The 116,252-nt window shown below is 42.7% G+C and overlaps 4 protein-coding genes and 1 pseudogene across 10 annotated transcripts; 3 read left to right on the forward strand and 2 right to left on the reverse strand.

Moving 5' to 3' along the window:
* Window positions 1-2,250: 2,250 nt before the first annotated feature.
* On the forward strand, window positions 2,251-43,498 carry HSD11B1 (hydroxysteroid 11-beta dehydrogenase 1). Its single transcript, XM_063114769.1, has 7 exons — window positions 2,251-2,367; window positions 16,500-16,613; window positions 17,478-17,608; window positions 18,360-18,471; window positions 18,593-18,778; window positions 41,291-41,434; window positions 42,926-43,498. Exons 2-7 carry the CDS (start codon window positions 16,526-16,528, stop codon window positions 43,141-43,143), a joined length of 879 nt encoding a protein of 292 aa, XP_062970839.1. The 5' UTR covers window positions 2,251-2,367; window positions 16,500-16,525; the 3' UTR covers window positions 43,144-43,498.
* A 5,204-nt stretch (window positions 43,499-48,702) lies between these two features.
* Window positions 48,703-49,135, forward strand: LOC134391270 (small ribosomal subunit protein uS8-like; annotated as a pseudogene).
* Window positions 49,136-67,695: 18,560 nt separating this feature from the next.
* Window positions 67,696-92,365, forward strand: TRAF3IP3 (TRAF3 interacting protein 3). 2 transcript variants are annotated; one of them, XM_063115019.1, is made up of 15 exons: window positions 67,696-68,040; window positions 69,957-70,101; window positions 70,251-70,314; window positions 70,571-70,595; window positions 70,852-70,881; window positions 70,975-71,070; window positions 82,779-82,850; window positions 85,286-85,426; window positions 85,538-85,675; window positions 86,936-87,071; window positions 87,682-87,744; window positions 89,419-89,478; window positions 90,568-90,704; window positions 91,597-91,710; window positions 92,273-92,365. In XM_063115019.1, exons 1-15 carry the CDS (start codon window positions 67,696-67,698, stop codon window positions 92,363-92,365), a joined length of 1,659 nt encoding a protein of 552 aa, XP_062971089.1. The 2 variants fall into 2 exon arrangements, with proteins under 2 accessions (XP_062971089.1, XP_062971090.1); XM_063115020.1 differs by having other exon boundaries at window positions 67,696-67,986.
* On the reverse strand, window positions 68,215-94,790 carry C11H1orf74 (chromosome 11 C1orf74 homolog). 5 transcript variants are annotated; one of them, XR_010024911.1, is made up of 3 exons: window positions 94,539-94,790; window positions 91,050-93,887; window positions 68,215-68,258 (listed from the first exon to the last, which is right to left on the reverse strand). XR_010024911.1 is itself a non-coding variant. In XM_063115023.1 (3 exons), exon 2 carries the CDS (start codon window positions 93,808-93,810, stop codon window positions 93,001-93,003), a length of 810 nt encoding a protein of 269 aa, XP_062971093.1. In that variant the 5' UTR covers window positions 93,811-93,887; window positions 94,539-94,790; the 3' UTR covers window positions 88,991-91,920; window positions 92,976-93,000. The 5 variants fall into 5 exon arrangements, 3 of the variants coding, with proteins under 3 accessions (XP_062971093.1, XP_062971092.1, XP_062971091.1); XR_010024912.1 differs by lacking the exon at window positions 68,215-68,258 and having other exon boundaries at window positions 88,991-91,121; window positions 91,539-93,887; XM_063115023.1 differs by lacking the exon at window positions 68,215-68,258 and having other exon boundaries at window positions 88,991-91,920; window positions 92,976-93,887.
* Window positions 94,791-95,903: 1,113 nt separating this feature from the next.
* Window positions 95,904-113,350, reverse strand: IRF6 (interferon regulatory factor 6). Of its 2 annotated transcripts, none has more exons than XM_063114190.1 (9): window positions 113,145-113,350; window positions 109,586-109,670; window positions 108,853-109,029; window positions 104,702-104,906; window positions 103,547-103,675; window positions 101,350-101,523; window positions 99,948-100,340; window positions 99,098-99,216; window positions 95,904-98,480 (listed from the first exon to the last, which is right to left on the reverse strand). In XM_063114190.1, exons 3-9 carry the CDS (start codon window positions 109,024-109,026, stop codon window positions 98,256-98,258), a joined length of 1,419 nt encoding a protein of 472 aa, XP_062970260.1. In that variant the 5' UTR covers window positions 109,027-109,029; window positions 109,586-109,670; window positions 113,145-113,350; the 3' UTR covers window positions 95,904-98,255. The 2 variants fall into 2 exon arrangements, with proteins under 2 accessions (XP_062970260.1, XP_062970261.1); XM_063114191.1 differs by having other exon boundaries at window positions 108,853-109,006; window positions 113,145-113,249.
* Between the last annotated feature and the right edge of the window lie 2,902 nt (window positions 113,351-116,252).

A 116,252-nucleotide genomic window follows, 5' to 3' on the forward strand; every position in this document is an offset into this window, starting at 1 on the left:
GTGTGTGAAGGTCACCTTTCGTCTGTATTCCAGGGTCAAGTCTTGTCCAGTCATTGACTGCATGGCCCTTTCCTAACATTTGCTTAGAAAAGGAACCCAAGATCGCATTTACAGGCACACACTCACTCAGTGGCCTCTCTTGTCTTTCTCAGTTTCTTCTATTTCAGAACAGCAGCCTCTTCTGGCAGAACTCCGGCTTCCAACATAAACGTGCACTGTGATCTGAACTCTTGCACTTACTTTGGTACAGGGCAAAAATTTTGAGTTAGAATAGGAATGGCAGAACATGGGACATGTCAAAATTAATACATTAATACATTTAAAAGGAACTCCAGAAAAATTAGGAAACAAAACCCCAAAGAGTCAATAGTTAGCTTCTTTCATTTGGTATGCTGAGGCCTCATAGCAAAATTCTAACTCAAAGACTCTGATACCTTCCGAAACCCATCCTCCTTCCATTTCTCTCTCTTTTTCCTGATCTTCTAGATGAGCCACCATTTCTTCAGAATTTTCTCTGGAAAAGAACAACCACATTGTAAGATTGCTAACCCAGAAGGCAGACATAAAGAAGCTGGATTTAAATCCTAGTCTGGAGCAATATTGAGTTATAACTAAAGATTTTCCTAAACCTCAGAAGGCCAGGTAGAACTCTGTTACACAATTCAGAATTTATTAGTCATTTATTGTTCTGGACTATGGATCTATACCAACCGGTTCAGTCCATTGTTAGTCCTTCCACTGGAGAGAAAAATATTTAAAGCATCAGGGTAAGAAAGAAAAAAATTAAATAACTCAGCTGTGCAAAATGGAAAAACAAATGCCCTAAGAAGGCAAGAAAAAATAGAAAATACAGTACAAAAAGTAATTTCAGAAAGCTTTCTTTTAAAGACACATTGGACAAAGATTAAAGATTATAAGCTAAATAAAAATGAAAATAGACCAGGAAACTTTCAAACAGTATTCTAGAATAGACCCAACAACTGAAAGGAAATCTTATCTCTTTTCTTTTTAATGGGCTCAAATTTGAATTAGGGGATTTAATGAGGAAAAATTAATTGAAATGTGAAACTGACAGCTCAGAAAATATCTAAAATGTGGCTAGACATTTTCAGGGAGCTTTAGAAAGTAAATAAGCAAGAAATCAATAGAATATGTGGTTCTCTAGATAAAACAACTGGCCCCTGAAATAAAAACAAAACCAAAAAGTATACTATCGTCTAAGAATTGGGAGCATATAGTTAGGGATACTTGTAGATATTGCAAGCAGAAGGGTCGTAGAGAGAACCAATGTCCCATATTGCCTAAGAAACAGAAGGATGACTATCCAAAATCTGCCCAGTGGTGCTTCTCTGAAGGAGACATTAGCACCCAGCAATTCCAGTCCTTCATCTAAACTTGTGACCCCAAATCTCAGAGCAGCCAGTGTGCAACCATAAGCTTTGTCTAGTTTGGCTCACCACTCTATCCCCAGCTCGTAGCCCAGTGCCTGGCACAGAGGAGGTGCTCATTAGATATTTGTTGAGTAAGTGAATAAATAAATGCATGAAGAAAGTAAACTTTTTTTTTTTTTTTTTTTTTTTTGATACACTGTAGTCCATGCTTTAGTCCACAGGAGCCCAAACTTCTGAATTAGGATGTGACCCTTCATCATTAATTGGTGTGAATCAGGGTGAGATTATTGTTCTTACTAATGGATCCCTGGGGAATTTATAGCTGAAGAATGTGTGGACATGCAGACCTCACACTATACGTTGGATAACTGCAGTCTCTCCTGGTGGGGAAGGAAAGTCTGCCCAAACCCAGTTCTTGTTTCAGTAACTTCCTTTGAGGCAAAGCCAGGACTGTGAAACTGAGCACCTGCTAAGGGTGGGACAGGGGTCGGCCTGGTACGCCTCTCCCATGTTTGGAGCTAACAATAGCAATGGATAAGTCTCCAGGGCAACTAGGACCACATCCGAGCATTCCCTTCCTGGGCTGCCTCCAGGGCTCCTCTGTCCTTTGTGGATCGCTGATGCCTGACGCCCAGGACTAGTCCACTCTGGCTTCCCTTTAGGGCTCCCTCTGCAGGCACCTCCTGGCTGCCAGCTCCGTCCTAGCGTTAAGGGCCTTCTTCTTTGGCCTGGGCTTCACCTCCTTGTATCAGGTGGCAGACCAGCTGGTTTCAGTCCCGAATCAGGTCTTCTGACTCCTCCCAGAAACCAACCAATTTCTGAGCAGGAAATCCTGCCCCTCCCCAAAGAGTGGGAAACCACACAGGAAGAGAGAGATGAAACAGAAGGAAAGGCAGAGGAGGAAGGAGAGAGAGAAGAGAAGCAAAAGGGAAAAGGAGATCAATAAAAAGAAGTCAAACTTGTTTGAAACCTCAAGGTAAGAATTTTAAAAATCATATTATATATAATAGTATTGCCATTTGTGTCAGGGCCTAGTACATAGTAGGTCCTCAAAACAAAAAACTGTTAAAATAATGAATCTAGTGAAATGAGCTGGAGGGCTGGGCTGATGAGAATTCTCAATGTCAAATGCTGGTCAAAAAAACAATAAAAACAGTAAGAAATGCCCGATGAGCTTTCAAATATGTAGGAGGGAAGGTATGATAAGATGCAGGTGGAATCAGACGTCTGTTACTGGCACCAAGAACATTCTGATCATTTTGAGACAGAAAGTTAAGCTGGAACAAAAAAGTTGCAAAGATAATGTAGAAAATGTCTGTATGTTCTTTTAGAATCATGCAGATTGCAGGTTGTAAGCATTTTTTAAAATCGGCTTCCGGGGCCGGCCCGTGGCTCACTCGGGAGAGTGCGGTGCTGATAACACCAAGGCCCCGGGTTCAGATCCTATATACGGATGGCCGGTTCGCTCACTGGCTGAGCGTGGTGCTGACAACACCAAGTCAAGGGTTAAGATCCCCTTACCAGTCATCTTTAAAAAAAAAAAAAAAAAATCGGCTTTCAATGTTGACAGAGCACAGACACTCTGCTGTAACTTGGGAACTGCTAACAGTGCTGCCACCTGCATGTTGCTGTCTGCATGCTGCTATCAGCATGTGGCTGTCTGCATGTTGCTGTCTGCTTGTTGCATTCAATCGCCAGCTAGTTCAATATCGTTTATATTGAGACCTAGAGCTTTGAGAAAGGCCCATTTTTTCTCAAGAAGTCTTGTCCAACAGACCAAGGGAGGCCTAAATTTGTCAATCAAAATTCCTCATGGGCTATTCACCTATCTCTTAAACCCAGTCCAGCCTGGCTGCTCAGGATACTGACCTTCTGAGTCTTAAAAGGGCCTGTTCAGAGAATCCCAAGGCACTTCTTTCAGGTCAGGGAGTTCAAAAAACCCTGGCAGGAAAAGGAAATGCCATTCCCCACCCTCACCATTTACCCAAACCTCACTTGCCATCCACAGACAGTACCATCCACAGGGTTGTGGTTTACTGATCCCGTCACTTGGAGGGATTAAAATAGCTAGACCTGTGCTTCAGAAGCATCTACAGACAATGATGATGTATTTTCATAACAGCTGGCTTTTAAGAGTCCTGCTCCCCCAACTTTTTCAACAGAGCTTACCAGTATAGAAGAGACACACTTGAAGTGTTGTTGTGGGGTTTTTTTAGTGCCAGTATTTCTCTTTGGAGTTTGTGTGAGTTAATCCAAGTCACAAGCTGAAAGGAAAGTGGGAGAGGTAAAGAGAGGGGAAACAATCTCACTTCGGCTTGCTTGCCAAGATTTGAAAGGAATTGCCTTCCCCTCTTTAGTATAGTACAAAAATAAAATCCAAAAATCCTAGCTCTTTCTTTATACTAATTTCAATACAACTAAAAGCTCCCTGCATTCAATTTCTGAGCTGGAACAAATCTTAAAGGTAATCTAATGTAATTCCTCTTGTTTGCCAGGGGAGGGAATTGAAGCTAAGACAAGGGGAGGGCCTTGCCCAGGGTCACATATGTGTCACTGGTGGAGGGAAGACTGGAACTCAGTTCTCCTGGCCCTATCCAGGGGCCTTTTAAGAAATCACCCAAACTTTACAGGAAGGTGCCATAGATGCTGGGGAGCTCATAAACACTACATCTGCTGATTAAATAAAATATTCAGTTAAAAGATGTTCAAGTAATCTTTGGCAGAAATAGAAAGGAAAAAAAGATTTTCCTAATAGTTAAGCTTTCTGAGAATCTGTTTTATAACTATTGGGAGACTAGGGAGTAGAAGAAAGACTTAAGGCAGGTTTGCAATGAGAGAACTAGAATATTTCAGACTCCTACCATTGATCCTGCATGTTACATATCTCATCTCTTTATATAATCTTCATATTAGCCTCATTGGACAAATAAGATTTTTTTAAGTTTGCTCACATTCACAGAGGGATGAGATATTATTATTTCTGGGTCTCTTGTTGGTAGGCCCAGGATCACGTTCTGGACAAACATGGATATTTGTAATTCAGTGATGGTGACAGCCTTCCCCACATGGACCCATGCTCTAGCCATTTCAATCTAATCGAGGTTCCTGTGACAGGTCATGCTATTTCTAGACTCCTCGCCTGAACACGTGCAATCCCCTCTGTTCGGAATGCCTTTCCCCCAATTTCTTCATCTCCATTACTCGTACTTAGCCTTCAAAACTTAGCTCCAGGGCCACCTACTTCCAGAAGACTTTCCTGCCACCCCAACCTGATTTGCATGTCCCACTCTGTACTTTTCAGCACTCCATGTCCATGGCTATTGTAGTATATTATCACGATTGGGAGTTTTCATTTACTTGCCTATTTTCCTTATACTTGTCTTAATCTCCTTAAAGGCAGATGCTATGACTCAGTCTTTATCTTCCAGCACCTACCACAGTTCTGGGCATGTATTAGTGCTCAATAAATGTTTGAAACTATGGCTGAATGAACAAATAAAATATTTCCCCTCCTTTTCTTCCATTAAATTCATTTAATAAAAATTCTCATTTTCATGCTCCTGACTTTTGGGTAACTTGGCGGGGGAAATAGAAGATATCACCATTATAAGTTTCCCTTCTTTTCAAGCCTGATGGGCCACTTTAAAAAAAAAAAAAAAAAAACAGCTGTCTGAATAAACGTATTAATTTCTCCTTCCTTACGAAATGCACTGATCACAGTAAGAATGGACATGCTCAAACCATAAGGACAAAGCGAACAGGAACACAGGAATAGAGACATCAGCAGTTGAGCAATGTCAACACCCTCCTGGAAAGATGGAAAACGGGTGGATGAGTGATAAGTGACTGAGCAAACCCGAAGCGGCCACAGCCCAAGTGCTAATGATGGAAAGCCGACAGAGGCCACGGAGCCCAGCAGAGTCTCGGAAATCAGAGAATCCTGAACCCCAGAAAACAGAGCGACCGATGGGGGTAAAAATAGGAGACACTTGCCCTCCACAGCTACTCCAGCTGGAAAAGAAAAGTTTATTTTCTGGGGAAAATGACCAAACAGACACCAGGCTCAGGGACACCAGGCACAGCAGAGGTGGGGTTAGATTCAGAAACAGAAACAAGGGGAAGAGAAAACCTTCCTACTGAAACACGAGATTTCCCAGCCCTTTCTTCTGGCTCAGCTCCCAGAACAAGAACAGCCTGACTTATACCCCCCTCTGCCCACCCTATCCCAGCCCCCACTAGGCAGCAGAATGAAGGATTCTTTCCAACCAAAGAAAAAAATACGAGTACTACACACACTGATATTTGGGGATCTCCTGATAAACTGCCAGGTACCTTCCGGCTTATCTTACATCAGAGTCCAACAATTGAGAGCTCTGTCCTCATACACGCTTCCAACAGCTGAGGACCACCAGACGTGGGATGAAAGCCTCTGCTGTGGAAGACCCCAGCAGTGGTAATCCAGAGAGCAAAAGAAATAATCATTACCAGCAACAGCAACATCAATATCCCCCCCACTGAGATAACAGAAGACAGCACATGCATGAATTAAGATCAAAAATCTAATTTATTTTTTTAAGTACAGAGAACAAGAAAGAGCTATTTAAAATAAAAATACAACTGAAAATTATAAATGAAAGTGAAGGGCTGGAAGATAAATGTGAGGAGATTTCCCAGAAAGTAGGATAAAAAAGGAAAAGATAAAAAATAGGACCAAAGAAAATAAGAAACTTGAAAGCTCAGACTAGGAGCTCTGACATCTTCTAATAAGAATTCCAAAAAGAGAGCAGAAAAAAAATGGAAGTGAATAAATGAACCAAAAAAATAGTTTCTCTAAAATTTCTTAAAATGAAAGATTTTAATTTCCATATTGAAAGGACCCAATGGACGCTCAATGCAATGAGTGAAAAAGACTTGCGTCAAAGCACATTACTGAAAATGTTAGAACCCAAGGAATAAAAGGATTCTGAAAGTTCTAGAGAGAGAAAAATACTTCACAAACCAAGTATCAGGAATCCAAATAGCAACTGGACTTCTCAGTGTCAGCACTAGAAACTGAAAGGCCATACAGCAATATCTTCCAATTCTGAGAGAAAATAGTCTCCAATCTAGAGATCCTTATCCCGTCAAAAAACAACCATGGAGAAGGTAAAATAAGGACAAGCAGGCAGGCTGACCGGAACCGCTACACTGGCTTTTATATGAACAGAATCTGATGGATTAATGCCCACATAGAGATGTTAAAAATGTGAAATATCACCCCTACATAAAAAAGTCCCTATCATTCATGAAGAAGTAAATCAAGAAAGTAATAAGTTCCCAGTTAATAGCAAAGGGGTGTCCCCAGATGAACGGTCTACCAAGCTCCTGGTCCAGACTGGAACAGGAGGGCGAGGGCTCCAGGAAAATGAGAAAGGCACTGATAAGTTATCCAATGAATTTGACCTGTTCATTAGAGTTTTATAGCTCTTGTCAGAAGGTTTGGAAAACATGGACAACTAAGAAAGCAAACAAATAAAAATTATTACTTCAGATTATTAACTCCCAGGAAAAACAAAAACTAGAAGAAAAGACATGCAATCATAATACACTGCATTGCTCAGCTGTAAGCAATTAGTCATATAATAGGAATACTATTGATTTAATTAAAATTGTGATATTAGGAATCTAGAAGGAAGGGGGAATCAGTGTTTGTGTGTGTTGGAAAAAAGCAAGGTCCCAATATTCCTTAGTAGGAAATAAATAAATAACTTTAAAATTGCAAAATCAAGAAATAGCTAGTAAAAGTATATTGCTTAAAAATATGGAGTTGATTAGCAGAGGAAAAAAATTAAGATTTAATAGTGGTTGCCTCTGAGGGAGACTAGGGCATGAGGGAGGGAAGAGCAAGGGCTGCTGTCATTCATTACAAGCCTTTTGGTACCATGTGGCTTTTTAAACCCTCTTCATGTATTATATTGATAAAATAAAATTTTAATTTTAATTTAATAATCAATTTTTAATTAATTTTTAATTTTATAATTAAATTATTAATTTAATAATTTATAATTTAATAATAAATTAATGATTTAATTTTATAATTAAATTATTAAAAATTAAATTTTAATTTTATAGTTTAAAATTATATTTTAAAATAAAAATTAATTTTAAAATAAGAAAAAGAAAATGGCTCAGTCAGAACACAGTGGTCTCCCAGAGATTACATTCTACCTCCCAGTCAACATGTTAATACCTGGGGCCATTAAATTAAGTCTCCAACAAGCTATAAAGTATTTACTTAATTACCTGAAGCAGAAGTTCACCAGTGTGTCCACAGCTTGCTTCAGAATCCACCTGGGAAGTGTCAAAGAAAACCAGAGCTGGAATAGTACTTAAAGCAGTGAAAACAGACTTTATTCAGGACTATAGCAATGGGGGAAAAGAGACCTCAGCACAGAACTGAACTCAGTTCCGAAAGCAGCATGGGCAAGCGGGAATTTGTAGCCAAGAAGCAGGATGGTGGTTGGTGGATGGAAAATTACAGAGGAAACATCAAGGGTAAGGGGTGGAGGGGTGGGAGCAGTGGGGGTGGGGGTGGGGGGCACGGGGGTTCTGACTACACTGACCTGGCAGGATTCTTGCTGGAGACAGGCCAGGGAGATCAGACATCAAGTAGGGGAAACTGATCAGGGCAATCAGGTATTGAAGATGGGGATATTTGCTAAACTGACTTAGAGGGTTCTTTGCTAAAACTGGATTTTATAAGGAAGTGCACCAATAGGCCTAAGAGAAGTTTTAGGAGCCTGACTGAAGTTTGGCCAAGCAAAGAATCTTGTTCAGGAGCTCTGTAAAAATACAGATTCCTGGATCCCACCCTTGATGAGTCTGACTCAACAGGCCTTGGTGGGGTCTGAGAATCTGCCCTCAGTCCCCCAAATGGTTCAGCCAGGTTTGGGAACTGCTGGACTAGAGCAGAAATTGTGGGAGTGTATAGGGAGGGGTGAGAGAATCAGGTTACACGCATGCTTTGTGTATGTAACTGTTTCTGTGTATATGCAGCATGTTATGAGTCTATCTTTCCCCTTCTCCTCCCTCTTTCGTCCTCTTTTACCTTAACCCATAAATCCAGCTGTACTGCTGACAATATAACCAGAAACTTAAACCTCCCTCTCAGATTTTAAACCCCTGCCCTCTGAACTTTCTCTCCCAGTCCTGGGGCTCCCTCTGCTGGCAAAAGCCTGTTAAAACTCTTAGCATACTAGACCTAGAAGTTCTCCTGCAGTTTCCCTATTAGATCATTTTTCAGGGCTGTTTCCACAGTGTCAGCCTTCATGAATTATCCTGTCAGACAGAATATGGGTAACTAATTCTGGGAAATAATATTGTCTTAAAGGTGCAAATATATAAAGAGTATAAGGGAGTAGGAGGAAGCAGAAATGAGAATAAGAGGTAGATACCACGGTCAAGAATGAGGAAAGGAGACACTTAAGGAATTTAAGTCACCACTTTCTTCTTCCTCGTCCTCCCCCAAGTGATACAGATTGAGAGGGAAGTCACATATGTCTACCTTCCAAAAACAGAAGGAAGGAAACAGGCTAAAGAGCTCACCGAATTTGGAAGCAGAAGGCAAGGGTTCAATATCCACCCTCCTCTATTTCCTCAATTCTCAAAAGAAGTGATCTCCTTTTCCAGAGCCATGCACCGTATCATCTAGAATTGGACTCCATAAATCATATCCCTCTAGTGATTCTGTCTTCGGACTCTAGCGTATTTTTCCTGCAAGCTGGAAAGACACTCAGTTTCTGGCACACAGGAAATGCCCAAAAGCATTTGAATGAAAGCTTAACTCATCCCTATCCCCCAAATCAAAACCCTCCTTCAGATCTATGTGCTTCTGAAGTTCCTCAGAAGTTTGCCCCATGCTCACATGACACGTTGTATTTCAGCATTCCACCTTTAGCTCCTTCCGAACTCTGGCATAGATCGCCAGTGATTCCTATATGCCAGACCCAGCGTATTCTTGGGTCTCGTCCTTGAGTTCCGCATCCTCTCAGGTCCTCCTGCTCCCAGCTCTTCCCTGTCCTCCTTCACTGGCTCTTCTCTTCTGCCCAACCCTTAAACATTAGTGTACTATTCCCCTCTTAGCCTTCATCCTCTTGTCTACTCCTGTGGTTTTGACTTTAACTTTTATGATTTAATTCTCCCAAATCTATATCTCTAACTAGACCTTTCTCCTGAACTCAAAATACCTACCAGACATCTGTATCTGGGTGTATCAGAATCACTTCATCCATTAAACACTCAAAAAATACTTACTGAGCACCTGCTGTGTGCCCAGCATGGTGCTGAACCCTGGAAATACAATGGAAAGCAAGATGGACCACCTCTCTGCCCTCCAGAGCTGTGTCTAATGGGAAAGACAGACGAATGAGCAGCTGGAATAAAAAGTGATGAGAGCTATAACAAGAGATACACCCGGTTTTCTGGGAGCACCTTGCCTAGTCCAAGGGAGGGCAAGTCCCGCTTCCTGGCAGGTGTGACTTTGAAGAGCAGTACCTGAAGGATAAGAGGGAGGGAGAGGGTGGCAGAGGTTCCTAGGAAAAGATTACAAAAGTCGTGAAGAACTTATAATGCTAAACTAGGGAGTTTGAACTTTATCCTAAGGACAATAGGGAGCCACTGAGTCCTTTGAATCAGAGAAGTGCACTGATCCGTTGTCATATAAAGAATTAGGTAGACTAGAGCCCACAGGGAACTTCGCAGTGTTGGCAGTGTTCGTGTCTTAAGTTGGGGGGTGGGCCCACCATCTAGGGAAGCGGAGAGGGAGGAATAAAAGACTTCTAGGGCTTAAATCACTAATTGGATGGGTGGTAAAGCCATTGATTGAAATAGAGATCACTAGGAGTTGGGGTATAAAATAACAAAGTCATCGGAGAACAGTTTGAGTTTCTTAAAAAGTTAAACATAAATGTACCATACGACACAGCAGTGCCACTCCTGGGTGAAGAAATAAAAACATGTCCATGCAAACACTTTCAAGCCAATGTTCACTGCAGTGTTATTCATAACAGCCAAAAAATCAAAAATTTCAAACATCTGTGAACTGGTGAGTGGATACACAAAATGTGTTATAATCATACAATGAAATGTGATTTGGCAATAAAATAAAAAAAAAAAAAACCCAGAAAGTACTGACACTTGCTACATTGTGGGAGAACCTCCAAAATATCATGCTAAGTGAAAGAAATCAGATACGAGAGATCACATACGGTGTAGTTCCACTACTATAAAATGTCCAGGCAAGGCAAGTCTATATGGACAGAAAATGGGTCACTGGTTGCCTGGGCCTGGGGACGGGAGCAGAAAGTGACTGTAAATGTTTTTGAGGTGATGGCTTCTAAAATTGTAGGGTGGTGATGGTCTCCCAAGTCTGCAAGTGTATGCAAAGTCTCTGAATTATACAGTTAAAGTGAGATGATTTTCCGGTCCCTAAACTGTATTGCAGTCAGGCCGTCGGGTCCGTGTTAGCATGCTGAGCCCGAGGCGTTGAGGAGACGCTGCGGAGAGGCTGGGCGAGCAGGCGGGCGCACCGCCTGAGCTTAGGAGAGAAGGCTGCGCAGGGGGCACAGAGTTTTCAGACTCGCAACATGAAGGTAGGAATCGGAGCCAGGAGAGTCAGGAAATTCCCCAGGGAAGAAGAGAGAAGAGAAGAGCGAGGACGGGCTGAAGGCCGATACCAGCGCTCGGGGAACCCCAAAGCAAAGAAGCCTGTTAAGAAACCGAGAGGCATTCGGAGAAGTAGGAAGAAAACCCGGTGACTGGAGTGACAGAAGGCCCGGGAAGAGGCCAGCTGGCAAGGGCTGCTGAGAAGACCCCAGTAGGGGCCACTCAAGGCCCTCAAAGACGTGGCCCCTGCTTCCACGTCCACCATGTGGCCGCACCTCGTAATGTTCAGGGACGCAGGCACAAGTTTCCCAAACATGCCGTTCTCTTTCACACCTCCCTCTGTCTTCTCACTCAGCCTTGTCTGCGTGGAATGTTCTAGAAGCCAATCTTTCCCTCTCCCCCGCGCACTCCCGGAACCCAGCTCGGGGCTGACCCTTACCCTTCCTCGTGTGCCTGGAGCATTCCTGCTCATATTTCAGTGCGGATCAGCGCTAACCTCTTCTCTGAAGGCTTTCCTCCTTGTCCGCCCCACACATGGAATGGACTATTTCCTTCTCTGCACCCCCACCCTAGACGGCCATCCGTGCACTGGTGACACTTCATACACTTCGTTTATTTCCACGACATCTTCTTCCAGGGCTTGGAGAGCATTTCATTCATTTCTTCAGTCATCGTGGTGGACCCATGGTAAATGCCTAACTAAGTAAATGTCAGTGGGTGAATCCTCAGCCACCATGCGGTGTGCACCCTTTTCCTCCTTTCCTGCTTAGGGGCTCTTTTGTGGGCTGTCTGTGGCCAGGCTGCTGGGCTCCACTGTGTGTAGGCGAGATGACTGTCAGTGGCCGTGGTCCAGGGTGTCTTGTCCACACCTAAGGCACAGTTTCTCAGTGTTTCCAAAGTCCTGTGCCACCTCTAAGGTTGCCAAATAAAACACAGGACGCCCAGTTAAATCTGAGTTTCAGATAAACAATGAATGATGTTTTAGTATAAGTATGCCCCTTTCAATAATTTAAGACAGAGAGAGAGAGGTCAATAGATAGATAGGAGGGTACTACAAAAAATTCATGCAAAGATTCGTATTAGCTTTTAATTCTATGTTCCAACAAACTTTTTGAAGTACCCTCATGTAGCTAGATAGATGATAGATAGATAGATAGACCGACCTAAAAAAAAATACCTATTGTTTATCTGAAATTCAAATTTACCTGGGCATCCTGAATTTCTACTTGCAAAATCTGGCCACCCTAGTTCTCACCAGAGGAAAGTGACTTCCCTCTAATGCTGAAGTCACTGGCACCTTAAGAAGCCCACCTGGCGGAGGCTGTTGTGCCAGCTTGAGGTGCTTCCTGAAAATCAGGCTGATGGACCAGGAAAAAGCACTGGGTGGGCCAAGCTGTGCGGTGGCCTGGCCAGGGGCAGACCCCCAGGTTCTGCGGGACTCTCCCGCTGCTCTCTTGAGCTACCAGTGTTTCACCACACCTTCCGGGGACTAACTGTTTCAGTTATCGTGTGGCCTCTCCCTCCTGTGTGCTCACAGGTGAGTGCACGAGACTAGCCAGAGGAAAACCTGAAAAGCTGCAACCAGGGCTTGTTTTGAATTGTCTCCACCCCCACCCCCTCCAGGGGGCAAGGATCAGACCCAGCCCATGGGCCTCATGAGGGTCCTTTCTCTCCCAAGAGGACCTTGGCTCTCCCAGGCATATGGTTCCAGGTAGCCCACCCCAGCAGGGCCCCTGCCACACAGCACATGTGCGGGCAGAAACACGGCAGCACCCACAGGGCACTGTATTCCATCCCTACCTCATTTTCCCAAATCCAAGATTCTGTTGGGTGGGAAATATGAGCAAATCTGCCCATTGGGAGTAGGGTCAGGCAGAGAGATTGACAAGTGAGAAGTTCTCCCCTCACATACAAAGGGGAGGGGAGGAAAGGGAGGACGGGGACATGGCGTGAGTCTGTTATTGGATAAAATTATGTCAAATGACAGTTGTTTCTGTAGCGGGGAACAGACTTATGAGTTCCTAAAATCAGACCTAAGGAGCTGGGGTGGGGGTGGGAGCGGGGGTGACTAGAAAGGGAGAATTTTACGCATTTTAATATAATGCTAAGATCCTTTCCAGTTCCAACGTTCTGGTGCAGTTCTCCCAGGGCTGGCAGAACCCCTGAACACAGGGTGTTCACCGCCTCTTCCTCTGATCTCTGCCCCCTTTGCCACCTGGCATGGTTAGTGTTCAAAAGTCAGAGGCCACTGTCTTAACAAAGCTACTAGACAGTTGTGAAAACCACTACAGCTGCTGCCTTAGAAGTGACAGGGGTGCCTTTCAGATTTTGTGCCGAATGCACAGAGTTCCCCACTGCTGCTCCTGCTCACATTTTTGCCACTTCCTATCAGTCCCTCCAGATCTGTCCCCTGCAGTCTTCTCACCTTCATGTTTGCTCTTCAACCCATTTATTTGGTGGGAATGATCAAATCACAGAGAATTATTGGCTGGGCTCGGCCACACACCCCCAGCGGCAAGGAGCCCACTCTGTGTGGGTATCTGAAAACTGCCGGGTTGTGTCTAGAATACTCTGGAAGCCTGCTGCAGAATGCAGATGGTCAGTGCATTATGGAGGGGCGGCAGGAAGCAGCGGAGGGACAGCTAGCTCATTGCTATGTCCATCAGTGAAAGCAACTTTCTGGATAGAGGAAAATTTAACTCAAAGCAAATAAATCCTAGGTAAAACTGTTGTATTTCCTTTTGTCTTTTTTTTTTTTTTAATTTGGTGAGAACCCCAGAAAGAGGACTTAAGGGGTGGAATTGATCTGTTCTGACCAGAATACTGAATCCCAGTGATTTCCCTGGATTAAATCAGGCTCCAGGAAGACGGCTATTTTCTCATAGCTGCAGCATCTCAGAAACACTAAAACAGCAAAAGTTTATTGAATGCCTATTTTGGAGCAAGCCTGGCAGGGAATAGAGAGAGATGAAGATGAAAAAGACATAATCCATGTCCTCCAGGATTGGATTATGTTTTCTCAAGCTAATGAGAAAACCAGCCATGTAATTACAAACACACAGTGAATTTGGCGTTTATTACATAATGTGGTCAATGTGTTGTCCCCATGGGTTCTCAAGACCCTCTTGGGGGTTTTAAAGATCAAAACTGTTTTCATGATCATACTAAGATATTATTTGACTTTTCTAGAGGCTACAGGACATGCGATAATGCCATTGCTCTGACCACTAATAGAATGTATGCTTATGTATTCTTGAGTTTTAAAAAAAAAAATCCTCAGTCAATTTCTAATCAATATCCATGGATAAAACCTACACAGGCAAAAGTTCTTTGAGGTCCTCAATAAGTTTTCAGAGTGTAAAGGGGTCCTGAGGCCAAAAAGTTTGAGAACCACTAAAACTTAATGTATCATCTACCACTGCACAGTATCCTTGTTTCATCCACTGCATATTGTATAACAACTATTTCATCTAATTCTCTAACAATCACTTTATTGGATGTCTTTTCTCTCTCCTTATTTTCTAGCATGATAGCTATTAAGTCACCTAATTATTACTCTGTTTATGTCTTTGGGTTTAAATGTGTCTTTGAGACAATGCGATGTTGGACTTCGTTTTTTATTTAAGCCAGCAATCAGCGATCCTCGATGCATCTGTTTTATGTTCTATCATCTTGCAGTTTATCATACCCGTTGTTGTTTCTGCTTTATTTTTTCTGTGGTTGACTTTAAAATTCTTTAATTTTTTTTCATCAGACAATAAACATCCCTCATTTGCCCATCTTTCTACATTTCAGCAGCATCATATTTTAAAGCAACTTTTCATTGTATCCTATAGTTTTACTACTAATAGCATAGGATTGAGAAAATAAACCTTATACTTCCTTCCCTCCAGGGATAAAAATGGAATCTAGTCTGTAATGTACCTTGGCAGCATAAAGTCTTTTATAAATTTATGCAAATGTATCTTACAGTTCTAACAATATGTATTCTAACTTTCACTTGAATTTTATATTTTTTCTATTTCTGTCCTCCATGAAACTTGAGCTCTAGCTAGCCTTGGGCTGTTCTCAGATCATTGCTTCCTGGCAGTGAACTTCACAGCTGTGGGCCTTGTTGACAACTTGTTTCATCTCCTCTGGGTCTTAAATTATTATTTTTTACTCTGAAGTGAAAATTCACTTGAATGTTTCCAGATACTGTACTCAAGATCATAACTCAGTTCCTCTTAATCTTTTGCAAATTTTGCCCCCCCACCCCCAACCTTTATCCCTCCTCCAAAGCATTGATACTCATTCTTATCTCCACATTTAAAAAATTTTATCCTGCTCTACGGCCACTTGCAGAATTTGTGATTTCCTTTGTGATGGGGTCATTTTCATGATTTCATTCATTATTTTTGACTTGAAAAACTTAACAAGGACAAATCCTAAATTGTCTCTTGGAGGATTGTTCCTTAATGAATTCTTGCTACAGACATGCTGAGGTGGTTGTTTCTATATTTCCCTGATAAAAAGTTCTAAATTGCTACAGGTTTCTCCTCCCTGGTCCTTTTATTGTCACTAGATCTATTTCTAGCTGGGACGTGGGCGGCCCAGGCTAGTTTCGCATCAATAGCGCTAGTTCTTTTTTCTTCTGTACCAGGTCTCCTCTTCCTAGCATCCTCTCCAAGCTTCTTTTTCCTCTACAGCATTTGCAAGACCCAGTTTAATAGCTAAGTGCCTTTGGGGCAAAGGGGGCGCTCATTATTTCTCCTTTATTATCTGTTAAAGTAATAAGCGTGTGTTCCCTTGCACTTGCCTGAGAGTCGTGAACTGGTCTTGGGTTTCCCGCCATCTGGGTCCTGGCTGGCTTGCAATTTCCCTTTGATGCTGTAATGCTTTTTTGTTAAACTTCAGTGTGGAGCTTATAAGACTTGTTTGCTTTTATTTGTCTTTTTTTCCCAAGATGTGCACATTTTTTTCTTAAGCTTATTTTGCTGTTTTGTGCTGTTATTTTTAACTGCTTCCCACTGGGGGGGTGCGGCTGAGAGTGAGATCTGGCTTGAATTGGGCTCTCTTTGCTATTATTCACATTCCCCCAGGAACCCTGCGCACACTCCTCTCTGCCTTTGACAAATCACTTTTGAAAGACCATTGATCCCTGGCATAAATGGTGTTAAGAGGAAGATGGACTCGGGTTAGAGATGCTGAGAAATCCAGTTCTGTACATTCATGACCTTGGACATTTTAGAATCTCCTCTTGCTCAATGAAATGGAGTGAACGTTGTCCATTATGAAATCCACCATACAGGCTGCCAGGAACAAATGGGATCCCACCCAAAGCCAATCGCTGCTCCAACAAGGAAATTGGCTAGCACTGCCTGAGACTACTCCAGCCTCCCCCGTCCCTGATGTCACAATTCAGAGGCTGCTGCCTGCCTAGGAGGTTGTAGAAAGCTCTGCAGTTTCTCTCTGTGTGTCCTACAGGGCTCCTCGGGCCAGGTCCCTGCCTGATGGCTTTTATGAAAAAATATCTCCTCCCCACTCTGGGGCTCTTCTTGGCCTACTACTACTATTCTGCAAACAAGGAATTCAGACCAGGTAAGTACCAATGTGTCTCATTTTAAAGGAATAGGTTAACAAACACAGGGGTGCTGGAGTGTTCCTAAGGATCAAGATATGTTCTTGAATGTTGCTGAAAAAGAGAGAACTCTGAGGGGGGACTGCATTTCTGCATTCTCCGGCCACAGGCTGTGGGCAGGAGGGGAGTGGGGAGGGGTAATGGTAGCCAAAAGCTTGCCAAACAGGCCACGCTTTATTTGGCACCCTTAATGGAAAGCAGTTTTGAATCTCCTATAAAAATTCACAATTCAGCCAGATAATTGGGCTCAATGGAGAGACTGACAAGTGGGAGGCAAGAAAGGACCCCCGGTTAGCTCAGTTGGTTAGAGCATGGTGTTGTAACACCCAGGTCAATGGTTCAGATCTCTGAACAGGCCAGCTGCCAAAAAATAAAAAAATAAAAAATAAGAAAGGATCCTGGAGTAGATGACTGAATAAAAGTGAGGGACGATCCCTGGAATCTCTATGACACATGTGTTTTGATTATTTTTTAAATTTTCTTTCAATTGAGCAAAATTGGATGAGTCCAGAAATGTCTGGAACTCTAGCATCTTAGCTGAATCATGACCTTTCTGACCTTGTCCTATGATCTCTGTCCATGGAGGTTTTTAGGAATGACAACAAGAGGCTTGATTTGAGTAGTAAGGCCAAACCCCCACTTCACAGCATGTTTATGAGAGACTTGAACTGTTCCTTCAGTGATTTACACAGTTTGAGACAAATGAGCTGTACTCGTAACCTTTAAAGTTAGATATTGAGATAAGGCTGCTTATCTCCATAGAGGGAGAAGGAATGTTGCTGCCAAGTTGGATATGGTTCTCACTACCTTTTGGGGTTCCCCAGAGATGCTTCAAGGAAAGAAAGTGATTGTCACAGGGGCCAGCAAAGGGATCGGAAAAGAGATGGCTTATCATCTGGCAAGGATGGGAGCCCATGTGGTGTTGACAGCAAGGTCAAAAGAAAGTCTACAGAAGGTGAGGATCCTGTGCCTACAGACACACGTACCCTCACGTGCCCAGATGTGCTTATGTATACTCACATATATACACAGAAGCGAACACATCCATACATAGATGCACACATACACACTTAATTTTGCCATTTCATATACAGATTCAAACACCCAGCACTCCCAGGAATATAAAAATATGCGTTTAAGCATTCACTCCTAAACACATGCACACATATACTGTATATTCAGTCACAAAGTTCTTGAGCTGTATACGCTCATATACATGCCTATTCACACACATTTACACATGGAACCATAGATATATAGAAATGTATTCAGATATTGAAATTCCAGTACCTACTCATGAATGCAAATCCTTATACCCATGAAGACTCTCAGACACATGCCCTCTCATAGACTCACAAACCCCAGGATATACAAACACTCACAAACCTAGAGCTACCCACACAGAAACCAGCATACACACCCATAGAAGCATCTATTCACAGAGACCCAGGAGCATAAATAATGGACTTAAACCCTAGCACAGAGATGATTTATCCATTTAAACCCCACCACGTTCCAGAAAATATTTCAGAGGACAATGATCATGAGGGTTGTGTTTAGCAACACACACACAAACATACACACACACCCCATTTCTTATCTAAACAAGGCCATGAGCAACCTCTCTTCTAAGCCCCATTATTTCAGAGACTGTCTCCCAAAAGTCTGCAGCCTAGACTGACGCCTTTTCCGCTGACATCCTGCAGGTAGTATCCCACTGCCTGGAGCTTGGGGCAGCCTCGGCACACTACATTGCTGGCACCATGGAAGACATGACCTTCGCAGAGCAATTTGTCACCAAAGCAGGAGAGCTCATGGGTGAGACTGCGTCTCTTCCCTCCTTTGGACCTTCCCCTAGGGGTCACCAGAGAGCTTTTGGGGATTGGGGGGAAGGTTATCAAACCCAGATGGTTTCTCTCAACACAGCCGTCTCTTGCAGGGGGACTAGACATGCTCATTCTCAACCACATCACCAAATCTTCTATGAATTTTTTTCAAAATGACATTGACTATGTGCGCAAAATCATGGAGGTGAATTTCCTCAGTTACGTGGTCCTGAGTTCAGCTGCCCTGCCCATGCTGAAGCAGCACAACGGAAGCATAGTCATCGTCTCCTCGTTGGCCGGTGAGTAGGACAGGGACCAGCGAGGAGGTAGGAGCAAAAAAGTGTCAGGGATGGTGCTACGCTCTCTAGTGAATATGAATTTTAATCAATTTCCATGCAGAGAAGTAACACAAGGTAAACTTGAAGTTGAGATGCTCACGGTGATATTAAGCAAAAGCTGATTACCAGCTCGCCTGTGTCTGTGGGTAGGCAAATATACAAATAAGAGACTTGGGTATGTAAACTCAATGAGGGGCATGCATGCTGAGTAAAAGAGACACTGTTAAAAACTATTGGAACCATAAAAAATGAGGGATTGGTCAAGGTAGGTGGGCTACAAAATCCCTGAAAGTAACAGAGGAAAGGCAGTAGTTCAGAGTGCTCACTGGAAGCCTGCTGGTTTGTGATCTATAGATGATAGGTTGCCAGAGGCTCAGCAGGTCCTAAGGGAGAGAACCTGGTTGCACTGGATAAAAAGGACTTTTCTTCCTTTGTGACAAGAGCTGTAGGTTGGTGAAGTTGGTTGATGCAAAGGTAGAACTAAACATTGAAATACTTTAACCTCATACAGTTATCTGATAAGTGGGTTAAGCTAAGACAACAGCAGCAGCAACAACAACAAAAACAGTCTAACAGACCTGCCCATATTGAGAGTATTCTCCAAAATCTGAACTTGCTACATGACAAGGCCAATTTGAACAACCAGCTGGGTAGGAAGGAAATATGTACAGAGAAATGTTCATGAAGAGATCTCTGTGGGATTGAGAGAGGTCCCCATGCTTCGGATGGTGGCAGCATCCAAACTTATCACCAGTCAAAGGCCAGGGAGCTTGCAGGCTGGGGGATTGCTGGGCCCATTTTATCCTGGATCCAGGAGAGAAGTCCCACACATCTTTACTGATTAGTCTGTTAGAAGGAAGTGGCTGGAAGGTTCAAACAGCAGGATCAAAATCAGCCATCTAAATGTAGTTCCTGACAATGTAAAAACAAATAACCTGGAGGACTCTGTAAACTGTTAAGTACTTCACAAACATTAGTTCTTACTGACACTAACAAAACCATCTGTGTTGTAACGAATTCTACTTTCTGGCCCAGGAAAAGCCCGCATAATGACTGGATAAAGGGGCAGTGTGTCTGTGTTACCCGCCAGATAGAGTGATTGATATGCATCCCAGTGCTTCCCAGACAACACAGGCTCCTCACCCCTCCCCAGACACAGACTCTCTCTGGGCTGAAAGTAAGAGAGAGCTTCCAGATGCATACTGAGTGGGAGGCAGCTGGGCACATCCCCAATCCATCCCACAACATTGGCCAAAACCCTCCCATCAGTCATGGTGTAGGTGGCTTTAATGATTTCAGTTAATTAAATACATTCACCGTAGGCAAATAATGTATTTCACTTTTTGGTTGGAAAATTTAACTTTCTACAATGTACACACAATCTAAATGTGCTCAGAAGGAACAAGAATTACTGTAGAAGCCCAAAGGCATGATGAAATTCTAATAACCTCTGTTTACATATATCTTCCATGCCTACTGAGTGACACTTGATAATTTCCATGAACTCTGGAAAGTGGAAATCTAGTTGGACTATTATCCCTTGTGTCTATGGTTTGTATTGTCAAGAGTTTGGTCTTTTTACTTTAATCTGTGTCTGTGCACTTGCAAAGTAGAGGCACATTGCATTCTCTCCCTAACTGAAGAGTATTCTCTGTTCTATGACGTATTCTTTTAAACAGTCAGTAAACATGTTCATTAATCCTTCCTTCTTAAAATGTGAATTCCACAAACATGGGATGCTAAACATGAAACTGATCCTAAGGTCAGCCAAAGAGTATTGGGATGGAGTTTTAATCATTTATTCTAAGGAATGTATTAAGTTGTTTATTGAATTACAGTGATAAGCAATTATTTTTATCCTCAGTGCATTTCCAGGTATTATATTACATGGAAATCTTATATTTTTAATATGTTTTGTAAAGGCACAGTTACTTCTCTAGCGTTAACAGAGGGAGTAATTCTGCTTCTGGGAACCTCCTCACAGTACACATTCATCCACCACTCAACACCTTTTTTGGTACCTACTGGTTACATTTCTTGTACATGTAATATCCAGTTACATTAATTAGTCTCCCCTCCTTCTACCATGTGCTAATTTGGATATAAGTTCAGCTACTATAACAAAGACACAAATTTACAATGGTTTAAGCAAATCTAAATTTATTTTGCTCTCATGAAACAGCCTGGAGTAGGCAGTCCAGGACTGATATGGTAGTTCTGCCCAATGAGACTGACCAGGAACACTTCTATGTCAAAACCACCATCCCGAGGGTGTTATCTTCATCTGCATGTCCAAGACGGCTCGCTGTTATGTCTGAATTCTAGCTAGAGAAAACAAAGAGGGAAGAATACAACCTGAAAGCTTTATGTTGTCTTTATTCAAAGTGGACACGTGACCAACTAAAAACCAGGGGTTCTATTTCTATAAAAGACATTGATATTGATAAACAATTAACAGTCTATTCAACTCACCCATACCAAGAAATATATAAGACTAGAAAGAAGTATGCCCTCCAGGCTGCCTCTGGGTGTGCCCCACACCTCACGCACACATATACACACACACCCCAGACCCACTGTCTCTCACACTCAAGGTCCATCACGAAAACAAAACCCCTTCCATCATCAGCAGTGGGTGCAGGGACAGTGAAGTACAAGAAAGAATGGAAAGAAAATGCCTAGATGGTGTTTGTGAAACACAGTGAAACAGAGATTAATACTTGAATTTGACTGGGGAAAAAAAAAACACTGGATTGGGTAGAGAACATTTGAAAACACCGGAAAAAGTTTATCTGCCATTAGTCAAAATGGGTCGTCTTAGGTTCAATTTTAGAAAAGCAAAGTTAAGTCCATTTTTGAGCCCTCTGGCTTTGGGAATCCTGTAACTATGGAGCATCATGTCAGTTACACACATGCCAGCTAAAACCGCATACCTAGTGCCACTTACTTCTTCACCTCCCTTTACACCCCTCAGAAGAGTCAGGGACACACCCTGCCACCCTCTGCTCCTTTCTCCTCTTAAAATCTATTTGACCCCCACCTCATATGAAGTCTTTTTCAGTTCTTACCAGAGCCATCTAAACATTTCTTTTTTGTCTTTACATTTGGTAAGTTATCTTTAGAAATCTTATTTTCTCCCTATTTCTCTTTTTGGCTTCACTGGCAATCCAAATACTACTAGTAACAGTAACAACACGAATGCTAAACACACTGGACAAGTATAAGTGTAAGGATAATAATTCTTCTGTATCAAGGAAAAGGAAAAGCATGTTTTGAAGTGAGACTAGACATAATAAAAGACTCAGTTTCTGTAAATATTCAAAATGAAAATATATCAAAAGGAATAAAAGTACCTTGCCAATAACCTCTGAATGTTCAGATCTTTCTTTGGAAACTCCATAAGTGTCTCTAGTTACCTATTCATCTTTCTCCAAGTAAGTCTTTTTAAAAATCAGCTCTCTCTATATATATGTCTTATTCAAATGTATTTTTTTCTGGTTTATTCATTTACAGTATTGTTTCATACTATTTTTAAAAATATAAATGTGCAGTACTTCAGACACAGTGAGATGACTAGCTAGGGGCAAATATCTCATAAAACTTTTGTGGGAAAATTCAAACCAAAGAATGAAGTCACTTGTTGGACCTTAAACTATTTGTCAGTTGAGGGCTGCCTGTGTGGTCTAAACTTATTTCAAGAATTCAACATTACAACGAGAAAAAAAAAAACCAAACAGGTTTTTCAACTACATATATCAGCTAACAGGATTTGGAATATCCATAATGTTGTTTTGCATAAAGACTAGAATATACAGATGCTAATCTCATCCCTGCCTTCAGTTCTGACCCATCCACTCTTTCCTGAAAGGTGGGCTGATGCCTCAATGCATGGATATGCCTTAAGGGGGTTTGGAGGGGACCTAAGTCTAGGATGTGAAGGGACGTTGAAACCAGAGTGGAAAGGGGCAATTGATCTCTCGCCACAATTGTTTTGATTTTTTAAGAAAAGATGCATCTTTACCCGTAAATACAATTATCTCAAATAATGTTCAGGAATAATAATTTCCAAGGTGAGTGGAAGTGTTTATGCATGCTAATGTAAGTATTTACATGAGCAGCAGAGTGGGGATGGTGGCAGGGTTGGACTGCTTGTGGAGGGAGAGGTAGATATATGCAGAGGTGAGATATGTGTATATGTAGATGTGTCATTTACAGGGCCTGAAATAATGCCAGAAAGGAGATCAGAGTAAGAATCAACAACCTGGGCCTAAAAATTCCAGGAGTCATTGTTGCCTAAATTTAAGAAATTGTGTTTGGGCAAAACCTGAAAGATTGAGACAGAATCTGCTGGATTTATGTGGGAGTTCAATGTTGTATCTGTACCCAAAAAGAAGTGGGTGGGGGAGGTTTGAGAGGGGAAAAGACTCTCTGATAAAGACAGCCACAATTTAGTGCAGACTGAGAACACTATGGTGCAATCCATGCTAATTATTGCGCCATGTTCTCTCCTTGAAAGGCTGGGTGGAGCTTAAGTAGTCAAGGCTACTAGATCACGGGTTTCACTCATGTGCACTTCTGGATGAAAATAGCAAGGTTCTACCATCATTTGTGTCCTTATGTTCCACTCGCCAAGAAGTTTGAGAAGGCTTATAATAAATACATTCTATTCGAAAATATGCAAATAGAAAACTAGGTCCTAAGCAAAGAAGAATATAAATGTGCCAAAATTAGACTCACATAGAAGCTATATTTAAATTTCAAATTTGGCTTATGAATTTCTTCAGAAAAAGAAAAGAAACAGGATCAGTATATAAATAAGATTACATTCAAAAAAGAAAGCACAGTAAGAAGCAAATAATTTCTGAAATAAATTTCTCAAAAAAGATTATAAATAGAAGGCACAAAGTAATGGAAAGGGCAATGCCCCCAACAACTTTTTTAAATGTTTTCATGATTATAAAAGTGACATACACACACACTAAAAATTTGGAAAATGAAGAAAAGTATAAAGCTAAAAATAAAAATCATTCCTGGTACTGTAGTATAGATAAAATTATGCTAATATTTTGGAGAATGTCCTTCCAGAGATATAGATATAGATATAAATATAGCAAAATTAAATATTTTTCCTACTGCCAGACATTTAGGTTACTTCGATGTTTTGCTATTTTTAAAATCATACAATGAATCTTCTTGTACCTAAATCTGTGAGTAATTTGATGATTATTTCCTTGATATATTCTTAGCACTAAACTGGGTAAAATGATAGGAATATTTTTAAGGCTATTGATACATATTTCCAAATTGCTTTAGACAAAATGACAAATAAAGGACTAGATATTTTTCAATACAAAAAAAAAAAAAAAACAATTAATGTGTATATAATAATCATGCCCCTTTCCCATTCTGAATATATGTATGAATGCTCATCTCACACCTTCTTTGCAGAGTTAACAAAGTTTTCAGGACTGACATTTTATAGGTAAAAGAAAAAGATGTTTAGTAGCTATAATTTGAATTTCTTTATTTACTTGTTAGTCAGAACGTGAGGGCCCTGTCCTTTCGAGACAGGTTACCATTATATGCCCTCAATGCCTACAGTATCACCTGGCATTAATCAACAGTTAATATGTCTGATAATTAATGAAGGAATTTCATTTTCATGTGTTTATAAGCTATTGTTACCAAACCAAGAGGGGTTTGTCATTCACCACCCAAATGACTAAGTTTCTCATGCCAAAGTTTGCATTGTCAGACTTTAAGCATTTATTTAGATGGCCATCCAAAGAAGCACAATAGCAACCAGAGGGGCTTAAAGACCTCATGCTCCTTGACTGCTTAAAATCTCAAGCATTTATAGAGCAAAATCATGAGTGGGGGTCTGGGAAGTCATGTAGGAATCTAATAGGTCAACCGTGAGGTCAGCATAACTATTTCTGGTATACTGACTAATGTCTTCCTTGGCTCCTTCCAGTCTGGAGGTGTTCAGACTTCAAACAGGCTTGTAGTTGTTTGTGCTCTGCAAAGGCACCTTGAGGAAAGGGGTTACATATGATATCTTAAGCCATAAGGTATTCATTTAAGGAGCAAACATCCTGACCTTCAGATCAAGTCTTAGCCTAAGAAAGTATATGTTTAATCAATTCTACACATATCTTATAATTTACTTACTCCTAGAAATTCAGCCAATCCTGCTTGGTCAAGCAGATTTTCTTTTGCTATTTCCCCTTCCACTAGCCAAGGTCTGTTCTGGCTGGGGTTAGGGGAATAAGCAGGGGAAATCAGGGTCTGCCGCCTGGCTTCACTAATTATATTTTTTACTCTGTGAACTGTTTTTCCACATCTTTGCCCATTGAGATGTTAGCAAAACCTTTCTAACAACAAATATAACAAATCAATTTCATACGCAACTTCTTGTTGTAAACTTTGACAAAGGCGTATCATTGAAACACAGCTAAATATGAAATTAATAAAGTGAAGAGCAAATTTGACATGTTCCAAATATATAGCTTTAAGTGGTTGAGCTTGACCGAAGAAGGATTCCTGTGGAAATAAGTATTAATATCAATGATTAGAAGTCCAGTTAAGGTATTTTGAGAAGAGAAACGGCTGATGAGAGAAAGTATTACTTCATGTCTGAGAAATTTATTCTATAGATAAATGTGCACTAGTGCTTCCCAAATATACTCATTCATTCATTCGTTTGAAAAGTACATATTGAGGTCCATTCTAAGCCAGGTGCTATGCCAGATACCAGGGCTATGCCAGTGAGCAAGAAAGGCCAAAGCAAGGTGCCTTGTGGAGCCCACACACACTCCAGTGCAAGCCAATTTGTTACTGTATTGTTTACAGTGGTAAAAAAAAAAAAAAAAACCTCAAAGCAACCTAAATATACACCACTAGGGACAGATTCCTAAATTGTAGTGAAATATTCTGTAAATTTTTATACATATTGACTAGAAAAGTAATGTGTTTAAATGAAAAGCAATTTACAGAACAATATGTATAGTATGAGCTCAACTGTGTTTAAAGAAAGGAGGCTTTACCTTTCATTTTATATACTTCTGAACTGTTGGTTGTACCACAAGTTTGGTATGAATTTTATCAGAATTTTTTTTTCAAAAGAAAAGTAAACGATAGGGGTCTATAACCAAAACCAAAATATTACTATTCTTGGGGTAGCTGGCTTCAAGAAGACAGAGATTTTTTTCAGTCTCACAAGTGAACAAATAAATCCAAATTACAACTACTAATTACAAGTGAAATGGGGATTGTTATCTTTTGGTTGTTGGTTTGTTTTTGTGTTTGTTTTTGTTTTTTGCCTACAAGTTGTCAATTGTTGAAAATTTTGTTAACTCTGCAAAATAGGTGTGAGATGGGCATTCTCATATCCTGCTGGTGGGAAAGGGTATGTTTCATTCATTTTAAGTGGTTTTCGCTGTGGATGTAATAAATTGATGCTAATGCTTTCTTGAGCTTATCTTCTAAGATTTTATTTTGTCCTTTTAAAAATTATTTTATTTTGAAATAATATTAGATTTACAAGAAAAGTTGCAAAAATAGTACACAAATTTTCTATATACCCTTTATCAAGGTTACCAAAATATTAACATCTCACATAACCATAGTACAATGATCAAAACCAGGAAATTCATACTAATACAATACTACTAATTAATCTGACCTTGTTCAAATTTCGCCAACTGTCCCACTTATGTTCTTTTCTGGTCCAGGATCCACTTCAATTCCCACACTGCATTTGGTTAAATATCTGTAGTCTCTTCCCAACTGGGAAATTTCTTAGGATTTTCTTGGTCATTCATGCTCTTGACACTTTTGAAGAGTTTCTGATAAGATATCTTCTGATAAGTGCCACCATCAAAACTTGCAAAATAGCCTTGGGTCCCCGCCCAGGGGCCTGAGGCATGGATCTGGGACTGGACACATCCCCACTCCCACCCCCGCTGCCCACAACCAGGCACACTGCCAGTGCCTCAAGGCACCGCCCGGGGGCCCAGGATGTGGATCTGGGAGGGGGGGGCCAGACCCCCCTACAACCAGGCACACCACCAGTGCCAAGGAGCATGCCAAAAACATCACCTTCACATGGGCAGCCCACCACAGCCACCACAGTAACCACGGCTGCTGCAAAAGTGGCTAGACGTCACAACCACCATGCAGATGGTCTGCCAGCCACTGGAGTGCATTGACACAAGGAGAGTCACCAGCAGAGACCAAAGAAAAGAAGAGGATGTCTCTCTCCACAAAGCCCATTCCAGAGTGACAGAAGAAGCATCTGCTCTACGATAATACTGGGGGATCTGAACACACCTTTCAGCATTGGACAGATCATCTAGGCAACAAATCAACAGAGTAACCATCACTCTTTCAGACAGAGAGAAGAAATCTATGATTATCAGTGGGAAGGGGATAGGGAGAGATTGGACAAGGGGCATAAAGAACAAGTACAATTTGTAACAATATACATACTAGTAATATTAATTTGATCAACATATGTCAACATTGAATCCCAAAAATATGTATAATCAATTATGATTCAATAAAAAGTAAAATAAAATAAAGCAAAAAAAAAAAAAAAGAATATGAGCTCAGGCAGATGATAAAAGAATTATCATGCCCCCAGGGGCATAATCTTTCTCTAGAATGTGCATCTGTCTTTGCATATAATTTATGTGTATACCTGTATCCCGTGGATAATAAAACTTTATTTTGTAAAAAAAAAAAAAAAAAAAAAACTTGCAAAATAGTTGTTAGTGGCTTGGAAAACATTCTTTTAAGAAATGCTGCACACTAAAGAATGATATTGCATGGCAGGAAAGTGGCTCTGATTTGAAGAGTGTTAATATGAATGCACAGGAATGATGCATGACTTTTTTTTAAAAAACTATATTTATATAAGTCTGAAGGAACTTTTTCAACAAGTGTAAGATAAAAACTCTAAGGGATAAGAATCGCGTTATAGTTCTAAGAGTAGGCTTTTTGTTTCTTGGCACACAAAGTAGTGGTGTGTTTTACCACTGCTTGCCTCTTTGAGCTGATAAAATACAGCATTTCACCCACAGTGACTAGGCAGTGCACTCCATAAAGGCAAGGGCATTGTTCATTCATCTCTGATTCCCCAAGGCTAACAGATTTGGCAAATAACCAACACATTCTTCTTGAATGAAAAAATTGTAAAATGGCCTGCTAGTACCTGGATTTCTGATATCATGTCTTTCCTTAGACTGCAATAAAGACACACAGCCATATTTCCCTTCCCTGTTTTCTTTCTGTTTCTAGGCTTTCACGACAGGCCTTCTTAATAGGAACACTATTGGCCTTTGGAGTGGGACAATTCTTCAATGTATGGGACTGTCAAAAGCATTATAGAACACCAAGCATCCTTGGCCCTCAATAATTCAATCTAAAAGCCATTCAGATGTGCTGAGCAAGGTAGCCTTCTTCGTGGGGGAAAGAAGGCGGCAGCAGAGGTTTTCAAACTTGAGCAAGATGAGACAGGTTTGTGTCATGGAACAGCAGTGGGAGCCTGGTGTGAAGTTTCAGAAGCCAAGGAGGGAGTCCATGCAACACTTGGCACAGGGTGTCAGAGCTGAGAGAATTGACAAGGAAATCTGCAAGGGGGCTGCCATGGGGCAGCCCAACATGAAGTGAAGAGGGCATTTATGTGGCCAGGCATGGGGTGTCAGAGTGCAGGTGAGGTGATGAGGGTGTCTACACAGAGGGTACAGAAGTAAGTGAAGAATGATATGTACAGGAGGAATTAACCAAATAAGTAATATACACTGAGGATAATGCAAGCCAGGTTCTCACTGTCGGTGTTACAAATATGAAAGGGAAGAAAACTAAATGAACCCTGTGGTGTTGGATTGGAATTGGAGGTGTGGGCATGAATTATAATTTTTAATATACATAAATAAATATAGAAATATAGACATATTTGTCTATATATACATGCATATATTCCCCTGATTTGTCCACTAGGAGGACCTGGGAGCACACTTAGAGCCCAGATCTTGTTTTCTAAATATCATTCTTCACTAAAAGTAACCAAAGCTTCTTGGAGAAATGATTGATTCCAGGGCAGCGGCAGGAAAGGTACAAAATGAGCCTGAAAATCTTTTTTGCCAGTAAGTAAAGAACTGCTCAAAGAATAATAGGCATACATTACTAGGACACAGAGACTAGCTTTAAAGGGATCCCACTAGCCAAATCTGGGACCACTGGAGCACTAAAATAAATAATGACAATAACAGATTATAACCCATTACATATAATAGGAAACCACAAATCCATGGTGATATAAACAAATACAAGAATAAATAAATGAGGAGAGGAGAAGTCTTTTTCATATAGTGGAAAGCCAAATGATAAAGTAGAAGGAATGATGAACTTAGAAAATCACCACTTGGCAACCATCATGGTAATAAATCAGCCAAGAAGCATCAATGGATGCTAAAACCAGTGGGTAAAAGTTTAATGAGAAACAGAATATATTTACATAGTCTCAAAGTACTACCCTGCTCAATAACAGAAAAACAAGCTGATTCAAAAATGGGCAAAGGACGAATGGCCAACAGACACATGAAAAAATGCTCAACATCACTCAGCATTGGGAAATGAAAATCAAAACCACACTGAGATAACATCTCACCCCAGTTAGGATGGCTAATATCCAAAAGACTGTGAATGATAAATGCTGACAAGGTTGCGGAGAAAAAGGAACTCTCATACATTGTTGGTGGGACTGCAAAATGGTGCAGCCTCTATGGAAAACAGTATGGAGGTTCCTCAAACAATTGCAGATAGATCTACCGTATGGCCCAGCTATCCCACTGCTGGGAATATACCCAGAGGAATGGAAATCATCAAGTTCAAGGTATACCTATTCTCCAATGTTCATTGCAGCGCTATTTACAATAGTTAGAATTGGAACCAGCCCAAATGTCCATCATCAGATGAGTGGATATGGAAAATGTGGTATATCCACACAATGGAATACTACTCTGCTATAAAAAAGAATGAAATACTGCCATTTGCAACAACATGGATGGACCTAGAGAGAATTATATTAAGTGAAACAAGTCAGACAGAGAAAGAGAAATATCACATGTTCTCACTTATTTGTGGGAGCTAAAAATAAATAAATAAATAGACAAACTGGGGGAGGGGGTAGAAGACACAACAATTACAATTCCTTGAAGTTGATATGACAAGTGAACAGATATGAGGTTGTTGGGAGGGAGGGGGGAGAGGGAGGAAAGAATGAGCTCTCAGTAATGGGCCACAATAATCAACCACATTGTATATTGACAAAATTAAATTAAACTTTTTAAAAAATGGGCAAAGGACTTGAATAAACATTTCTCCAAAGAAGATATACAAATGGCCAATAAGCACACAAAAAGATGTTCAACATTTCTAATCATTAGGGAAATGCAAATCACAACTACAGTGAGATAACACCTCACACACATTAGGATGGCTACTATCAAACACAAACAAAAACAGAAAATAACAAGTGTTGGCTAGGTGGTAAAAAATTGGAATCTTTGTGCACTGTTGGGGGGAATGTAAAACGGTACAGCTACTGTGGAAAACAGTATGGCAGTTCCTCAAAAAATTAAAAATACAATCATCATATGATCCAGCAATTCTATTTCTGGGCATATACTCAAAATAATTGAAAGCAGGATCCCAAAGAAATATTTGTGCACCTATGTTTACAGCAGCATTATTCACAGTAGCTGAGACATGGAAGCAACTCAAGTGTCCATCGACAGATGAATGGATAATCAAAATGTGGTATATACAAAGATATTTTTAAACGTTCACGGAAAGATCCATATTATCTTTTAATTCTATTTTTGCACAAACTTTATGAAGTACCCTCATATATACAATGGAATATTATTCTGTCTTAAAAAGGCATGAAATTCTGACACACACTACAACACGGACGAACCTTGAGGATATCGTGCAAAGTGAAAAAAGCCAGTCACAAAAAAACAAAGACTTTAGGATTCCACTAATATGAGATACTTACAGTAATCAAATTTATAGAAAGCAGAAAGTAGAATGGTGGTTGCTCAGGGCTGTAGGGAGGAGAGAATGAGGAGTTATTGTCTAGGGAGTATAGAGTTTCAGTTTTCCAACATGAAAGAGTTCTGCAAATGGATAGTGGTGCTGGTACATTGTATGAATGTATTTAATGCCACTGAACCATACACTTAAAAATGGTTAAGATAAAAAAAAAAAAAGTACCATCCTACAAAATGCTTATTGATTACAAGGGAAAAAAGAGTAATTTTACAGCAGAGAAATCTAATAGAGACCACCCAAATCAAATAATCAAGGTTGGTTATTAACGGAATAAATTGAAATCATATATCACCTAATGAAATGCAATATGAAGATCAGAGAATTACTTCTGTGATCCTGCCAAAAATTGATAGCCAAACCAAATCATGAGGAAACATCAAACAAATCCAAACTGAAAAACATTCATTGGTAGTGTGCTAATAAATGTTAATAAACAAGCTCTCTAGGAAGGGAAAATCAAAACCCTGATTTGTAGCATTTTCATGGTGAAAATACTCCCCCGATGGCCATATCCACACGATGTCAACTTGCTTGTGAAATTCATGAACATTTAACAATAGGCTCTCATGATCCAGTCTGAGCCCTCCCCAGCATAATATCAGCTGGTACAAAATAACTGGTTGTTTTCTTCAACAGTGTCAAATTCATGGAAGTCAAGGAAAGACTGGGGAATCCTTCCAGACTGAAGGAGACTGAAGAGTCACGACAATTAAATGCAACACGGGATCCTCGATTGTATCCATGTGTTATGAAGGATATTATTGGGACATGTTTCAAAACTTGAAGGGTCTCTGGTTTAGATGACAGGGCTACATCGACGTTACAATAATGGGTTGCACAGAGGCTCTCAAAAAGAAATATCCATGTTCTAACTCCCTGAACCAGTGAATGTGCGCTTATTTAGAAAAAGAGTCTTTGCGACTGTGATTAAGTCAAGGATCTTGAGATGAGATCATCCTGGATTACCCAGGTGAGCTCTAAACCCAATGACTAGTGTCCCCATAAGAGGCAGAGAAGACACAGACAGAGGGAAAGAAGAAAAGGCCATGTGGAGACGGAGGCAGATTTAGACTGCTGGAGCCACAGGAAATTACCAACAGAGGCTGGCCGGTTATCTCAGTTGGTTAGAGCGTGGTGTTGATACCACCAAGGCCCAGGGTTCAATCCCTATGCTGGCCAGCTGCCAAGAATCGCTGACAGCCCCAGCAGCTGGAAGAGGCAATGAAGGAAGCTCCCCAGAAGCCTTCAGAGGGTGTGGTCCTGCCAACACCTTGATTTCAGACTTCTGGACTGCATAACTATGAGAGAATACATCTCTGTTTTCTTCACCTACCCAGATTGTGGTTATTTGTTATTGCAACCCTAAGGAACTAAGAAGTTATTTTCCTCATTTTGATGGTTGTATTGTGTTTATGTAGGAGTGTGTCTATGTGTAAGAAGTGAACATTATTCAGGGGTGTGGGGACATGATGTCAGCAATGACCTCAATGACAGCAATTAACCTCAGTGGCTCAGGGGGAAAATAATAGATTGTGTGTACTGATCTTGCAACTTTTCTGTAAATTTGAAAGTATTTTGAAAGAAAAAAAAAATCCCCATCGTTAAGGGTTTAGTGATTTGGAAGAGGTATGAGAGTGGGTTTTGTGAGGCTTTTTCATGGATTCTTTGGAAATCCCCTGCAATAGACACCACCAGCAGCCCCCTCCCCCTGCTGCTCTGTTGGGGTGAGGAACGCCTCCTCTAGCTCACTACTTTCCATTCAGCCTCCTCTCAGCTCTAGAGCTTCGATCAGCCCAGTCTTCTTGGCCCAGTTCACCCCACCATCCCTGGTCAGGGCATGGCCCCTTCCACGGCATCCACATTTGGCCTCTGGGAAGCCTTTGGGAAGTAAACATAGTTGATCACACAATGTACTCAGCTTTGTTCTCAGGCGAGGGCAGTTTCAGCCCTGCCTCTTGCCTTTAGGCTTTCAGGCATGAGTCAAATACCAGTACCCAAACTCCAGGGGATATCCTTGTACAGTTCTTCAAACCATGATCTTTTTTTTTTTTTCTTTTTTTCTTTTTTCTGACCGGTAAGGGGATCGCAACCCTCGGCACGGTGTCATCCGTACCACGCTCAGCCAGTGAGCACACCGGCCATCCCTATATAGGATCCGAACCCATGGCCTTGGCGCTACCAGCGCCGCACTCTCCCTAGTGAGCCACGGGGCCGGCCCTCATACCATGATCTTGAAGGATCCGAACCCATGGCCTTGGCGCTACCAGCGCCGCACTCTCCCGAGTGAGCCACGGGGCCGGCCCTCAAACCATGATCTTGAAGCCTCTCTTATGTGACTTAAAGTAAGGGGGGTGCAGTCGCCACCCCTGAGCTTTGGTGGACAAACACAGAGGACACTGACAACTCTCCAGTCTCCAAGTACAACTATTTAGGCTGGGTGTGGATGATTAGATAATGCTAGCAGAAGTGGTTTGGGCCCATACTTCAACTGTGGGGTTTCTTCAAATCTATTCTTTTATTCTTGCTTTAGGAGATATGCTGACACTCTGATACACCTCTGAAACAAAAACCACATTTCACATCCTGTCACACAGCCCCATACCTGCAGAGAAATGCTCTTGCCAAAGTCACCTGGTGAAATTTCTTAGCAGGTTTTATCTTATTTCTGAAGCATTTTGTACTGTTTCAACACCGTACACTTGCCATTTGCCAAAACCCTCCCCTGGGCTTCCTCCAGCCACTCTACCTGCCCCTACTCCGTTTTTTAGGTTCCTCTTCATCTCTCCAACCTTAATTATTGTTTCCTTGGCATTCCATTCTAAACTCTCTTCTCTTTTCACTCAACATGCTCTCCCTGGGCAATCCCATCCAGTCCCATGGCTTCAATTATCATTGGATTGTGTGTTGCCTCAATATTTATGATGACACTTCAGGTCCTCCAGGGCCTGGAGAAGATAGATGGATTTATCTTTAGAATCCAACTCAAACCAAACAACTAAAAGGTTTGGGCCATGAGGGTCCCAGCTGAGGAAAGATTTTTAGGAAGAGCTGGGGAAAAAAGGGAGCAGGATGAAGGATGAATTTCCAGCCTTGAAGCCATCAAGGCATGGTGAACGTCAAACTGGGGTTCGCTCAGTAGAGTACAAGGCATGGCTCGTTGGCCCCAAGGTCATTCTTAAAGTCTGAAGGCAGGCAGGAATGGAGCTTTTCAACCCTGTACATTTTCTTCCAAGCTCTCAGTTAAATCGGTTTAAAATCCACCTTTGAAATGGAAATCATTTCAAAATCTCAGCAAGGCAGTTGGGATTGGCAAGTGGAGAGGGGATGAACAAAGACACAGGGGCCTCCTTCTGACCTCTTCCGTTCAGCTAACAAGCGCCAGAGCATAGCTTCTCTGCCAGCTCTCTGGCTCTTGCTGTTTCTACGGTGGCTAAGTCCCAGCGTTTCTGGGACAGAGCTAATTGCAGACATTCTGTCCCATTTATCACCACGTCTGCACTCATACTTGTCAGACTCCATGTCCCATATTTTGCTTCAGAAAATATAGTCACCATGGCTCTGTTTCTTTGTAGTCTAAAACTTCCCAGAAGAGAAATCTAGCTGCCATGTATCTATCCTTCTGTGATGGCTCCATTCTCCCTCGTAAACCTGAGTTTAACCTAGGGCAAAAGCACGCAGGCTTCTCATCTCCTCACTTTCACGCATGCTTCATGCAAATAGAACAGTACGTTTATTTAGTTACTAATTTTATTTTATTAAGCTCATACTCTTGGCACAGTTTTTTAACTGGTAGTTGAACAAGTGGATCTCATAGGTGCAATCAGAAAACAACTTGGTGCTTTGCTCCCACTGCCCATTCAAACCTGCCCTATGGGCAGCTCTTTCCTGCCCCTGGATGAGATCTAGAACAGCTGGAAACACTTTTCTGGTTGCTCTAGAATAGTAAAAGATCTTCTGGCTGCCTCCAGTCTCAAGAATGGTCTCACTCCGCTAGTGAAAACGTCCAGTCATGTGCTTTAACTAAAAGTCAGTGACTAAATGTCAGTGCTTTAACTAAAAGCTTCTCCCCTTATCAAGCTGGAGCCTACTGTTGGTAGGAAACCTGGGGTAGAAAGGAGAGATATGCTCAGCCCTTCCTCCCTTTCCCCACCTATTCCTCACTCACTGGGCTCCCTCTAGCCTCTCTTGGGTTAAAGGAAAGGGAGAGTACAGGGAAGAATTTAAGTTAGGGGTCGGAATCGTCTTACTTGGCTGGCACCCAGCTGATACAGCACTGGTCTGCTCCAGCCCGGGCAGAGGTTCGGAGCTCATGCTCTCTGATCACTTGGTGGATGATCAAATTTGACTCTTTCACTGTGTGCTTTTATAGGGTTTTTGGGGCCTCCTTCTGGAATATTAGCAGTTCTTCTTGTGATTTGGGCAGCAGTCACTAATGTTATTTCCCTCAGGCCCTGGGAATACACTGGGAATACAGGCTGAGCTTTCGGGCAGAATTGGAAATGGCTCCAGGGAAGAAGGGAGGAGTCCTGGGACAAGGTCCGTGAGGTGATGAGCAAAGAGCATGGGCTGGATTTCAGATCCTCCCACGAGGGAGAGTTCCCTTGTGTACAACACAATTTGCACTAGCTACACAGTGGCCTTGCTCATAGCCACAGCCTCTCAGGTGGGGTCCCTCAAACTCTTAGAGACATGCTCTGCAAGAGGTTCCTTTGAAGTTCCTCTCACAAGGATTGATGTGAGGAGGAGCCCCACTGCTTCTTCTCGGAAGATCAATGAGATACTGCTGCAACCATAGGTAGTTATGTTACAGTGGATTTTCATGATGATGGTTAATAATTTTTCAATGGCCTGTCCAATCTCGACCCTTGCATAATAATTCAGTATTTCTTTTCACCATTTAAAAACATTTTTTAAACCATGCATCTATGTCATGAATTTTTCAGGATGTCTTCTGCCATGTCTGACTCCTTCCGTTCTCTCCTTTCTTCCTCTTCCCCTTTCTTTCTCCTCTCATCTTTCTCTTTTTCTCCTGCAAAACTATTTAGGATGCTTCTTTGTACCCTGAGCATAACCTAAGGCATAATTAAGGATAGAAAATGGGGTGCTTTGAGCTCTACGAGTGGTGCAAAAATCACAGCCACAGGGATTCAGATTACGGTTTTGTGTGGTCTCTTGCCTCTGCATCACTGTTGCCACCTTGACAAACACATTAACACTTACAGTCAGCGTCTTCATCATCATCTAGGAGGATTAGTAGGCTAGATGGTGGCCTGCCAAAAGGTATGTTCACCTGGAACCTGTGAATGTAACCTTATAGGGACAAGGGTCATTGGACATGTAATCAAGATCTCAAGATAAAATCATCCCAGATTATGAGTGGACCTAAATACAATGACAAGTGTCCTTATAAGAAGAGTAAAAGATACCGACAGAAGAGGAGAAGACACAGAGCTTCTAAGGTGATGTGAAGATAGAGGCAGAGATTGAAGTGATGTGTCTACAAGCTGAGGAACACCAAGGACTGCCAACAGACATTAGAAGCTCAAGAGACAAGGAAGCATTGTTTGTTAGAGACTTTGGGGGAAAAATGGCTATGCTGATACATTAGTTTTGGATTTCTGGCCTCCAGAACTGTGAGAGAATAAATTTCTGTTGTCTAAATAGCCAAGTCTGTGGTAATTTGTTATGCCAGCCCTAGGAAACTAATACAAAGGGACTAGAAATAACTAACTCTATCTATTTGGGGGTACCCTCATGTGTCAGTTTAGAAGTAAAAATAATACCACCATTCATAAAATTTGCCCATTTGGAGCTTGACTGTCAAAGCAAAGAGAATCCTCACCAACACAGGAAGAGCTGGATTTGACATATGGCTCCTGGAAAACACTCATATAAAGAACGGTGGCTTCTGTAGAGGAAATACCACTTAGTGCTTGAAAGTTTGACCCACTAGAGTCAAATTTGAACCCTTGTTTTCCCACTCATTAACCTTGCAACTTTGGGCAATTATTTAGCCTTTAGACTTTACATGGCACATAAGAGCTAAATAAATGTTAGTTCCTACTCAGCTCCAATTCTTGTGGTTATTATGTCTGCTCCACATGCCTGCTTACTTCTGCAGGATACTTGTCTCTGCTTACTTATCCCTTTCCATGGCTGGAAATGGCTACACCAGTCCCAACCTTATATGACCTTTTAGTTCAAAATCCAACGGCAGCAATTAGAATCTCTGTGTCGCAACAGAGACCAAAAAAAACAAACAAAAGAAAAGAAAAGAATATTTGTGTCACTTACTTTTGTTTCTTGAGAGAGGCCACGATGTGTGTTCAAGCCCATGTGCACATTAGCTGTCACTGGGCTGACCTTCCATGGCTGGAAGGACAGCCTCTTTGAAGGGGATGTGTGTAGGAAGGCAACAGCGGGGACTTTTACTATGCTACAACTTTTTGAATTTTATATATTCAAATCCATTTATATCTTCCTTCATAGTGTATGCCTTTGATTTCATCCTGTAAAAAGTATCTCTTACCTTGAGATTATAAATTCACTCATATCTTATTTTATTGTTTTTCTTTTCACATGTAATCTCTATTCTAATTTGAGTTTATTAGAATGGCATTTTTCTTTTCTCTGAGTAACTAGCTAATGTGATTTTTTGCTAATACTTTTCTCACCAATTTGAATACTAATACTGCTAACAATAATTACATTTTTTGAATGCTTTCTATGTCCCAGAGTTCGTGCTGAGTACATTACATGTATTATTTCAGCTTGGTAATATTACTATCCACATGTTACAACTAAGAAATGGCATACTTGGGATTCACACCCAGATCATCTGACTCAAGAGCTCATACTTTTAACCATTGTGCTATTATAAATAATTTGGATCTATTTTTAACTTAAACAATAAGGAAAAGTATTGACATTACTGGAAGTCCAGATGTAGGGCGGGCTTCACAGTTGACTTGGCTCAAGCTCAACATCCCCATGATTCTCTTGGCTCTGCTGTCTTCCATATGTGGCTTCATCCTCAGGCTGACAGTGAGACAGCTGCTGCAATTCCAGACTCCATATCGATGCACAAAAATGTCCATCAGAAGAGAAACAAGGTTGCTACTGTCACAAACTCTCCCAAAAGAACAAAGAATTTTCTGAGACATTCCAACAAAATTCTCCTCAAATCTCATTGATCCAAAATGGGCCATGTGCCCATTCCTCTATCAATCATGAGTAGGAAGGGTGGGATTAAATAGATATACAAACTCACCCCTAGAGTTAGGGATTGTGTCAGCTCTCCTTTGGCACGTGGGCTGCATAGAATCGGGGAGGACTATCAATAAGGATTAGTTCAGTTCTCAGATGCAGAAAACCTAAGATAGCAGTGGATTAATCAAATTAGAAGGTAAATTAAGTCTGAAAATAGGCAGTATAGGGCTGGTGTGGCAGCCCCCTGATCACCCAGGTTTCCTCCTTTTATCTCATTGGTCTGCCGTCCTCAACATGTGGCCCCTATCTCATGGCCCAAGGTAGCTCTGGAGCCACAGCTGTCATATCAACCTTCAAGCACCAAGAAGGAGGAAGGAGAAGGAAGGAAGAGACTGACTTCTCCCCTTAAGGACATGTCCCAGAAGTCACGCTATAAACTTCTGCTTACATCCCACTGGACAGAACTTAGTCATTTGGCAGCATCTGGCTGAGGCAAGCTGTAAAATGTGTACTTTCTTCTAGGTAACTATGAGCCCATCTGTAAATCAGGGGTTCTACTACTGAGGAAGAAGGGCAGAAGAGATATTGGGAGAATACTAGCAGTCTTTGCAACAGGTAGAAACACGAATTCAGTTGGGGTTCTGTTAGAGAGTAACAAAAGAACCAAATCCTGGTTAGGCAACCAACAATGTGTTCTGCAGCCTGCATGTTTCATTGGCCCGGCCCTGGACTAGCTGGTAGATTGGCGGTACCAGATACCCTGGCTTGACATCCTGTGGTACACACTGATTCCTGGAACTTGGCTGTGAAGTCATCCCAACCCAAAACTTATGATTGAGGATGTAGTTGGAGTGGTTTCTCAAAAAGATGGATTTGTGTTTTTTATCTGTAAGAGCTCTTTATTAATTAAGGATTACAGATACTAAGTTTTTGTCTATTTAATATGTTGCAAATGGTTTCCTAGTTTATCATTAGCCATTTATCTTTATAGTGATATTATTATAATTATTGTTTTGACATACAGAAATTTTACATTTTATAAAATCAAGTATTCTTTGACTAGATATTTTTTACATTTCTGTTAGAGTGATCTTTCATAACCAAGGATCCAATAAATACTCACCTATACTATCTTCTTTTCTCTAACTGAATTATTTTTGTATCAGTCAGAAGTTGCATTCTGCTGCACATGTAACAAAAACCTTACTTACACTGGCTTAATAAGTAGAGGTTCCTTTTTCTCAGGTACAGAGCTGGTTCAGTGGACTCATGATGTCTTCAAGAATCCAAGCTCATTCCACACTTCTGTTCCATTAGCCTTCATATTTAGCTTTTCCACAAGTTCACAAAGTGACTGCTACAATTCCAGGCACCACATTTGAAGTCCATTTAGGAGGAAAGAGGAAGGGCAAAATATAAAAACTAAATGCCACCCGAATCCATCTATTTTATCAGGATCAGTATCTTTCCTGGAAACCCTATCTGTTAGATTCCTCACTGGCCAGAACTATATCACATGGCAAGCTAGAGTAAGGGAACTGTGGGAAGACAAGTATTTTTATGTGAGCATGTTGCTGTCCTGAATAAAATCAGATTTTATTGTTAAAGAAGGGGAAATGGATATTGGGTAGACAAAAATGTCTGCCATAATTTTCTATCTAGAATTTTTTTGATGTATGATATAAAGCAAAGAACTAACATAATTTTTTCCAATTAGTTAATGACTTTTCCAGCATCTTTATTGAATAAGCCATTCTTTCTTCATTGATTTGGCACACAACTACATTATATTTAAAAACATACAGAGGTTCTGATTCCAGGGGTACCTAAAAGACCATCCTTACTCTTGACAAAATATACAAAACAATCATTGAAAGCACTGGAGAGTAACCAAAAGCAGACAGAAACTGGAGGGTCGTTGACACTTGGAAGAAGGAAATGACAGTAGGTGAGTTTCCCATTTTACTGCTTTATGCCTGAAGGCAGCCCCAATCAGTGCCATATCTAAAATAGAAACCTGCCATCTCACTAACATGAAGAGCCAGAAAGATGAGGGTTACTTTAGCAGCCAGAGAATAAAGAAGGATGTCTAGGAAAGGTGAGAGCCACTGTTGGGAAGCACTGAATTCTGTATATAATCTCTGCCCAAACCTCTAGTTGCCCCCAAACTATGTGTGCATGGGCAGTGCAGACTCCAAGCAGCCAAGTTATGATTCAAACAATTGAACAGAGATTTCAGCTGGCATTTCCTGCAAGAGACACAGAGTTTCAGTCAAGTTAACTGCCTACTTAAAAAAAAATCAACATTCTTTGGAGGAATATGACAAAACCCAGAGACTCTACAATGTATCTTTCACAATATCTAGGATACAATACAAAATTACTACACATACAAGAATAGGAGATGTGACCTATACTCAGGAGAAGGATATCAATGGAGATCAATCTTAAAATGACTCAGATTCTAGAATTAATATTTTAATTCTAAACAAGTATTGTAAAGTATTTATACAATGCTCAGCAAAGAATGTAAGGTCTTGGGCCACTTTTCCCTCCTCTTGGAAAGGATATAAAAATAGATTATCCTTTTAGGCATATGTCCACATACCCTTCAAAAAACGAGTGAGAACTAACCAGGCTGGTGAAAAGGAAAAAAAGTGGTTTTATGTAGAAAAGCAAAGACAGGAATTATCATCCTCTGTATATAGAAAGTAAAACCAGCCAGCCACCAAAAAAGTAACACATATGCTTTTCTTTATCAATGACAGGTCACTGAATTGGCAGAGAGTTTTTGTCAAAGCCTTGGATTCCTAGCACTCTTGGGTCAGAGGTGGAAGAGTTAGCAGGTGTGGGATTACATAGCTCTTTGTGACCCAGTTTATTTACCACCCTTACTAAAAACCTAACTAATCTCTTCTCAGTGAAGTCTGTCCTGTAGCCCACCCACACCCTATACCTTCAAATGTTGTTCCTTTCAGAATTAAATACAGCAGGGTAATATCTACAGGGAATAGAGAAAAAGTAAGACTCAACGTGGTAAGAAGATTCCACAGGGGTTACAAAGCATGCTACAGATAAAGAGCAGCTCCGTCAGAAGCTGAAATGGGTCACCTTGTTAACTAATTTCTTTAATCTATCACTTAGGGAAACTGGCTCACCCACTGGTTGCTCCCTATTCTGCAAGCAAGTTTGCTCTGGATGGATTCTTCTCCTCCATCAGGAAGGAATACTCAATGGCCAAAGTCAATGTGTCAATCACTCTCTGTGTCCTTGGCCTCGTAAACACAGGTAAGGTCAAGACATTGGAATAACTGACCTACAGATGGACTGTCTGCCTGACAATTGTGGGTAAAGAGGGGTGCTGAACTCCCTGACTCATGTATAATACACTAAGAACCAGTGACAGAAAGCACTAGCTCTCTCATTTAATAAAGCATTTCTGTCACTAGTGGGCCCTCATTTCCATTCTGATCACCACCTTTGCTGGGTGGCACCACACTAATCGCCTGACCTTTCTCTGAATACTTTATGACCTCATGGACACTCAGTGGCCATTACTTTTCTGTGTGAGACTTATCAGTTGCAAGTTTGTTCCTCTTAATAACATCACCAGTAATAAAACACTTTGATATCATGAACCTTTTAATCTGATGCACTGAAAAGGACACAACATCAGTTTCGTGGTATTCTTGTCAAAAATGCATAACCTCACTCTAATCATAAGAGAACAATGGACAAACCCAAATCAAGGGACATTCTACAAAACAACTGATTAGTATTCTTCAAAAGTGTCAAGGCCACGAGAGATAAGGAAAGACTGAAGAACTGTCACAGACTGGAGGAAAAATCGTTACTTAGTACAATCCTGGATAAGATCCAGAAACATAAAAAAGGACATTAGTGAAAAAAATAAGGTCTGTAGTTTTGTTAATAATATTGTACCAATTCTATTCTGTTCAAGATCATTGTACAATAGTTATGTGTGTTGTCACAATTAGGAGGAGCAGGGTGCAAAATATAAAGGGACACTGTACAAGTTTTACAACTTTTCTGTAAAGCCAAATACAAATTTATCTAAAATATGTGGCAGGTATTATAAGAAAATTTTATTTAAAGAGTAATCGAGTAGTAGTTAAAGACCAAGAGGGAGAGAGACAGGCACAGAGTGAACAAGGAAGGGATGAAGGAAGAGAAGCTATGCGAGAAGGACGTGAACACTTGGAAGGAGAGAGAAAGCAGCAGTAGTTTCCTTCTAAGTGAAAATGGTTAGTGTTGACTTGTAAACTCTCCCTTTCACCAGTCAGTAAGTCATCGCACGGCACTGTTTTTGCCCACTGACACTTCTCATTAGCAACTGGGTCATCATGTAATTTCCATCCTCATTCTCCTCTCCCATATTAGTCCCCAGCCCCAGCCAAGAAAAGAGCATGATTCAGATCACCCAACTAATCACCTCTAACTTCCCCCACAAGTCTGCATCCAGGAAGCAGGACCCCTATTAACACTAAGGCCTCTCTTTGCCCAACAAGCTGTAAGCATACCCAGTCTCTCCATGTACAAGGGTACTTTAAAAAGTTCTTGGAAAAATGGAATTACAAGATAATATCAATCTTTCCATGAGCTTTTTGAAGACCCCTCATATTCCCTATAGGGCCTGTGAGGCTTGCAGAGCAAGCGCTGGCAAACAGTCCTGACAGCTAAGATGGTGTGTCTGCAGGCCTCCATCCTGTAGATGCTACTAGGCTTGGATAACCCTTCTCTTCCCTTGTCATTCTACAGGCACAGCCGTTAACGCAGTTTCTGGGGTAATGAATTTGCCTGCAGCTCCAAAGGAGGAATGTGCCCTGGAGATCATCAAAGGCGGAGCACTGCGCCAAGAGGAAGTACATTATGACAGCTCACTCTGGACCACTCTTCTACTAGAAAATCCAGGCAGGAGGATCTTGGAATTTATCTACTTAAGGAAATATAACATGGACAAATTCATAAACAACTAGGAACTCCCTTAGGGTTGGGCATGGTGAGAGGTCTAGTGACTGTTCTGCCTGGCATTTATCTGATCTGCATCCATGAAAGCATCTTCCCAGAGAAATAACTAGAGTGTCCCCAGAGATATGCAAGTCATCGGTCACATCTCACAATTTGAAGGAGTTCCTCTAACACTTGCACAGTGGAAATGTAATTATAATGAATTGTCATAAACCAATGCAGCCTACAGTTGCAAAATTGATAGTAGATATAGGTATAATTACAACATGATTGTATCAAATTTACCTCATATATAATAATATAATGAAGCTTAATATAATATTACTTATAATAAAGGTCACATAAACTGTATAAATTCATAACTGGTAGCTATAACAAGTTCATTCATTATGGTTCCTTTATAACCATAAACTATACAAAAGAAATTTTTCAATGTTCATTTTTCATTTTGTGGTCTAAACCTTTTATCTGTTCCTGAGTTGAAGAAATCACCCTTCTCTTCATTTGGTGGATATTGTGTCTTGATCATTTCTGATGTTTCAGATACTCTTTATATCATTGTACATTCCTCCTCTGGGAAGAGAGATACCTGGGCATGACTCACTAAGGCAAACCCAGAGTAGAGATCCCTAGAAACTTGAGCCACAGAACCTATGCCCATTTATTGCTCTCAGAGTACATTGAACATGTGAACACTCCACCATATATTGGAAGTTTGGAGAGGAGGAGTTGGAATTCAAATCCTGCCACTCACATATTTAGTCATTAGTTCATTCAGCAATATTTATCAAACACTTGCTAGGCATCATCCGACTATGACCAAATGAGAAACAAAACATCAACCTCCTATATACTAACCACTCAGCAAAGCCTTATATTGGTCAGGGCACAACACCCTCAAATTGGATAATTTTAGTAGAGTTAAGTAAAAAGAAGATTATTAACAAAAGTACGGGCAAGGCATAGAGAAATTATAAGTGATGGTGCAGTATCTCAAAGCTAGTTCCAGCTGTTTCCACCCTGGGGCCTGTAGAGACAAGAGGAGAGAAATATCACAAGAACCTGAGGATAGAAAGACCTGTTTGGAGAGTGCTACATGACAGGAGCTGTGACAGTAAGTTAAGGGATGCAGCCAGCCCACCAAGGATCATGAAGGAGGGGTCTCTCTTCCCTCCCTCTGATCTCTGGCCAGTGCTTCCCATTAGCTGAACAGAGGGGCAAAGGAGCAGATTGGTATAGACCATACAGGTCAGCTTCCCCCAGCACAGAGCCAGTGGAAAAGGATAGAGAGTGTTCTGGAGAGATGGATGGAGTATATCCAGCAGGAACCCAAAACTCCCAAATGTAGTACTTCCCTGGTAAGTGATGCTGGGACATGAGATGTGGGCCTGGAAACATGGGGGAACTTTTCTTTTACTGCCTCTGAATCTAAACGACTAGGCAACAAACCAGTCACAACAAACCTGCCAGCCACACGAACAAAGAGCTGGATCTGAGAATGTGAATATGGCTGGAATTTTCTTAGAGGCTTTTCCCAGGCTCTGCTCGGTGCAAGGGAGCAAGAGCGACCTGGCTACACCTGTGTGTGAGAAAATAGGTCAAAAACATGCAGTCCGGTTTCTGACTAGATAGCATAGTAACGCACAAGCATGCACACATGCATGCATTCTAGTAAAATGTGGTCTAATAGATGTCTCGGTTTCTGACTAATCAAGTTAACTCCCGCAGTCTCTTGCAGAAATAAGGCTCCCCCCTTCACAGTGAGGAGATGGAGTATAGTAACTCCTTTACTGAAGGCTGTAGACAATGTTAAAGCTGAGTTAGAATTTGCTTGAGGACCTAAGTGGGAGCTAAAATAAAGGAAGGAAACAAACAAGCAAACGATGATACATTAAACTTTAAAAGAAAAAGAGAGAGATTGGAACTGTGTTTATTACAAGTGGGAAAGGGGGAGGGGGAGAGGGTTGACAAGAAACTAGTTAAGGGTCACAAAGATTGATTGCGTTTTGTAAACCTGAGTATACTAACTATCCTCATTTGATCACCACATATTGTACACATGTATTGATATTCAGTTCTGTACCCCACAAATATATATAATCAATTATCTTTCAATTTAAAAAACTGTCAAAAACAAACAAAAAAAGATAATGTCACTGTTTATATCAACAAATATGTTTTAAGGCAATGAGCGCTTTTAATAAATAGGAAGATAAGTACGTAATGCTAAAAGATTTAACCTCCAAGAAGATGTAATATTTCTAAACTTATATACAGCTAATAACATAAATTCCAAATAAATAAAGTACTATTGCACAGGAAAAAAAAAAAAAAAAAAAAAGAATTTGCTTGGGGAGAAGTTAAACCTTTTTCTAAGTGAGGTTTTCCCTGGAATGGAGGGGGAAGATCTCAAAAAGTAGGTCTAGGAACTGAAACCATCTATCCCTACATAGCTTATTATCTTCACTAAAACGACATTAAAATTCCATTGTCTTTATCAGCATGGCTTTATTATTCGAAGAAACTCTTTTCTTTTTTTAATTGAAGCATGATCGATTATAGATATTTTTTGGGTACAGCATTGACCACCATCACCTATGTACAACATGTGTTGATCAAATCAATATTATTAGCATGTTCATTATTACAAATCATAATTATTCTTTATGCCCCTTACCTAATCTCTCCCCACTCCCCCCTCCCTCCCCCTCCCACCTCTAGTAACCATAGATTTGTTCTCTCCTTCTGAAAGATCGATGTATTATTGTGGTCTTTTCTTTCCTTCTTTCCTTCCTTCCCTCCTTCCCTCCCTCCCGCTCTCCTTCCCTCTTTCTTCCTTTCTTTCCTTCCTTCCTTCTTTATGGAAATCATCATGTCAAAAGGATAACTGCACTCCCATGTTCACTGAAGCTTTATTTACAACAGCCAAAATATGAAACCAACGTAAATGTCCATCCACAGAAGACCGGATAAGGAAAATGTGGCATATATACACAATGGAATACTACTCAGCCATAAAAAAAAGAATGAAATTCTGCCATTTGCAGCAACACAGATGAGCTTGGAGAAAATAATGTTAAGTGAAATAAGGCAGACACAGAAAAAGAAATATCACATGTCCTCACTCATAAGTGGATGCTAAGCAAGAAACTCTTTTAAAATGCTCAACTTTTCAATAGATAACATTAAATGACTATTACTCTTCAAGACTCTTTGGAGCCCTCACTTCAAAACACTGGCTTCACTGTGCTCACCAATCCCAAAAGATGGCATCACAATCCTTACCGAATCCTAATCAAGCCACCACACTGAAGCCTGACCTTAAACTAGATTACAATATGTCATAAATACCCTGACTTTGCCCTTCCCACTCTGACAGGCTACTATGACTCCGCCAAGGTGGTACTCTCTTTTACCTGGCTAAGTAATAAACTCAGTTTTGCCTTAACAACAGGTTGCTTATCTGGTCTTTTCCGGGAGCCAGCATTCAACAAGCCCTTCCCAAGAGCCCTTCCTCTTAAGGGCCCTCATCCTGTTCCTAACCTGGCTCCCCTGCCTCTTGAGTATCTGCCCATGTCTCCTTGAGTGGCAGAGGTTCCAGCAGCTGGAACCAAGCTCCAATTTCAGTGGAACCAGCAATAAAATGACTCTTGTCCTTGGACAAGTTCCAATTAAAAGAACCTAGCCTTCCTAGCTCACTTTATCATCAGCTCAAAATATATGTACAAGAAGGCCGGCCCGTGGCTCACTCGGTAGAGTGCGGTGCTGATAACACCAAGGCCACGGGTTCGGATCCTATATAGGGATGGCCAGTTTGCTCACTGGCTGAGCGTGGTGCTGACAACACCAAGCTAGGGGTTGAGATCCCCTTACCGGTCATCTTTAAAAAAAAAATATATATATATATATATATATATATGTACAAGAATGTCCATTTTCACAACATAAGTGGAATCCAGATGTGCATCACTCACTTCTCACCCACACTGACAGAAAAATTCAGCAACTCTTTGTGGATTCCAAAAGTAATTCCACTCTCACCGAAAGAATTGGTGTACTTGGCATGTACTTGAAAATGTAGCATTTTCCCAATATTTCAGAGGGGAGAAGGAAGACGGGGTTTGCATTTATTCAGTATGCATCATTTAACTCAAAAGATCCCCTTTGGCCATGTCTCTCTCAAAGTGAAGCTTCCTCCTGGCTCCACCTCTTATCTGATTCTGACCCCCAGATATCCAGCCTCCATCCTCATTTCTTCCCACATTTATCGTACAGTGGAATGAGGAGGGGTGTGTGTGCGCGCGTGTGTGTGTGTGTGTGTGTGTGTGTGTGTGTGTGTGTGTTAGAGAGAGAGAAAGAGAGAGAGAGAGAGAGAGAGAGCGAGAATGGAGAGGCTAACTAGCATATTATTCTATGGCACTATTCTAAGACCTGACAAAATTAGAAATGGCTTCCCTCTGTGATTTTTAACCTTAATCACAGCTTCTAGACCTGCGATTCTTAAAATGGCAGTGTTATGGGTTGAATTGTATCCCCCAAAATGGTATGTTGAAGTCCTAATCCCCAGTACCTCAGAATGTGACCTTATTTGGAAATAAATCATTGCAGATATTACTAGTTAGGTTAAGATGAGGTCATACTGGATTAGGGGGGCAATATGACAAGTGGCATTACAAGAAGAAGGCCACATGAAGGCAAAGACACATGGGGGAATGCCACGTGATGACAAGACAGAGATTCGAGTGAAGTAGCTGCAGGCCAAAGAACACCGAGGATGAAACCCACCACCAGAAGGTAAAAAGAGGCGAGGAAGAATTTTCCCCTTCAGGTTTCAGAGGGAGCGTGGCCCTATCAACAACTTGATTTCAGTCTTCTAGCCTCCAGGACTGTGGGTCAATAAATTTCTATTGTTTTAAGCCACTCAGTTTGTGGTACTTTGTTACAGAAGCCCTAGGAAACAAACACAGGCAATATCACAAACACAGTAATATCATAATCTTAGGCTACCCACAAAGACAAGTCACCTTGACTTGAATCCCTTGACTCAGAATTTCACTTCTAGGAATCCTCACGCACAAATGTGATCTGACTGAAACAGAATTGGGTCACACTTCCATCAAAACTCAGAACAATCCCATCTCACTCAGAGTAAAGGCCAAAGTCCTTACACAGACCTACAAATCCTGCATCACATGGGTCCTCACTGTCTCTCAGACCTCACCTCCTACTATTCTCCCCTCTCCTCTCCAGCCACCTGGCCTCCTACCTGTTCCTGGAACACACCCAGCAGGCTTGCGCACCTCTATGCCTGCAGTGACCCACAAAGCCAGCTGCCCCACTGCCTCAGTTCCTCACTCAAGAGTTGCCTTCTCAGTGAAACCCTCCTTAGTCACCCTAAATAAAATTCTAAACCTGCTCCAACATGTTATATTTCCCATCCCTGATTTTTTTGCTCCTTAGCACTTATCATTATCTATATTTTTGCTCATTTATCTTGTTTATTGTCTGTCCATAGTCCAGTTAGTATGGCTGCATTAACAAACCACCCCAAGCTCTTTCCACCATCTTTCTCTGCCGCCATAATGGTGTGCATGAATGTCCTGGCTGATGCTCTCAAGAGCATCAACAATGCTGAAAAGAGAGGCAAACGCCAGGTTCTTATTAGGCCAGGCTCCAAAGTCATTGTCCGGTTTCTAACTGTGATGATGAAGCATGGTTACATTGGCAAATTTGAAATCATTGATGATCAATGAGCTGGGAATATTGTTGTGAATCTCACAGGCAGGTTAAACAAATGTGGAGTGATCAGCCCCTGAGTTGATGTACAACTCAAAGATCTAGAAAAATGGCAGAATAATCTGTTCCCATCGTGTCAGTTTGGTTTCATTGTACAGGCAACACGGACCATGAAGAAGCAAGATGAAAACACACAGGAGGGAAAATCCTGGGATTCTTTTTCTAGGAATGTAATACATATGTACAAATAAAATGCCTCAGCGGACTGTGAAAAAAAACCACACCCCAAAACTTAGTGGCTTAAAACATAAAACATCTGCTTCACTCATGAATCTGCAGTCTGGGCAGGGCTCAGCAGGGACAGTTAATTTCTGATCCACTCAGTGAGGTGCAGGTGGCTCAAAGTTCAGGAGCCGGAATCATCTGCAAGTTTGATCGTACATGTATCTCATGCCTGAACTAGAAAGACATGAACAGCTGGAGCCTGGAACAGATAGGGTAACTTGGGTGTCTCTCTGTATCTTTGCATGGTCTCTCCACATGGTCTCTTGGAATGGCAGCTTCAGGGTTGCCGAACTTCTCATAGGACCTCAGGGCTACAAAGGCAAGTATCCCAAGGGAAAGAGCCGGGTGGAAGCTATATAGCCTTTTAGGACCAACCATACATTTTCAGTTGAAGCAGTTCTGAAGACCCACCCCATTTCAAGGAGAGGGAATACAGAATCCGCCTCTTGATGGGGGTGTGTCAATGTTACATCGTAGGAAGGGCATGTGGGATGGGCTACATATTGGTGTAGCCACCTTTGGAAAATACCATCTGCCACAGTCCCCCTGCTAGAATGTCAGCTTCATGAGGGCAGGAGTTCTGTCTGCTTAATTCAGTGTACCCTCAGCGCCTAGAGCAGTGCCTGTGCTGAACTAGAGAAGATCAGGAGGTATCTAGATGCAAGTGATAAGCTGTTTTGCCAGACCTAGAGTCAGGGACTTCTGAGAGCGATGAAAACAGGGCAAGAAGCCCAGATTTGCAAAATTGTCAACAGATTGTCAACAGGATGGGGGTGGGAGGGCTGATTAGGAGATGCGTGCCAAGACAGGAGCATGATAAGATGACAAATTTACAGCCAAAGTCAAGTTAACAGTAGTTTTTGCCTTTAGCCTGAATGTTTAAGAGTCCTCTTTAGGCCCAAAGACACAGTAAGACTTCAGCCTGTGTTCATTATAAATCAGCCTTTCCCTGATCCTGCCCACTCCCGGCTCATGCAGGGCATGTGGAGAGCAAGAGCAGCTGCGAGTTAACGTTAAACTAAACCTTTGGTCTTCTCTAGGTCTGTGCTGGTAAATGTGTAACGACTAGCTCTCCAGGAAAAGGGGGGCGGGGAGCCCTGATTTGCTGATCTGTAGCATTTGCCTATTTCTGGGATGTAAATACGCTCACCATGGCCAATGTCAAGACACAACATGACGTGGCTGCCCGTGGATGAGGAAGAGGTGGCACCACACACTCTCTCAGGCCTGCACGGCTGCCCAGCACCTCAGATGGCTTTCTCTTTCCACATTCCCAACAGAATTGCTTATTCTGAAGGAGACAGCTCACTGCCTGTTGGGAAAATACAGGAAAAATGGTCAGGGCCCCTCAGATGTTCAGAATCTTGCCGAGCATTTGATGTAAATAGGCATATGCACTCAGGTGTTCCTTGGTTATCGTCTAGTGTAATTGCGCATGTGCACCCAGGTGTCCTGGGTTATGGACTTAAGCATAAGGATGAGTGGCTCTGATCCATGCCCCCCCCCATGGAGGGGGGAAGGGGGGCCACTGCCACTGCCGGACCTGTAAGCTGCTGCTGCTGAGGAAGCTGAGGACTGAGCTCATGTCATCTGCCAACAGCTCCTGGAATCTTTCCCAATTACCTAACATGGACCTGCATGTGAGGGGTCTGGGGACCTAGCCTGGCATGTGAGTGGTCTGGTGACCCAGTCTGTACAGTGGGTTTGGAGGGTCTGACCCCTAACTCTGACAATATAAATGGAAACTTAGTATAACTAAAATAATGAAACATTTTGGCTTTAGTTATGATTTGTCTCACTTTACACTGCCTCTCCTCCTCCAGGAATTAATGTCAAACTCTGATAGCATGAGTCAAACTGGCATTTTTTTTCTGTCAGTAAGCAGGGCCAAGCTGACTAGCAGAGTGACAGGATCTTTCTACCACCACCAGGGAAGAGGCAGGAACAAGGGCTCCCAAAGACACAGGAGACTCGCACTCCTTGATTCTGAGGGCGTCAGCATCTTGCCCGGAGCCAAGAGGTTCAACCGAAGTGTCAGAGAGCCCTGCAGTCATGCCCTTCATATTTATTAGCACTGTGTTCTCCTGGAAGCAACAGGAAACCCAACTGTCTGACAGTGGCCGGATCAAGTAGAGATATATTTTCCTCTCTTAACAAAACGTCTGGGTGGGGCAGACCAGGGCCCTCAGATACCCCGCTCCTTCTGTCGCCTCCTCAGCTCTCCATCCTCCTCCTTGTTGCTGTGTGGCCACAGCTGCTCCGCCTTCAGCACAGCTCCATGTTTCATGCCACCAGCTGAATCTGACCCCTGATGAAGAGCACACTGGGAAGCCACATCCAGGCTCCAGCCCACATCGCCTGTTCCAGAGCTACATCATGTGACCAGCCTTCTGTGCAGAGGAGAGGTTGAGGAATGGAGTTTTCAGCTGGGCACATTGGCACTTCAAACAAAATTGAAGTTCTGATAGGCAACCAGTAGCATCTGTCACAAGCATAAGTCACCACAGAAGCAGGGAGACACAGCAGAAGGACACAGCTCCCATGACATCAGGCTCCTCACCGTGCTGACAGTCTCCACTCCCACCATCCATCTGCAAGACCCTACTTGCTCACGGCTCCGCCTGTGCTGGAGGACATCCTAGGCCTCCCACCTCTTCCATTTCCCTTTGAGAAACTGTCACTCCCTCTCCTCAGTAAAGAATGTAATGAAAGGTCTCAGTATCAGGTAGGAGGGAGCCCTGAGGAAGTAACCTCAGAGGAGGTGACTAACACTGGCACAGGGGACAAACATCCCAGATGCTATTCCTGGAGAGCTCCTTCTCAAGGACAATTAAGTCCCACCTTGCCACTGAGTCTCTGTGCTACTTTTCCCTACACAGACTAGACCTTTCTCCTTGGTTGGACTGCTCTGGACCACACCAGAGCATAGTCCACAGCAAGCTTCAAAGGACTGGGTCAAAGATTCTCCAGAGCAGTGGTCTCCAAAACCTTTGATCACATACGTCATCATTAAAAAATGATTAGATACATGTACTTCTAATAGATATATAGTTATTACGTATATAATGTATGATTGTAATATTTACTAACACAAAACGTACACAGTAATAGAAATCTTACAAAGACAAGATAAAATTAAATATAGGAGATGGCCAGTTAGCTCACTTGGGAGAGCATGGTGCTGGTAACACCAAGGTCATGGGTTTGGATCCCCATACCGGCCAGCCGCTGAATACATAAATAAATAAATAGAAATTCCAATATTTTCTTCCTTTACCCCAGTAGTTCCTCCTACATGTCCCTTCCGGAGACCATGGCTCTAAAGTTGCACTACAGAAAGAAGTCAACATATGAATATGTTATGCTTCTAACCCATCCTTTTGGACCTGAGTGATAGGGCAACCCTTCCTTTGACTCAGGATGAGTTCCTATTCCCCTTCAAGGGTGCTGTAGGGTAGAACTCATCACCCCTTCTGGCATTGCCCACTGTCCAGGGAATTTTCCAAAAGTCCACATTCTTTATTCATGTTCAGCCCAGAGCCCCGGGACACACATGCTAATCAAGTCCCAAAAGCATCCCTTCATTTTTCAAGGGAGGTATGCAAACCAAAGCAATTTGCAACATTCAGGACAAAGGAAAACACATTGGCCCCTCTGGCATAGGTGTTCATCATGTTTCTCAATGTCTCCAGAACTCTACCTCAATGAGAACATCTCGGTACCCCTAGATTCCCATCCTGCCCCACCAGTTCATGGAGAATGCCAAGAAAAATCAGGATATCCCTAACATACTAGATTCAACCCCCCTGACCAATTCTTAACCTACCTAAGTTCTCCAGTTTTTAAAAAAGGGATAGATTAGGGAGTGGGAATGGGAACAGGGCAAATGTGAAAAGAGAAGTCAGATAAGAAAAGAGAGAGTTTTTTAAAAAGGTAAAATGGGACTTAGAGACCCAATAGTCACAGGCAAAAAGCCAGGAGAAACAGAAATACGTTTACACAGATCCAGAATACACAGGATGAGCACATGGACCTAGAGCAAAAGGTAATGTCACAAGTAGAAAGGAGAGGAGAAAAAATGCATTTTTTTACTAGACTTTTTTAAAACAGTTTTAGGTTCACAGCAAAATCTTGCAGAAGGTACAGAGATTTCCCATATACCCACTGCCCCCATGCATGCATAGCCTCCTCCATTATCAACATCCCCACCAGAGTGGTACATTTGTTATAATTAATGAGCCTACACATCATCATCACCTAAAGTCCATAGTTTACATCAGGGTTTGGATAAATGTATAAAGACATGTATCCACCATTATAGCATCATACAGAGTAGTTTCACTGCCCTAAAAATCCTCCATGCTCTGCCTATTTATCCCTCCCTGCCCCCAATCCCCAGTAACCACTGATCTTTTTACTTTTTGGACATTATTTTTTCAAATATATGTTCTGCCCTGTTCTCTCTTTTATCTCTTCTTGGCATGCCAATTATACGTATGTTAAACTGCTTGATATTTTACCACAGTGCTTGGATGCTCTGCTATGGTCATTCTCTCTCTCTCTCTCTCTCTCTCTCTCTCTCTCCCCCCCCTTCCTCCCTCCCTCCCCTCTCCCCTCTCTGTGTGTGTTTCAGTTTGGGTAATTTCTGCTAATACTAATCTTCAATTTCACTGATTCCTTCCTCAGCACCGTTGGAGCTACTAATGATTCCATGAAAGGCATTCATTATGTTGCTGTGTTTTCGATGTCCAGCATTTCCTTTAGATTCCTTCTTTGAGTTTCCATCTCACTGCTGATGTACCCATTCCATCTTGTGTGCTGTCCATTTTTTCCTTTAGAGTCTTTAACACAATAATCACAACTATTTTAAATTCTCTGCCTGGCATTCAAATTGAAAAGGAGAAAGTCAAACTGGCCCTGTTTGCAGAAGACATGATCTTATATATAGGAAACCCTAAAGACTCAACCAAAAAACTGTTAGAACTAATAAACAAGTTCATTAAAGTTGCAGGATAGAAAATCAACATACAAAAGTCAGTAGCATTTCTGTAGACTAATAGTGAACTATCTGAAAATCAAGAAAACAATTCCTTTTATAATAACTACAAAAAAATAATAAGATACTTAGGAATAAACTTAACCAAGGAGGTGAAAGACTTCTACAATGAAAACTATAAAACTTTGTAGAAAGAAATTGAAGAGGACACAAATAAATGGAAAGATATCCTGTGTTTATGGACTGGAAGAATTAATATTGTTAAAATGGCTATTCTACCCAAAGTGATCTACAGATTTAATGCAATTCCTATCAAAATACCAATGATATTCTTCACAGAAATAGAAAACAATTCTAAAATTCATATGGAGCCAAAAAAAAGACCCCAAATAGCCAAAGCAATCTTGAGAAAAATGAACAAAACTGGAGGCATCACACTATGTGACTTCAAATTATACTACAAAGCTACAGTAACCAGAACTGTATGGTACTGGCATAAAAACAGACATATAGACTAATGGAACAGAATAGAGAGCCTAGAAATAAATTCACACAACATAGGCAACTGATCTCTGACAAAGGTGTCAAGAATATATATTGAGGAAAAGATAGTCTCTTCAGTAAATGGTGCTGGGAAAACTAGATATCCACATGCAGAAGAATGAGACTAGACCCCTACCTCTCACCATATACAAACATCAACTCAAAATGGATTAAAGATTTAAATGTAAAATCCAAAACTATAAAACTACTAGAAGAAAACAGAGGGAAAATGCTCCACGACATGGGGCTGAGCAAGGAATTTTTAAATAAGACTTGAAAATCACAAGCAATAAAAGCAAAAATAGACAAGTGGGATTACATCAAACTAAATAACTTTTGCACATCAAAGGAAACTGTTAGCAGAGCAAAGAGACAACCTGCACAATGGGAGAAAATGTTTGCAAAGTATACATTTGACAAGGGGTTAATATAAAAAACATATAAGGAACTTAACAGCAACAAAACCAAACAACCCAATCGAGAAACAGGCAAAGGATTTTAATAGACATTTCTCAAAAGAAGGCATACAAATTGCCAACAGGCATATGAAAAAATGCTCAACATCATTAATCATCAGGGAAATGCAAATCAAAACAACAAGATGCCACCTCACTCCAGTTAGAATGGCTATTATCAAAATGACAAAAGAAAACAAGTGTTGGTGAGGATGTGGAGAAAAGGGAACACGTGCACACTGTTGGAGGGAGTGTAAGCTAGTACAGCCATTATGAAAAACAGTATGGAGCGTCCTCAAAAAATTAAAAATAGAACTACCATAGCATCCAGCAATCCCACTACCAGGTACACACCCAGAGGAAATGAAGTCAGTATGTCAAGGAAATATATGCTGTTTATTGCAGCACAATTTACGATAGTCAGTACATGGAATCAACCTAAGTGTCCAACAACAAATGAATGGATTTAAAAAATGTATATGTATACACAATGGTGCAGCCATTGTGAAAAACAATAAATATGGAGATTCCTACAGAAATTAAAAATAGAACTACCCATATGACTCAGCAATCCCTCCGTGGGTACACAGATGCTCCTTCATGTATTATGGAGTTATGTCCTATAAGTGAAATAAGCCTGACACAGAAAGACAAATACTGCATTGATCTCACTTATATGTGGACTCTAAAAAAGAAAACAAATACATTGAAACAGAGCATAGAAAGGTGTGGGGGAGAATGGAGGTCATCTCCATGGGGAGATGGAGATCAAAAAAGGTACAAAGTTGCAGTAATGTTGGATAAATAAGGATAGAGATCTAATGTACAATGTGAGGGCGGCAAAACTCCACCTCAATCCTCCTAGGGCCGGGCACAAGAATTAAACTGACATAAGACAGATTAATAGGAGAGAAGCACACAAATGTATTTAATACAAGTTTTATGTGGCACAGGAGCCCTCATAAAGTGATAAAGACCCAAAGAAACTGTTATGTATATAGGAGGAGTCAGTTACTTATATACCGAAATGGACAGAGATAGTAAACTGTGAAAATGGGATAAGACAAAGGGACTTGGGTGTGACTATTTAATTGGGTGGAGAAGCAACTGGGAAAATAAGAGTTAGTTTAACAAGTTGTTTGTACAGATTTCTCTTGGCCTAAACTTCTCATCCTTCATGATAAGAAAGTTGCTTTTTTTTTTCTCTAGCCAAGGGAGGACATCTTTCACGTGAGAATTTCACCTTCTGCTTTTAAGAAACAGCATGAAGGCCAAAGAGATCTTGGACCTGCTGTTTATTAAGTGTCTTCAGCTAAAGTAGTCAATATGCCAGAACGGCATATTTTTAACTTCTTCCATAAGGGCTATACTTAATAATATTGTATTTCATACTGGAAATTTGCTAAAAGAGTAGTTTTAGGTAATTTTATCACACACACCAAAAAAGGTAACTGTGAGATGATGTGTGTGTTAATTTGCTTGACTGTAGTGATCATTTCACTATACATATGTGTATGAAAAAATGGATTCTGAAAAAATAGAAAAGTACCAGATGAACATCTGCTGAGCTGGGGAGTCTCTGAAGACAGAATTTTCTGGGAAAGAGGGTAAGGAAACAGAAGCCGCAGAAGAGGACGCATTGGTACGCCGCATAACCTGGAACCAGACGGTGGAAAAGGGACAGGCCAAAAACACCCATGACCATGAGGGCTGAGGCCTAAAGGACACAAGAAACGGCAGTGTTCCCGCGTCTCTGCCGCGTGACTGCGCTGTGCTTCGGGGGCTCGCTCACGCCACGCTTGAACAGCCCTGTGGCACCCTGAACTCCACGTGACAGAGTGCGCGCAGAGGCTGCCCCGCCCCACGCCCAGAGGAAGGCGCTCCTAAGGAAAGAGAGGCTTTTCCTTTTCGCCGGGCTCCCTCTGTGCCGCCAAGGGTGACAGCGCCACCCAGTTGCCGAGTGTGGTGGTGTGCCGCACTCCACACCATTTCTTCTCCCGATTCGTGGCAAGGTTCTACGCCAGGGCCGCCACCACCTCTTCACCAGCGGGCCTGCAAGTGAGTCACCACTTAGGGCCGACGAACAGACCTAGCGGAGGTGGATCTGGGCTGAGGGGTCCGGCAGCTCGGCCCGGCCCCAGCCGCCCAGGACACCACTGGCACTGAGCGTGAGGAGCTAGACCTGCTCAATGGCGACAGCTAGTGGCCACCCTCAAAAACAGGGTGCCTCTAGGGCTGGCCCGTGGCTCACTCGGGAGAGTGCGGTGCTGATAGCACCAAGGCCACGGGTTCGGATCCTATATAGGCATGGCCGGTTGGCTCACTGGCTGAGCGGTGGTGCTGACAACACCAAGCCAAGGGTTGAGATCCCCTTACCGGTCATCTTTAAGAAAAAAAAAAAAGAAAGAAAGAAAAAACAGGGTGCCTCTGAGCTTCGCGGGGGAAGGAAATGTCAAGGCATGGGGAAATCAGGACAGATTCCCGGCTGTGAGTGGAGGCTGGCCATAGATCCAAAGCCATGCTTGGGTAAAATGGTTCGTAGAAACCCCAACTCTTTAAAGTGATGTACAGGACTCTGGCTTCTTTTCCAGTCACATCTCAGGCCATGTGCTCTGCTTTTGATTCCCCAAGGACACCGAACTGCTGGTCCTGCCGTTCCCATGCCATCTATTCTGCCCAGAGCGCTCCTGCTGCTCAACCTTTAAGGCTCAGCCCAACCTTGGCCTTCTGCAGGAAAGCTTTCTTCCCTCCCCACCTCCTCTCCCTCCCTCCCGCCTACCTCTCAAGGTTGGGACGGGTAATCTCCCACCCTATCTCATGCCTCTATACACTTTTCTGTATTTGTCTATCGCTTGAGTTTACCACACTTTAAATTTACCTTTAAATTTGTCTTATGTGTCTGTATAGCTACGGGAAGGTCCTGACTGTATTTTACTCATTGTTGCATCCCTAGTCCTAAACACAGTTCTTGGCACATATAAGGTATTTAATGTTTGAGAAATAAAGGACTCATAGGCCCAAATCCTGAGAAAGGCTTTAGAGGAAACGAGACCAATGGGAACAAAAGTCTGCATTTCAAGGAAGAGCTGTAGAAGGATCTAAAAGTCATGTCATTGGAATCCAGCCATTGCTCTTTGACCCACACCATCCTGGTCTTGCACCCTGTTAAGACCCAGCAGTGCTGAGCCCTCAAGGATGGGAGAGCCCCCCACCTCTTGGGAGCTCTCCTGACCTTGCCATCTCCAGAATGCCCTAAATCCCAGCTCTATTTTCCACCTGCCTCCTGCAAAACTTTCTTGTCAAAATGAAACTGCTTATTCACTAAGCTGCTCAAGCAAACCCACTCCAGGGATTTCATGCTAAAGGAAATATCTTAAAAGAAGAAAAACAAATAAATGTATGCATGAAGATGCTCATTTGCAACATTATCTGTAAAAGCTAAAAATTGAAAATGACAAAAATTGCCACATAAATAAAATTAAATTGCTCCATATAATCTCCGTTTGAATGAAATTATCAATCACATCATGCAAAAACTAAAGAGTTTCACCACATTGAAATGGTTTTATTTTTACTTTATCTTATTAGCAAACACTTCCATAGTACTTACTATGTTCAGGAACTATTTTACCATATGGATATTAACTCAAAATCCTCAAAACAGCCCTAAGAGGCGGGTGCTATTATGATTCCCATTATTATCCCAGAACACATTTGGTTTGATCTGACTTAAAATAGAAATTAAATGGCCTACAGGACACTTATTTTGGGGGACACTATGAGCCACTTCAAATATTTTTCTTCTGTATAGAGTAGTGTGACTCACATTCTTAAAAGAACTTCAGTGAATTTTAAAACTTACATGTTTTAACTTGTGCCATGATTCCATATATGGAGAGGTTCCATGTTAATCTTTCTAAATGATTGATTTTAAATGTTTCTTTTGGGCTGGCCAGTTAGCTCAGTTAGTTAGAACGTGGTGCTGATAACACCAAGATCCAGGGTTCAATCCCTGTACCGGCCAGCTGCCAAAAATAATAGTAATAAATAAAAATAAATAAAGTGTTTCTTTTTTCTCTTAAGGACAGACTTACAAAACTATATCAGACAAAATGCAGTGATTCACTGAAACTACTCCTCCATTTACATACAACTGCAGATCCTAGTGACAGCCCATTTCATCATAACCATTAATAAATAAGTCACAAGGCAGATGGTCCAAACTGCAGGTGCTGCTAAACCAATCGTGATAGCTAACATTTATTGAGTGCTTAATAAGTATTCTATAGAGCAGGTATCATCATTATAGCCATTTTACAGAGGAGGAAACTGAGATGCCAAGAGGTTAGATAATTTAGCAAGTGTAAACCGGCAGTAAGTGGTAAATCCAGCCTTCAAACCCAGGCAGTCCTGCTTCCCAGTGTGTCTGCAGATCTACTGCCTCAAGCTGCCACTCAGCATGAGAAACAGCCTGGAGTAGGTGACAGATGTGATACATAGAGTAATCTTGTTACGAAGTTGAATGTTATGGCAACTCCAAACTCATTATTGAAATTCTAGAAAATTATTATAACTCATATTCATTTTTATTATATGCATTAAATTATATTTACATTGTATTTGCCAGTGGTTAGTAATTATCCTGAGCAATGCTAGGCCACATGGCTACTGTTCAATAATAAGGAAATTATTAGACTGTGATACACTAACATTATGAAAGACCATAACAACACTAAAAGGTAAAAAACATGGGGGAAGAAATGAAAAATATTTATAATATAGTAAAAAAAGTGAGAAGACAAACACATAATTGTAGGTTTACTACGCTTAACGTATGCCAAAAAAAAAAAAAAAATGTGCATGTGGACAAAAACTAGAAGGTAATGTGAAAAATATGAAGGTAATTTGTGTTTGGGTGATAGGATTAAGGTGTTTACTTTTTCTATTTTCAAAAAAGCTTTTAGTGGTATTATACTACAATTTTTATAGAACTGAAAAAAGAAAATCCGAATGTCTTCCGACCATTTCTCCATCCATCTACCTTCACGATTAGTCTTTGAAGCAAGCCCCTAAAGTACTCTCTGACAGCAATCTAATCCACTGTGTTGGCACTTTTGATGAGATCAGTTTTGATTCAATTTTACTGCATTGATTTAAATATTCTTTCTTATGAATGATAGATTCTACTGAATATCAAAAAAGGTTGGAAAGGTATGTGTAGAAATGTATAGAAAAGGCTATTGAAGTTATTTAGGTTTAGAATATGAGGCCATTTGTGAAATAGTTAGGATAGATTAACCGAGGCTGTGCCAGGAGATGACACTTTAACCAGGAAGGACGACTGTCAGTTTCCGAAAAAGGTTCATACTATTAAATAATCTAATCTTATTACAGAGTTAACATCTACAATATTAAAGTGTTAGTAAGTACAATGACTATTGTGGAGGCTCTCACAACTCTTAGCTTAAGACACTGGCAATGCCATAAATATGTACAATTATTATGTCAATTAAAAAAATTATTTTTTTTAAAAGACACTGGTAATGATTCTGCCTCCCTAGGCTATATGAAAAAACAATATATATGGGAAGGAAAGTATGCAGAAGCATATTTTAATGAATAGAAGCTTCATATTGCTAATTTTTTTGTTGAATGATGACTGTCGGTAACTCAGCGATTTACATAAGTATATTTTTTAAAATAAATGATGTGATTTTTTTTTTTTTAGTCATAAACCAGGAATTCTCAGAGTCCTATTTATTGAACAACTCACACATACGCTGGGGAGGAGGGTGGTGCTTCAACTGAGCCCTAAAAGGCAGTAATTTCTCAAGTTTAGAAAGGGGGATTTTGTAAGGAAGGACAACTCATGATACTTGACTCAGGAATGGCTTTATTTCATATTCTGGCAGGCCCCAAGGGCACAGAACCTTCAATGAAGCACAAAGGAGAGGAACCAAAGCTGCTCTGAAGATTAACTCATGGTTTGTCCTTCTGGTATGAACAGAGATTGGTACCTGGGAGGCCCTCCTTTTTCTGGTCTACTTTACTATTTCCTTTTCTGTCATTCTCTAATATACATACACCCTTACCTCTACCCCCACCCCCCAGGCCCGAGGCTGCATCCTGTCAGGGCCCTTCAAGGTCAAAGCCAGTGAGACCACACTGCTCATGAGCCTAGGACAAGAAGTAACTTATCCCTTGCTCAATGCTGGACCCACAAGAATGGATCCACAGTTATTTGTGTCTTAAGGTTAGGGCTTTCAGATTCTTAACATCTATACAGCAGATAAATCTCTTGCTTATACTGAATGTCTCTTGCAGCATAACTTTGAGGTTTTGTTATGCTAAATGGCCCTCTTCCAACAATGATGATATAAAGCAACCAGAGATAAAGAAGACTGTGAACGCTGTCCTGCCACAAATGTGAAACCGTAACTCCACTGTAGAAAGACAATCTTGCAAATATAGGAGTTGAGGAAATATTTCTCTTCCTCCTGATGAGTTCAGACTGTATCACTTCTGAGAATGAATATTTGTCCTTGGAATGTTTGTGTGGACATCTGATGAAACAGCTACCAGCCACACACCTGGAAGACTAAAGAGGAGAGTCTGCAAGTTACCCAATGGGGAGAACTTGAATGGGAACAGACTTCAGTCTGCCCACCCCGAGCTGCTCTGCAAAACATGGGGTGCCAAGGCCACTGTGGATTCTTCTATCAGGAGTGCCTGTGGCATTATTCTAGAATGAATAATGTAGACTTGAGGGATGAATTGCTGAGAAAATGTAGGGAGTATAGGGGAGGATTCTAAGGCAAGAACAACTTTTATGAGTAAGGTTGACATTTCTCAAAAGACAAGTAGGGAGATAATCCAGTAGAGTGGAAAGGGGAGCAAGATTAGAACTTGGAGCACCCATGACAGGACCCCCACAAACGACTTAACTTCTTTTTTTAAAAAAAAAGATGACCAGTAAGGTGTTCTTAACCCTTGACTTGGTGTTGTCAGCACCACACTCTCCCAAGTGAGCTAACTGGCCATCCCTATATAGGGATCCGAACCATGGCCTTGGTGCCATCAGCACCACATTCTCCCAAGTGAGCCCCAGGCTGGCCCTCGATTTAACTTCTTAATGCTGTCTCTTGGAGTATGGGAAAAGTCCTATTGGCATACAGTTTAAAATTTTTCCTTTCATAATTAGGATTCCCTTTAGTTACCCCAATCCTACAATAAAATCTAATAATCTCATACATGCTTGTGTGATAGTGTAAAGAGTAAAGCAACCAGGTTATACAGCAAGGTGTTGCTCAGTCTATATTCATCCCTTTACGAGAGACCACACAGGGCCCAGCGTCTATGAAGGAGAGTATGTCCAGAATTTTCAGGATAGGACCTGGACAAGGAAGCTGAGGCTCACAATGAACCTGGAAGTGATGAGGAGAAGCCTGAGTGCTGGCCAGTAATGCCAGGCACCCCAGCTTAAGAGCGGATTCATTCAAACCCCCCTTTCCTAACCCACACGAGAGGAAGGGCGCCCTCAGGTGGAGGCAAGCCGATATCTCTACTTGAGTCCAATTTGGTAACTTAAAGTTTTCTTTAATCCATTTTATCCACATTATCAAAATCATTAGCACAGTTATACAAATAACTTTCTAAAATTATTTTCATTTCCACTGTAGTGTGGTTACTTTCCATGTATCATTTCTAAGTTTTTATAGATGTCCTTTCTCTTTTTATAATTGCTTTGGCTAATTGGTAGTTTATTTTACTGATTTTGTTTTCTACTGGTATTTCTACCCCTCCCCCCACTCCCCAGGCACACACGCAGGAACAAGCTCCTGAATTTATTTATCAGTTCTACTCAGGATTCTAACATTATGTTGTTTTTTAATTCTCACATCCTTTCCTTGGTTTTTTTTGATGATTTTTTAGGAATTTCTTTGAAAATAAATGAATAGACCATTCATGTTGAATCTTCTATACTTAAGTTGAAAATATTAAAGATTATGAATTTTCCTAGGGTGGTGCCTTGGCCATGCCTCATAGATTTTGCTCTTAATGTTCCCATTATCATTGTTTTCAATGCATTCTTAATTGTAGATTTGAGTCCCTCTATATTTCAAGAGTAAACTGGGAGAACTTTTTCCCAAGAGATTAAAGTGTTTATTTCTTACCACTTTGTAAATTTATTTCTAATTTTATTGTACTATGGCTAGAGAATCCTGCTGTAATAGATGAACTTTTTAAAAAATGGACTAACGTTTGCTTTTTGATCAATATGGTCGATTTTTTAAATGCTGCATGGGCATTTAAAAATAAGGTATATGCTTGATTCCCAAGATTCTCTCTCTTACTCTCCCCCTATCTCTCTCCCCCACTCTGTGTGTATCTATGTTGTCTTACTCTCCCTTTCTCTTCATATAGATAGACAGATAGATATGACAAACTTATCAATTATTTTGTTCTCAGAACATAGTGTTAAGAGCTCAGGCCCTGATGTCAAACAAACCAGTGTCTAAACTTGCTGTGTGGCCTTGGGCACATTAACCTCTCCAAACCCCAGTTAATATGGGTGTAGTATCCCAGTGAGTACACAGCCCTAAAAGAGATTTTGATCTTTGTACACATTTCCTTCTGATTTTTAATGGAGTCCAAATAGTAGTTGGTCCATAGGAATTCTTATTACAATCTCCTGGCCTCTCCTGTGCTGTAGTGCTCTCATCTCCTGGAACCCTTTCACTCTTCAATGCCAAAAAAAAAAAAAATGCTCTTATTCCATTATACTCGGCTCCCCAACCCCTCTCTCCTCATTCCCATCTCCAAGTGTCGAGCTTCAGACACAGGGCCTTGGGCTATGTATGGTCTCTCATCCTGGGAATGGGGTTTGTCTTCCATTTCAGTGCTAAAGCATCCATCTGCTGTGCTTCTTACTGCCTATTCTTTGTCCTTTCTCTCCTTAGAGAATAGAAGTAGCAGCATGTAGATGATTATGACAAACTCCCCATGTTAATAAATGTTAACTTATCACTTGTTTAAAAGTCTCATTACTGCTTCATGTGTCTCAAACCTTAAAATACATAGGAGTCACGTAAGTCATCCAACCACTACACTGAGTGGCTCATTTGGACTGTGAATTACACAAGGTTACAAAGCTGCTCAGTTAACTTGTCCCTATCCAGTTCCCTCTCCACTCTTTCATCCTGAACTTCTTGGGAATTCTCTAACTACATCATTTTTAATAGTTTCTTTTTAATGCACGCAAATCAGTTCTCTTTAGTTTTCCCCAAACTTTCTTGTCCAACTAATTGGAAAAAATTTTTGCAAGATTCTGATTGCTTTACTTCCCTTTATTCCCCAGCCATCCATATTTTCACCTCTTTCTCATTGCTACAGAAAGGAGCAGATCCAGAGTTGACCTCAGTCCAGAATTCTGAAAAAGACACCAGATACTTCTCAAGAACAAAAACTCTTTATAACACCAGGATTGGAAAGAGATGACTAAAGGAAAGGGAAAATCCTTACACAGAGAACTTCCTGATACACATGAAAACCTGCACTGAGAACATCTCTTCTAGGTCTTCCCACCAAAAATGGCATATTTTTCCCCTCATACAGACTGCAAAGGTTTGAATCTGACCCAGAGGCCCATCCTTGTCTAATCCTGAAAGTAATCTTGACTCGAAACTGTCCAAGAGCTCAGGCTAATCCAGTAGTAAGAGAAAGGGTGGCTGGGGTGCCCACTGATGGGAGGAGCTCCTGAGCCCAGCCCCAGAGGCCTCAGGGTTCAGGGGCCCACTCAGATCGTGCCAGAGAGCAAGAGAGAGGAACTGGGGTTTGTGAGCATTGTGGCTTTGTCTGTTTCCTGTTTCAGCAAGGCTGCTGTGCAAAAAGACTGTACCAAGAAGGGAAATGCTAGCAAAGCCCAGAGCCATGGATTGAGGACTTGTGCTTCATGCAGCTGCTGTCTTGCTCCTCTGAGACCAGAGCCAAGGCCTGCCCAGGAGCTGGAATGCTTTCCTGAGCTGCTCGGGTCAGAGCCTGGGATCCAGAGGTAATGAGAAGGAGGATACTTTTGTGTCCAGGTTTGGGAACTCCGACTTTGGGGTGGGGAAGAAGACGCTCTATCATCTGAGCTTCTCCAGGTGAAGAGAGGGCACAGGAGAGGGTGGTATCGCTTAAGAGTGCTGGAGTTTGGGTAACCAAGAAAGCATCCTGTGTTGGTTTCCTGAGGCACTGGCCTCCTCTGCTCTGTCCATTAGACTAGGTTAGATTAGGGGTGAGTCCAGTGATGTAGGGTTCAGGCTACCCAGTGACAGGAGCATGAATTAAATGACTTCCTACGGTTCCCTTCAAAGCAGGGATTCCCACAACACGAAGCTGCCCTCCCCACAGCTTAGGTGCAGGCCTCTCTTCAGCTCACACGGAGAGCTCTGGACTAGGAAGGCCAGACCCAAGCAGGAGGCCTTTCCCGGTCTCCACTGCATGCATGGCCAGTAAGTAAGAGCAGAGAGGTGGAGAGGCTGTGACAAGCCACTGTTAGGTGAGGGGAAGTGCCCTGGTGTCTCCCTGTGGCAGTGAGGAGCCTCCTCCAAGCAGTACCCCCACTTCCTCCGAGCTCCAACTGAACCCAGGCGTGCTGCCAAGGGACACCCCAGAGATGCCAGCAAGCCTGGGCAGTGACCCAGTGACATTTATTTGAACTCTGAAGGAATCGTCCCTTTTTCTTCTACCGCCTATCCCTGTCAGTCCGCAGTCCCACATGGCTTCTTGTTTTTCAGCAAGTCAGTATGGTCAAGACATCCTGGAAAGCTGGGCATGGTTCCATTCAGCTGTGCCACACCAAAATCCTAGCAGGTGTGGGGGCCTGGGCATCTGGCATTAGCACTAAGTCTTTAATACCCAACATCAGCATGACAAGGATAACAATAATAATAATAATAGTAACATTTTATGTTTACTGTTATAAGAAGCTAACATCTATTGTGTGCTATGTGCCAGGTACTTGGTGTGCATTTTGCCATTTAATCCTTATAACCTTACAAGGTAGGTTCTAGCCCCACTTTATAAATGAAAAGACTGAGGCTTAGAGATGTTTAATAGCTTTTCCAAAAATATATACAGGTAGTATGTGATGGAGCCAGAATATGAGTCCAGACAGTCTGACTCCAGAGCCAGGGCTCTCCTCCACCATCTATAGCAGAAGAGAGGTAGCTAAGACTTAGGGATGCCACAAGCGTAGGTTCTGGACGTTGCGTTCACATGCTCATAATCTTGAGTCTCCCCCATTTAGTCACGTACAGTATAACATGGATGGGCCTCTCAGATCCTTTTCTAAGTTTTTAAACAAAGAAAATGGCAGGTAGGAAGTCAAGGAACCCCCTTCTTCCCCCAAGAAGAAGTGAGGAGAAAAGCCTGAAGAAAGGAGAGAGCCATTCAGAAACAGTACCAGAGGACACACATTAACCTCACAGTTCTGCTTAGAGTCAGCACTGCCAAGACCATATTATGCCCCTCCAACCCTCAAAAGCCAGGCATTTGAGAGTGTCCAGGGCTTGGCCACATGAGACCCCTCTCAGGAAAGTGAGACTGCCCCACCCATGACCCCAGGAATGACTGGTACGATCAGAGAGAGAGCAAGAATCCTGCAGAGAACTCTAGAATGAGCGAAGGCAGGCAGCGAAGTCCCAATAAAGGTTCAGAGAGTCTGCCGCCTGTTGAGTCTGTTTGGCCTGTAAATAAACCCAAGGGGTTAGAGCTGGCAAATGCCTGTTGGTTGGTGGAGCTGAGATACCCTCCTCTGACCTACCCAGGAACTAAGGCTCCCAGGGTGGTGGGGTCGCAGGACATAGAGAAGCAGCAGCAGCTGTGAGGGGGAGTCCCTCTTCCCTCATCAGTCCCCGGTCTGACTCCAGTGACCAGAGGAGGCAGGGCACAGAATTCTCAGTGCTCAGGATCCACCTCTTCCAAGTCCAGCCCCAACGCAGCAAAGCTACCAGAGGGTTCTAGGAGAAGAAACAAATTTACAGAAGGTAGGTGAGGCAGAGTAGGAAAGAGAGAGAAAGGCACGGGGAAGGGAGAAGGAAGAAGGGATTAGTGTTTAGGTGCCGTGTGAATATCAGGTAAAGCTGCCACCCAAGAGGCTATACGCTCAGTATGATTTTTATCAATTATTTGTCAAGTTCCCCTGACTTAGAGGCATGGTGGGATGCTCAGTCATGGGAGAAGTGGCAGCCACAGAGATCCTTCCACTTTACAGATGGGAGACACAGGCTAAAGAAAAGAAGGGATTTGCTTTTATTCGATTTTCTTGGTCCACTAGAGACAGAGCCCAGGAGTCCTGAGTCCCAGTTTGACACCATCACGTCCTCAGTTGTCAGCCCACATGGATGGAACACTGGGCTATTTCTGCCCCCTGGTCCAGGGAAACAGTCATTTTCTGCCCATCTTCTGATCCCTCCCCTTCTCTTCCCTTTTGGCATTTGGCAGATCCAAGCAGCTATTCCAGGAACTGGAAGCCAAGCACAACAGGTGCTGGGGAGGTCATCATGATCAGCCCAGACCCCAGGCCCTCCCCTGGCTTGGCCCAGTGGGCTGAGAGCTATGAGGCCAAGTGTGAGCGCCGGCAGGAGACCCGTGAAAGCCGCCGCTGTCGCCCCAACATGACCACCTGCCGCCAGGTGGGGAAGGCACTGAGGATCCAGCAGAGAGAGCAGCTCCAGAGAGCTCGACAGCAGCAGTTCTTCAGGAGAAGGAACCTGGAGCTGGAGGAGAAAGGCAAGGCATGGCATCCCCAGGCCAGGGAACAAGGTCTCTCCAGGAGGCCAGGCCAGGAGACTGTCCTCAAGGAGCCCTTGTCTTGTGCCAACAGGATCTCTTCCCTTGGATGGCAGGTGGGCCATGTCGAGGGACACACTGCTGGGGGGGAGGGGAGAGGAGAACCAAGGACGGTGGGTGGGCTCAAGCTCACTAAAAAGTGATTTAAATTAAGTTTCTTCTTCCTCAGTCATACAGTAAGGTCTCCATTAGTCATTTAGCCACTTACTCATTCAGAGATTTCTGTAGTTGTATTTTTGTTCATTTGCTTAGCTGTTTTTTGGTTTGAACTTGCCTTTTAAGAGAGAAAAAATAATTTTAAAAACAATTCCATAGCAAATAACTGTTATAAGTTTAAATTTATGCAATCTATACATATCTTCTAAAGCTATCTTACAGCATTCATTCGTCCATCACTCATCAAATATTTACTGAATGCTATGCCAGGTACTACCAAAATTACCCAGCTATGGCCTCATCTGGTCCAGGAATCCTTCCCTGGCTTCTCCAGGCCACCTCTGCTCTCTGTGGGCCTTGTAAGGTTACAAATCCTCTAAGACTGTATAACTCTTAGAGGGCCCATTAGTCCGGCCTGATGACCTCAGCCAGAAAACCATTTGTGTCTTCACACCCATGTCGTGAGCACGCTGACAGCAGGGATGGGTCCACCATACTCCCTGGAAAAGCCTGGCATTGTGCCGTAGCCAGAGTAGGTGTTCCGTCAGGGCTTCTTAACTAGATCTGTTATAGCACAATAGGAAGTGCTGCTCAGAGAAGTAATCCTAGAGCCCAATTACAAAAGAAAACCAGCTGTGTACTTTCTAAGGTTTCTTAATGCTTTTTGTTGAAAAAAAAAAAAAACTCGGGAGAAAAAGAAGAAAAAATACAATTAAAGAACTCCACCTCTGCCTATCAGTTATTTAAGGTTTTGTTGAGATTGAGCCGGTTCATATGATTGAATACCATAGGCATTTCTTAGCTTTTTAGTGTTGTTGCCAACATTGACTTTTTGAGTTTGAAAGAAGTAAATACAAAAAAGGCAGACTACATTGTGTCCACTAGTACTACACCTCTCCCTACAACTCCCTACTTTACCTTCTCTTCACACAAAACCTTAGCAATTTTCCAGCTATTGCTAAGAGGAAGGAAGCCACCTCTAGAAGATGGAAGGAACCCTAGGGATCACCTATCCCAAACTCCCCACTACATAGACAGGTGACTGAGACCTAGGAAAGGCGGGATCTGAACCCAGATACCCTCACTCCCCAATCAGACCAGTTCTCTTTACACATCATCATGCCGGCTGTGTAAGTGCCTGAGACCAAACTAGGTAGATCAAGAATTTTAGAGAGAAAAATTGGAGATAAGTCCAGCTCTCCACTTGTCTGCCCCGAGGAGGACTATTTCCACCAGCCAGGACACAGATGGCGGAGCCGGAGTAACTTTGTAACTACTTGAGTAGCTACTTAAAGCAGCCACTTGAAGACCTGAGTGGGTTACTTAGGTTTTCTGGACCTGAAACTTTGTCTTAGTCCATTCAGACTACTATAGCAAATTACTGTAGACTGGGTGGCTTAAACAACAGAAATTTATTTCTCATAATTCTGGTTGCTGGAAGTCCAAGATTAGGGCTCTAGCAGATCTGGTGTCTGGTGAGGACACACTTCCTGGTGTGCAAATGGCCTTCGTCTCATTGTATCCTCTCTTGGCAGAGGGTAAATGGAAAGGAAGCAAGCTCTCTTATGTCTCTTCTGTAAGAGCACTAGTCCTATTCATGAGGGCTCCATCGTCTGACCTAACTACTTCTCAAAGGCTTCACCTCCTAATACCATTATATTGGGTCTTGGGATTTCAATATACGAATTTTGGGGGGATACAAACATTCTGCCCTTAACAAATATGGTCACTGCTTCATCTTCCTGCAATCATCTGGAGAGTCTTCTTTTACGAGGCTCTAGGCAGTGGTTTTCAGCATCTCCTACTTGTTTCCCAGGTGGCAGGGGCCAGATCTGAGGTCTCTCCAACCCAGAATCCTCCCTCAGGCATCCAGATGCACCTGGCTGACCACCTCTCCTCACAGGCTGGGGGCCCGCCACCACAGGACTCTCCCATCAAGAAGCCACCCACACACCACCGTGGTAAGAGCAGAGCTCCCTTGTTCACTGGGGCCTGCAGAGAACACTGCCATGGCAGCCCCAGCTCACTGGCAGTGAAGAGGCCCTATTCCTCCCCACCTCCCTCACTTCTTCCCCATGGGTTCTGAATCACCTCATCCTCCCTCTCTCAGGCACTCAGACAAAGACAGAAGAAACACAGCCAACAATCAAGAACGATGCCAGCCAACAAACCAAGTGAGTTCCTTTCATGCTCCTGACCCTACCCCTCACATCCCATCCACTCCTCTCCTCTAAGCTTTGACTTGAATACCTCCACCCAGTATGTGGAGAGAGAACACAATGGATTTCCATGTTCACCTTCATGAAGAAAGAGGATGCTCTTCCCCACCCTACTGGCTCTTCAGAAGGGATCCCAGAAGGAATTGCCCACTGCCTTCTGACTTACTTGATTCCTCAGTCCATTGTCATTTTTTTTTTCTTCTCTTCTCAGTTATGGAGTTACAGTTCTGGATAAGGTAAGAATATCCTCACTTTGAAGGGTTTGAGCCAGATGGTATCTAAGCACGGACATTCTGGAATTCCATGATAAGCTCAGGCTGGGACAGAGGGGCACCTTTCATGGATGGCAAGGGGACACTGAGCATAGATAGGGGCCTGGAGGGACCCTGTCATAGCCAAGGCAGAGGTTTGCTCCACACAAGCCAACCCAGGCTCTGGTTCTCTGTTCTGGGATTTCAGAGGACTCAGAGTCTTTTTTTTTTCTCTCTCTAGGAAATAATCCAGCTTTCCGAGTACCTTAAAGTAAGTGGCATGTAACCTCTCCCTTCAACTCCTCTACCCACCTACCCCCTTCTCCTCCAGATTAATCTCACCCTCCTGCATTGTGCCCCCCAGGAGGCCCTACAAAGGGAACTTATCCTAAAACAGAAGATGGTGATTCTCCAAGACCTGCTGTCCACCCTGATACGGGCCTCTGACAGCTCTTGGAAGGTAAGGGAATAAAACCTCTCTTTGCACAGAGCTCATGGGCCTCTATGTGTGCCCATCTCATTTTTCCACACCCTCCCAGCAGGAGAAGGGGTTTTCTCACTACTGAAGAGTGATCTGGGAACAGGCAGGTGGGAGGATGGTGCTGAGACCTAGAAGTCAAACAGGTCACAGTAAATATATGGGAAAGCTCAGCTAAATCTGGGTTTATCAATGAGGGTCATGCCTCTACATACCCAGGGAAGACACAGAACTGAAAATAGCAAGAATTCCCACTTTTTAGTTTGTTAGAAGGAATGAAGGAAGATTCCAATACAGTTAATACTACTGAATATGGTAAATGTCAATTACTTTTGTATGGGATTCGTGCCTATTAACTCCAAGCCAGTATGCACCCACGACTCAGCCCAGACATGAATATCAGAGTGGAAGGGGACTATACAGATCATCTAGTCTCATCCTCTCATTTTTCCCATGAGGAAATTGAGTCTCAAAAAGGTCAAGTAACTTGCCAAAAGTCACCCAGCTAGTTAGTGTTAGAACTGGAACTAAAATTCAAGCCTCCTGATTTTAGTCCATTCATACAATATTCATAGATCATGGTCTCTGTACTAAGCACTGGGCTAGCACTGGAAATAATGAGATTAATTAGACAGGGTTCTAATTAACACTTTTAGAGAGCCTATGGTTTTGTAAGGGAGACAGATGCCTAGTTAATACAGAGATATGAGAAAAAAATATTTTCAGGATATAGTACAATACACGAAGGAATGGATGACTCCCGAGAAGAGGAGAGCCAGGGGAATATTAACAGGTATAGAAGCACTGCCAGGCAAATGTGGATGCAGGAACAGTACTTTAGGTGGGAGATTTAGCACAGGCAAAGATCAGAGGCATGATATACTCTAGCGCAGTAGTTGTCCAACTTTATCTCAGGACCCCTTAATATTATTTTTTTTAATTACTGAAAATCTCAAAGAACTTTTTATATTTGCCATATGATAATTTACCATATTAGAAATAACAACAAAAATTTAGATTTATTAATTTTAAAATAACAAGTGAACCATTACATGCTAACTCAATTTTTTTTATGAAAAATAACCGTATTTTCAAAAACAAACAAAAAAACCCAGTGAGAATAGTGGCATTGCTTTACACTCCTGCAAATCTTTTTAATGTCTGACTGGACAAAGATAGATAGATTCTCATATTTGCTTCTGCATTCAATCTGTTGCAATACATTCATCAGAATGAAGTCTATGAAGTCTATGAAGAAAATTCAGTCTCACACAAATATGTAGTTGGAAAAGGGAGGACCTTGTGGGTCTCCTGAAAGGGAAAGGTCTCAAGAATTCCCAGGGATCCTCGAACCCCATGTTGAAACCCTTAGACCAGTATGTTCAGGGAGCTACAAGCAGCTCGATGGCACTGAAGCATAAAGCAGCAGGTGCAGCAAGACAGAGCACACAACCTCACAGGCTTCCATAAACATCTTATCCTACTTCGGAGATGGCTTGTGCTTAGACAGAGAAATAGAATTGGAGGGTGTGGGACAAAACTGAGAATTTGTAGTCATGTGAAAAAGACTTCCTAAGCTCAGTCCTCCCTTCTCACATCAGACATTGTACCTGAATTTGGTAGTCTACGGTCAGGGCTCCTGATTACTAAGGGAGTCATTTTCATTGGCAGGGTAGAACCCTGGACAAACAGCTGTGTATGCTGAACCAAACTGAGCTCAACTTACTCATTTGTTTGACATATATGGGATAAGTTTCAACTCTGTGCTGGACCCTGTGCTACAGGGACAAAAAGAAGTAGAGCCCTTGCCCTTGAGGAGCTCACACTCCAGCCAGGAAGAAAAAGACATGTGATAACTCCAAAACAGTATATTTGCGTATACAAAGTGATACAGGGTAAAAAGAAGGGAGCAATTATTCTGTCTGAGGAGGAAGAGGGAAGGCTCCAAAGGAAAGAGATCATTATAGCTAAGTCTTGAAGGATGAGTAGGAATTCACAGAAGCAGGAGTGCTGATGGGGAAAAAAAGAGCAGAAAGGAGAAGGGAGTTTAAGGTAAAGGAAACAGAATAATTACAGGCCTAGGTGTGACAAAGCACACTGGGTATAGCAGAGTGTAGCTGAAATGAAGGAATCGTGTCAAAGCAGTACCAAAGAAAAGGCCTCAGACAGGTCTCTAGAATTACGGGATTTAAACTTTTTTCTGTTGAGCAGGGTATCTCAAACATAAATAATGTATGAACCCAGTTTTAAAGGAAAACCATATATATATATACACACACACACATCTCTGATATATATGTTTATATCAGAGATCCATGAGAGTGCACACTACCTTCAGTTTGAGAAACATTGCTACAGGCAATAAGCAGGGTCGCTATGGAACTACACCTTACAGGGGTTTAAAGTATTACACTGAGCAATGTCTGGCCCATCCTTAGAAGGAGCTCGATCCTGTCCATGGAACTGAATTGAAAGGAAATGATCAGATCTATGTCTTAAAAGGCTCTCCAGCAACAGTAAGGACCCTGTGTCCAGGTGGGGGTGGGGGCAGTGGAGGCTCCTGTAATAACCCAGGTAAGACGCAATCAGAGCTTTAATCATAGTAAGCATGGTGGAGATGGGGAGGATATCTTGAGCCATTTCTAGGGTAGTCTCGGAGGATGAGCTTTACCCCATACGCCAGCCCAAGAGCAGAAATTCCTCTGGCTTTGATTTTTTCCCTCCCTTTCTTCCCACCCCTCCTAATCTTCACCCTTCTCTTCTTCTTCCTCCTCATCAACCCCCCAGCTTCCTGTTTTTGAGAAAAATAGTCTGAGACTTTTCAGATGAGAGCTCCTGCCTCCCCCAAAACAAGACAATTCAACTCTATCCCTCCCATGAATGCCCCAACATCAATGAAAGAACAGCCCCAGCCTGGTACTTGAGAAAAATAATTGGAAGAATGTGGCCAGAACTGAGACATTGATATCCAGCCCAGTTCAGACCTTTATTTTTTCCATTTGGCCTCCATGACTTGAATCTCCAATTTCACATGAGAGCAGCTCACCACAAACTATTAGAAGGATCAGCTCCCTTGGTTTCCTCCACCTCCAAGCTGACTCTGGGCTTTTTGGATGCCATAGGCTCCGGGGCACTGCTGAGACTCCTAAGCTGGGTCTGGCCTTCAGAGCTTAACAGCTCAGCCAGTAGAGAAAGGGAGTTCTCAACATTGGACAACAGAAAAACAGGAGCAGGGCACACTGGGGTTTTAACATCTGCAAAGTGAAATTGAGATCTTGAGATGACAGCGCAGCGGGGGATTGGCTGCAAGCCCTAAGCAACTCTGCTAGAGCAGAGATGAGTTGTGGGCTGGTGCTTCTGCAGTGAGGTGGTGGTGTTTCTGGAGAGCAGATCAGAGGCAGGGGAAACCACGCAGAAGCAGGAGCTGAAGCCCTCAGACCAGCACCAGGTGTGTATGGCCTCTGCCTTGCTCCCTTCTCCACCAAGGGTTACTGTACCCTCTGAGCCCTGGGCTCCTGGGGTGTGACTGCCTAGGTCAGCAGAAGGCCTGGAAAAAGTGTTTCTTGCCCCATGCTATAAAACTGGGCTTCAGCGTGGGGAGAACTGGGGCTCAGACCAGAAAACTACACGCCCATTTGCACCACCTTGGCTGTGAACTTCCTGCCTGCCTTGGGAAGTCTGGGAAGGCAGAGCTGTGAACAAGATTTTGTTCAAGCCCCAGACCCTGGTGGCCCCTCATCCCCACTGAAGGGGCTATCATTAATTATTTTCTATTGCAACATGAATGGAAAAGTAATTTGCGGTTGGGCTAAAATTTAAAAAAAAACAGTTGAAAGAGGCAAGTTGTTAAATCAAAGCCATACTACAGAATAGGGAAAGAGGAGATATCCAAAAAGGGTAAGAGACTGAAGAATATTTAAGAATATTGCCTTGGGCCTATCTGTTTTCTTCCCAAACTACAGCAACATAGACCTTATACTCAGAGGGTCTGGTTGTATTCTGCACTGTACATAAGAACTTAGGCAAAATAAAATGCATGGAGTCAGAAGATCTGAACCAAGGGAGGTGGGTGTGGAGCCAGTTGATTTCAGGACCTGTGGATTGACAACGAACAGAATGCAGGCATTCTACCAATTACTCCAAAGCCCAAACAGTGGACGTCTTTGTCCATCTCTTTTATCTGTCCCAAAGCCCTGTGGTTATTATAGATGCCAAATCCCTGACTCTCAGCTCTCTCTCATATGAGACATTAGGAAAAACATTAATAGCAGGAGACACTTAAAAAAATTATTTCTGGCAAAGATTTTTGCTTTTGCAAGGCCCAGCTGAGTAACACAGGAAGCAGAAAGGGTGGGGGCACCCCCTGGCTCCCATGCTTAGAAGAATTAGCCAAACAAGATGAAAACAGGAGCTGTGAGATACCACTTCCTGCCTCCCCCATGCACCCTGAAACTTCCTGCCTCCCCCAGGCACCCTGAGGGAGGCAAACGTCAAAACAACCCCCAGACTGTTATAGACTGGAAATGTTATGAGGGTTGGAAACAACCCAGCTGTTCTGACAAGAGGGGCCATGGTGTCTCAGGCCTGAAGAGAAATTGAATTTCTAGACCCCAGAAGTGTTCCACAGGGCCTGCTGGAAAAAGCCAGAAAAAGGATATGAAAACCGGTTACTGCTAAAGAGGCCCATGACCCTTTCTCTGGAAAACTTGCTCCCCCATGCACACATACACCTTAAATTAAACCCAAGGCCAGAAAAACAAAGCTTCTACCTGGCAAAAAGGAGCAAGCCTACAGCTGGAGGCAACAGCAAGGCAGCAAGGAAGCAGCTGGCTATGCAGCTGAAATACAGAGAAGCTGAGCAGCAGAGGCGGGCCTCTCTGCCTGCCTGCCTGTCTGCCTCTCTCCACTCTCATCCTAGAGATTAGCATCCTTTCTGGAATGTCCCAAATGCCATCTGACAGACCCAACTTGTGAATAAATAGAATGTGACTTTCTGGGAAGCCCTCTTACCTCACGCTGCACCCACCCTGCATTTTCACATTCTCCATTTCTTGTTCTCTTAAAGAATTTCTCTTCTTGAATCGTGTGTGTGCGTGCGTGCGTGCGTGCGTGCGTGCACGCGCGTCGCGCTCGGGCTGCCATAACAAAGTACCACAGATTGTGTTGCTTTAACAAAAGAAACTTACTTTCTCACAGTTCTGGAGGATAAACGTTCAAGATCTAGGTATTGGCAGGGTTGCCTGTGTCCTCTCTCCCTGGTTTGCAGATCACCTTCTCTCTGTATCTTCACATGGACTTACCTCAGTGTCTCCCAGTGTCTCCTCTTCTTCTAAGGATACCAGTCATATTGGATTAGGGCCCACTTTCGTGACCTCATTTTTTAATTTTTTTTTTTTGCATAGTTTTTTTTTTTTTATCATTACACAATGTAAACATTTTTTGTGGTCCTGCACCAATTTCTCCCTACCCCTCTCTCCCCCTCCCCCTTTCCCACCTCTGGTGGCCTCAGTTCCATCTCTCCTTTTGAAAGTTCAACAAATTATTGTGATTGTTGCATCCTTCTTTCTTTTTTTTTTCCAGCTCCCACTTATAACTGAGGATATGCAGTATTTCTTTTTCTGTGCCTGGCTTATTTCACTAAACATGGTTTTCTCTAAGTTCATCTACATTGCGGCAAATGGCAGAATTTCACTCCTTTTTATGGCAGAGTAGTATTCCATTGTGTATATATAACACATTTTCCTTATCCAGTCATCCATAGATGGACATTTAGGTCCAACTCTTAGCTAATGTAAACAGAACTGTGATAAACATAGGAGTGCAGATGTCCCTTCAACATGATGATTTCCATTCCTTTGGGTACACAACCAGCAGCAGGATTGCTGGATTATATAGCAGTTCTATCCATAAATGAGGAAACTTCATAATGTTTTCCATAACAGCTGCACTAATTTACCGTCTCACCAACAGTGCAGAAGGGTTCCCCTTTCTCCACATTCTCACCAGCATTTGTTATTCTCTGTCTTTTTGATACTAGCCAGTCTAACTGGCATGAGATGATATATCAACGTGGTTTGGATTTGCATTTCCCTGATGCCTAATGATGTTGAGTATTTTTTCATGTGCCTGTTGAACATTTGTATATCTTCCTATGAGAAATGCCTATTCAGCTCCTTTGCCCATTTTTGAATTAAGTTACTTGTTTTTTTACTGTTGTTTGAGTTCCTTGTATATTCTGGATATTAATCCTGTCAGATGCATACTTTGCAAATATTTTCTTCCATTCGTAAGTTGTCTTTTAGCTCTGTTTACTGTTTATTTTATTCTTTTGCTGTGCAGAAGCTTTTTAGTTTGATATAATCCCATTTATTTTTTTCTTTCGTTGCCTGTACTTTTGGGGTCTTCTTCATAAAGTCTTGGCCTAGTCCTATTTCCCAAAGTGTTTCTCCTGTTTTCTTTTTATAGTTTCAGGTCTTACATATAAGTCCTTAATCCATTTTGAGCTGATTTTGGTATATAGCAAAAGGTACAGCTTTACTTTCATTCTTCTGCATATGGATGTCCAGTTTGCCCAGCACCACTTACTGAAGAGGCAGTCCTTTCCTCAATGTATGTCCTGTTGCCCTTGTCAAATATCAGTTGGCTGTAAGTATATGGGTTGATTTCTGGGTTCTCTATTGTGTTCCACTGGTCTGAGTGTCTGTTTTTATGACAGTACCATGCTGTTTGGGTTACTATAGTTTTGCAGTATAACTTGAAGTCAGGTAGTGTAATGCCTCTGGCTCAGGATTACTCAGGATTACCTTGGCTATTGGGGGTCCTTTGTTATTGCATATGAATGTTAGGATTGTTTTTTTCTATTTCTGTGAAGAATGTCATTCGTATATTGATGGGGATTGTACTGAATTTGTAGATCACTTTCAGTAGTATGGACATTTTTTTTTTTTTTTTTAAAGATGACCGGTAAGGGGGATCTTAACCCTTGACTTGGTGTTGTCAGCACCACACTCAGCCAGTGAGCGAACCGGCCATCCCTATATGGGATCCGAACCCGGGGCCTTGGTGTTATCAGCACCGCACTCTCCCGAGTGAGCCACGGGCCGGCCCAGTATGGACATTTTCACAGTGTAACTTCTTCCATACCAAGAGCATGGAATGTCTTCCCATCTTTTTGTGTCCTCTTTAATTTCTTTCAGCAGTGGTTTGTAGTTCTCATTATAAAGATCTGTCACCTCTGTTGTTAAACTAATCCCGAGGTATTTTATTTTTTTGGTGACTGTTGTAAATGGGCTTGCTTTCTCAATGCCTTTTACTGCTGGTTCATTATTTGAGTATAAAAAAGCTACTGACTTTCATGTGTTGATTTTGTATCCTGCAACTTTACTAAAATCGTTTATCAGTTCTAAGAGTTTTTTGGTAGAGTCTTCAGGTTTTTCTCTCTGTAGGATCATGTCATCTCAAACAGGGACAGTTTACTTCATCTTTTCCAATCTGGATGCCCTTTGTTTCTCTTGCCTGACTGCTCTGGCTAGTATTTCCAATACTATGTTAAATAGGAGTGGGGAGAGTGGGCATCCTTGTTCCCATTCTTAAGGGAAAAGCTTTCAGCTTTTCTCCATTCAGGATATCAGCAGTGGAATTGTCATACATGGCTTTTATTGTGTTGCAATACTTTCCTTCTATACCTAATTTGCTGACTTTATCATGAAGGGATGTTGAATTTTATCAAATGCTTTTTCTCTATCTATTGAGATAATCATACAATTTTTGTCCCTTATTTTTTTGATGTGGTGTATCACATTTATTGACTTGCCTTATGTTGAACCATCCTTGCATCCCTAGGATGAATCTCACTTGAATGTGGTCTATAATTTTTTTGAGGTGTTGTTGTATTCTAATATTTTGTTGAGGATTTTTGTATCTATGTTCATCAAAGATATTGGTCTACAGTTTCATCTTCGTCTGGTTTTTGGTATCAGGGTGATGCTGGCCTCATAGAATGAGTTTGGGAGAATGGCCTCTGTTTCAATTTTCTGGAATAGTGTGAAGAGAATTAGTATTAATTCCTCTTTAAATGTCTGGTAGAGTTCAGCAGTAAAGCCATCAAGTCCTGGATGTTTCCTTGTTGGGAGACTGCTGATTACTGCTTCAATCTCATTGCTTGTTATTGGTCTGTTCTGGTTTTCTATTTCTTCTTGGTTCAGTCTTGGTAGTTTGTATGTGTCCAGAAATTTATCCATTTTCTCCTGGTTTTCAAATTTGTTGGCAAAGTTGTTTATAATAGTTTTTAATGATTTTTGTATTTCTGTGGAATTGGTTGTTACATCTCCTTTTTTCATTTCTGATTTTTGTTATTTGGGTCTTGCCTCTTCTTTTTGTAGTTAGCCTAGCTATTGGTCTATTTTGTTTATTTTCTCAAAAAAATCAACTTTTTCTTTCATGGATCTTTTGTATCATTTCGGGGGTCTCTATTTCATTTAGTTCTGCTCTGATCTTAATTATTTCTTTCCATCTACTAATTTGGAGATCGGATTGTTTTTGTTGTTCTAGTTCTTTGAAGTGTAGTGTTAGGTTGTTTACTTTAAATCTTTCTATTCTTTTGATATAAGCATTTTTTGCAAGAGACTTCCCTTTTAGTACCGCTTTTGCAGTATCCCACAGGTTTTGGTATGTGTCTTTATTTTCGTTAGTCTCAATAAATGTTTTGATTTCCTGTTTAATTTCTTCTTGAACCCATAGGTCATTCATGAGCTTGTTGTTTAATTTCCATGTATTTGTATAGTTTTCTGAGTTTTGCTTCTTATTGATTTCTAATTTTAATCTGTTGTGGTCTGAAATGATACTTGAAATGATTTCAATTTTTAAAAATTTTTTGAGATTTGTGACCTAACATATGGTCTATCCTGTAGAATGTTCCATGTGCTGATAAGAAGAATGTATATTATGTAGTTGGACAAAATGTTCTATAGACTGCCAGGTCCAGTTGGCTTAAGTGCAGTTTAAATCCTGTGTTTGTTGATTTCTTGTCTAGATGCTCTGTCCAGTGCTGACAGATGGGTGTTCAGGTCCCCTACTATTATTGTATTGTGATCTATCTTTCTTTAGGCCTAATATTAGAGTTTGCTTTACATATCTAGGTGCTTCAGTGTTGGGTGCATATATATTTATGATAGTTGTGTCTTCTTGATGGATAGATCCCTTTATTATTATATACTGGCCTTCATTGTCTCTTTTTGTGGTTTTTGATTTAAGGTCTATTTTGTCTAATATAAGAATAGCTACTCCTGCTCATTTTTGATTTCCATTTGTGTGGTATTAACTTTTTCCATACCTTCACTATTAGTCTGTGTATGTCTTTACAGGTGAAGTGAGTCTCTTGAAAAGACAGCATATAGTTGGGTCTAGCTTTTTAGTCTAATCAGTCAGTCTCTGTATTTTCAGTGAGGAGTTTAAACCATTTACATTTAGGGCTGTTATTGAAAACTACTGTCTTACTCCTGGCATTTTATTGATTTTTGTTTGGATGTTTCAAATATCTTTTGTTCTTCTCTTCCCTTTTATTGTTTGTCTTTGATGTTTGTTGGCTTTCTAACGTTGTAAAATTTAGTTTATTTCTCTTCTTCATTTGCATTTTTGTTCCCACGGTGGGTTTTGTTCTTCCTTATGTATTTATGGTAGTAATTATCGTTTTTTGGATTCCAGATGCAGAACTCCCTTGAAGATTTCTTGCAGGGCTGGTTGTGTGGTGGTGAACTCCTGCAGTTTTTGATTTTCTGGAAAATACACTATTTCTCCCTCATTTAAGAAGGTATATCCTTGCTGGGTATACTATTCTTTGCTGGCAGTTTTTTCTTTTAGTATGCTGAACATATCATCCCCTTTTTATTTATTTATTTATTTATTTGGCCTGTAGAGTTTTTGTTGAGAAGTCTGCTGTTAGTATGATAGAGTCTCCCTTATAGGTGACTTGGCACTTTTCTCTTGCTGCTTTTAGGATTGTCTGTCTCTGAGCTTTGCCAGTTTGACTATAAGATGTTTCAGACAGGATCTTTTTGGATGAATCTGTTTGGGGATCTTTGAGCCTCCTGGATATGAAGGTCCATGTCTCTCTCTATACCTTGGAAGTTTAGTTATTATTTCATTGAATAGTTTTTCAATGACTTTTCCTTTCTCCTTCCCTTCTGGAACAACCATGGTTCAAATGTTTGTGCACCTAAGGTTGTCTGCTAGCTTTCTTAGATTTTCTTCATTTTTCTAAATTCTTTTTCTTTCTTTTTTTTTTTTCCTGTCCACCTGGGTTACTTTGAAAAGACTGTCTTCAAGATCAGAAATACTTTCCTCTCCTTGTTCTAGCCTGCTGCTTAAGCTTTTGGTTGTGTTTTTTACTACATTGAATGAATCTTTCAGTTCCATAAGTTCTACTACAATCTTTTTTAAGGTATTAATATCTTTGTAAATTTCTTCCTTCATATCCTAGATTTTTGTTTCTCATTTCATTATGTTGTATAACTGAGTCTTCTTGTATCACATTGAGCTTCCTTAAGATCATTGCTTGGATTTCCTTCTCAGTCATTTTAAGGGTTTCCTGCTCTATAGTGTCTGGTATTTGAGAATTACCGCATTCTTTTGATGGTGTCATATTTTCCTGGATTTTCACACTTCTAGTATCTGTACATTTATGTCTGGTCATTTGGTAGAGCAGTTGCATCTTCTATCATTCTGTAGTGGCCTTTGAGGAGAGAGACTTCCTCTTCTTTTTCTGGTGACTCTCCTTGTGTCAATGTAGTTGAGTGGCTGGTGGGCCATCTGTACAGTGGCAGCAAGCCATTTTTGTGATAGCTATGGCTGTGGCAGTGGCTGTGGTGGACTACCTGCACGAAAGTGGTGTTTTCAGCATGCTCCTGCCTTCTGCTGGGCAGTGGGCACTGCCCACAGCTCATGCCTAGGACCCTGTGCATACTTCTGCCTTCTGATAGGCAGGGGGGCTGCCCATGGCTCCTGCCTAAGACCCATGCTCCTTCCTTCTGCCAGCCAATGGGGGCTGCCCTCAGCTCCTGCCTAGGACCCTGTGTGTGCTCCTGCCTTCTCCCTCATGGTTTCATTTTAACTCAATCGCCTCTTTAAAGACCCTACCTCCAATTCTGAGGTAGCAGGAGTTAGGAATTCAACATATGAATTTGAGTGGATAGGGACACAATTGAGCCCATAACAGGGTGAGTAACGGAGGAAATAAATATTCCCCCTAGAAGGTGAAACACCTCTAGCCTTACTGGTCTACACTTTAGAGGTAAATAAATGTCCATGTCCAAGGCTGAGAGGAGATGAGGAGTGCAGTAGTGCCTAGACAGGGGAGGGAGGTAATGAGAGAGACAAAGGACAGCTTAGAAGCTTTCCTTCAGGTGGCTCCCTGCTATGATACCCTAGGCCATTTGATAGAGAACCTCAAGGTAAAAGGAAGACCTTGGGGGCCAGTCTGATTTTTCTTTGTCCTAGTGCAGAGAAAGAGAAGACCGTCTTCTACCTATACATCCTTTGTCATCCTTGCTCCTCTTTACCTCCTGGAAGAGTTCAGTTCCACAAACACTATTTGAGCACTGACCATGCGGTGCACAGTGGGCTGGGAATATGTAGTTAATCTCTTTGCAGACTATATTTTGGCCCAACTCATTAACTCATCCTATTTGATCCAGGGACAACTTAATGAAGATAAACTGAAGGGAAAACTGAGATCCTTAGAAAACCAGCTGTACACCTGTACCCAGGTAAGCACTCCGGAGGACACGTCTAGCTTGGCTACCTAGGGTTAAATAAGAAGAATGCTTAACCTCGACCCTACTTTCTAGAAATGCCACCAAAGGTTAACATAGCCATTCCTACTCACCCAGTTCTGGCTTGGCCATTTTCACTTTGGTCTCTAATCCACCATATCACTATCTCCCATCCTCCTCTCCCTTTCTCCCAGTATCCTTCCCTTTGCACCCTGGAAAGGAATCCCAGCACTAACCACTTTGTCAATTCCAGGGGAACCTTGAGAATATCTGAAACTATAGGGTGAGGGCCTTGGTAAAGATTCACTCCACTCAGATAGAGCTTCACAGATCCCAATCTTTGAACACATGATTTGGATGCTATAATGAAGTCTTGCAAAATGATTTTCATTCCATGGGCAACTTTTTTCTAGTACCAACCACTAAAGAAAGTAAAAGACTGTGACTGTTGGCTCTTCTGTGACACTGTTAACCAACTTTAGTAACCTCTTAATTGACAAATCTTGGATTACAAGAGATAGAAAAAAATCAGCTTTCACATTTCAGAAGTGATGGTTCCCTGACAGGTGGGGAGATGTCGAATGAGAGAATGCAGTGGAGCAGGCAGACTTCTCCCCTTTGGAGAGAAAAGGTAGTCCTGCCAGATGGTTGGGGTCTTGTAGGGAAACAGTTTATATAGTTTGTAAGTTTCCTTGTCCACAACTTTTATTTTTTCAGTATAACCTGCTTTGTCAGGCTCTTATGAACTAAATAATGCCAATCAAGCTTATAAGAGATCAACATATAATCCAGAACGACAGTCTAATTCTCTTCAATGGGGGATAAATCGGCTGGCCAGTGACCAGCATTGTTAAGTCCAATAACTGAGACAACCCCCATTGGGGTTAACAATTACTCAACCAGTAACTCCTGGATCTACTTTTTAATGAAAATCCCCAAAACATACAGTCACTCACTTAAATCCAAATTTTCAGACAATTACAAAGCTAAATGGAAATTATTTCCTATTGATCCCTAAATTTGCCTCATCAGGATTATTGCTTACCCTGCGGGTAGTAGAGAATTGACAGTAAAAGCTGCCTGTCTTCCCCAAAATTACAGGGCATAACAGATGAAAGGTATGGGGAGGGTTAACACCCCCCCCCCCCCCCCAGTGAATTTGCCAAGCTGCTCTTGTGTCTCTTTCTTAATCCTGAAGCCAGAAGGAATTTTAAAATTCACATTTTCTTTTTTTTTTTTCTTTTGGCAGCTGGCCAGTACGGGGCATCTGAACCCTTGATCTTGGTGTTATCAGCACCATGCTCCTACGAAGTGAGCTAACCAGCCAGCTCTCAAATGTATTAATTTTAAAACATTATGTTTACTAGGGACTGCTCAGGTCCTGGAGGTAACAAAGATTTTTAAAAAGAAGCAGCAGCATGCTGCCTGCCCTTTGAATTGAAGGAGTTCACAATTGAGTAAGGGAGACAAATAAGTCAAAAGAATGGAATAGAGGCATGCAGGGGATACCATGTGAACATTATGAACACTAAGAAAAGCTGCCCAATCCATAAGGAGTTGGGGGAATAGGAGTAGCCAAAATTTATCAGAACTGATGATACCTGGGCTGAATTTTGATCATGAGTAGAGGTTAACCAGGTGAAAGGGGTGGGTGAGGAGGCTCTAGGCAGAAGCTATATGGGTAAAGGCAGAGGCCTAAAATCACAGTGCTTAAGGGACCTGCAAGCAGTTCAGCTTGGGTGGAGGTAGCATGGGATGAAAGTCTGGCTTGTAAGTAGGAGCAATGCCAAGGAGTTTGGATGTGATCCTTAGGACACTGAGAATTTATTGAGAGATTTATGCAGGGAGTGGCATGATCAGACTTGCATTTTAGAAAGAACCATCTAACTGCAGGACTGAAAAGTGTCTGAAGGGAAGCAAGGCTTAAAGATAGAGAGACTATTGCATTAATCCATATAATAGTATTATTAGATCTGAACTAAGGAAGTAGCAGAAGGGATAGAGGACATAGACATGAACTGTTAAGGAGATTGACTACTGGGAGAAAGTGAGAGAGAAATGAAGTATGACTGGCTGGTTTAGGGCTTAGGAGACTGGATGGGGGATGATGCTGGTCACTGAGATAGGAAGCCCAGAAGGAACAAGTTTAGAAAGAAGAGTTGTTTGGACACACTGGACTTTAAGAGCCTGTGGAAGGCCTAGGGTACAATGCCCTGCAAGCCTAGAGCACTGTTATCATCCCCCCACTCACCCCTCACATCCCTTGAGGGACTCTCCTTGCTAACTCTAGCCAGGAAGAAAAGGCCCGCCAGATTACCTGTATCTCTGCCCTGGAGGCAAGAACCAACTTCTTTTCATTTCTGTACCCAGCTCAGTGTTTTGCACACAGAAGCTCAATGTGTATTTGTTGAATTGTATCAAATTTGTAGAAATACTCCCCTTGGGGAATGAAAAAGGTGCTACTGGAGATGGAAGACCAGAAGAATAATTATGAGCAGAAGGCCAAGGAGTCACTACAGAAGGTGCTGGAGGAGAAAATGAGTGCAGAGCAGCAACTGCAGAGCACGCAGGTGTGGGGATGCACCATAGTCCTTGGGGCTGAGGACCCTGCGGCAGCTCTGGGGAAAAAAAGAACCAGCTACACAACTCCCTGAAACCCCCTCCTCTCTTGTCTCCTTCAGCGGTCCCTGGTCCTAGCAGAGCAGAAGTGTGAAGAGTGGAGGAGCCAGTACGAGGCTCTGAAGGAAGACTGGAGGACTCTAGGGACCCAGCACAGAGAGCTGGAGAGTCAACTCCATGTGCTTCAGTCCAAACTGCAGGTACTAGGCACTAGGGGTTGGGGGAGAAGGCAGGGCATAGGGAGGAGGGGTGGTGATAAGAGAAGCTGTTCCTGCGTTGGGGCCACCAAAGGCAGCTGAAAGCATCTAGCTTTCAGTTCCTCACTCACTGCCTACTTTGTACCACACTCACTGTTTAAGCTCTGAAATGTAATTCTGAGTTCAGCAAGGATGTCTGCACTGCTCATTCAAATGAACTAAGTCATTGGAATGACACTATCCAAATGCAAAGGGCTGGGATGAAATATTCATTGGCCTAAGAATGGCATCCCTAAGCCACTCTCCAAACTCCATCCCAGCAGAGCATTCAGTTCAGAAGTGCCCACTATTGGCAAAGAATAAATGTCACTATTTACAAATGAGTATTAACTAACACATCCTGCCGATGTATTTTTTAAGCAATTACAGTAGACCCTTGACATTCTGAAGTGTTCCATCATTTCCAATCTGTGTTACCTCGGAAAAGTTATTAACTAACCCCGTAAGACTCAGTTTCCTCATCTCTAAGATAGGATAATAGTACCTATATCATAGTATTGTTGTGAGGATTAAATAAGGTATACCATGTAAAGCACTAGCACAATGCCTAGCGCATAAAAGCCATCAATAAATATTAGCTATTACTTTGCATAATCTTACCTACCTGTTTTGGAATTTTGTAGATCCACCTCAAAAGCTGATCCTTTATAATTTTTCTGAAGCAGGGGCGGAATAGCCCACTTGATAAGAGACAGTGTGTGAGCCCTACCAAAGGAGTGAACCTAGCTGGTCACACTGCATCACATCCACATCTCAACCTTTGTTGTTCTCTCCCCATCACCTTTTAGGCAACTCTTGTGAGGTTTTGTTGCTGTTGTTGTTGCTGTTTTAACCTTAAATCTCTGTGAAAAATGGCCCTACTTCCCCCAAAATTCATAGTGTTAGAATGAGAAGTAGAGAGAAAGTAAAAACATCTAGAAAAGCGATGACTTGGTATTCCTTAATTTACTGATTTACCAAGGTGTCAGGACATAAGTCCCCTGTGAATATCAAAAGTCAAATGCACTGTTGTGTGAGGAACACAGCAGAGCAAAGGAAAAAATACAAAAAAACCCCCCAGAATTTCCCTAATTTTCCATTTCCCTAACATTCCATCTCTAAAATTCTACCATTTTCTAGAATTTTCCTCTTCTATGGGACCTGCCCTCAACCTCCACCCCAGCACTGATATGCTTTTCTGTTGGCCCCTCCCCCTCCTTATAGGGAGCGGACAGCAGAGACTTACAGATGAACCAGGCCCTGCGACTTTTGGAGAATGAGCACCAGGAACTGCAGGCCAAGATTGAACAACTACAAGGGGACAAAGACCTGTGCAGTTCAGATACCCAGGACCTACAAGGTACCATTCTCCTTGGAGGCCTTCAAAGCATGGGAACCATGGCTGAGTGAGCACAGAGAATGGAAGCTGGGTGGAGAGAACGGTTTCAGCCTTCCACTTTGCTTGGTTGGCTTTATGATTTCATTTTACCTTGAGGGAAAGGCAGGGCTGTTTTAATCACGCAAGACTTAAAATTAATTTTGCTGCACTAGAGTATCTTGTTGTATGAGCCCTTTTTGGCCCATCCCTCTGGGCCACATCACAGCTGCTCTTATATCAGTCACACATGTCACGGCCACATTGCTAACTTGAAAGGGAAAGGTCAGTTGAAACACAAAACACAGTGAAGGTCTCCCAGTCACAGCCTCTGTGTCAGCCGAGAGAGAGGACCAGATAGTAAGTAAATACAACCCTTAATTCAACCCAACATTGTTGATGCAGACAAATCTGAGGTACCTGGTTTCTGGCTTACCTCTTCAGAACTGGAACAAATACAAGATAGAGCAATTCCCATTTGACACATTTTAGAGGCCACAGACAAGATAGCACCTATTACTAATTTCCATCCTCAGGTGTAGAGTTCGTTAAGTTTTGGGTTCTTCTATTTTGGTTTGCAATATTTCATTTTCAGATCAACTGAAGAGGTCAGAGGAGCAGAAACTCGCCCTGGTGGCCAAAGTACAGCAGTTGCACAGTAAGTTTCCTTTCTAGATTGTGAAAGTAGCACAGGTGGCTTTCTGGTGTTCCTGGGTCTCCTGACCCACAAAAGGCATCCAGAGGGGGACTAGGGAGCCAGACTTTGGCATATCTTCTACCTCTGTGCATTTTCAGTCCCCCTTCTACTGAAGTGAGGTCATTCACATGGCTCTTCACAAGTTATATATTAGCCCCCATTTTTTTTTTTTCTTTCCTACTTTTCTCTTTCCATGCCAATGACAACCACTTGCATTTCTCCTAGACTTGCAGATTTTAAGAAGTATCGAGTTTTCTAGGGCAGTTCTTATTTTACATATTCTAACTTATTATGGACATGAATATGTCACACAGACCTTTGACACCAGGTATGGTTTAGAAAATAAGCTCACACTACACATGCCTCAGTCTACTTCAAAACTACATATTGGAGAGGAGAAAGGGCTTTTCAGAATTTTCAGAATAAAAGCTAGAGAACCTGACTCAATTAATCTCTCTGCTGGTTGCCCACCACCTTAACCTCTGACACCCCGAGAGAGAAGCTTCATGCAAACAGCAGCTAATATTAAAAGAGCAAAACGACCACAGGAAGAGAGGAAGAACACCAGCAGACACTGTCTAGCTCCTACAGGGCAGGAACTGGATGGGCAGAAAGTCACTTCAAAACCATGCCTTTACTTATTCAATACATATTTATTGAGCCCCTACTAAATGCCAGGTACCTAGACATATGCACTGAGGCTGTTGTAATAAACAAAACTGATAGTTCCTTCCCTCATGAAGCTTACATTCTACGTAAGCTCTACAGTCCAGTGTAGAGTTTCTATAAACAAATAAATATACATCAGGTCGTAAGAACTGCTATGAAGAAAGGGCTGGCCCATGGCTCACTTGGGAGAATGTGGTACTGATAACACCAAGGCCAAGTGTTCAGATCCCTATATGGGGAGAGCCGGTTAGCTCACTTGGGTGAGTGTGGTGCTGACAACACCAAGTCAAGGGTTAAGATCCCCTTACCGTTCATCTTTAAAAAAAAAAAAAGAACTGCTATGAAGAAAACTAAAGCAGGTTAAAGGGAAAACATTTGCTGTTTTATATAGGGTCGTCTGGGAAAGCCTTTCTTCTATGGTAACATCTAAGCAGAGATTTGAAAGTAAAGCCATGGTAGAAGGAGTATAATGACAGTATATTCATAGCAAAGCACCACAGACTAGGTGACTTGAAGAAAAGAAATTTATTGAGCCACAGTTCTGGAGACCAGAAGTCCAAAATCAAGGTGTCAACAAGAGCTTAATTTAGGGAAGGATCTATTCCAAGCCTCTTTCTTTGGTTTTGTAAATGGCCATCCTCTCCCTTTATCTCTTCACTTTATCCTTCCCATGAGCATGTCTGTGTCCAAATTTACCCTTCTTATGACAACACCAATCATATTGAATTAGGGCCCACCTTAATTACCTCATTTTCACTTGACTACGTCTGTAAAGAACCTATTGCCAAACAAAGTCACAATCTGAGGTACTGGGGGTTAGAACTTCAACATACAAATTTTGGGGAACAAAATTCAACCTAGCAGATATGAACATCTTTAATAATTAAGGTTCTAGGCAAAGTTCTGGAAAAAGACTCATTCTAGTAAATATGCTAGCATAGACAAGTTCCTTGTGTTTTCCAACAGGTCTGCTTCAGAATCAATCCTTACAACTTCAAGAACAGGAAAAACTCTTAACAAAGAAAGGTCAGCAAATTTACTACCACAAATTCTAAAATATTCCTCTTTCCTTGGCTGCCTAGAGGCAGGGTATGGGCTACATAACCTCTTAGCTCCAGTTCTGGGAGTCTGTTAAGTCAGGGATGTTGGGGAGCTTTTTAAGGACTAATCATCGGCTCCGAGGACACCTTAACTAGTTAGCCTTCTATCCTGAGAGGCATATAAACTGTGAAAAAAGGATTTCTGCTCTCTCTGAAAACATGTTTGTGTTGAACATTTCAATAAATTGATTTTGAACTCAGGATTTCATGTCAATTTTTGCACACTTGATTTTCCAAATCACAACTAACTTCCCAGCTCCAAATCATGTAGCATGCAAGAGTCAACTCATTCTTAGCCCTAAATAGTCTGCTTCCTAAGCTTCCTGAGAATTCCTCATGTATCTGGAGGAGGCAATAACTCCTCATTTATCCACTACACATGGCCTTTTGTTTTCTCCTCACAATCACTAGGTATAATATAATAGACAAGGCAGATATTATTATGCCCACTAGTATGGATATGAAAATGAGGGTCTATGGTCACCCAAATTAAGGATAGAGCTAAGACAACAATCTAGAACTTCTGACTCTTAGTCCAGTGCTCTTTTCACCAAGACGAAAGCTGCAAGGTGTCTGAAAAACCATCTTTAACCACATGAAGATAAATTTTAGGATAATAGTGCTATTTTCACCACTTTGAAATGAGGACATAAGATTATAATGTTGAAGGATCCAGCAAGCCTACCTGACAAACTAGAAAGGATGTGACATACAACCAAAGAAATTCAATGTATTCACTAAAAGCATCTGGCCTTAGAAAAGACTGGGGATACAAAGAAAAGTAAGATGCCAACACTGCCCTCAAGGAGCTCAAATTCCAACTGTCTGTCCATGCTGAGCAGGGTCCCAATGGGAATTCCTGAAGTCAGAGAATTCCATTCCACTCAGTCTAACCAAGGGCAGGCCTTCCCTTCTTCCCTTCCCTCCACCAACTCTTAGGGATTCTCACTAAATGACAGGGCCCTTCCTCAGTGTGCGTGCCTCACTGTCACTGAGAATCTGGCTGCTTTTTTAGATAAGGCTTTGCCTGTGTGGAGTCCAAAGCCCTCCCTTAATGAAGAGGAGCCTGAGGGTACAGGGAAGGAGAAAGACTGGGATCTCAGAGACCAGCTGCAAAAGAAGACTTTGCAGCTCCAGACCAAGGAAAAGGAGGTGAGACAGTAACCTCAGGTAGCCTGGGGCTCATCTGAAGAATGGCAGGAAAAACTGCTGGGAGGCAACCAGAGAGCAGGGATTTCAAAGTTTAAATTATGATTGGATGCCTGCAGGTATTTATTTGCCTGTTTAAAATGTCTTTGCTTCTGGATTGACTTGTCAATCTTTTCCCTTCCTTATTTATACTAACCTCTATCAAGGTTTTATTAAATAGTTACCTTTTGGAAAGTCAACCTAAACTCAAACACATTTAATAAACATATAAACTTGTCAAACTTTGTCCCACACTGAGTATTTTAAAGCTTTATATAGGGCTTTTTAAATAGCAAAACTTGGGCTGACCAGTTAGCTCAGTTGATCAGAGTGCAGCCTTATAACACCAAGGTCATGGATTCGGATCCCCACACCAACCAGCTGCCAAAGGAAAAAAAAAAGATAAATAAATAGCAAAACTCTTCCTCTCTGAATACTCACAAACATACACATTCTCATACATTCTCTCTCATACACACACATTCCCAGAATTATCCATATGCAACTAGCTCCTGGGGAACTGACTGGCACTAAGCTCACTTCTAGGTCTTTTGTGCTATAAGAACTTCATTTTTTGGTGTCCCCCATTTACAAGGCACTTGCACATACACTGTCACATAAAAGCACTTACACATACAGTATATAATGTTATAATCAATCATTTAAATACACATTCTGGACAAATTACATGAGAAACAGTTGAAAGGCAAACTGAAATTGCTGAGAAAGCCTGGAAAGGAAAGATGGTAAAAATTCCAAATGAGTGAAGGGGTAACTTACACAGGGTAGTCTCCCCACCTGAATTCTGTCCCAGACCAGAACTGATGATGATGACCTTGGTGATATTCCCCCCCAGTGCAGAGAACTGCATTCAGAGTTAGACAACCTCAGTGACGAGTATCTCTCCTGCCTGCGTAAGCTGCAGCACTGTCGAGAAGAGCTGAAGCAGAGCCTACAGCCGCCTCCCAGAGTAAGAGGGTCCATCCTCCAGTACAGCCCTAGATAACGGTGGGATGATCCCTTCTTCAGCCAAGTCCTGGAGAGAAAATTTATCACCTTATGCCAATACCTGGCCAGCCTGTGTCACTCCGCTTGGTTTATACAATACTGACAGTAGAGCAGCCATGGAAAGAAACACTGGCTCATGCATCCAAGCCCAATTTTCCTGGAACTCTTGAGCCTGGAGGGAAAGACTTGCTATTAGCTAAAGTATGAAAGGGTGTTCTTTTAGAGTACTATGAGCATGGTGGCAAGGATAGTGACATATGAACAGAGAACATAATTTTCCTGAGTTATTTTCCACCCTTCATTATTTGTATCAGCATTTAAGTATCTGGGGCAAGAGACCACTATTTTTATCCTAAGGGAGTGACAGAAAGTGGGAAAGACAGTGAAGTAAAAAGCTTTTTCTCCACCACCAACCCAAGGTTTTCCACTGGTCTAGAATAGCAAGAGGAAGATTATTTTCGCCTATATCTTCTCCTACCAACTCATGGCCACCTTCTATCTACCCCTCCTCTCCCTCCTCACAGAGGCAATGTGGCCGATGGCTCCCGATGCTGATGGTGGTGATTGCTACAGCACTGGCAGTGTTCCTGGCCAACAAAGACAACCTGATGATCTGAATAACTTGTGACAGCTGCCTTGGGTGAAAAGCAAGGAACTCAGTGGAAAACTCAGAAAGTTTGGGTATTTCATAGCTTGGGTTTTCCCCCCAACTGAACTGGGATTCTGACTTTATTATTTTTTTAACCTACTGTAAATAAACTTCACCTGTTTAGACCATGCCTCAAAACTCTCATTTCATTCCTGAATGACATATCACATCACAAGCATGACCTTTAAGCATCCTGGTCTACTCTACAGAGTCCAATTCAGTTGGAGGTAAAGAAATATGCAGAAAAACCCAAAATCCTCCTATTTTCCTGGCAGACACTACCCACATAGGGCAATTATTTACAAAGCTACCGTACAAAGTACACTGCTTGTCCTCCACCACCTTTCTCTCCATCTCTCATCCAGTGAAAAATGGATGTCCCTGTTAAGCAAAGAGGACTTCCTAGTATAGAAATGGCAAATCTGCAGTACTACCACCATTACTTATTCCCATGCCCTTTGCATATGTGCTAAGGGATTACAGCAATCTTCCCTAGTATTCTCAAGATGCTTGGAATCAGCACTTGAGATGATTCCTATTTGCTATCCCCAACCTAGAGAAGATTATTTACTGAGTACCTTGTACATGGGAGGAGAGTTAAAGTCAGAGGGCCACAGCTGGCAGTGTGACTATCTCAGAGGAGATGCTGAGGTCAGCAAAGTCATCCTGAGTCCTAAATCGGGTTCTGAGGTTCTTCTCCCAGGTGTTTAGAATGTCCCTCAGGGCTGAGGACAAACTCTCTGGGACACTAAAGGAATAGAGCAGGACTGGGGGTTGACCTAGCAGCCATGAGATCCGGACAGTGAATACCCGTAGTGGGGTCAGGGCTAAGCAGTTGTCATCTCCCTGGTTCAGGTGAAAGGTATATGGGACAGGATAGCCCAGAAGGATCCCAAATACTGTACAGAGATTCCAATCTGAGGAATGGAGCCTGCTGTGGGAGACAGATAGGGATAGGTCCCTCTGCAGCCCCTGAAAATGTGTAATGATCTCAGCCACGAGGGCCTTCAAGTCCTGAAGCTGGTCCAGGGAGCAGATAGAAGGATGAGGTTGGGAGCTGGAAATATCCACAAAGGCTGTGGTACCACACAACAACTGCTCCAAGTGCTGACATACATGCTCAGGACTGACAATCAAGCTGTTTTCTCCAATCTCAAGGATATGAAGTCTCAAGGTCAAGAAGCCCAGCCCCTGCAGCTCCTCTAGGTAGCTCTGGAGCTCCAATGCCCCTGCACAGCTGCAATCATATAGCAGAGCTGGTTTCAGCCCCCTGGCCACAGCCAGCACCTCTCCAGCTAGATGAAGGCAGATGGCTCTGGGTAGACCACGTCTCTTTCCCATGCCCAAGGTCTGCTGAGCAGCTGCCACCAGCAGCTGAGGGCGAGGTGTTGACATGAGATCTGGAAGCAACATCAACCATGGCTTCCTTAGCTAGACACAGTTCCCTTCCCTGGGCTGCAGCTCTCAGCTCCAGACACTTGAGGAAGGGCCTAGAAACAAAGCAGTAGCAAAGAATTATTTATACCAGCCAGTGACACACCAGGAAACCTGCCAACGGCCTTTCTCTTAAGTCTTATAGCATCTTCCCAAGGTTGTTTTGTCCCTCCCTCTGCTTTGGAATGCTGACCCAGCCCAGACAAGATGGGGTCTCAAATGCTACCTGATTTCTCTGGCTGACTTAGTCTCCCTTAGTCCCCAATTTGTGTGTCCTTCTGGCCTTATGTCCACATTCCTATTCTCTCTGGCTTCTATTCTAAATTTCACCCGTTACAAACTATGTTCTCTGATTCAAACCTTAAGGAGTTTGGGGCCGAGAAGAGACAGGGGAGTCTTTGGCAAAACTCAGAGCATTTCACCCAAAACTGCCCTTCTGAGACAGAGCTCTAGGTTCCAAATGCATTCTTTACACTGCCAGCTTCCCTTTCTCTTCCCGCCAAGGAGAACAGTTGTAAGACTGGCAATATAATAATAAACTCATATACACTAGAATGTGGACTACCAACCCTCTCACCCTGAGACCTATATAAAAACAAATAAATGAAATCCGCTAGAACTGCAGGAGGGTTGTATTTTAACTTCTGCCGGCCCCGCCCTCCCCTTCTGGACTCCCTCCAATCCACACAACCTACACCTGAGCGTACCATCGTGATTTCTTAAACGAGGCAGAAGCCTCTCTCACGTACTTTCTTCTTCCACTTCCGCTGGAGGCTCACTGGCTCAGGAACTCCTTCCGGTTTCCTGCCTGTTGCGGGTAAGACGGATGGTCTCCCGCGCCCCGCCGCAACACTGGAAATACCACCAGCGTATTGAAGACGTTTGCGGCTCGTTTGCGGTTCGCTTGCCTCCAGCCGGCGATCACGTCCTGTTGCGCATGCGTATCCACTCGGCCCAGCCCCTTCTCCTCCCTTCCGTGACGTCACTAGTCCTCTGGCGCGCCTAGCGTAGGAACTACAGGTTAGGCCGCCCCACCGCCCGCCGGAAGTGTGGACAGCCTGCGACCCTCCCCTTCCGGCCAGGCAGAACCCGGTCCGCCACTCTGCTTAGGAACAGTGAGAGGCGGAAGTGGACGAGGGCGAGCGGAAGGTAGCGAAACTGGTTGCGCGCTCCTGCCCTCACTTTGCCTGGCGGCAAGCCTTGCTAACGTGTTGTGATGCCTGGGGTCCTGCTTGACCGCGAAGCCAGAAACAGGGCACAGAGCACTTAATAAACACTCTTGGATTTGTATCTGGAGAAATATACTTTTCCTTACAGACGAAACATACCGCCAGAGAAGCGGTATTTGGACAAGATATTTGGCAGAATAGCCTCACCTGTGGGTGGTGCTGCAAAGCTTTTTTCCCATAAATTTTGACCTCCCTAAATCCTAAATTTGAGAGGCTGAGTTCCATGTGCCAGGTATGCTTCTAGGCGCGCAAGGTGTTGCAGTGTACAAAACACAATAAACCCCACCTTCACGGAGTTTAAGTTCTAGGAGTCCAGTTTGCTGACTTAAGATGAGAAATGAAAAGCAAAGATGCAGAGGCTTTTCAATCAAGTTACGAAGAAAAAGTGTTATTACCCCTTTTTAGCTACCAGTGATTTGACCCATACCACAAAGGGAGTTTTTTGAGAAAAGCCCAGTATCTGAGGAAATAGCCCAAATTTATTTAGACATGGGCAGCAGGACAGAAGCTAAGGGAACTGCAGGCACCTACACTGAAAGTTTCATTACTGGCTCTACCTTGGTGATATCTTCAGACTCTGAAAAGAGATAACTGTGAAGTAAAGATGGGGCCAGTATGGAAAGAGGACCAGATTGCAGGAGCTACCAGCCTAACTCTGGTTCTTAGCTCAGAGGCAGTTAGAAATAGAGTCCTCTAATTTAAAAATTTTTCCCTTTCGCATATTTATTTCCCCATGGTGGTTAGCAATAAATCTATAAAATAACTTATTTTGTTTGTTCATTTATTCTAGAAACAAATATTTAAGAACATACTGTGTACCAGACATTGTTCTTAGGACTGGCAGAAAAGTCTAGGACAAACAATCCCTACCTTCAGCAAGTTTGTAGTGAAGCAGGATGCATGCTGAGCAATTACAAGGTCAATGATTATACCGAAAGCAGAAGTATAGGGTGCGATGGGAACATAAGACTTGCCCTCCTAATTTACCTCCAGTGGACTCTTTAACTTTGAACTAATCTAGTTTGGTGGGGTACACAGTGAGGAAAAGGAAGTGGTGAAAGCAAGGGAGAAGAAAACTCCAAGGGAGTGAGTGGTGGTAGCCACTAAAGGAGATAGCAGACTTAACTCCCCAAGAAAGGAAGGACACTTGGCATCCATCTATTAGGACCAGAGAAAGAATGCTGAGGGTGATGGAGATCCCTGCATGCACTCTCCTAGCATTCTGAAAAGGATTCAATGCAAGGGACAAACTGAGCTATCTAGTCAAGACCACATAAAACCTCTCATCCGTTCCTCTGTTGCTCTCATAAACTTTTCATTACAGTCACATACTAAAAGCTCAGTCCTTCTTGGCACTTTCTCAAAAGCCTTTGCCAGCTTAGATAATCTGGGCTCCCATCCAGACAGCTTGGCTGTTAGCATTTCACAGAAGAAGGGAAAGAGACCAGCCCAGATTCAACAGTGCCCTTCCAATTTGCCTACAGTGAGTTTTAACTTTGAGCTCCCAGATACAGATGGGGAAGCCAAACATGAAGACCAAGCCCTCACTTCACCCACTCACCAAAATAACTAAAAAAAAAATATATAGCTTCTATGCCTTGCATGCTTCCTGGTCTTTAAAAGGCCAACTTTTGCTTGAAGTTGGGCACCTGACCAACCCAGATCTCTCTTGGTCATGCTTTTAATAACAACAGATTATACTAGGTCTTTCAGGGACCCTAAAACCAAGGCTTAAGCATTTTAAATAAATAACTGCCATGTCACCTTTAAGTTGAGCTTTTTGTTTTTTAAATGAAGCTAGCCCAACTTTTCATTTTGGAAAGTAGGAGATATCTTGTTTTAAGTGTAGCAGACTAGACATGGGCTTCCTTACTATGGCCTGACACAAACAGGCATCAGTATTCAAGAGGATTGAGACCTGCAACCAGAGATTAGCATCTTTTTTTCCATTTAGGTCCTGGAGTTTAAATTACAGAAAATTTCATCTTTAAAAAAAATAAATAACAGAGAGGGACAGAAGGGTCAGGGACTGAGCAAACATTACTAGATGGGACCAGTTTGTGACAAATGCAGCTGCAATATTCTACACCACTCACCTTCGTCGTTCACACCCAGATACTTTTGCTAGCAAGGGAGACAAGCAGGTTTGTGCTAGATGAGCAGCAGAGCACTGCCCAGCCCTTCCTCAGCCTGGCCTTAACACACCCAAAACCCCATTTTCCTCAAATGCAAAAAAATCCAAACGACAGAAGATGCTAAAAATCTCCAAGCAACGAGAAACTGTCCCTTTTGTAGTCAGAGGAGTACATCTCACTCCCAGGTCTTCCTCAGAGAAGAAAATAAAAAGAGAGCTCCTCCTTCTGAAGGTTACCACCTGAGTCACATTCTCTCCTCTACCACACACACATGTACACAGGTGTATCTGAATGGTGACAAGGTAACCACCTGACAACCCATTCTTCCACAGAATCCCTAGGTTTTCTGTGTCGACAGCTTCCCTTTACGAGCGCAATTTATGAGCTTTTATTCCACAGGCTGAGTGACTTTCAGACTTCGGCACCCATTTCTATTTAGATATCAAGCTTGGTTCCTAAGCAACCAGCCAGCTGCTCTCCCTCTCATTCCCCGCATCAGGGAGCCAGCTTACTATACCAGCAAAACAGGTCAAACAGAGCTTGATCCTGGGCAAATCAAGGCTTGAGGGAACTTTAATGAAAGCAAAAGAGAAATGTGGTACAAGAACAACACAGAAGATTTCTGTTCCAGGCAGTTTTGCTGTCTACAAATAGAATGAAGTCATCGAGTCAGAATTTTAAAGCTGGATGCAACTGCAGGCATCGTTCCAATCCCCTCACTTTACAAGTGATATATCTGAAGCCCAGAGGTTAAATGACTTGCTCAAGATCACAATGGAAGCCAAGCTGCAGCTAGAACCCTGGTGTCCAAACTCCCAGGCCAAATCTCCTTTGACTACATTTTGCTACCATCAGGTGGTTTAAAAAAGAAAAGGAAAGTCTGAAGGGTGATTTATCCATAAATTAAATCAACTTTTAAAGCTAGGCATATTTGGAGAGTCATAGACTTCTAATACTGTTAGAAAGAAGAGAGATTTAAAAGCTGGTTAAATCTGAATAATAAAAAATATCCATATGTACAATATTGTAAAAAAGAAAACGAAGAAGATGGCATTTGTGACTACTGGGCTGGCAAGGTGGGGGGCAGTTGCATGCTGGGGGTGGGCTGCATGGGCTGCCAGCTCTCCTGGGTTTGGAGGATGCGGTATAGCTGCTTCAGTTGAGCAACAATGTTATCTTTGATGTCTGGAGTCGAGATCTGCAGGCGGACACTGCCACTGTCAAAGGATCGTGTGAAGTCACCAGAAAACATCTCGTAGATCATCCGAGCCACCACTGGAATGACCTGTTCAGGACAGAGCACACGGGTATCTACTGAGGAAAAGGTATTTTAAAGCAGCCGGAGGGGCCTAAGATTGAAGGAAGATCTGTGAGGCCCAGGGGAAACCTCCAACTCTAATGTCTAGATACAGGATACATCATCTCTCTCAACCATCCTGCCAAGTTTCACTCTAGAAGTTGATTCAAATGAAGGTAAAGAAGCTATATGTAGCATAACATCACATGCCAAAATAAATGACTGCTTACTTAGCAAGACTTTTAACCAAATTTCATCTATTGCTTGCCTCACTGTACAATTCTGGGGGCCAAATCCAAGTTGCCTTGCTACCACTTCCTAAAATAAGGTTACTTTCTTAAAAGCAACTCAAAAGGTTTTTTATATAAGGAAAGCAGGAAAGTGTCATATCCTGTGAGATTTCAGCAAGACTCTAATGTCAGTAAGAAAATGAAAGATAAGTTCTCCACTAAATCAGTCACTCACTTTAAGGACCTCATATTCCCCAGCTTGGTCCTACTCTACAAAGCCTGTGTCTGCTGGATGTTTCATCAGGGCTCAATGCACACCTGGAGGCTAAAGCACTGGAAAAAAGAAGAGTTGTTGACACACCCTTATCGCCTCACCTGAACCAAGATGAGTTTCCTTTCCAGAGGTTTCCCATCTGGCCATTCTTCCCCAAAGCATAAGTAGATCTCAAATGGTGGCTGCTTCTCAATCTGTCCTTTCTGGTGGGCAATGAGATCTGCAGAACACAGAAGAGCAAGTTTGGTATACTGGGTCATTCCATATCCACTTAGTAAATATAATTTTTTATGCTGTCCAATACAGTAGCCACTAACCACATGTGCCTATTAATTTTAAATTAATTGAAATAGTTCCTCGGGCACATTAGTCACATTTACGTGCCCAATAGCCACATGCAGCTAGTGGACAGCATATTGGACAGTACAAATACTGAACATTTCCATCATTTCAGAGGATGCTATTGAACATCATTGATCTAGACTTGGGATTCAAACCACATTGCAAAATTCCCATCTCAGTGCTCTCCCTAAAATTGTCTGCTTGAATTCACCACTCAGATATTTCCCAAAAGAAACAAGTATGTGTTTTGCTAAATATGACAAACAGGGTCACCTTCCAAATTTAACTTTATGCTTATCTTTAACATAAGCTGGTAACATCTGGAGAGGAATGACAAGGCTGTCTCTCTCTCCTACCACTGAAGGAGCCACAACCAACCAAAAAATAGCTTCCAAGTACATTCCCTTGGAGTGGAACTCTCTTCTTCATTGCCTAAGTCACTTTCATTTTTCAGAACCAAGGCTCTCTTCTTCCCTGACTTCCTCCAGAAGTAATTTTTTGCTTAAGACCTTTGCAAGCAGGAAAGAAGGAAGGAGAAAGGGAGGAATGGAAGAAGATATACTTCCAGGGAGCAATTCCCACTACTGACCTTCTGAAAAAAATACTCACCACTAAGGAATGTTTCCAGACAAAATAGCTTGACCTTCTTTTGTCTCTCAATCAGGTTAGGGGCAGCAAGCGATGGAGCACATGGCCCAGACCAGTACACCTTGCACTGGCACAGCCTGATGGCATAAATGGCATGACCGCTGACCTCCAGGATCAGTCCCCTGTCCATGACGTCCAGGAGCTTGCTGGTGAACAGCTTCTGCTTCTCATTGGTGATATGTTCTGGACCTGGGAATTTGACCTGCTCCAGACTGACAGGACCAAAGAGCTCCTCCTGGTCAGGCATGGGGCCCAGGTCCCCGTAGAAGAGCCGGCAGCCCTGGGGGTTGCTCACGGTCATGGTCTGCCCATACTCCTTCCCACGGTACTGAAACTTGATGTCCAGGTCAGTCACTGCAAGGTGAGAGATGACAGTGAGAGTCCTGTTCCACTGCTCTGCCTGTCCATCCCTAAAACTCATCCAAGTCCATCAAGATCAAGCATTCAGGAAGGCCACTGCCATAGCTATCCTTCCTGCAATAAAGGGAGACATCAGCATATCCCTGGAATATTCACTGAAAAGGCTGCCTTAAAGCAAACAGTTCAAGGTCCATCTAGACTATCTCTGTTCAATCACCACACCTTAAGGGCTAGAATGTCACCAAGCTAAGTGCAGGGTCCTGCTATCCCCACCTCACACTGAGTGTTCACATCAACAGGCATTGGAAGAAGCTAAAAACTATGGTATCTGGTTTGTCTCTTATTTTTAGCTCATTGTTTAAGGAAACCACAGGAACAAGAAGAAATATCAAGCCATCTTTCATGCACTGTGGATCTGTTCTAACAATATACCATAAAAGGACACAGTTCACAGCAAAGTGAATTTTCACTAAGTCTCCATTTAACCCAATAGGCCTTATCAAAGCTACTTAGCCTCTCGGACAGAATTTTATCACTCACACCCCACCAGGTATAGTGTAAAAGGGAGACTGGGACAATGACACCGATTCTTCATTGAGATAAATCTGTACCAAATTCATAAAGAGATTTTTTCCTACGGGTCCTAAAGCCCCTCAAAATTCAAGTGCCTCCTTGACCAAATCTATGCCATTAACCTCTCTATCCCACAACTGGCATTGTCCCCAAATCCCCTAGCCAGACTGATAAACCCCAGCCTCTTGCCCACCTACAAGGTGAGTAACCTGGAACTTAACCAATTAGAGCATCGCCATGGGCAAGTAGGCCAATGTTTCTTTACTTCTTCCCTGGTGACTCATCAGCCAGCCAGGAACCAGATACAGAGGGTGCCTGTGGGACAGGTAGTTACTCTATACATGGCAAAGAAATAGAGGCAAAGGGCAGGACAGGAAAGGGACTATAATAGGAGATAAAAACTCAGCAAGAAAGATCAGGGCTCACTTACTTGGGAGAGAGCTGATCCACAGCTCTGGCGAGCTATAGAAGGGTTGTATGGGTGCCTGGGGCACTTCCATCTCCAGAGGTTCTGTTTTGGGCCATACTGCTTCAGGGCTGCAGTTGCCCACACTACAGTTGCCTACACTGCAGCTGCCCACACTGGCTGGGGCCATGGGAGAACCTAGAACAGAAGGACGTAGGTGAGCAGGAAGGGGCACTACACAATGCAAAACCTGGTCTGAGGTTCTAAGAACTAACCAGGTTAGCAGACAAGAATCAAACCATGGACTATGACACAGTGTGATCTCCCAGCCCATCAATAATTCCTGCAACTAACACAATAAGAAATAAGGCTCCCTGGCTCTTTCTTTGTAATCATATTATTTCTCACATAAACTCATAGTTCGAAAACCTGTGTTTGCTGAAGATTAACAGATACACAAGGGAGTTTTCTCTAGGGGTTAAATTAGAATGGACATGAGTGAGAGATTCCCTGCTGCAAAATTTGGCCCCAGCAATTAAATAGAAGCTGATTGTACTCCATAAAATGAACTCAACTGAATTAGTTGATTAGCTTCAAGTGAGGGTTAATGTACAGAAATTTCATTAAAAACTAATACTTTTACATGCATAAAGTGTCTGGAAAGATACCGAAGAACCTGGAAAGATTGGTCTCCAGGGAAAGAACTAGACGTTTCCAGGACAGAATGAAAGGAAAACCTTTCAACTGATTACCTTTGTGTACTATTACAAACTTTAAACCATATAAAAGTATTATTTATTCAAAAGTATCCCATTAAAGCTTTTAAAAAAGAGAGTGAAAAACCTATCCTATTTCCCTGCTACTGTCAAAGTTGGCTTGCTCCAAAGTCTACAGATTTCTCCTCTTAGCCTCTTCTTAGGCATCTATTCTTCAACAATTCTTCTTCCTCTGCCCCAACATCTCTGAAATCAGAAGTTTAATGTTTCTTTGACCTTTTGTGTACAAGTCTGGTTAAATCTATGTACCCATTTTACTTTTTTATTTTTAATATATATTCCACAACTTTCCAAAAAGGATCAGGGCAGCCCATAACACAAGGACACACAGTATTGGCTTTAATAAAATATGAACAGAAACAGGACAGAGGGATACTGGAAATAAGTTGCAACCTTTTAAGGACTGAGAATAACAGAATGAGTCAGCCAAGGATTTGGGAAAGGATCCCACATTTCCAGATGTCCAACTCTTAAAATCTCCTTAAATGTGAATATAGCACGTGGCAGTATTAACCTGGAAGATCTCTACAAAATTTTTCTTTACCCATCACTTGGTTGCAAAGATATAAATGGCAGGATAAGGGAAGGAGGGCCAGTAAATAGACAATAAGAGTCATTTCCTGATTCTCAAAGGTAGGGGCATCACCTAGAATAGGGTACCCCCAAATCCTAAAGAAATCATTTTGATATATTAAGTATTCTAGGTGGCACAAGTTATCTCATTTGACCCATAGCAGCCAGACGTACCAAAAAGACAACAAAAAAAGTTGACCGACTGATGCAAGTGATTTAACTAGGAGCACTTCAGTGGACAGATGAAGTGAAGATGCTGCAGAAGAGCAATTCAGCTTGTGTCTGAGTGTCTTCAGGATGTGCAGTGGGAGATTCAGTACCTGCTCTCTCACACAGTGGCCTCCCAACCTTGCAATTCATTTTTCCTGGGAAGCTGAATTCAAATGTCCATAAAAGAAGACAAAAGTCTCTTGCAGATAAATCCTATCAGAGCCAAGTTGCCCATGATACAGCTTAAGCAGAATGGTCTCTGTTAAGGAAGTGACACAGAATTGATACCAAGGGAAATAGTGGAAAAGGGTGCCTACATTTCATCAAAATGTCTGCTCACAGCCTGAAGGAAATGGTCAAAATTTATAACCACTGATATATTTGTATGTGGGATTGAGAATGGGTTTAGATTTTTTTATGTCATGAATTATCACATAAGATTCAGAAGGTGTTCTCTGTGCTTAGAACACATCCCACTGCACTGGGATAACTGAGCTGGCATTGTTCCCTTGCTTATGGCTCCTGTTTGCTAACAGACCAGCAGGCTGGCCACAGGGCCTGATCCTGCTCCCAGGGCCATGTGGCTGAGGGGTCAGCAGTTCCAAGGTCAAAGCCCCTTACATCCTCCTTATCCCTCTGTACCACCTACCACCCCGACTCACCATTGATGTTCAGGAACGGGAAGGTGTCTTGGATGGGAACATGGTGCTGTGACTGATCGAGCTCATCTTCCTCATCTTCTTCATCCACATCATTATCCTTCTCATCCCACGGAGCAGACCCAGTGGATCCTACCCGAGACACACAAGGCTGCAGGTGACCGGTTCAGGTTGCACTGTTATCCCTATACCTGTCTCACCATCCACGCTAGGGACTGCTAGCACAGAGGCTCCTTGGGTTCAGTATGCACCCTCACTGCCCTAGCTAAAAGGAATGGGATCCAAGGGTATATGAACTCCTAGCTCCAACTCTTCCTACAGAGCCCCAATGCAAGATCTCCTTTCTTCCCCTGTACAGGAGCTGCAAACCCTACTCCCTTCTAGAAATCTTTTAACACATTAGCATACCTACACATTAACTTCCTACACACTAGTATCACTTTTAAGGACTCGAGGACATCAACTTCTCACCCCTGTAAGCTTAATATGAGGAACAGACTCCTCCCCTCATGGCAGGGCCTCACTGAATTCACTGGAATACAAGTCTAAATTATCTGGTCCTTAATACTTGTTAAGCATTGAGCAAATAGGAAAATCAGGTGGTATTCTCTTAGCAAAATATCCTACAAATTAAATGATCACTCAGCCGACATTTATAAAGAACTTAATAGTTTCCACATGTCATGTCAATTGATTCTTACAGCAGCCTTTGAAGTAGGCAGGAAAAATGAGATCCCACATCTTAGAGTTAAGAAACTGAGGCTGAAAAGGTCAAATGACTTGATTCAAGTCCCACGAGCAGTAAAGTGATAAAAGCTAGGATTAGAACTCAAACCTTCTAAGTTCTGATTCCTCCTCCTTCAAAACTACTTGGCCTCTCAAGTCCCAAGAAAGGCTATTTTTACAGCAGAACTCTATACTACCTCTACTTTTTCATGCTTTAAGCAATGAGGCTAATTACCATTCCCCTAAATGAGCAAGAAGATTTTGCTGAGTTTACATCTTTTGTTCTCTGGGTCCTTCCTAGGAAAAGGCTTTCTTGCTTTACCAGTCTTAAAAACTTTGTAAACCAGGCTGCTTTCAAGTTGACTATCTCTTTAAGAGCCCAGCCCAGAACCTGGCGTACTGCCCACCTTCTCCCCAGCACTGGGGCCTCACCTGGGTTAATGATCGAGCCCTGGGGCTGAGGGATGTCACACACTTGATATATCTTCACCGGGTTCATGGGTACCTCCTTGGTGCCATCGTACATCAGGTTGAATTCTCTGCTTTTATTGAGAGCACAGCGGAGCTGGGCCTTCCATTTAGCTGGGTCAGGGTCATCTACCCCTTCCTGATACTTTCCCGTCTCTACAGCCCAGGCCTGAGGAACAGGAAAACCACACTGAGTGTCCACTACTGCCCATAACCACTGCAAAATGTCTGCTCATTCTTTTTTTTTTTAAGTTTATTTATTTATTAATTTTTTTTTACATTCTAAGATGTTGTTGAATGTGTGCTCATTCTTTCTCATACAAACACACACACACACACACACCCCTGTGTGACTGCCCCACCATCCCAACCCCAATTTACAGAGACCGCTGCTGGAAACACTGCCCTCAGGACCAGGCAGGGCATCCCTAAGGGAAATTAAGCCATGTGCAAACACAATCTTCCAAAGCGAGGAGCCTTATCTCAAGTGTTGGTACCAGCACCTGTCAAGATGACATTGCTTTAATGAAGGGCTAAAAACAAAGAAAAGTCTGGGAGGGGAAATGCATCAAAATGCTAATGGTCACTAGGTAGCAGGATTTCAGGTAACTTTTTTTTCTTACCTGTTTTGGGGGGTGGGGAAATTGGGGAGAGCAGGTGGCCGGTAGGGGGATCGAACCTGTGACCTTGGTGTTACAAGACTGCACTCTAACCAGCTGAGCTAACGGGCCAGCCCTTTGCTTATGTTTTTGAAATGAGTTACTTATACAAAAATAAGTACAACAAAGGAGATGGCAAATGATATGAAAACCTTGGCCTTGCTGGTCCCATCCCTCTAGTCTTCAATTTGATGCATAAGTAAAGAACCGTAGAAACCAACTGCCTTTAGGAGGACAGGAAGCTCACTCAGGGAGTTCAGCTTGCCCCACTGGCTCAGAGTCTCAAGTCATAACAAATCCACACCCCCTCCCTTTCTCTATTCCCTCAAACTACTACCCCATTGGAAACATCATCTGTCGGCCACACCAGTGGCTGGTGGCACAAACTAAAATCACTTTGACTCCCACTTTCTGATTTTCAAATATGGGAATTCATAGCACTTTCCCCACACAAGGGGAACAAGGTAGGCTTCCCAATGAGGAAAAGGAAGACCCAGGCTGCACATAGCATAGACCAAGGTCCTTAAGAACAAAGCAGGAAGTAGAAACCCAGGCCTGCTTCCACGTCTGACAGGCAGTCATGTTTGTGCTCACAGGATATCCACTCTCCCCACTGCTAACCTATGTTCTGATTGCTAAGCTTTCTTCACGAGTGTGACATGCTCTGATGCAGAAAAAAGAGATATCATTAGCAGAGAACTCAAGACAGGAAGCACACACCAACTGTTTTCAGCTAACAGGGCATATCACTTGTCCAAACCCAACTCTCTGCCTCTGATCCTGACTACAGACTTCTTTCTCAAGCTGTTTTCTGCCTTGTATATTGAGATTTCTGATCGCCTTGCAGAGCCTCACAATCATGAGGAAGTTTCTTCCAAGAGCTAATCTAAATCCTCCTCCTCCAATTGAGACTGACTTCCTCTTACCGTCTTCTCACATTTGGGTTCCTCTGTTTTGTGGTATGGAATGAAAAGGTCTGACAAAGTTGTGCTGCCTTACACGGCTTCACAGGCACTACAGGGCCTAATTGCTGCTCCATTCATCCAACTGCCTATAGGGAGATTTCAGCTTCACTGGTCCCTAGAGTTTGGGAGGCACATCTCCAGTTACTTGGTGGCACCTGGCTGCTACCTCCCCACATTTTCCCTTATGTTTGTCTCATCCTCTGTGCCCATGCTCACTCTTGCACCAATCAGCCAACTCGAGATGTACAGACTTCGGCAGAGGCCTGCAAATTTCTGTGGCTCCCTAAAGCCCTGTCTTTCTATAGAGAGTAGTCAGACTAGCCCAGCACCACAGCCCCAGCCTTCCTGCTCACTGCACAGCCATCCCCCAGAGCCCACTCAGACGGCACCGAGGACCCAAGGCTGACCCTTTATGATTGGAACGTTAGGGTCAAGAAAGGAGGACCTACAAGGTACCATGCACCAATCACTGTGATTTATAAACATTACTTGTTGAAACCCATCCTGAGTCTTGCTTCTGAGAGATTCTGATCACTGTGTGGGTCCTTATTTTTCTTCCTAAAATGGAGATAATCTCTGCATTTTATGGTGCTTTACAAATCCTTTCCCATACTTAATTTCACTTGATTCTCAGACAAGAGTCTGAGGCAGATGAGACTGTTTCATCCCCATTTTGCTGAAGGGGAAGCTGAAGCCCAGAGAAGTCAAATGACTTGCTCAAGACCACACATGCAGCTGATGGTAGTAGGATTTGAGGCCAGGTCTTCCAATTCCTGGTCAGAAGGGGCAGTCTGATTGGGGGTGAAAACCAGACAAACAGACATATGTTCAAATCCTGACTCCACCACTTACTGGCTGGGTGATTTTAGCAAGTTACTCAGCCACTCTTAGACTCATCTTCTGCATCTACACCTGAGGGTAATACCTCCCTGATAGAGTTTTCGTGAGAATTAAATGAGATCATGAACACAGGCACCTATTGAATGCTAGTGCTCTACCTGCACATCCCAAAGACCCAGCAAAGCTTGGGGTCTATGGAAGCACTTTCCCTCTTCTCCTGACTTTCCAGGCCCTCCCTCAGCATTCTGCAAACAGATATATGATGCAAACGAAGCAAAGCAGCCTCCCCACAGCCACTCTTCCCACAAGCCCCAGGCCTACAAGTCACCCTCACAACTGGAGCTTTCAGGACTAGCCTCTTCCTCCTAATGGGCAGCCACTGCCAGATGCTTCAGCTGCAAATCCAGTTTCAGACCAGGGCCACAGGAGAAGGCCAGCTGGGCCAGGGCAGGCCCACCTCCTTCTCAATGCCAACTCCCACAACTGATGCTGGTTTACAGATGTTTTCCTTATCACTGTTATATTATTTAATACTAAATTAAGAGCACTCATTTACTTTCTTTCTAAGCACCCTCAGGCCACTTTTCTCTCTGCTCCCCTCTCAACACCTGACATAAGTAAGTTTACTGGGAAACATGGCCAGAATGGCTTTCCTTTGAGCCCTGAGCCCACCTTTTCTGCCCTTTCCAATCCAATCTCAGCAAGAACCTGGGACATCAATCTTGAGAGGCCCAGGTTTGGGACTGGATTTCACTTTGGACTTCAGGCATATACTCAGTGAAGAAAAGGGCACACTCACTTCTCCGTGTCTTGGGGCTGCAGGAACTTAAGCTATTCGTGAGACAGAAGTGACCAGCAGAGAGAAGTTGGTCTGGAGCAGAGGCACAGCCTCCAGAGTTAGAAACCACATGAAACTCCTTCCCACACCAGCTGCCCACCTACTTCTGTCTTAAGTCAAGTTTTGGTGTCACTTACATTTTATAAAATGCTATGCAATTTGTTTCCGGTTAAATAAAATAACTATCACATAAGACCTATTTTTTTATTTAAGAAAACATTTGTGGAATAAAAATTTATATTTAAATCACCTTTAATTTTTAAGCAGAGGTTATAAATATGAGAAAAATATATATATTTTTGATTTTATTTCTGTATGGGCAAATATTTCAATATCAAAAGAAAAACATGCTGAGGGCACTCTACGCCCATCCCACAGACTATGTTAAGAGCCTGTTAATACCCCACAGTTTGCCCTGGCCTAGATAGCCATTCCCAGGCCCAAGTACCCCTCTTTATAGCAAGACCGGAGTGAATGAAGTGGAGCAGTTAATTGCTGACCCTTGGTAACTTCCAGAACAACCACATCTCTGCAACCACTTACAGGAGTTTAGCCACCCCCACCTCAGATCCTTTGGGATGTGAGTTGAGTACCTTTGACCAATGGGAAAAAAATAAAGAGCTTCAACTTTATAGACGTGCCCCAGAGGAAGAATTACTATACCTACTAAGTTTGGGCACCCCCATCATTAACATTCTCTACATTTCATCAGAGCTTTGGATCTAGTGTATTCCCCATGCCAAAGTAGAAACAAACAGATCCAGAAAAGAACTGGCAAAAAAGGCAAGGCAGGTGGTAAAAGATGTTCTTTACCTTAAAAATGGTATTTTCCTCTTCTTGTTGGGGACTATGTCGGGTGGCATGTTTCCAGGGAATCTGGAAGCGTTTCGAGTCCCTGTGTAGCCAGATGAGCCCAGGGTACAGGCCACTATCCACCTGGGCCACCAGCCAGGGCTTCAGCCGGACTCTGCGGGGGTGAAGTGCCATTATCTGGGGAGGGGGTAGTGAGAAGCAGGGAGAACAGAAGAATTAGGCCAGCCACTGGGAACTTTTCCCAGCCACCATTCCTGTATGATAGAGCTACAGTTTCACTAGATTACAGCAAAGAAACTAAATATGGGAATAAACTGTGCCAAGTGGGAAAGAAAAGAAAAGGGGTTAAAAGGTTCTTTTGATTCTTATTCCAAAGCCATTTATACTGCATGCTCTAGCCAAATGAGACTTATCATGCAAGTAGATCACATTTCTTCTATTTAAATCCTGAAGCAGAAAAATAAAAAGGTGTTGTGATCCTTGCTGGAACACAGTCCTTCCTGAAGTACCAGAGGCTTAGGAAGAGAAGGGAAATTGCTCTTTTCAATCCCACCTCAGAAGAGGAGAGAAAAAAGTTATAGAAAGAGCAAGTATACAGGCAAGAAGCTGAAGTACGTTCTTTTTAAACGAGACAACTAAAGGTGAACGGGAATATTTCAGTAAGAAATGACATCATCATGGTGAGAGAGAAGTGGGTGAGGGGCAGGTCCTGTATTCCAAAGTCCTCACTTACATGGACGAGCAGGCAGTGTGTCCACGAGAATCTGAAGGGCCAGGCTTCGAGGCAGATTTCCTTTCTCTGGGCAACCCAAACGACCCTGTGCCAAGAAAAAGGGGTCTCAGCTAGTTATCCACATGACAATCCAGTGTCTGAGAGAAAGCTTGGGAACATGGGAGACAATGGCTCTGAGAACACTTCCCAGCACCTGAGTCTGGTAAGCTCAAAAACCCTGGAATAATCAAATACAACAGTTCCTAACTCTAGAGTACTAAAAACAGTCATGAGACAAGCCTGCACAGCCAGGACAGCCTCCCCACAGAGGCTGGAGTGAACCGATTGGTTGCAGGAGCCAGCCTGGGTAAAGTCTGCAATTGATTCTCATAAAAATACATGGGCATTGCAGATAACATTCAACAGCGGTGGCCGGCAATCAGCAGAAAACAAAGGACTGCCCAGACTGGGTGCCTAAAAGTAAAAACAGTCACAGGAGAATTGTTTGCCTGGGATATTGTGTTTAGATTTTTTGGTGATCTTATTTTGTTTTTACTTAAAATGAGAAAGGGACACCTGGAAAAACAACATTCATTCAACAAATATTTGTTCATCAGCTACCGTGTGCCAAGCACTGTGTTAGTTACTAAACACTAAAGCCCAATGTTTTCCATTAGATGCTCCTTCCTGAGGAAATCTGCATTGGAACTACTCAAGCCCCACCACGGCCTGAGGACAGGAAGGCAAATAAGTCACCTTTACACCCAGAAAGATCCCTACCTGGATCTCAGTTCTGAAACCAAACCAGCTGAAGCCTCCCACTTGAAATAGGTTAACTGAGCGGGTGGCCCCTAACACCACTTCTCTCCCCAGCCAGACTCGAAACACATGGGAAAAACCCAAACCCAACTCAGCCTCTGGCACTTTCAGAGCAAGGCAGGACCTGCTCTCACCTGAGCCTTCTGACCCAATTACCAAGTCCTGCAACTGAAACCTTACCCCTGGGAGCACAGCTCACAGGGAGCAGGCAAGGGTGGCATGCATTGTTCAAGTGCCCCCACATTCTTGGCCTTGGCTTAGGGTGTTTTGTAGGGCAGCATGTGAAGCCATCAAACCATGGAGTACATTTACACCTTATAAGGAGTAGGAACTTCTTATTCTTCCAAGGTCAGGTTGTACCTTCTCCTCCCTGGTCCTAGCCCTACTGGAAGGGGGATGGGGCAAGGGAAGGAAAAAGAGAACAGGGAAATAGGCAGCAAACTGGTCAACCAGGTAAGGGGCTTTTGAGGATTTCTATTGCTGTACTGGTAAGTCCTGTGACTGGGTCTGTCAGATATGTGAAATCCACCTCTTGACTGATCCTGGACTTGAAGAAAAGGGCTTATTGTAGTCAATGCACAGCCCATCAAGAAAAAACTAAGGCAACAGGGCCATGACGAAGAGCTGCACCTACTGATGGGGAAGAAGCAGCCACCTACAGAGATCAGTGATTAAGATCTCGAGCCCTGGGTTCTCAGTGTTCTCCCAAGCTGGGACTACACATGAGCACTCCCACCTCAGCCCCATGGGAAGCAGCTCCAGCCTGCCCTCTTCTGAGCCCTCTCTCCCTCTCTGCCAGCCCTCTCCACCTTCTGAAAATCAGCCAAGATTTCCCCACCTGCTACCCGATAATTAAAACTCTAAAAACAGGCAGAGAGAGAAAAATTGAAAACTACCAAAATAACCTAGAGTAGAATGGTTCATTATGTCACATCCACAGGCTACAATATCAGGCAGCCATTAACGACGGATGTTAGAAGAATTTTTACTGGATTTGGGTAAATGTTTACAACATGAAGTTAAGGGGAAAAAATGCAACACACAACATTTACTATAGCAGTAGCTCCACCTTGTAAGATAACATACTTTTTTGTACATGCACACATACATACGGAACTGGAAAAGGGAAAGAAATACCCCAATGCAACAAGATATTTACAATGATTACGTAGTGCTGGGATTATGGGTGCTTTTTATACTCTCCTATACTCTTCTATATACGATTCACATTTTCCTACAATGATACGTTTTGATTTACAATTTTAAAAAAACTACGAGAAGTATTTCTTTACCCACAGGACAATAAGACATTTTTTTATGAAGGATGGTAATAACAATGCTTCATATATGCACAGGTACCCACTCTCAAACACACTAAAATCAGAGTTCTCTTGCCACCCAAATCCCAATGTCTGCAGAACAACCTTAGCCGAGTTGAACTCATCCCTGGTATCTCTAGCTGCCATCACAGCAAAACTCAAGGCCTGTCTCTCTAACAGGTATTTAACCAGCCCAAGGACGAAGATGCCAACCCATCCACTTCCCTCACAGCAAGCATTGAGCAGGGACACAATCAACCACCCCAGGGCACTAACTGTCCTCTCTCACACCCCCATTCCAAGGAGCAGATCCTCTATAAACTCCCCCACTGCCACCTCTGCAGCCCCTGCCCAGACCAGTTTTCAGGGCACTGCTACCTCAAAGCTGAGTTTTGGCCATCAATGGTTTTGTTCAGAATAAAACACAACTGCCATTTCTTGCAGACAGGTCTCCTAAGTGATCCTATCTTTCCCTTCCTCCTGAAGGGAAGTGAAATGCCATCCTCTAAGTTCCTCAGCCTTCCCTCCATTTAGTGTAGCCCTGCTCAGGTATAAATAAATTCTGAGCTTCCTGCTTGGAGTCCCCACACCCTTACTCCCTGCTGGACTGAAGTTGGTGGATGGCTAAGGGAAGTTGCTGGGTACTGGGTGCTGCTGTTGTGCAGTATACAGACATCTAACCCTAAATTACTGTCCTGGATCAGCATCACCCTTCACCAATCCTACTCAAGCACCTTCTCCCTCTCCCCTTCTGGCTTCCACTTGTGACAAACGCCAAGAGAACAGGTTGGGGCACTGTGGCCCCCTTACCACAAAACCGGCTCCCTGCAAAGAGTGGCACCCCAGGCCTCCTTCCCAGTCAAGCCTGGGAGACTTTCTCCATTGCTGCACACCCACCCGCTCCTTCAGGCAAAGAAGGCCTCACCCCCAGAGCAACCACGCCCGGCTCCACCCTACCCAACACCTAGCTTGGCTACTTGGAAATCCATGGGTGTCTCCCAGGCCCAGGGCAAGGGGCCTGACTGGGCTAAACAAACTCAAGGAGGAAAAACAAACTGGCCAAAACTCCTGGACGCCCTCACCCACAATTTCCCAAAACACCCACCAGGACCAAGGGCCGGCGGGCCTGGGAAGTCCCCTCCGTCTCTGGGACACAGGGGCCAGCGGCCAAGCAAGTTGTTAAGACCAAAGGAAAGCGGGGCGATGTCTTAGTTCTATTCGATGGTGGGGTGGGTGGGGGCCGAACGCAGCGCCCTCTGTGTCGGCGGGGAGGGTCGGAGGGGCCCAGCGCTACAGAACTGGGACCGCCCCAAAGCTCCTCCTGGAGGGAGGGCGACAGGCACCCAGCCCTAGTGGGTATCCCCAAACAAGCAAATGTCCCCAAGCAAGCTCTCCCACCCCACGCCCCGACTCCCCAAACTCTGGAGCGGATCCTTCCCTACCTGCGGGCGTGTCTCCCCCGGTCAAACCAGTCTCCAGAAGCTGGCGTCCCCACCTTTCCTCAATCCGGCTACCAGAAGCGGACGTCCCCCCGAACCCAGTTCGCGGCTAAGGTCACCCCGTCGCCACCGCGCTCCTCGACGGCTCGGCCAAGAGGCGCCAGGCTCTGCGCAGTAGGGACCGCGGGTTCCTCTCGCCACCCCACGCAGCCCTCACCTGCCCGGCCCAGGTGCGCGAGCTCACGTCAGCGCCTCGCCCCAGGACGCCGCTGCCCTCTCCGCCGTGCGGCCACGCCCCCCAGATGTGGCCACGCCCTCCGGCGGCGGGGATTGGCGAGTGCGAGAAATTTGACACTCGGCGTTCCAGGGCGGCCGGCCCCGCCCAGCCTTTTCCCCACCCGCCTCCCCCGTTTCTAGCCCGGCTAAGAAAAGTCTCAGGCTCAGGCCTAGCCCTTACTCCTCAGGGCTGGTGGTCCTGGGAACTGGAAGCGACTGGGAGGTCAGATCTCAGTGGAGAGGGTGCCTCCCCTCCCTCACGCCCCATAATTACCCTGAGGTATGGAGACGATTATGCTCAAATAAGGGTTTTGAGATTCTGGGCTGGCCCTGCTACCCGTGGGCCTGTGTAAGTAGGGTTGGATAGGGGAAAGGGACTCAGGACACTCGGTCCTGTCTGAGCGTAGCTATGTGGCTTTCAGGACTGGGAATTTGCCTTTACTCTGCCTCTCACCCGTGTGGCCCTGGATAGGTTACTTCGCTTCTTGGTTCAGTTTCCTCATCTATTCAGTCAGAATAATCATTCCTGTCGTTTCTAGTCACTGTGGTGCCATGATTAAAAGCATAGCCTCTGGAGCCAACTACTGTACTGAGTACTGTAGGCAATTGTAACACAATGGTAAGTATCTGTGTGTCTAAACATGGATAGAAAAGGTACAGTAAAAATACTCATATGGTATAAAAGATAAAATACGGTGTACCTGTATAGGGCACTTACCATGAATGGAGTTGCAGGACTGGACGTTCTCTGGGTGAGCCAGTGAGTGAGTGGTGAGTGAGTATGAAGGCCTAGGACATGACTGTGCATTACTGTAGACTATACACACTGCACACTTAGGCTGCACTAAATCTGTAAAAACAGAAAAATCTCTTTCTTCAATGATAAATTAATCTTAGTTTACCGTAACTTTTTTACTCTATGTACTTTTTCCTTTTAACTTTTTTATGGTTTTACAATTACACTTAGCTTAAAACAGAAACACATTATACAGCTGTGCAAAGTGTTTTCTTTCTTTATGTCTTTATTCTATAAACTTTTTTATATTTTTAAAATTTTTAGTTGTCTTTTTTTTTTTTTAACTTTAAAAACTGAGACACAGCAGACACATTCACCTAAGCCTGCAAGGGTCAGGGTGATCAATTGATCTTCCACCTGCACATCTTGTCCCACTGGAAAGTCTTTAGGGGAATGACACACACAGAGCTATCGTCTATGATAACAATGCCTTCTTCTGGAACATCTCCTGAAGGACCTGCCAAAGAGGAAGTGTCACTCTTTTCAGAAATATGCCCCTGGTGGTTTGCTTGGTTTGTTTCTTTTTTTCACCATGGAGTTGAATGTAAGCAAATAATGAACCTGAACATTCTTCTCTATTAATGAAAACTTTTTGGTATTGGGGTTCGTGTTTTCAAACTTTTTTTAAGCTAGTCAAGTGAAGCAGTAGGAGTAGAGAAGAAAAAAAATCTGTAACTGGTTGTGATCAATTAGTTGTAAACACCATTGCAATTGGACACCCCATGTTTTCAAACTTTTTAAGGAGCTTGTTGAGGTCTGCAAAAAACTTCTGCTAAATCCTTCACTGTGAATTTTCTAGGAGTTTCTTCATCTCCTGTAGTTTCCTTTTCTCTTGCCTCTTCTTCAACTATGCTTTCCTGTTCCAATTCTCACAACTCCTCATTGGCGAATTCCGTCAATTCCTCAGAAACCACCTCTGGGAGCTCCTTAATGTCATCCTCATATGCATGTCACTAGACAATATGAATTTTTCAGCTCCGTCATAATCTTATGGGACAACATTGCAAATGCGGTCCGTTGATGACCAAAACATCGTTATGTGGCACATGACTATACTACGTATAAAGTGCTTAGAACAGTGTTTGGCACTTATCAAGTGCTGTATATGTACATGAAATTATCACTGGTGTAAGGATAAAAACTACCACATAGACAGTGCCTCACAGAACAAGAGGTCATCTTTGGTCATTACCTGAAATTCAAGTCCTGTGTATTCCCTAACATGCTTAATGAGAGTTCACTGACCTTCCCTGTCCGTATAGAGGACATGCTTACAGGGAGCTGTGCACCAGTGAGACAAATCCACGCCCCCACCGCCACCCCCCTGTACCCTGCCCTTCCCCTCCCTATCCCCCAAGCTCTGAGGTGTCCCAGGTGAGATGAGCATGAGCAAGGCACTTAGGTTTTGGTGTTTAAAATAAAAATGAGAGACCATGGAGAGGTGATGTTATGGATTGAGTTTTGAATTGTGTCCCCCCAAAAATTTATATGTTGAAGTCCTAACCCCCAGAATCTCAGAATGTGACCTTATTTAGAGAGAGGATCTTTACAGAGGTAATCAAGTTAAAATGAGGTCATTAAGGTGGGCCCAAATTTAATGACTGATGTCCTTGTAAAAGAAAGGTATTTGGACACAGAGATAGACATACACAAAGGGAAGATGATGAAGAGAGACTCCGGGAGAGGATGGCTATCTACAAGCCAAGGAGAGAGGCCTGGAATAGATCCTTCCTCCACAGCCCTCAGAGACCTTGATTTGGGACTTCTAGAACTGTGAGACAATAAATTTCTGTGGTTTAAGCCACCCAGTCTGTGGTAGTTTGTTCTGGCAGCCCTAGCATACAATATGAGTGTGTTGCAGAGCCCCAGATTGGTAATAATGTGGACTTGATTCCTGGTCCCAATTTAGCTTTAGGGTGCAGCCAGAAAAGGCCTGGGAAGGCAGCAAGGCCCTGAGGCCTGACTCAGCCAGCCTCTGTCTCAACCACTGCCCTGTGGCCTCTCTTCCCTTCCCTGAGGACTAGCTCCTAAGCGCAGTC

This window comes from Cynocephalus volans, chromosome 11 (genome assembly GCF_027409185.1).
Source record: "Cynocephalus volans isolate mCynVol1 chromosome 11, mCynVol1.pri, whole genome shotgun sequence".
NCBI lineage: Eukaryota > Metazoa > Chordata > Mammalia > Dermoptera > Cynocephalidae > Cynocephalus > Cynocephalus volans.

Coding starts and splice junctions, on each gene's coding strand:
- HSD11B1 (XM_063114769.1), top strand. CDS start 16,526: ATGGCTTTTATGAAAAAATATCTCCTCCCCACTCTGGGGCTCTTCTTG. Junction 16,614..17,477: donor AAACAAGGAATTCAGACCAG/GTAAGTACCAAT, acceptor GGGGTTCCCCAG/AGATGCTTCAAGGAAAGAAA. Junction 18,472..18,592: donor CAAAGCAGGAGAGCTCATGG/GTGAGACTGCGT, acceptor CGTCTCTTGCAG/GGGGACTAGACATGCTCATT.
- TRAF3IP3 (XM_063115019.1), top strand. CDS start 67,696: ATGATCAGCCCAGACCCCAGGCCCTCCCCTGGCTTGGCCCAGTGGGCT. Junction 68,041..69,956: donor TCTCTTCCCTTGGATGGCAG/GTGGGCCATGTC, acceptor CTTGTTTCCCAG/GTGGCAGGGGCCAGATCTGA. Junction 90,705..91,596: donor TCCAGACCAAGGAAAAGGAG/GTGAGACAGTAA, acceptor ATTCCCCCCCAG/TGCAGAGAACTGCATTCAGA.
- C11H1orf74 (XM_063115022.1), bottom strand. CDS start 93,810: ATGTTGCTTCCAGATCTCATGTCAACACCTCGCCCTCAGCTGCTGGTG.
- IRF6 (XM_063114190.1), bottom strand. CDS start 109,026: ATGGCACTTCACCCCCGCAGAGTCCGGCTGAAGCCCTGGCTGGTGGCC. Junction 101,524..103,546: donor CCCGTTCCTGAACATCAATG/GTGAGTCGGGGT, acceptor CTTCTGTTCTAG/GTTCTCCCATGGCCCCAGCC. Junction 99,217..99,947: donor TCTGGAAACATTCCTTAGTG/GTGAGTATTTTT, acceptor TGTGTTCTGCAG/ATCTCATTGCCCACCAGAAA.